The 144,179-nt window shown below is 41.0% G+C and overlaps 1 long non-coding RNA gene across 1 annotated transcript; it reads left to right on the top strand.

Annotated features, from left to right (window-relative positions):
• Window positions 1-8,479: 8,479 nt before the first annotated feature.
• LOC308594801 lies at window positions 8,480-90,829 on the top strand. Its single transcript, XR_014011626.1, has 3 exons — window positions 8,480-8,555; window positions 18,254-18,349; window positions 90,752-90,829. It is a non-coding gene; the product is annotated as an uncharacterized lncRNA (long non-coding RNA).
• Window positions 90,830-144,179: the final 53,350 nt, after the last annotated feature.

The following is a 144,179-nucleotide window of genomic DNA, read 5'->3' on the forward strand; positions in this document are numbered from 1 at the left end:
CATCTGTTAGATTTTTGCCTAAGACTTTGGTTTTTTGTTTATTCAGCTTGAATCCAGCTACCTGGCCAAACTGTTGTATTATTTCTAACACCTTTTTCGTACTAGCGTTTGGCTCTTGCAAAGTCAATACTAGGTCATCTGCAAACGCTCTTAACTTGTAATGTTTAGCTCCGACCTGGACACCCTTGACCTGCTGGTCTTCCCTTATCATATTCAGCAACACCTCCAGGACTGAAATAAAAAGTAATGGGGAGATTGGACACCCTTGTCGTGTTCCTTTCTCTATCTTAAGTTCCTCCGTCACTACATTATTTACAATCAATTTAGCTTTTTGTTCAGAATATATTGCAGCCATACCATTCTCAAAACCTTTACCTACCCCCATCCCCTGAAGATTCTTTAACATAAAGCTCCAGGAAATATTATCAAAGGCTTTCTCCGCGTCCACAAAGATCAATACTGCTTTGGTGTTTATATTCACCTCTAGCTTTTCCAAAATGTCTATCACATTTCTAACATTGTCTGCCAGGTGTCTTTTAGGGAGAAAGCCTGCCTGGTCCCTATGAATCTTCTCCATCAACACTCTTTTAAGTCTTTTTGCCAAAATGTCTGCAAAAATTTTGTAATCCACATTGAGTAAAGATATTGGGCGGTAGTTCTTCAATTGAGTCTTTTCAGTCTCTGTCTTTGGTATGAGTGAAATATATGCTTCTTTCCACGATTCAGGTGCCCTTTTTCCCTCAAGGATCTCATTACAGACTTCTTTCAGTGGTTGAATCAACCATTCCTTCAGTGATTTGTAATATCTTGAAGTCAGCCCATCTGGTCCTGGAGATTTGCCTAGTTGCATATTCTGAATGGCAGCCTCTATCTCTTGCTCTGATATTCTCTGGTTCAAATCAATCTTATTTTGATGAGAGATTTTTTGTAATCCAAATTTTCCAAGGAATTTGTCTATATCTTCTTCATTTTGCGGGCCTTGGGTATAAAGCTTTTTAAAATAGCCTAAGAAACAGTTTCTAATCTCATTAGGTTTAGATATGTTCTTTCCATCCACTTCTAGACTTGTGACTGTATTTAATTTCTGCCTTTTCTTCAATTGCCATGCCAGAAGTTTACCACATTTGTTTGCCGATTCGAATGTCTTTTGCTTCATCTGTTTTATCTTCCATTCAATCTCTAGGTTCATCAATTCCATATATTGTGACTGATATAGCTTAATCTCTCTTAAAATCTCCTGGGACTTTGGCTTTGCTCTTAGTTTTTTCTCTCCTTCCTTTATCTTTTCCAAAATCTTTTCTTTTTTCTCATTCTGTTTTTTCTTCTTTATTGAGTTTTGTTGAATCAAGAAGCCTCGCATCACGGCTTTACTTGCGTCCCAGATCACTCTTTTCTCAACGTCAGCCCTCAAATTTATTTCAAAATAGTCTTTTAAAGTTTTTTGGGCCTTCGTAAGAATTTCCTTGTCTCGAAAGAGGGTGTCATTCATTCTCCATCTAAATTGACCAGTTGATGTTAGTTTCATTTCCATCTTCACGGCGTTATGGTCGGAGCAAGTTTTTGGGCAGATTTCTACCTTCTTAATCTTTGGAGCCATACCACTAGTAATCCAAATTTGATCGATTCTGGTCCAGGTCAGCATTGCTTGGGAGAAAAAGGTTCCCTCTCTCTCCAGAGGGTTCCTTACTCTCCATATATCTATCAAGTCCATGTTTTCAGTCATTTCAAAGAAAGTCTTAGGCAGTCTCCCTTCCTTAGTGATTGTTAGTCTTTGTGACTTATCCATATTCGTAGAGACCACGCCATTCATGTCTCCCATCATTATCATATTATAGTCCAGATAGTCCGTAAGGGTTTCATGAAGTCTCTTAAAGAAGTCAGATTTGCCTTCGTTTGGTGCATAAATTCCAACAACTAACAGTTTTTCTCCTTGTACTTGTATCTCCACTGCCAAATATCTCCCTTGTTCATCTTTAAAAATCATTTTTGGGGCCCATTTTTCTTTCACATATATTACAACTCCTCTTTTCTTAACTTTATCTGATGAAACAAATTCTTGTCCTAGCCTTTTGTTTGTAAGTAGTCTCCTATGGGCTCTGGTTATGTGTGTTTCTTGTAGGCATATCAAATCCAATTGTTCTCTGTTCAAAATGTGAAATACTTGTCTTCTCTTCAAAGGCCCATTCAGTCCATTACAATTCCAGCTAAGGAATTGTAGAGCCATCTTATTGTTTTCTTATAGCTCCTCCAACAGCTCCAAGTTGTTGCTCTTCTTCTGATGGTAATGATTTCTGTCCAATCGAAAGGTTGAGAATGTCTAGTGCTCTCCTCTGTTCTGCCAGTACGTCCACAGTCCCCTTCTGGAGGTCCTCCTGGTGTCTTGCCAGAAATTTATCTTTATCTTGGATTGTCTTTATTTTCACCTTTTTTAATTTATAGTCAAATGACAGTCCTTGTGGGAATTCCCACCTAAAACGGATGTTGTTTTTCTTTAGCAAGAGGGCCAAATCCTTGTAGAAGTTTCTTAAATCCAGGATGTATTTTGGGATGTCTTTAAAGATCTGTACAGTTGAGTTACCAATTTGAAGGGCCTTTTGAAAGTGTAATCCTAGGATTTTGTCTCTTTCTTCCTTGGATCTGAGTGTGATCAAGCAGTCTCTCGGGGTCTTTCTGTCCTGTTTTTTGCCCAGTCTAAAAGCTGTTGTGATTTTAAATTCGTCTTCCTCCAAATCCCAACAGCCCACAAACTCCCGTGTCAGGTATTCCGCGAGATTGTCTCTCTCATTCTCTGGAACCAACCTTAGTTTTAAGTTTCTCTCTTTTCTCTGTAAGTCCCATAAGGCCAAAGTTGCGTCGTGCTCATAGACCTTCTTGGCAATCGGTTCTAGTCTCTCCTGCGTCTCTCCAGCAGCAGCTTTCGCATCCTCGGCAATTTGGCGTGTGGTTGCGTTTTCCTCTACCAGTTTGTTGATGGATTCTGTATTCTGATTTAATCTTGCTGATATCTCTGTTAATTTTTGCGTATTTTCTGAAGTTTGTTTTGTCAAAGACTCCAGAGTTTGATTTATCTTAAGCAAGGCATCTGTCACCGCTTCCATAGAGGCAGCTGCTGCTTTTTCCTGTTCTGTTATTCCTGCTGGTCCTGGAGCTGCAGCTGAAATTGAGCCTCTTTTCTTTGACGACTGCTGTTGCAGCTGTTGTTGTTGTTGTCTTATTTTAGCTCTTGTGACAATCTCTTCCTGTGTACCACTCATGTCAAGGTCACTTCCCACGGGAGCTGTTCTGCTGGGAAATTCCACTGTCCTGGGCCGTGTCAAACATTCATTACCCTCTAGAGGGAGCAAATCAAAATGGCCATAAAGTAAAAAGTTCAAATACAAGAACAAAGGAGAATGTCCAAAGGTGTAAAAAAGAAGGATTTTACAGTCAGAGTCAATATTGCTATAAACTTGTAGCTGCAAATTGCCACAGTTTCACAGTTTCACAGTTTCACAGTCTATGTTGTTTCCCCTTGTATTACACTGTGGCCAATCACTGTATAAACTTTGTATCACAGTATCATAGTATTACTTTGTGGGCAAAGTCGGTTCAATGAGCTATTGCTCTGAGAAGGCAGACCGTTTCGTGCTTTTAGAGCGAGACAGCAGAGGATTTTGCTTGAAATAGATCTTGCAGATTTACAGTCTCATTCGTCTCCCCTCTGCCCTGCTAGCTAGAGGGGAGATCCAAAATCCCCGTGCCCGGTTCAGTCACTTAGAAAGCAAGTTTCATCGGATGCAAGTTTAAAGTTCCGCTGCTTTAAATTTCATGCAGTCGGGGGGAGGCAGACTTCCTTGATTTAACCCCCCGCTTTCAGCTCAATTTCTAAAGTTTCCCAATTGTTTTTCAGTTCCTACTCACGGGAATTCAGTCCAAATTTCTTTTCAGGAAGGAATCGGCGCTCTCCGCTAATGGCGACGCGGCTTCACTTCGCAGGCTGGGTAGCGACTCTCAGCACCGCGCTCACTCCCGATGTCGATCCGTAGCCTTTAAAAAGGCTCTTTCACGGTACCGGGGGCGCAAATGGTGCCCACCGAGTCTCCTTGTTCTCAGGCTTCAGCGCCTGGGATTTTAGGGGTCCCCCGCTCGCCGTAGCGGGTAAGACCCGAACTTGCGAAGCAGTCCTTCTCCGGAGCTCGGAGGCAGGACCGCCATTAAGCGCTGGCACCGACCGGAAGTCTCGCCAGCAACCAATATTCAGAAGCATTGCTACCCCAACCATTCATAATGCCAGAATGTGGCAGCCAGACTGGTGACTGGGAGCGGCCGCCGGGACCACATAACTCCAGCCCAGTAAGACCTTCATTGGCTCCCAGTATGTTTCTGAGGACAATTCAAAGTGTTGGTGCTGAGCTTTAAAGCCCTAAATGGCCTCAGCCCAATATACCTGGAGGAGCATCTCTACCCCCATTATCCGGCCCGGATACTGAGGTTCAGCGTCAAGGGCCTTCTGGCGGTTCCCTCCCTGTAAGTAGTGAGGTTAAAGGGAACCAGGCAGAGGGCCTTCTCGGCAGTGGCGCCTGCCCTGTGGAACGCCCTCCCTTCAGATGTCAAGGAAATAAACAACTATCTGACTTTTAGAAGACATCTAAAGGCAGCCCTGTTTAGGGAAGTTTTAATGTTTGGTGTTCTGTTGGGAAACACCCAGAGTGGCTGGGGAAACCCAGCCAGATGGTTGGGGTATAAAAAGTATGTTGTTGTTGTTGTTGTTGTTGTTGTTGTTGTTGTTGTTGTTGTTGTTGTTGTTGTTGTTGTTGTTGTTGTTAACAACTTCCACTGTTGTTTGTGAATGGAGTGCTTTCAGCATGGTTGCATGACTATGGCTAGATTCTGAAGAGCTGACAATGGGTGAAAATGGGAATTGACACATTCTGAAAAGCTGGAGTCATGTCCAACGATCAGGAATACCTGCACACTGCTATACAATCATCCTAAGAATGAGATGGGTTTGTCTACCAAGAATGGTCAGGTTTAGGCAACAAGTTAGAAAAAATATATCAAGTGTCTAGGTAGCAGAAGGTGGCAGTGACATTCCTAGTGTTCCTGGTTCCTATTGAGATATTTGTTTGCTTGGGAAGTGCTAATGTTTCATTATGTTAATAATCTTGGCCATATTTGCTGTATGGCTTGGAGTTACAAGATATCCTCAACTCCGTGGGGGAAAACGTTGCCAATTTCAGTGGTTTCAGCATTTGGTAGCTAAACAAATGTTTTCTTTATGAGCTCCAGATTTATGAAGAGTTCTGGGTAGTAGTTATATATGCAGAGTCAACAGTCTCTGACAGTCACTTGGTCATGATTTCCCCTATTCAAAGAGTGTAGGGTTGTTGCTTTCAAAACACAAAGCAGCTGCAGAAAGCTGCAAATCACATTGCGGTGGGTGAGGGAGAATAGCGGGGGCTGCCTCATCTCTTTCTCCAAAAGTTGTTTTCCAGGTTTAAATTGCTTCCTCCTATGTGGCAAAAGCTATAGTAGCTGAAGCTTCGCAGGACAAAAGCAGGCTGAGAGGGCAATTTTGATAAGGAAAACTAACTTGGAGACCTCTGAACTGCAGGCCTAATTAGGTCCACCAGAATTTCCCCTTGCCCCTCTGTGGTGCTCTAAAGTGCCTGAGGCTTTGGCTTTCTCAAAGCCTGATTCCTGTGGGGAACTCACTCATGCAGTTGATCCCACTGGCTTTGGCTCTACCATTCTCAGTTGAATGGCAGTAGAACTGAAGCCTGCTTTATATTGCCAGTGCACAACTGGCAGCACACTTTAAGATTCCCAGCTGTGAGTTGCTAGCTGTGTCTCTACTTGCTTCACACATGACATCCTATGACATAGGTTGAAGTGGTTAGAGTGTGTTAGACTAGGACCTGGGGGACCAGGGTTCAAGTCCCCACGCAGCCCTGAAACTCACTGGGTGACTTTGGGCCTATCACTGCCTCTCAGCCTAACCTCTACCCCACAACATAAATGTAAGGCAAGTGAGTGTAGTTGGGCAGGACAAATCTGAACCCCTGGTGGGCCAAATTCGGTTTTGTGCCTGAGGATCCCCAGCCCTGTTCTAAATAACCCAGCAGTCACTAAAAAGAAACTGGAGGTTTTAGAAATGGCACAACTTTTGTAAGGTGCTTCTATATCCAAACCATCCAAAAGTCACAACTATTTTTCCCTTTCTTTTTGTTTGTTTGGTTTTCTCTCACCTTTGCATTATTAATTGAGTTGAAACATGCCCATGCTGGCTTATAAATTGTCTGGTAAGCTTAAAAAGAAATATTTTAAAAGACGACTGTTCACGAGGAGATTTTCCTGGAAGTGCTCCCATCTTATTCTAAGATTTAACATCAGCAAAAAATAATAATAAAAAAATACCCCCTATTATGGCACATATATTGTAAAACAGCACGTGCACATATCATGCACCATATTAATATAAAGCATGCACCAAAAGCTCATGTGGACATAAAGCAACAGTAATGACAAGATCTGTGTATTGTTGTATATTTTAAGTAACATGCTTGCTTTTTAATAAAATTCCAACACAATCAGGTCAAATAAATGAGAAACGGGTGAATTTCAAAGCAGTTTATAGACATATGGCAGTCTGGTATGAAGGAAAATAAGAGAACCGCACCATAACCTTTATATCACAGACAATGGGAAATGACCTTGAATGATCTGAAAATTCTGAACAGCACAGCACATTTATACACTTGACTCTTAATTCTCTGCCTGCACACCCCACCCCAAAGATCAGTACTTGGCTTATCTTGTGAAACGGGCAAGTTTAAAGTGAGGTTTAATAAAACTCATTGCTCTAATATCGACCTAATTTCTGTACTGAGAACCAGTAAGAGCTATCATTTACATTGTTGAGGGTGGCTGGACAAGCCCCCCCCCCAAGATTCTAAATGTCCTCAAGCAAGCTGAATGATAGATGGATTGTGGGGCAGGTGGCGCCTCTCCTTATGGGCAAAACAGCCAGAACCACCACAGACATTGGTTATAACTTTAACACAGGGTTGGTGAACCTTTTCGGCTCCTTGAGCCAAATTTGACAGGTGGTTGTGGCTGCCAACCTAATGACATCAGGTGCAATTTGGGGCTTGAAAGCACTTTGCAAGGCACCATTAAACTGAAGTTTCCCACCGTTTTTTTCACAATTTTATTCTGATGCAAACCCTGCTAAAATGAAGGTCGCTTCTCATTTACTTTAGCAGAGGGTTCTGATGCAAATCTCTTGTTTTAGGAAGAGGTTTGCATGGAACACCAGCAATGAATCCCCTGCTGAAATGAAAGCCCCCACCCACAAATCAGGAAGGGGTTTTCATGGCATCCTGCAGCTGGGCAGTGTGCCCCTGTGCTCTGCTGGGAACAGGAACACTCAGCCAGTGCAGGATTAAACCCTGCTGATCTGTCCATCAGATGATATCACAAGTGGGCTTGATTTTGGAAAAATGGTCTTGAGGGCCAAAATTAACCCATGAGCTGGATTGAGACCTTGAATTAGAGTTTGCTTTCCCCTCAACACTCCTATTCCTTTTTCCTTGTTAAAATCTTTCATTCAGTTGTGGGAATCATGCACATTATTAAAGCTGCTTGCTGGTTATTTCCTCTGTTAGGCAGCTAATTTCATCCCACTGCAGTCAGTAGGGGAGGGTGGAATAAGGTAAGGAATGGAAGAGAAACACCCAAAGCAGAATTTTGGATGTAGTGGTTGCTGTCCCAAACAATAAGATTGCTCTGCCCTTCTGTTGATAGCTAAGATGCATAGGGGACTCATGTTTGACAACATATAATGTGTTCATTCATAGAAAATAACCTGGTTTGCTGCCTAAGTCACTTTGTTTTAAGCATGCCTAATGACTTTTAGGGGGACACGGGTGGCACTATGAGTTAAACCGCAGAGCCTAGGACTTGCCGATCAGAAGGTTGGCAGTTTGAATCCCCACAATGGGGTGAGCTCCTGTTGCTCGGTCCCAGCTCCTGCCAACCTAGCAGTTCGAAAGCACGTCAAAGTGCAAGTAGATAAATAGGTACCGCTCCAGCGGGAAGGTAAACGGCGTTTCCATGTGCTGCTCTGGTTCGCCAGAAGCGGCTTAGTCATGCTGGCCACATGACCCGGAAGCTGTACGCCAGCTCCCTCGGCCAATAAAGCGAGATGAGCGCTGCAAACCCAGAGTCGGCCACGATTGGACCTAATGGTCAGGGGTCCCTTTACCTTTTTAATGACTTTTTACTTATATTCAATTATCTTACCTGTTGGTTGTGAGAATATGAAAACATCCCCTTAGTTATGTGTGAAAAGAGAGCAGTTAAGGAAATCAAGGGGAAACCTGTGAGTATAGTTTGAAGTTTATCTCAGAAAAGAGTTTTCTTTGTATCCTTTTCAGATGTTTTTTGGCTCCAAAGCACCAAGAATCCAAAAGAGAACTTCCTATCAGCCAGCTCTCCCTGTTATGTGGTTTTCTTCTACAGCTCCCTACCTTTCAGCCACACATCCTGCAATCTTCAGGGGGATTTCCACAGAGGTAATAATCACTGGATAGTTGGGAAAAGGATGCCTTTTGAATTCTATTATGGAAATTAATCTTCGTTCCATTCATTTGGCAGGACAGCCGATCCACCAAAAACAGCTTGTGAAAGACAAGTTGGTAACTTTCTTTGGCTGCCAGAAATCCATATTGAGTCTCAAGTGGGTCAAGAAGAAGATGGCTTATTCCAAATAAAATAGCAAAACAATTTTAGACTTAAACACAGTAAATCTGTAGAATCAGTAAGAGTGTGGGTTGAGGGAAGCTACTTTCCTTCAGGAAGTGGGTTAGCTGACGCATGGGGTGTGAAGGTAACACACACTATTAAGGAAATCTCATCTTAATGGAGAAAGACAATTCCAAGTTGGACAGAGATGTTAAATACTAGTGGTTTTGTGAGCTTTCCATGGACAATCCATTTATTTCAGATATCCCTGCCTGCTGTGCTTCAAAATATGCTGTGATTTTCATGAACTGGTTTTCACTTTACTTACACCCTTTTACTTTTTCATTAAATTTAATGTTATTTTGTTCCACTCAACCTCCCTTCTCTGTTGTCCACAAGTTCTGGGGAAGAAAGCTATTCTCTTTGTGCTGAATGCCTATAATCTTAATGCCAAATGGTGGGTGAGCAATTAATTTCTATAACAAGCATTGCCAGCAAGTATCAACATCTACAAGTATCAACATCTTCTAGATCAGTGGTAGCCAATGTCAGTGCCCTCTAGATGTTTGTACAACTACCATCAAACCCAGTCACCATGGGGTAATGGGAATTGCAGTCCAAACCATGCAGAAGACAATCACATTGTCATGAACTGGCAGGGTAATGGGGAGGAGGAAGGGGATCCTGGTGAGGGATGTAGCTGGGCTTGGAACACACCTGAGCAAGCTGAGGGTGGAGGAAAGATTGATATAGGAAGTACTCATGGGGTGATGAAGGATGGTGAGGGGATGTCAGTCAGTGCACAGGAACCAGAGCAGCAGGACCCATCACCTGAGCTAGAAGGGCCCCTGTCTCTACAAACATGATGGGCTCTGAGGCAGAGGAAGCAGTGGGAGGCGCACTACAGGAGGCTGAGGCAGACAAGGACCCACAGCCCAGCTCCCTAGCTGGCCAGGTGGGGCTCGCTAGCTCTGGGAGGAGGTGTGTGATTCCCCAGCTGGAGTAGGATTGGAGCAGGTGAGGGTCCCATGCTTCATCAAGCCCAGATGCTGCAATCAGCATGCAAGGTGCAAAAGGGAAGCAGAGCTGAGGTGCTGGGTCTGCTTAACTGCCTGTGTTGATGAACCTTGACTTGAATGCTCCTGGACCTCCACGGGACTGTGTTTCAGGTTTGACTCTGGACTGTATCCTGACTGCTGGACTTTGGAAATCAGCCCTGAGTGCTCACTGGAAGGACAGATCATGAAGCTGAGGCTCCAATACTTTGGCCACCTCATGAGAAGAGAAGACTCCCTGGAAAAGACCCTGATGTTGGGAAAGATGGAGGGCACAAGGAGAAGGAGACGACAGAGGACGAGATGCTTGGATAGTGTTCTTGAAGCTACCAGCATGAGTTTGACCAAACTGGGGGAGGCAGTGGAAGACAGGAGCGCCTGGTGTGCTCTGGTCCATGGGGTCATGAAGAGTCGGACACGACTAAACGACTAAACAACAACATGGATTGACCCTGAACCTCATTTCCCAAACTTCAGACTTTGGACTTCACTTGAGGGTGGATTGACCCTCAGACTTGGAACTTTGGGCTGACTTGCTGACAGGTAGGTCAGGGGTTCAGGACATGTATTGACTACTTCTGTTCTTGATGGATTGACATAATATTTTTTTAATGCCCAAATCCTGATAAAGTTATTTGTGCTTTATTACGATTGAAATCAATAGGACACATTACTGAGAAACCAATGACCATTATCCAACTAAATCATTCTCAGAGTAGACTTATTTGGCTTACCTTAAATCCATTGATTTCAATGAATCTCCTCTGGGTTATGACTAATGATGGATGTCACCTGTTGCAATTAATGTCCCATTAACTTTCTTCAAAATGGGCCAAAATAAATGCAAATTACCGGTATTATGATGGTTATTGTTTGTAGTTTTACATATACAGTTACAAAACTTCTCAGGATATACCAGCAAATATAATCTACTAAAATGTTTGAGTACAATACCAGTGGTTTAAATTGGTATTTTGAGTAAACTTGATGTTTTGAGATTGTATGATTTTAAAAATTGATTTTAATTTTCAGCTGTTTTTAGCCACAAAGTACAATTCAGCCAAAGTAAACCACGGTTTAGTCTTACTGTGCCCTTGAAATCAGCAGGACTTAATAATGCTAAACTTTGGCTGAACCATGCTGGTACTTTTTTTAAAAAAAGCTCTACTGTAGCTATTTCCTCCCTGTGCTTTTTTTTTTAAAAAAGAAATCACAAAATGCCCTTTCACATATTTATCCATAAATAACACTGGTCAAAATAAAAATCTTTTAACGTACAAGGGCCCACATCCAGACAAAATTAGTTATGCTTAAGCCCTACCAAAATCAGTGGGACAAATTAGTCACAAGTCAACTAATTTATTTCTGTTGATTTCATTGCCCTTCAATGTTTCCCTACAACTGTTCTCCTCTCCAAGTCCAGGCTCCAAACCACAGAACAAAGTTGGTTGGAACCTCCTTTAACTTTCAGAATTGGAAGTGGGGTTGGGGAAGTCTGATTCAAAAGAGAATTCAAAAGCCACACACTAGTCATGCTGAGTTCAATCCAGAGTTTTCTGACTGGTGGCCATTTCTGATATTTGACTAAGTGACCTCACCATGCAGAAATGTCCAAATTTACTTTAATTTGTACAACGTTGAATTAGGTACACACGTACACATGTGCATATTCATGTACTCTGACTAACAAACACACAGTATTGCAACAGTGATAACAAATGAGATGTCACAAGTGAGACCTTCAACTAACCTTTGCAGTGTGGATTGTTCCTGTTGAGAGTTCCAGCCAGCCAACTTTACTGTCTTCCATGATTCTCCCTTCCCTTCCCTTCCCTTCCCTTCCCTTCCCTTCCCTTCCCTTCCCTTCCCTATTCCATTTTTCTGTGTCCCATCCCCCCAAATGGTCAGGTAACATTCTATGGCCACTGAGCATACTCAGCCCTCAAGGAGTTGTTTTTGGATTCCTTTCTTTAGGGTTAATCCCCCCCCCGCCCCTGGGTCTTTTGTACTTCTGCAAACCTTGGAGATCCCTCAAGCCTGCTGAAACTTTCCTCTTGTGCATTGATGGCACCATTTGGGCCGCAAAAGGATTGATGCTCAGAGAATACATTGGGTATATTTGGAATTGACTTTAAATTTACTGGAGCCCGTTGAGAAGCAGTTGGATGGCTTCCTGTCTGTGCACATAGCAATTTATTAAAAGGGCTGGTCCTTATTCATCATCTCGTCGAAAGTAGTAAGAAGAAATTATTAGGTCATCTAGTCACTCTCTCTGCCAATACCAGATTACTCCCCATACTCCTCACAGTAAATTTTCTAGTGCTGGAGTCAGATTGCTTAGAGATCTCACAAGGCTTATGGTTTTGGCCACTTGATGGTACATCTAATACTAAGAATTTTTCAGAAGTACAAAAATGTTTAAAACAAAACCTATAATGGAAAAGGGCTAAAACTTAACAGAAACTCAGTAGCAATAGCTACTTTGAATTATAATTCTGTAAAATCTGCTAAATTATGTGGAGACAATTTGTGATAAAGCAAATAACCTAGAACTGGCCCTTTTAAAAACAACACAGCACTTTAAAGTCAATAACGGTGTGTAATGGTTCTAGGGGTTGCTCGTGCGTAAGCCGGTGCTTATCTCCCCGGCTGGGTGCAAACACCTGGCTGGGTTGCCTAAGTGAACCTTTTCTGTCTGGACAGCCACTCACCCGTGGCTGACTCAATCGCTGGCAGTGGGCGTTTCTTAAACTTTTTCCAGCAAAGAAGCTCTTTGACGCCTAGTCTCCTCCTACTCTCTCTGTGCAAAAGCCTTCTGCGCAAGGAGGGCGTGGGCAGCAGAGGACCCCTACTCTCCCCTCTGGTCCCCGGCAAGGAGTCCTGGGACCGCCTCGCCGCTTCCCCCAACTGCCCCCCTTCTCCACTGGTGCTACGCTGATTCTCTTCCCCAGAAGATGGGCTGCTTCTCCCGATCCCTGGACGCTCTCTGGAATCCCTCTGGCTTTTGCTCTCTCCCTCCGGCACTGATGGCAGTTCCCTGACACGGTGTTTCTCAAGCTCAGCTGACAATAAGTGGAATGGAGAGGACATTTTTTTAAAAAAAATCCATCCCCTCCTGTCCAGCAACCATCTAGAGAAGATTTAGATACAACTGAATATAATTTTTGACTTTTAACACATTGTTCATTACATGGTTTTTTGTTTTTTTTTTACATATTATGTATTCAATTGTTCTGCTTTTAACTTGGTTTTTTTTTGCCAGCTACCTTGTGAGGGCTTGCACAATTCACAATAATTAGAATTCAATAATTAGAACTTACCACCTCCACCTTTTCTTCCCTTTTCTATTTCTACATTCCTGATTCTCTATTTGCTCTGTTGGTATCCACCTTTTTGCTAAACCACATTTCCCATCTGTTATTACCCATCTCAGATCATTTTCTATTGTGGCTCCTGACATCTGTGACTTCCTTCTGCCCTATATCCCACATTGCTTTCTCTATAAACACCTTCAACAATGCCTCAGATGCCTCAATGGAGGGGGGAAATCTTTGGCTGAACTACAACGCCCATCAGCCTCAGCCTCACCATTAATGGTGGTTAATGGTTAGGTTGAAGGGAGTTGAAGTTTAACTGCAGAGCCAAATGTCCCCTATTCTTGCCTTAAAATGTATATTTTTGTCTTACACACCTTCCATTCTTCCATTTATCTTTTTCGTTTTCCACATGTGCTTGTCCCAGTAACTTCCTGACAGTGAACTATTTTCTGACTCTGACTGGCCCTGCCCACTCATGGTGGTTTTTGGAATCTCCTCCAGGGGAAGGGCTATAAAATAATTCCTGTTTCAGCTGAGATTTTCCTAGGCAGCAATGGACTTTGTAGCTCTGTTCTGGCCTTCATTTCTGACTCTTGGCACAACCCCTGGCTCCCCTCTGAAAGCTACCTATGGGGCAGCAGTTTCAGTTAAGAATAGGGTGATAATGTCCTACCTCACTCAGAAAAAAACTCTGTATCACTTGGTGTGAAGAATTAACCAGGTAAAAGAAGTTAAACCTACTATTTCATTATGTCCTTGGTAAATGAAAATAAGTGGTACTAATGAATCTGGTCACGAAGCATCACTAACTGCCCCCCTTAAGGCCTCCAATGCAAAAGAAATAAGCACCCTACCTAATTAAAGCCATAAATTATTTTATTGTGGATGCTTCTTACAAAAAGGCAATCGTGCTGCTGAATTACTACTCTGAGCAAATGTAAAACTGGGAACCACATGATGGTTTGGAAGGCATGGCCCTTGTTCCTGAGGAAAATGCCATTTATAGAGGGTTTTACTACCTCAGGTTAATGATATTTCACATGACGAAGGCTGTGCTAGGGTGACAATGCAGCCTTTATGTTCACAAAGTGGCCATTTCCTTTCATAACAAATGTGGCATCAGTTGTTAGATTTTCATTTGCCAAAGATACATAAACCAAAGTGGATTTTAATGGTGTGAGTGGGTGGAGGTTGTTTGGATTAAAAAAAGGAGACGGGCAATGAAGTTCAAAGCACTGCTGAGAAGTACAACTTAGCTTTCATGCAACTATAAAGGCAAATAATCCCTTTCACATTTTAGATTTCACTTCTGAGCATTCTTGACTCTTTGAATCACTGCTGTAGTGAAACCTAGCACATTTCTGAATTTCAAAGATGCACAATTCAGTTTGCACATATAGCAGTACCTCAGGTTACAAACACCTCGGGTGACAAACACTTCAGGTTACAGACTCCGCTAACCTGGAAGTAGTACCTCGGGTTAAGAACTTTACCTCAGGATGAGAACAGAAATTGTATGCGGCGGTGCAGAGGCAGTGAGAGGCGCCATTAGCTAAAATGGTACCTCAGGTTAAGAACAGTTTCAGGTTAAGAATGGACCTCCAGAACGAATTAAGTTCATAACCAGAGGTACCACTGTACAATGCCGAACAGGTTGATTCTGCACTGCAGTGGATTCTATGGTCTGCAACCATAAGAGGCTGGGTGCCACAGAAAATGTCTGAGTAATTTCAACAGAATCCAAGCACCATTAGTTTTCTGTGGACTGGTACTACCTACCAAGCTGGTAGGTAGTATTGAACTGTGCAAAGCCCTTTACTCTGTTTTGCTGATGGGTTTTGCAAATTGTCAAGAGTTCAGTTAACTTACCCTTTTGGATTTGGGAGGGTATATTGCCCTAGGCCAAATATAGTCCCAAGGATTGCTATTTGTCTTCTGTAGCAAGTGGCTGGATGATGCTCTTATCTGAGCTATTTTGTTCCCTGGTTAGCTTTGTGCATTGCACCTGAGCCCAGCTTGGGACTTGGTGGGTTATAGCAGCTAGGATGTGAACTGATGTATGTGACTTGAGATATACAATCTATGAAATGTAGTTTTTCTTTATCAAGGTTCAGGTGGTTGAACTGGCACACTTAATATTTGGATAAATATGGAAAACTGTTTTGTATTCGTCTGTGGAATGTGTGTGAGTCTGGGATGCGGGGTGGGGGGGTAGAGATTTAGTGAATTAGTTCAAGAACTAATTGGTAAAATAATACTTTTGCCTACACATTTGATTTCTTTTCCTAAAGGAAATAAGAATGAGATAAAGGTCAAAATGGAAGATATAATAAAGCAAGATAGATTTTGTCTGACTAGAATTGCATGTTAACAGCACAAAACGTGAATTTGTGGTCAGGCTATTTTGCAACAGATCATAATATTGTCTATTCCAGTGCATGGAAACAGTGCTTTAAAAAGTCATGCTAAATGGCAACAAGGGGTTTACATGGAACTTGAAAACAAAGGAAATTGGAAGTTTCATTGATGATATTGTTGGCTGAGGAATAAAGCTTTATGGCTATCCTAAGTTTGTTTAGGGGTTTTCTCTCTCAGTTTGGAAGTATAATATCAAGTGGCGCACTAGGCCTGGAAATGTAACAGAAAATAAATAGTAAAATTTCCTCTGTGTAGCAATATTGGGATTTTAATGTCTGGGATATTATTCTGTGCATTCTTTTTAATTGAGTTGATAAATGTTTTTCTACTTGGAAGTAGCTGGATACTGAAATGAGTTTCAGTGCCTCTGCAAACCTGCTCCTCAGGTCATATATCATTTTCTAAAGATGAACACACCAGTGTCTATCTGACAAGCTGGAAAAACAAACCAACCTTAACTCAGTGATGGCTTTTAAGGATTTGGGGGGAGAATATATTAATACCCACAACAAGGTCTTACATTATTTTTGTTGAGTGAATAAGTATTTGGGTATGTGATAAAGCTAATGTTTCAACTCCACACACCATTATGCTTCTCAAGTCTTCACTTTTTCATTAAGCTATGGGGCTAACCTATGGAAACTGACATGCATACAATAAATTTCATTTACTCTTGGTTTCAGGTCAAATTCACCTGAGAAGGGCTTTAGTGCAGTAGGGTACATGTATTGTCATTCTTGAAATGAAAGGCTTCTTTCTGGTGAAAATGGAGGTGCTGGTACACATAGATATTGGGGGGGGGAATCATGTGGGTGCCACCACAAAATGGCTGCCATGGGCAGAAACAAAGTGGTGCTGGTACTCTGTACACCAAGGACAAGCAGCTGCACTCACACACAAGCGCAAGATGCAATCAATTCTGCCTTTTGAAGGGCACAGTCATTGTCACAGGACGATCCAGTGACGTCTTTGCTTGTGGCCTTTATTGGTGGACCTGTTTGGGAGTTGAGGCCCCGTTCCCCGCTTTGTGATGAAATAAGACACATGGACAAAAGTATTTTAGGTCAATGGGCTAAAAAAGGCCACAACGTTATTGGTTACAGAATGTGAGTGGTATTGGTTTAGGCATTGGAACCGAACTGACTATACTTGACTCCTGCCCACTTTGCAGGGAGTCACACAAGGGTTAACAACCTATAGGGAGAGCTTGTTGATGTGAATCAACTGGAAACTTTCCCCTAATGTCACTAGAGGGTCGTGCCATGGCCCTAGGCATCGGACAGGAACCATGACCACTGGATTCCTTTAACGGAATACCCTTCCAGGAGATGGGTAGGTGATGGCCACAACCTCCCCTCCCACACACGACGCCATTTCCAATGCCTAACCGCCAAACCTTACAAAGTTGTGACGATTTGCTATGAGGTAGGTGAAGAAACCAAGCAGCTGGAGCCAATCTCCCAAGTGGAAAAAATTCCTTCCAGGCCCCTTGGACAACCAAGGTGACCAACCGAGGTCCATAGCAAGGTCAGGTGCTGAGGCAAAACCTAAAGGGCGGGCGGGCGAGTGATCCGAGGAAGCCTTGTATAAGAAGGAGGAGCCCGTGGGCCTGCGGCCATTTTAAACAGCTAAACCATGCCCGCCAGCAAGCCGGATTGGCTGGCTGGAGTGTGTGACGCAGGCCCAGGACTCCAGAGATGCAGGGGGGCCTGACCACGCCCCCCTGCGGACCTGGAAAGCGATTCCCGCTCACAACTCCTCACCTTTGGGAAGAGGAGAGGCTTTCTGTTCTTCTGATTAGGCATCAAAGGACTGGGAGTGGGAGAAAGTGCAGAACAACATAATTTTGTTGCCATCCAGTTCATGATGCTGCAAATCTGTTGGATCCAAGATTCAAGGCCAGAACTAGTGCTTCTGATGTTGACTGGATTACAAACCAAGCAGCATGCTTTCAGCTTGATGTTGGAAAGGTACTTTCAGATATTGCAGACTACAAAACATCTTCAGGTACTAGGCCAAGGAATGCAGCCTGGGATTCTGCCAAGCATATCCCCCCTTCAACATATTGGTTGGGCCTTTTCACAACCCAGTCCCCATCTTCTCTTGCTTCTTACCATTTTCATATTCCTCCATCTTCTGCAGAATGTGAAAAAAACTGGTTTGAGTTTGGAAATACTTACACCAAATCAAGACATAAACTGACACATGAAAGGGTAGAAGCTTGTTTCAATCTGGGCAACTTTTCAGTTTCTAGAAGCCCATGATAAATTTGATGACAAATATGAAGAAACAGAAATGGATAGTGATAGCTTAGAAAAAGAGACTGATTCAATTTCAGGTAGTGTTCGTTGAGTTTTGTTCCCCTTCTCCTCCTTTTTTGGCTCTCTTTATTTGCTTGATGATATTGAGGACTGTAGAAAACACAATACTTTTTTAGAATAAATAATTTGCTTAATATAATGCTGATCGTTTGTTTTCATCTGCTTGTAAACTGCAAAACCAAAATGATGCTAGGTTCGCCAGCATGTAACTTCATTCGTAACAAAAACTTAAAATAAATTTCAGTTTGCAATTATTGTCTGAATAAATTGTACATTAAATACGTCATATGTAAGAATTCTATGACTATAAACCAAGTTATACATGATGCATTTTATGTTCTCAAAGGAACAAAGTGACTTTCAATATGTAAAAAGTACTTAAAAAGCAACTTAAAAATCTGTGGTTTTTTCCCCCTAGAACACCCCCTCCAGAAAAATCCATCTTTTCCCCCAGTGGGTTGACTCAATATACATCAGCTTCCTGTTGAGAATTTGCCCCACAGAAGACAGGAAGGTAGGTTGTAATAAGATAAGAAGCATAGCACTTGTATCCTGTGGTATGTTGGTAGAAGCGCACTCTCCAAGCCTGGTGCTGCAAACCTAATATTTGCATATAAAAAATGAACTGGTTAAATTGTCATACTTCACCCAGATAATCCTGAAAATTGTAGTTTTATAAGAGAATGACACCCCCTCCCTTACTTTCCTCCCTAACTTCCCATTATTCCCATTCTCTTTGCACCATTTAAACATTTGGAGTAGAGGACATGCTTTGTTATCTAAGCTGATGAAAGACTTAAGATATGCTGAATGAATATGAATTTCTTCCTCAAAAAAGCTGAAACTGAGACAGTTTCATTGCCTGCTTATTCCATTTAATAATAAGAAGCCTTGGTGGTTTCCTCTGGAGTGTGTATATTGGCTCTCAGATCTGTCAGGCATATTTCACAGAGTATTGTGGGATAAAGTGGACTCTTTGGTCACTTCTGGATTAAAGAGAAGATGTCTTGGCTGTATTTATTTGGTACCACAAGCTTGTTGGAAGAATATCGTCAGGCTGCTTTGTGAATGGCTAATGCTACTTTACTTTCATGGCATTCCAAAGTAATGAAAAGTTTCTTGATGCTTGTTTTGCTGCAATAAATCAATAAATCAATATTGATATTTCAGTGAAACATACTAGTAAATTGATATAATATCAGAAAATCTGAATGCGATCTTGAAACTTGTCAAATACTGTAATGTAATATTAGAATATTGTTACATGGATGTTTCAACAGGCATTTCCAGTTATGTTTACAGTTCATGTGGTTGCTTGCCTTTTTAACACTTGGAGCAAAAGAAGCAAAATGTAATTTAAAACTAAACCTTAACAAAATCTGGATTGGGGTGTGTTGCATGAAGAAACATAGAATCACAGAGTTGGAAGGGACTCCAATGGTCATTCCTGTAATGCAGGAATCTCAACTAAACATCCATGGCAATTTTGCTTTTAACTGTGCTCTGGTTACATGCCTACAATTCCTTCTTACACGTAAAAATTCTTCATCAGTCCATCTTTGCTGTATCTTATTTCCTTCTCCTATATCTCCATATTGGTTCCAGTGGAAGTGTCTGTCCTGACTCATATGAAAGCAGCTTGGGGAGGTCACCAGAACTAAAGTGGAGGAAGGTTTTAACTGTGCATGCTTCCCATGAAACAGAGTCCTGATCCTGAACAGCCTATCATCCACTGTTGTTATATAGCAGTGGGCAGGGACTAGGCACATTAGGCAGCTCATGGGTTCCCCAAGAGATGGTAGGACCATATAAGCTTATGGGGAACATGAAATTAGGCCTTGCATGGGCAGAAACGTCCATGATCTATAAATAACTCTTTGTCCTCGGCTTGTTGGATGCATAGTTCCTGCTCTATATCTTGTCTGCTCTCTAGGTTAGTGTACAATCTATACTTTTGGACTACAACTCCCACTGTCCCTGAACATTCGCTTCACTGAAAATGAATGATGAGAGCTGTAATCTGGGAACCTAAGATTGAAAAACAGGGCTCAAGGATGTCTACGGTCCACCATAATAGCATGCTGGACTTTTTAGTCTGATCCCTCTGATTCAGCAGAAGTCCTAGAATAATTTTTAATCAGTTATGCAACCCACTGACTACTATCTCGTAGTAGACTGTTTGGCTCCTAAACAACAATATTACACATGGATTTAGCATCAAGCGTTTTTGCTCTTAAACATTTGAAAGTTGTGTGGCATTTCTGCTCAGATTAAGTCAGGATAAATGTGTGCCTCATTGTAATGAATCAGTGCTCAAACGTCTGTGTGAAAGGTTCACATGATTTTTTGTGTGCACAGCCAAGATTGTTCCCAGACCCACTCATTTTGATTATGACTCTATACCCACCTTTCAGCATGAATGATTTATAATATAAGAACTCCAGCCATGTTGCCTTTAAACCAGAGAGGCCCTGCATGATTGATTTCCATTTGCTCTTAAGGCCCTACAACCAAGCATGCTAAAGTGAACTATGCCACTAGGAAGCTGAAATTTTATGCATGCAACATCAGAATGGTTATGGGAATAAAAAGGTAGGAGATAAACATTTTTTATTAACTAGCTGGAGGGCCTCAGACTTCTAAGTCTTGGTTGAAAGAAAAAGGAAATTCTCCCCTGATTGCTTATTCAACTTCCAAGCATCAACAAAAAGTGCCTTGTAATTTTTTATTACACTTCATTACAGACATGGCAGGACATTAAAATGTCCTAACCACTACAGTTTCTGGACAATCAGTATAGTTCAACATGTTGAAAACTTTAAAGCATGAACAATTAGCTTTAAATTATTTGAAAAATTCAAAATAAAAGCATGCCATTCGTAATTGAATTAGGGGCACAATGCAGATGAAGCTCAGCTCTTGCAAATCCCATGGATTTAATTCTGAGGGTTAAGTGTGTGTATTTAAAACATCCTTTAGTGAAGTCAATGGCCATGCAACCTGACCCTATCCAGGGTTAGACACGCAAAAGCCCATTGAAATTAATGGGCTTAAGCATCCCTAACTCTGAACAGAATCTACCCTTTAAAATGCTTAACTTGGGTTGGGTCATGCCCTAGGCATTTAAGTACATTGATCATTTGCCTTGGTAGAATATATACTGGATAGTTCAACAAGCCAAGTTGAGTACTTTGTAGAGACTTGAACATATTTCCCCCCCAAACATGTCAGCTTTTTAGGGGCCAAACTAGATATGGTATTAGACTGGCTGTGTAATGTTTTATTGTCATTGATAGTCAGCTATTTTAAGGTTATAGACAGATTGCATCTGGATTCCAAATCTGTCCTCTTAGAAATCCAGTATTCCCTATGGACATTGTTCATGTCCCAGTGATTTGTATGGGGTTTTGGCTCTTTGTTGTTTTTGGTAGAGAAAGACAGGAGAATGGCAGGAGTGCCCCATTGGGTCTGGTTAGAGAGAGGAGAATGGAAGAGGAAAAAGAGGACGAATGTGTCAGGTGGTGAGGTGGTTGCTCATGAGTAACCAGGCAGGACTCCGACCTTTAACAGGTTTTTATTTGTCCAACCAATTACAGTGCAGAACCAGAAAGTTCATGTCCATCTTAGTCACTTGCAGATTCCGGGAGTGGCCCCTTCTGGTTTCTCCCCCAACGTAAGAACTTAGACACCCCAAATCTCCGCGTTCCCTCCTTACGTTTCATCCCTCTGTGTAAGCTGGGTGACGGAAACGCCATGCCTGCCTCCTGGCCAGCTGGGCTAGGTGAGGCGCTTGGGCTCTCAGTAGCATCTTTGAGCCCTCCCCTTGCTTGGCTGCCCCCTTCCCACTCTGCTCCACTGGAGGTGTGGCTTTCTCCACCGCTGGACGAGGCACTGCTCCTCAGGAGCGCCGGAGGCTCTCTGTATCCCCCTGGCTTTCTCCCCTGTTCCAATGGCAGTCCCCTGACAGAATGGTTTCATGGTGTGGAAGTAACATCTCACTACACGTTTCAAGTTAATAAGCATGTGGATCAGGCTGATATGGTAGACATTTTTACTTGTATTTTGGTGAGGCTATTTTTGTTGGGACCGTGGCAGAAAGAAGAAAACTTAACCTCCCCTTCCACACCTATATGCCCCTGCAGACTCCTTTAGACTCCACTTTGCAGCCAGCAATACAACAAAATAGGTACATCAATTTCCTTCAAGCTTTCAGTGTCATGTGCTGTGTTGTCCCAAGTGTCTCAGCTTTGATGTCTGGATGCACCTAGTGCCCCCCCCCCATTTTTATCCCCAAAGAGCCACTAGCAGATTAGACCATACTGGTCTGATTCAGTGTAAAGCAGATTCCTGTCTTCCTAAATCATCTGTATCTTTCCTCAAAAGACAGCCCATTCCTCCTGGCACCTTGCTCTTGATAAGCTCCTCTCATGGCAGAAGGAATAAGTGGCTCTGCCTTGGATTTAAAATTGTAGGAATTGGCCCTCTAATGCCATCAACTCCTTATGTGTAACCTCTGGTGTGAAATAAAGAATAAATTGCTTGTAAAATGTGCCCTTGAGTCACAAGCTTGCCGACTCATTGCCTAGCCTAGAGTGATTGTCTTCTTATTTTGACTACACAGCATCTCCATCTGACAAGGATTATGTAGAAAAAAACAGAAATTTCAAGGTTACCTGCCAATGTCTCCTGCTAAAATGACTCTTTAATAAAAAGACTTTGGCTGGATTTATTTTTTTTAAAAAACCAAGCCTGATTAGGTAGCAATTTTGGTGGAAAACAGCTGGCAAGTAAATGGAGAATCCTTGAGATCAATATCAACTTGGAAATGGAGGATGCCATCAATTTTACTGAATGGTGGGAGTCTTGGAACCTCCAAGAAAAGAAAGATGGATTATGGTGAAAATAAACCAACTTGGGGGGAAATCATAAAAGTGTCAAGAGCAGGGCTTGATCAAAAACATACTGAGAGAGTACTGGCAAAGGAAAGGCATAACAAGAGATGCAGTGTCTAACAACTATTCCACACAGGGAACATTTAGGGTTTCCACAGACAGTGAGGAATTGCAACAAATTACTGACATCACATAGAAACAGAGGGAAAGCAACCTAAGGTTGAGTGAGTTAGTTCATGCTGACCAGTGCAGAAAGTCCTCAGCTCCATGCCTGCTCGAGGCTAGAGTTTGTTACCACTGGTGAGAAAATCATCAGCAGTTGCTTTCTGTCATGCAACTCCCATATTCACCCCAGTGATGCTTCTCTTTGCCAGAAAAGGCCTCCAGTGCAGCATCTATTTGCCTCCTTAATCACACATACACATGGACATATGTGTATGCATGCTAGGATGGTGTTCAACTTTGTGGAGGATAAGTCAATCAGTGGTTACTAGTCATGATAGTTATGCAGTTGCTGGAGAGTGGGATACTGCCTTGTTTATGGGTTTCCTGAGGCATCTGTTTGGCTGCTCTGTGAAGTGGATGCTGTGCTTAGTTGGACATTTGGTACAATTCTAAGACTCTTCTAAGGTTCTTACCATAATCAACAGATTGGCAGGAGATGCATAGACACAATCCAGCTGCATTCCTGCTCCCTCAACCCATAGACTTTACATGAGTTCTGGTGCAAATAGCATTTCCTTACCCTGACAGTGCAGGGGAATGTATTGAAGCTAGTGGCTGGAGGAAAGGTAGTTTGCTTAATTTTTTTGCATTTAATACAACACAGTTAATGAAGAAAGCATGCTTCCATGCATGGATTGTTGTCTGTGAATTGAAAAGAAAATGTGAAAGTGCCACTGAGCAAATTCATATCTAAATTTCAACTTGGCAGAAGCTAAGCAGGGGAAAGATATGAAACAGAAAAAGGAGATGAATGGGTAAACATAGGATGACAAAGGGAAAACCATCCTATGATGACTGATACATTGAATTAAAAAAAATATCCAATGTTTAAAAGACAATACTGGAATACAGCTTTACTGCTGTGGTGAAACACACATGATCCCTTTAGTTTATTTCCCCCCTTAGTTATTGAATTTATATTGTGTGTGGCTTCAACAAACCCTCAATGCTCTAACACCAAAGAGAATTGGAATTTGAAACTGGATCTAAATGTTTCATCTGTCCTGTCTGCAGTGAGATTTGCGCCAAAATACCAGACCCAGGCATGCTGAAGAACAATGATGTTCAAAATTCAGAATCTGTATTTTCCCAGGGTCATGGGTATGAGCTGATATCGTGAGCATGATCTGATATCTTGTGCATGATCTGATATCTTGTGTTGGCTCTGTCAAGGTGAATAATTGGGGATGCATGCATTTTATATGTCACTCAAACCTTTCTCTCTCCCTTTAAATCAGATGCAGCCTTCTAATGTTTCAGACTTATTTTTGAGCAATGAATCAATTTTCCTCAATATGCTGCACTGAGATTCTTCTCTAACTTCACATTTGTTTAATGTTGTTAATTAAAGATGAATTATCCATGGTTATATTAACTTGAACTAATGTGCTTTTTTGTAATTATTAGATTTTGTGTAGGAGTATTAGAGCTTTAACAGATATCTAAAACATAGACACAATGGCCATTATTAAGTACTCTGTGTTCTTTTGACATTGTGATAATACTCTCATTAACTTGGGTGAAATGAAGCCTGCATTTTTAAGAAGCTCAAAGGATACATTTTCCATGGCTAACTTTTAGAACAAAAAAACTTTATGTGTTATATCTTAATCTATATATGGTAGTTCTTTTTCCCAATATGCGGTGATAGCCACTCGCTTTGATTACTTTAAAAGACAAATTATTGGAGGTTAAGGTTATCAAGGGCTACTAGTCCAAAAATTTATAAGAAACCTTCAGGTTCCATGTCCAATTCCATACATATGACAAAAATGGTAGGCTTGTTTTGGCAAGATCATGGAGCAATCTTTGACCAGCCATCTATTAGATAACTCTCAGTGTGCTGTGCACCTACGAATAACACTCAGCACTAAAGTTACATTAACTAGAACTGCCCTTTTGCAATTCAACACTGACAAAGAAATAAAGCAGGTAAAATTATTTCATTGGAACTGGAGGTATGCAAGGTTTTACCATAAACCACAACAGAAGGAAAAATGAAGTTTATGGATTCTGTGTTTTTATAAAAAACCATGAAGATTTCTTTGCAATATAAAGCTTTAGCCAATTCTGCACTCATCCAAGTTGCATACTGAAAATGTAGTGTACAGCCACTGCGTATCTGTCATGTAACACATACATGCCTAAGAACGGGAGAAGCTATGTGAACTCAATTATATATCAAGGTTTTCACAATAGTGGGATGGCGAGCTGAGGAATCTGGTAGTGGGGCCCAACTACTTTCTTCTTTGTACCACTGCTGGTCTACTCTCTCTGCTGTGCTTCAGTGCCACAAATTCTCTGCTTCCACCATCTGAGGCAGTAATGCTTCTGAATATCAGTGGCTGGGTCCTGCTTGCTGGTTTCCTACTGGCATCTGGTTGTCTTTCAAACTAAAGATGGTAAAAAGATAACCTCCATGCCCTAGTATAACTTGCTTGTGATATTCTCCTCAGTTTCAAAATATGTTTGCCAGGATTGCTGTTCAATAAACATAAGCCCAAAGTGCATTTGTGGTGAACAGACATAGTTGGTCAGCTCTCTGACCCAAGAAAGAGGCTCTGATCCATGTCATCCAGCAACTGCTTCATTTTAGTTCTGTTTACAGAACCAAACATCTCATGCATTCTGTTGCATTCTGAGTGTCTGAAACAGGATGTTACATTATCATTTACAGGAACAATATGGGATGAGGAGAAATTCCAGGCTGGCTTTTTCAGTGGATGTTTGAAATGGCTTCCAGATATGTCACTTGAAACACAAAATGACAAATTCTCTTATTATTTATACATGCTGTTGTGAAGAAAATTTTGTCCATAATTCACTCTTTGGAGTAGTTGGGAGTGAAACATGGAATATATCAGCTTGAACCAATCATTTATGGTTTTGGGTGGGAGGCCCTCATTGTTTCAAGAAGAGATGGATCTTCTGGTTAGAACTACTGGCAGAAGGATTTAAAGATACTGGATCTCTGGAGAAAGTACGCCCAAAGATGAATTCCAGCTACCATAGAATAAAATGTCACCCTCTTGCTTTCACTGATCTTAATCCTGTCTGGATTCTATTGTTCTTGAAAAGGGCTGCTGATGAGGAAAGTCTCTGTTGCAGACATGCCAACAAGTCTTCCAAAAGTCCTCAGAGCAAAAGGGAGAAAAAATGGTCCAGATTATAGCATTATGAATGTCTTGGAGCATCTTTGTAGGACTACTTTAAACACCCACCCACCATGCTCATGTATGTCTGCTTGGCATCATCCAGAGAAGCATTTGGCATGTCACATTTTGACAACAGAGAATTTAAGCATTGTTTAGCAGGTCAACATAATGCAGACCAAGTTTGGCTAGTTTGAGCAGGTTGTATTTCAAACAACCATAAATAATACTGACCCACATGTTTGGGATCTCTCTCTCTCTCTCTCTGGCCACATTCTCTTCCTAAACTGACTTTTCCCAGTTTTGTCTGAAGTGATACTATTGGATAGCAGAACAGGAAGGCGCAGGGTGTAAGATGGTGTCTGGAGAACTGGCCACATTGCACTTAGGAGAGAGCGACACAAACTTGCACAGGGAAAGTCAGTGGTGTACTAGCGCATCATATTAGTGTCTGTGTCAATGGTACATTGTATTGATCAGTTATAATACTATTTTATTGATTGTTAAAAGAAACTAATGGAAACAGATCAAAGGACTGGAGGAGCCAGTACAGGGAATGATGACATACAGTATCTTCTTAGAAAGATGGGAACCTGGGGCCCTCCAGATGTTGTTGGACTAAACCTCCCATCTTCCCTAGACAGCATGGCCAATAATCAAGGATAATGGGAGTTACATTTCAAAAGGTTCCCCTTGTTAATTCTGGCGGCACCTCTTTGCAATCTCGACTGCTAAAACGACTCAATGTGTGAGTTGTACAAAGGAGTGAGTTGTACAAAAGTTCTTGACTTGTAGTCTGAACCAAGGGCCTATTATTATAATGGTTTTTGAGTCTCTGATCTTGGCTTGGGGCTCTACCTTATGTTCTCTGACCCTATGTTGGCAATCTTTTGGCAACCACTTAATGGCAGTCACCAACAAGGCAGCAACTTATAATACAGACTCCTAGGGAGTGAGGCAGAGCAGGTAGACTGTATGAAATCCCTTGGCAGAAAGTCAACCTCCCGAAGCCAAATCATCAGTTTGGTTTAATGTGAATTTCACATGCGATAGATAAAACAAACCATCAGTTTATAGTTAGTTTGTTTGCATTCATGTATGTATCTTGCTTTAAAGAGAGTATAGTATTAAAACTATATATTAGGCAAAAGCATGGGGGAAAATTTCTTTCCAATATATAGAGCACACATGATTATTAGCCCGGTGAATTTTATGTCATCCAACCTCTAGTCAAAACCCCATTTTTAATGTCATCAACCTTGCATGAACAACTGGCCTTTTAAAATCCAAGATGTTTTCTGCTTTCATACATCATTACTGATAACAGGCAGATAATGGAAACCATGTCCTAATTCCCAATACATTGTTTTTCATTTGAACTATAAATAGGAAATAGTAAACAGAACAATACCAAATCAAATTTATAAACTTAAAGAATCCTGCAGTGCAGAATTACAAGGCAAATATAAAATGTTTTGTCTTCCCAGTCTGCTGAACCAAAGCGAAATAATGAATGCTACAACATTCAAACTGTGTTATTCCCAAAGCACATTTTGTGATTGCAAAGTAAAAGAAGTGGCAGAATTATGTTGTTATTATTTCATCCTTTGATTTTCCACATTCCTTTTTTGTGCTTTTCTGGTTCTATAATTACATGTTTGCAATATTCATTAGCACTAACTTTAACATTATTAAAGTCTAGAGAGAGCCACATTCACCTTTCTGCAGCAGCAAAAGCAGCGCAACATAGTTGGATATCACTAGTGTCAGCACTTACATGTAATAGCCAACTGGTACTGCTCATCTTTTAAGGAAATTAGGATAAATAGGAATTGAAGCATCCCAGAAAAGAATCACCTGTGGTCCTCCATCAGGGAAGGGCTGCAGCTCAATGATAGAGCATCTGCTTTGCTTACAGAAGGTCCTAGGTTGAATCCCTGGCATCTCCAGGTAGGAATGAGAGGCACTTCTGTCTGAAATACCTGAGAGTCATTGCCATACAGTGTAAATGATACTGATCAAGGGGGACCCAATGGTCTGACTCAGTTATAAGGAAGCTTCCTAAGTGTATGAATAAGTTTCCACATTTGATGTACTTTAGCTTTTTCTTTTCATGTTTTATTGTTTTTAGTTTTTCAAAAAGCATTTTCAGTTCAGCTAGCATAAAAATATCCGAGTATCAGGAACAACAGATATCAATATTATTTTTTAAATGTAGCTCTTGGCAGGTAGATATGCAAGTTATCCTATTGCAGGAATAGCTTGCTCGTCAAACCAATGGGGAAATGTGCAATATTGATTTTGAACGAGGCAGAGAAACATGAAAGGAAGGAAGCACACACACCCTGCACACTTAGGATCATGGCTGAGACAAACCTCACTTGCTTCTTCACTAGTTCCTGCTGGGGTAGCAAAAATGGCACCCAGGTGGTGTTGGACTCTGGTTCAGGTTGGTGGGACTTGGTGTCCCTAGCCTACATTTATGTCCAAGCTACATTGAAAAAGTGCAGCTTCTCAGGATTGCCACGACTGAATAATTTCCCTTCTTTTCTATTCCTGCCTCTTCCACACTTTGGGCTCCCTCCCCCCTTAATGTACAGGTGCAGCCACAATGTTGTGACTGTATGTAAGGATTGCCAGAGAGCAGCATGGGACTGAGCCCCAACTTCCTTGCTTCAGTGTGATGGCTTGTTGTTGGGTGGGTCACTCAAATGCTTTAAGCTATGCCCAAGTAGCAAGTTGTTCAGACTGAGAAACCAGGCTTGCTTTGGTTGCTTTATAGGGCCACATATTATGCCATAAAAAAGCAAAGGCAGCTATGTTGTCCTATGAGAAAAAAACAACCACGGCCAAAATCCATATACAGTGGTACCAAGGCGTGGCTTCCAATTGGCTTTCTGCACTCAAGCGGAAGCCGCGTTGGACATTCGGCTTCCGAAAGACGTTTGCAAACCGGAACACTTACTTCTGGGTTTGCGGCATTCAGGAGCTGATTTGTTCAGGAATCAAGCCATTCAGGGACCAAAGTACCACTGTATGGTCAATACTTTTATGAGGTCAACCAAAATATCACAAAGCAGTCTGCAAGCTTTTAAGTTCTCCAGAACTCTGTATCTAGCAGAGTGATGGGGGAATTCTTTCTGAGTGGTGGGTGTTGATGTTGAAGCCATGGAGTCTGCATCTGGTGACAGTCTTAACTTGGAATCAGGGAAGAGGTAGCAGACATTTAAATGAGATTCTTTTGGATGCTGTGCTGGTAGGAATGGACACATTTATCCATTTAGGCTCTCTGTTTCTCATTTTTTCAATCTAACATTTAATTGTTCCCATTTTCACATCTGCTATCATTTTTTTATTTAAAAAATGCATGAAAATTCATAATATGATTTGGATGCATTTAACCCAATATGCACATATTTGCAAGCAATTTCCCCTAATATGCATTTTGGACACACTTGTGCCTAATATATGCTTTTGGCATGCACTTTGGGGTTGGATAAGCACAAAATGTGAAGAAGTGCAGATTTTTAAAATAGAAGATTTTATTAAATCTGTAGAAAAGTAACATTGATCAATTCCAACAAAGCCTGCAGAATGTTACATGCTTTTTTGAATCACACATAAGAAGGGGGAGAAGAATGAGTGTTGAGCCTACTGAGCAGAGGTGGGGATCCTGATTTCTAAACTTTGTTTGACATTGCAGTACAGATTACTGGTGTGGATGAAATTTAGCATGGCATGGTACTGCATATAGGTACTGCAGTGTGAGAGGAACATTAGAGAATGAGACAGAAGCACTAGTAACAGACTAAGCCCCCACTTTTGAATGCAGCCTAAGTCCCCCATGTAGGTTTCCAAGAAGCAATATCACAGTAAAGGACACATTCCAGACAGGGCAAAGCAACTGAAGACAGACTGGAACAGGGTTAGTGAGGAGTGTCCTGGGGAGAGGAGATGTGGGGTAAAGGGCAGCTCAGGGGGCTGGATAGGGGTTCTGGAGGGTTGCATGTGGTTTCCATGCTTAAGGCTCCCTATCTCTTTCCATCAGTTCCCTGCAACTACTTTGAAACAGGGCAGGAGTAACTCTGTGAAGCGTGCAGGCCTCAAGAAAGCCTTGCTGAGCTTTGTTCTTATTGTCAACCCTCGGAAGTCATCCTGGTAGGGGATATCACAGGTAGAACAACTGCAAAATCACTCCATCAGCCAGGAGCAGGAGGCAATATGGAATGCTGAACCCATTCAATCCTTTTGATAAATCATCAGGAAACCTCACCATTGACTTCTGTTGCCAGCAGAAAGATTTCAAATATCCAATCATTGCACCTCTCAAACAATAAAAAGTACCATATGCATCAGATCTAAGTTTCAAAACTGCTGATACTTTGCATTCATTCCAGAGAGCTTTAATTCAAGCCTGGAGCATTAATGCAGTGCAACATTTTATTCTTGTGAGGTAATGTCTTTTCAGAAGATGGCTTTTTTTTAAGCATACAGATCCTCAGATCTTCAAGTTAATGCATCCTACCGCAATCTCTATGTACTAAAGAGATGAAATCTCTGCCAAGTACAATATGGTCTCTGTCCTCTACTCCCAGTACCCTTCTGCTATTCATTTCCCTGTCCAGGCTTTGGATATGAATGGCCAGAGGAGAAAATATGATAAAAATAAGCAGAATAGATCTTGTTCTAGGGTACACCTACACCTAACCTTCCCCCACCCCAAAATGGGAAAGAAGCAGATTTGTGTAATGGCCACTTGGGGAATTTGGATTGCATTTGCTACTCTCTTGGACACCATTTCTTTACAATTTTCTTCCAGGCAAGCCCCACTGAAGTGAATGGGAGGTGCACAAGAAAGCATTTTAGGTGCTTTTGCATAACCCCCCATTCATTCCAAACGGAAGTTCCAGATGGAGCATGTAATACTTTATAGTGTTACTGGATATTAATTCATTTCCCTCTCCCTAAGCTGCTGCATGTCACTGACAGATGCGAAATTTATTAGCAAGCACAAGACAGTATGGATATCCAACAGACGCTAACATTCACCTCAAAAGTGTTTAAAGAGCTACAAAGCGAACAGCAGATTGTAGCAGAGCTAGTTCAACTTAGCATCAATTAAAAGGTTGCAGATGGCCCCGATGCAGTTTGAAAATTGCTAATATGTGTGTTTCCAAGAGCAAAGTTGATTTAGGCAAGCAAAACGTCACGGATAGGGTTGCATCACATTCTTATGGGGGTTGTTTTTCTCAGTGAGATGAGATGAGAAGCCAGTGTGGTGTAGTGGTTAAGAGCGGTAGATTCGTAATCTGGTGAACCGGGTTCGCGTCTCCGCTCCTCCACATGCAGCTGCTGGGTGACCTTGGGCTAGTCACACTTCTCTCTCTCAGCCCCACTCACCTCACAGAGTGTTTGTTGTGGGGGAGGAAAAGAAAGGAGAATGTTAGCCGCTTTGAGACTCCTTCGGGTAGTGATAAAGCGGGATATCAAATCCAAACTATGTTGGCAGATCCAAAAGTTTCTTAAAAACTGTGTCCCTGGGAGCAGGGAATCGCCTTTTGTTGCAGAATTGGGAATGACTGAGAGGGGTCAAGCTGAGAATTCTATTATGTGTTCCGATGACCTGAAAACTCCTGTTCCAATGCAGGAAGCTGCTAGTGCACACTGTCATAAGTTGCAGTAGCAACCAGATGGGCTATGCAGATGGCTCCATTGCTCTCCTGAATTCTCTCCTGTCTGCACTTTGGTGAACTCCCTGCTGCCCTGGCTCTCCCACTCAGTAACTGGTGGAGACTCGTGGTGTTGAGAAGCCAGGAGACCAATGCAGTCCCACCAGCTGCTACTGATGACTCATCTTGTTTATCAGCATAGCTTCAGTTGGCAGATTGGCCAGGGGAAATCGGACATGTACAGGACTATTTGTGTGCACAAGTCCTCATTCAGCTAATGTTATGCGTGAGAAGAACCTGCTCTGTTAATGTATCTGGCCTTAGCCGGAGTGAATCATGGAAGTACACTGCATGATGAAAGAGAATGCTATATAACAAGGCCCTATAAAACCAAAGGCATTCAAATTTAGCTTTGAAAAGCTGAAAATATCTCAAACAATTCTATATTTTACTCCCATGCATTTTGTAGCTTTCTATAGTGCTGTAAGGAACTAGTCCTGCTATAACATAGTGCAAGGGAAGAGCTACGATAACTAGACGTTTTTATGGTTTAATGTACCATGTGGCTGGGAAAATGTTTCATAAACTAGCGGATGTCTGATGCATTTGACATAGATTTGTTTTTGAAGTTAGGTTAATATTAAAAAAGCAGCTTTTATCTTTTTTGATTACTCTTTTCTGCATGTAATCAGAGCTAATTTTTGTTCTGGGCCTGATAGTAAAGTAGAGATTTCCAGTCTTTTCTCTGGCAACTGTACAAACATCTATAAATCTGTCTGCCATGGAAATAAAAGAAAAGAAGAGGAGAAATATTTTTTACAGACTTTTCATTTTTATTGTGGTGGGTAATCGCCCCCCCCCCCGAATTACAAAGTTCTTGGGATTCTTATTACTAAAATAAATATTTTTTCCTTGTTGGGTGCTATTAAGTAGCACAATTTGATATTAAAAGTTGCATTATTCCCCCTTTTTAACCTCTGTTCACAATATTGCAATCCTGTATTATACTATCACAAAATATTATTAGGGCACAGCTAATAATAATGCACTAAGTCTAAAATCTGCACTCATGATTATCTTTAGGAGGGTCCCCTCATTGATTTCAGTGGGAGGTGGAGTCCAACCAGTGAATGTTCCCACTGATGTCATTCTGATAACTCCACATGTTTAAAATTATGCACAGCTCAAGCACTTTCTAGTATGGACACATTAGGCTTATTGTTTCCTTTATTAATGGAGTCCGAGAAAAATGTGTGCTTCATTTTATATGTAACTTTGGAGTAGCTAGATCACTTACAGAAAAACCATGTTGCTATTAGTGAAAGAGAATGATTGTAGGGCTGATCTCCCTTCCACTTTGAAATCTAACCCAATGTTGCTTTCATTCTGGTCAGTTTCACATTCACTAAAGTTTCTTAAGTAATGCTATTGGCAATTAACCTGTACAAGAACTGAACTTGCTCAATTAAAAGATAGCACTCAGCAAGCTTGTGACTGTCTTTTGCAAACCAGTTACACATTTTTTGCACAGCTTAGGCCCTTTCAAATGTAATTTTTTTTTAAACTACCTCCTGAAAACACCTGCTAGAGCCCAGCACAGAAAACACTGAAGCAAAAACCCAAAACGAATACAAACAAAATCAATTTAATGGAGATAAGTGTTTGCCAGTATATTGTGACCTTTGAACTTTTGCAGCTGGGAAATCTACGTTTTGTGCACTGCTATTGATTTTTATCTTTGTATGCATTTCAGAATGGCTTTTAGCTCTCCCCCCCCCTCTGTAATGGGAGGTGGGATATTAATTTTTAAAACACAAAGAAATGGAAGGTTGCATTAATGCAGTTGCTCTGGAGTGGAGAACTGTCTTCAAGACCCTGGGTAGGTTGGTCACTCTTCATCTTATTAGCTCCTGGTATTGCACTGTTTTCCCAGTAGTGATGTATGGAAGTGAGAGCTGGACCATAAAGAAGACTGATCCCTGAAGAATTGATGCTTTTGAATTATGGTGCTGGAGGAGACTCTTGAGAGTCCCATGGACTGCAAGGAGATCAAACCAATCAATTCTTAAGGAAATCAGTCCTGAATGCTCACTGGAGGGACAGATCCTGAAGCTGAGGCTCCAGTATGAGCCACCTCATGAGAAGAGAAGACTCCCTGGAAAAGACCCTGATGTTGGGAAAGATTGAGGGCACAAGGAGAAGGGGATGACAGAGGACAAGATGGTTGGACAGTGTTCTCAAAGCTACCAACCTGAGTTTGATCAAACTGCAGGAGGCAGTAGAAGACAGGGATGCCTGGCGTGCTCTGGTCCATGGGGTCATGAAGAGTCAGACACGACTAAATGACTAAACAACTAAACAACAACAATTTGCACTGTTGATACCAAGTTGCAACCAAAATGAAAATTTGAGATTAATGTTTAGCGGTACAATCAGGTATGTGTGTGTGCATGTGCAAGAAATTGTTAAGAAATTTTGGTGGAAAAAATAAGTTCAATAATACTGTTGGAATTTCTTAAGAGGTTCTGAACATCTAATGCATAATCTCAATCTCTCTCTCTCTCTCTCTCTCTCTCTCTCTCTCTGTGTGTGTGTGTGTGCGCGCATGCGTGCATAAGAATTGCATTAAAATTCAGATGAGTTGGACAATAATCTGAACTTGATTTCCACTTCAGTGCTATATTTAAGGTGAATATTTTCTTTCTACATTTTAAATACAGCTGCCACTCTATAAATGCTGCATAAATAGTTTATGGAGAAAACATGACATCATATGTCTTGCTTTCAGTCTATAGAAAGTCAATTGCAATAAGAAGAAGAAATAATTGTGTTAATCACAGAAATATGTTTTGAATGCTTCCAATAAACAAACTCTGGGAACCCCTCATGATAACATTCATTTACCTACTTAAAATTCCTTTGCCTTTATGAAAGTCTCTGGCAGATATTTTAGTTTGTAAAAGGCAGCCCAGACACTAATAAGTCCCATTTTAATGAAGGGGTTCCCAGGTCTACTTAAATGGGGTAATATAATGTAAATTTAGTTTGGAAGAATTCCAAATGTCCTTCTGTAACACAACCTTGCCTGACAATGTCACAGCCACTGCCTCCAGCATATAATTCATTTTGCCCGTTTTCTTCAATAGCCTCAGAGGGTCTTATATATGCACACACATTTTTCGGAAGGATGGTATATTTAATATCTGCCCATGAACTAGTAGGCCTGGAAATACCTTGCCTCAAATGCCTCTACATCCTTGAGAATTGTGATTGCCTTATTCTCTCTGCATAAAATTTACACATTCCTCATGATGTGGAAATGAAATGACAGTGGTGTGATACTTGGCTTCCCTGGGCTGTGAAACTGATCAGACGAAGGACAATGCTAATCCATGACCCAAAAATAACCATGTGCAATTTATAAGGAACTGGGGGTAATTTATACAATGATATTTTCTGCAGCAATTCAGTGTGGATTTGCAGAAGCGACACTTTGCCTCCCGCATCTTTTGTATTACAAACTCCATTGAACTGCTTGCAGAAATATAATACAATTGCTGAAGTCTTGGCAATGTTCTCTGCTTTGCTATTTGTTGTAAGCAGGAGCAACAGCAAATGGTCATCTAGGTCCCATTGCTATATAAATTTCTAGAATTTGCCAGGAAGCTTACCTGTGTCTCTGGTGCTGATCACCTTGCTGGACTGAAAGATGTAAGCATGATGTAGCAAAATGAGAGGGAGGTGTTCTGAAGTAGTAGAATGGAATGCACCGCTTTGGACTGAAGGTGGTGGTAGATAAACAGAGTCCTCTGGTAAAAAATGAGCCACTAGTATTCATATTCTGATCACAGGGTTAGCACATCATAGAGGAGAGAGAGAGAAATGCTAGTACTCCATATTAGTGAGTACCATTGCAAAAATAAAAATACTGGATAAATAAAAATACCTTTTGAATTGTCCCACATGCCATAGATTTTTTGGCTTCATCAGGATTTGACATGATTTGGCAGCCCCAAAAGCAAGAGGGGGAGGGGGAGGAGGGAAAAGATTATGCAGCAGCATGGAAACAGTGCTGATGGTGACAAGTACAGATCAAAATAGAAATTGCTGCCTTCTTACATCCATAAGCTTAACTGAAGCCAAGATGCTCCCCGCCCCCATGCTTGTAGAATAATCTGGCTATATAGCAATATGAATATCACATACCATGTGATATAACACACTAATAAATATTGATTGCATTCTGCATGCAAAAACACTTTCTCCCTACAGGGATACATTCTTGCTTGCCATTTCCAATTGCCATCCTCCATTCCATAAAGAAGGTTGGTCCATAAAGAAGGCTGATCGCCGAAGAATTGATGTTTTTGAATTATGGTGCTGGAGGAGACTCTTGAGAGTCCTGTGGACTGCAAGAAGATCAAACCAATCCATTCTTAAGGAAATGAGCCCTGAGTGCTCACTGGAAGGACAGATCCTGAAGCTGAGGCTCCAGTACTTTGGCCACCTCATGAGAAGAGAAGACTCCCTGGAAAAGACCCTGATGTTGGGAAAGATGGAGGGCACAAGGAGAAGGGGACGACAGAGGACAAGATGGTTGGACAGTGTTCTCGAAGCTAGCAGCATGAGTTTGACCAAACTGCGGGAGGCAGGGGAAGACAGGAGTGCCTGGCGTGCTCTGGTCCATGGGGTCACGAAGAGTCGGACACGACTAAACGACTAAACAACAACATTCCAAAGATAGTGTGGCATACCTTGTTTTCAATTTTACATTCTTTACTTTTTAATATATATTTATTCTATCTTTTTGCCCACCACTGCATTTCCTATTTCTCCCAGTATACAGCTGCCTCAGAAGTGTGAAGCAAGAATTGCCTTAATCTAACACTCCATCCCACGTGTGGCTTAGTTTGCTTTGCGCTGATCACAGTTACCAAACAGATGTCAGGTTCCAAGGTTCAAGGGAAGGAGCTTAAAGCATTTCCATTTTTAGACTTGAAACAATTGGGGAGTGTTTGGCTCGGCGTGCTCTAAAGTTCAACTTTCTATCATGGAAGTACATTAAAACATATTTATCTCCCCTTCCCTCCCTAGACCATATGTATGAAATGTATTCATGGAAGCCTGCAGCATGTGTGGAGGCCTTGTAAGTTCTAAGGTGTAGAAGTAAATCACAGCTTTCTCACTGTAGGCTGTTTTGTCAAACATCTGATCTTCAAACCAAGTGCTAATGCTAGAACTGGCTAATAACCAAAACACTCATAGTCAAATTAAGTGTTCCCATCTGAGGTGATAAAGGGAGAATGCATAATTGTTAAACGTGGCTTATGTAAAACAATTCCTTGACATCTGGTCACAACAGCTGGCTTTGTAAATTGATACAACAAAGTAAATGCTATAAAATACTTCCAGGTAGTTTGGGAGACTCCCCCCCCCCCCTTATGAAACTCATTTTCAGGTTCACTTTTGAACCCTTTATCCAATTAATATCATGCCATCGTTGAGAAATTGAAGAATTTATTTCCTTTCTCAATTACCAGAAAGCAGTAGATAGCAATAAATGACTTACACCTGTGTGCTTGACAGCAGAAAATGAATCCCAGCAAGGCGCATTGTGGTGTTATTATCACCTGTTCCATGCTCACTATAAAACTATATTTACAGTTTGAGTTCTGTATGTGTTTATGATCCAGGAAACTGAAGATGATTTCCGCCCCCCAAGGGTAATTGCTACTCCATGCCTGTCTGATCAATAAAAGGCAAACAACCCACAAGGAGATTGTTCTGCGTTGCAAATGATCTTAGAAATTTCTGCTTAAGTTGCTGCTGCTGCTGAGATTGCTTATATCACTAAACAAAAATATTTCTGTGGAAACATGGAGACACATCAAATTGGGTTCATCTGAGAGCAGGTTACTTTTGCTCACACAGTGGGATTTCGCCTCCCCCTTGCACTCCCCAGATACTCCTCAAATCTGATCCACAAGGTTGGTGGTAGTGATGCGTGAATCCATACATCTTGGTTTCTCTCCGTTTTTCATTTTCCCAATCTTAAATTCAGTTGTCCACATTTCCTCATCATTTCGCAATTATTATTTTGTTTAATAAACCATCACCTACTGAAAATTTATCAGCAGTTTCCTGGGACAATTTTGCCTAATATGCAATTTTTTGCAAAACAATTTTCCTCTAATATGTATTTTATATATTTTATAAGATATTTTCACTAGAAGGTCTGAAGGGGGATTCTCAGTGTGTTCAGGTGCATTCATACACATACCTTCAGCACACACACAAATACATACATACGCACATAGATTTGATAGTCCTGTTATCAGCTTTCCCCCATTTGTATGGGGTCCAAGTTCCCATTAAATCTCAATGGCAGTACAAATAAGGAAGGCACCTCTCTCAATAGGGCCACCCAACCCTATCAAGAACTGAGAAATACTGTGTCCAACTGTAAATAGACAAATACCCACTGGCAATGCTTGCTTCTTTTCACTATTCAATGTTTGTTTTGTTTTTGACATAAATACTATTTATTTCATGGACACATTTCAATGTTTTGCAACACAAAGGTCTGTTTGGGGGAGTTTTGACTGAATAAATGAAATGCTTGTTACCTCAGGTAACAAGTGGTTTGGTAAATTATATCAGAGCGTCAGTGTGTTTTTAAAAACAATTTTACTACAATGTTTGGTGTACTTTTGATAAATAATTGCTCATGAAAAATGAGCTTTTAGTAGTGCTGAACTAGCTTTGGGAGCTTCTTTAATTCAGTGATAGCCAATGTGGAGCCTTCCAGATATTTTGGACTCCCATCAGCCTTGGTCACCATAGCCAATGCTTAAGAATAATGGGAGTTGTAGGCCACAACATCTGCAGGGCACCATGTTGGCTATTCCTGTTTCAATCCCTTGCTGTGATTTTTAATTACCAACACAGAGAACAGAAATATTATGATAATTCTGTAAAACAATATTTTATTCTGTTTTTAATGACTTTAGTTGCTGATATCTGAGCCTTACATTCTGTCATATTAGTCAATGCCTGCTTTGAGAGAGAAAAGGAAACCTGTCAAGCCAGCAGTATTTTCACTCAACTTTGCACTTCTACTCGGAATGATTTATGCCCTTTCAATCTTTCCCGTGATTATGCTCTTCTCTCTAAATGTTTACTTTTACACTTTTGGCTTTTCCAGCACACCTGAATTTGGGGCTTGCAAAGGTGGGATGGCTTCGGTGTTTTTCATGAGTAAAAAGTGCTATTGTGCTGCCAGCAGTTCTGGATATAGGAGATATTCTGTTTCTCAGCTGCGTGAAATGTATATATTTTATTTTACAGTATACACAGAGAAATTCTTCATAGCTCTGCAGATGGGACAATTAAAATGCAGTTGAGACTTATCGGGTCAATGGCAGAGGTTACGCGTCACTGTCAAAAATTTACTGGGACTGACAAAGGCGCTTCCTGAAATTACGGTTTCTATAGAGAAAGTAAGGACTTTCCCCTCCGTCCACAGGTTTAAGTTGTTTTTCTTCCTGTCTAGCATGGCAAATGGCTTTTAAAGAATTTAAGGACTGCAGATACGGAATATGGAACTCACCAAGTAAGGTGAATGAGTACACGTGACCCAGGGTGGGCAGACTTCAGGCTTGTGGGTTCTACTTTTTATTTTTTTACTGGAATCCTGAGACCTACCAACCAGAATCTGGTGCTAAAGACAGGCACTGAGCCTATGAACTTATAGTGAGTGCCAGAACCGAATGGAGTTCACAATCCTTGCAGACACATAAAATCCAATACTGACTACCACTTTTTGCCCATTTCAGTATGTGAGAGACTCATTTTGCTACTCTGTTGTTACATCGAAATGCCAGAAATCCAACTGAATCTACAGTAAATTGACCAGTAGATCAAGATCTACCTTCTTGCCTATGGACTGCTTAGCTAACAGTAGGTGGACATTATTTCAGAGACCACAGTTACCTTCCAACATTCCACTGAGGAAACCAGGGACTAGTTGTAACATTCCTACTCTCATATTTATTTTTCTGTGAATGGATGAATCACCTTTTGTATGTGTTTCAAGATCTGTAAACATATAATAAAAAACAGCTAAAATAGTTTTAAAAACAATACAGAAAATAACTGGAGCTCTATTTTAAAACAATACAAAATGAATAAATGTGGCAGGGACCTTTTCATCCAGCTGGAAAAGCTTGTCAATCAAGGATATCAGAGACGCAACCCATTCACCTCACCATCATTGCATATTGGTGAATCCCCTTTACTGCCTGTTTATGCTGTGCCCATTAACTAGAGCAAGCAGGGTAATTTAAGATATACTTGGAAAAAATAATGCCAAGCTAAAATGCCTTATAGGGCAAAATGGAAATACCTTGCTTCTTCATTTGTGAGCAGCATAATGGGAGGGGGCAAGGTTGTGAGGAACAGAAATTTTGAGAGTGGGATTAAACTTGCTGCCAACTGCGACAGAGTACCACTTCACAGTCACCAGTCAGCTGCCATCATTTTTCTTCCCAGACCCATCCATCTTCCACTGATTTGCCAGGTACCAAAAACCTGGGTCTCTAACTTGTAAGCAGGGATTGCTGGAGGGCATGAATTAAATGCTTCCTTCTTGAAATGTAGCTGGGAATTAACTGTTTTAAATGTGGCTTGTTACATCCCAGTTTACATCCTGAAAACACAATACATTATAACTGAAATAAGGATACTTAAAATAACAAGTGAAACAACTGATGTTTCAAAAGCATATACATTACAGGGAGAGATACAATTACAGTAATCCCCGGCAATCCATCCCTTACTGACAGTAAAACTGTAGCATTCCTATCCACCAATTAGAATCCAAAGTGTGGAGCCAATACAAAAATCAAACATATAAATTGTTTTTTTTGGTCATAGATGTCTTTTTTTCCAGTGCTTGTGTTCCAATGGACCATATGCTTTGATTTTCTTTTAAGTTAATCCAAGAACATATTTAAAAGAAGAAAAAGGTTGTAAAATAGGAAACCATGATTTTAACCATGATTCTCAGCTCAGAATGATATAAAATAATAACTGTGATGGGTATCATCTATTATAATAGAATTCATTCTGGAGTGTATGTCTGTGTGTATAATACAAAGATCTCCTTTGTCTTCCTTGTGTAGCTATTTGATTTAGTGCGAGTAATTATTTCAAAGTAGTTATCTGAATGATGCATTGGTTGAAATTCTTTCACTGCTGAGAGTTTTCAGCACATGAGCCATGTTCCCATGTGGGCAACTTTCTGAAGACCACGTACCAGTGATTGGCAGGGCAAGAGGCAAAATTGGGAGGAACAATGGGTGCGACTCTTAGCTTTGTACAGTAGGCTGTATCCCTGCCTGGCAAGATGGAGGTCCGACCCCCACCCCCATCCATAACACAAATATATGCCACTCTCTGCCCTCCATGCAGGCAAGCAAGAGACATGATCACAATTCAAAGATAAAGCAAATGAGGAATTTGTCTAATACTTGTTAATAGCAGCATGGAAGATCATTATTACAAACTGGAAGCAGTTTGAGAGTATACCTATTCTGTCAAATGGCATGGGATAGCCAGGTTTGCTTTCTAGTTGCAATGGAAAAATTAATACAAAAGTTAAAATTAAGTCCGGGACAAGTAAAGAAAAAGAATATTTATTTTTTATTTTTGATATAAATGAGGTAAATAATGCTCAGATTGTTCCAACGAGATATGGTGGTATTTGGAATGTTTAATGGTTCTTGAGGTTCAGAACTGCAATGTAATTGTAATATGCTTTTCCTTTAATTTATACCATTCTTGAATACCTGCAAACCAGCTCAGAAAGAAAACACTTTTAATGTCTGATGAGGGCCACATATATATGATGGGTTTCCCCCCCCCCTATTTAATCTTTTTCTTTTTAGATTGTATTAAAAAAAATTAGAATGGAAAAAATGCATTCCAGCCTTGCAAAATCATTCAAACAGATGAAGAGCATGCATTAATATTGATAAAAAATTCACCGGTGCCATCAATTGCATGCAACTGTAGTTTAGGTTGTGAGAGCAATTGCTTTCCTATCCGAAATCCATTTGCAGGAGGGAAGTATCATCTGCCATGGGAAGGATCCTGAGGTTTGCAGAATTCCAAAAAGCTCAGATTTATAAGATCCCTAGGGGGGGGGGACCTCAAAAATAGCTGAATGAGGATTGAAGGTGCTCATTGGCCATACTGGCTGCAGGAGACTGTCAAATTATTGGGAGAGGAGGAGAGATGGAAAACCAGAGGGAAAGATGAAGGAATGGAGTGGGTGGAATCCTGAACAGCAGCACTCCATACTGCAACATCTTGTTACAGATTTAACCTGGAAAGAAGGCAAACAGCAAGTGAAGTCTTGGAACCAAGAGCTGACATGAAGTTCCATGTCTTAAGTCAAAGTTGTATGCACTGATAATTTGGGGAAAGCTGTAGGCTGTTATTAGAATACAGCTCTCATCACCCCTGACTTTTAGCCATGCTGGTTGAAACAGAGGGACGTTGGAGTCCAGGCAGATCCAGGGACAATATAAACATACTAAGTAAGAAGACATGTGTTCTTCATAACGTCTTAAGCACTTAAATCCTGTTATTAGAACTGTGGGGAATAACTGAAATAACTTTTCAGATGACTAAGATGTTGAATAAAGCAAATCTTGAGATGACCTTTATTTGCAACTAGTTTGAAAAAGTCAGACCTTCTTTGGCGTAGTCCTATTGGATTTGACTTTCTTTTTGTAGGCTGCAGTCTCAGGATAGGTTTACTTTATTAAAGTACTAAGGAAACATCTTTTCTCCCCTTCCCCCACTGTCCAGTTCTTTACTGAACCCTTTCTGAAGAATAAAAACAAAGGTTCATCATTATTCCGAAGGGCTTATTTAGCATAGGCCTCATTTTACATCCCAATGTATTTTCTTTCTTTAGAAACACTCTTCTCTCCCCTTTTAGTACAGCAAATCGTTTGTCTGAAACCCTACACCATGAATCCTGACAATGCCCTGTGTGCAAAAGACATTAACCTTGTGACTTTTCAAGATGCCTGTGCCACTCAGAGCTTGCGTCCCACACTTAGTGTCTTTTGTCTCTCATTTGCCCCATGTCAGATTGAGAGATATGGGAAAGGGGTTAGGTCTGAAGGAGCATGCAAAATTGCTTCACTTCCTTGCCGTAGCTGATGGTCTTGGCGAAATCACTTTATGGAACGTTCTGAAAGAGCCGGCATTGTGGGGTTGATGGCTGCTCTTGTGCTATCAGCCCTTTGAGGAGACAAGTATGCATTTTGACTTTCTCTCCTGGAACATAAATAACCTTGTGTTAGTAAGTAAGTCCTAGAGGAGGACCGAAACCAAATGAACTATTTCTTGCAGCTGTTGGGAACTCTTAATGGATATGTAAAGAAGAAGAAGCTTGCATCTTGCCCACATAATCGAGGTGCCAAATATGGGTGGTGCTTCTGAAGTTTATAACACAAAGTGGCCAGCTTGTTTTTGTCACACAATGAGATTCATGTTACTATTTAATTTACTTCCCTCCCTTTTAAAAGCTTCTAGTTTAGAAGTAGCATATCAGGGAGATGTTAAGTGGGAAAAGGCAGAATCAAATCAAAGCTACCAAGTTGCACCTGTAGTTCCTCTTCAGTGTTCCTCTTTTGTTCCACTCACTTCATGTTACCACTGCAGTTGCATTTAGCTCTTTCGTTTACAGTGAAAATACTGAAAGCAGACTTTTGAACTTTACATTCCAGGAGTGTCAACCTAACTTCCTGAGGGTATTTCTGATTCCCTCCAAATATTTTTCCAGGAGATACTTTGTATTCTTAATTCTTAAAACTATTCAATGACTTAACATACTTTTATTGTACTATACATGGAAACCTATGAAGATTCTCCTTCCCATTCTCTGTATGTGTACGTGAGAGAGATGGCAGCATAACAATCTCAGTTAATAAACCTGGTACACGCTGTGTGCTTGCTCCCCCCACTTACTTTCCTTCTCCCCGTCTTATATCTGGCTTCAGTGAAGCTAAGTCAGTTTCACAGGATGTCAAATTTGAAGAGCATTGAACGCTTCTACCTGGTGTTTGTTGCATTCTTTGTAAATCCAAGCACAGCTTTCCAAAGAAAGATATCTATGCAGAGTCTGTTTTTCACTCTGTTTTTCACAACTTTTGACTATTTTTAGGCCAGTGTAGTTCATTCCTACAGTCTTCTACTTATTTATTGGGGTAGGTGGAACCACTTTATCTCAAATAAAACTCTTCAAGTTTTTCTGTCCCCAGTTTTAAATTTCCCTTTCCCCATATCACTTTCTTTTTCTTTTCATTTTTCCATACAGGAAACTAGCAATTTCTCTTCACTAAATCAAGGCAAGCTTCATGTTCCTCTGTTACAAGGAGGCTACTTTCATTCAAGCAAAGTCATTCATAAGTTTGTACATGTGGCAGGTCAACTGGGAGAGGTAAAATGTTAAGTTCAGGAAAAAGAATGAAAAGTTGGGGAAAGTTTTCACTTCCCTTTTCACAGAGCAAAGTGATTGGAGCTCATTAAGGGGGAGGAGAGTGTTATTTTTAAAATTGTACGCAGTGCCTGCTTTTCATAGAGATCACTTGCTATTGAGAGGAAGCAGTGTCCATAGTAGCTATGTAAGAAGAGACAGGGAGTATGGCCACAGCAAATAGCTTTCCTTTTTCACATAATTTTGGAACCAGATTGCTTTGGTTTTTAAAAGTAAAAAGAGTGGCTAAGTTCTGTTTTTAGGAACATAAATTGGCTGCAGCTCAAGATTTCTTATGAGCCTATTCTGTTCCCGAAGGTGCAGAGCAGGTGACTGTTTAAATCAATAAATACAAATATAAAATTGGTAGATTTGCCATTTGTTTTATATAACTCTGCCTTTCACATAGGCCCTCATAACAAAAGACATAGATATTTAACCACTTGTATCATAAAGAATGAATGTGAAAAAACAGAATGAAAAAGGATAAACTTCCCTGATTGCTATATGGAACCCAGGAAGTTGCCGTATTTTAACATGATTCCATTTACACTATATCAGTATGTATCTTCCCTCCTGGATAACTTAGATACAGAATCCAGGTGTCCAACCATAGATTCTTTAAAAAATCACTAGGACAAGAAGATTGGGTTAGCAGAGATTTGCAGGCATAAGTTTTGAAAACGACGGCAGTTGCTTTGCTATTGATGTTTGCTATTGGGGCACAAAAGCAAGATTCGCAGATTATTTAGTATATTTCTTTCCAGATTTAGGATTTATGAGCACATTAATCATGGCAGACCACATTGGAACAAGTCTTGCCATTCCTGGAACATCAAAGGGAGAACAAGAACCACATCTTGATTCTAAAAAGTGCATCATCCATCAAGTAGATAATAAGCAAAACACCACTGCAGTTTGCAATAGCAGAAAACATGTTTTGGAGTACTGGAGCTTAGACAAGTCTGAGAGAAGTGTTTGGTGAAATGGAATTTGCAGGAGCAATCAGGGTTATAAGCAGTCCCTTAATGAAAAGCTTAACACAATTGACTTGCATGAGGGAAATAAAAAAGTCATGACACTTCAGTTGACAACTTTTCTGAACAGTAGACACTCCTAATCTTCTCTGCAACCAAATGTACCTTTGCCATTGCTATCCAAATCAGTGACACACCAACAGCAGGTCATTTCTGGTCATCAGCAGCATAACAATGTAAGAGCACAATTGTGAATGTGTCAAATTGGATGGGCAACTATGCTCTAAGTTCTCATCTCATCAAGAGATGGGACATGTTAGTACCAGAACCTTATAATAGCCTGATTTCCATTCAGTTAAATAGCTCTGTTGACCAATTTGACCAATGATTTCTTCATCAGGACTCTTTCTATCAGTGTGCTCTAGGCTCATAGCTCAAGAAACTAGGCATTGTAAGTCTTAATTCCATCAGCTAAATTCTTGGTCAAGTGTATGTGTCAGATATGAGTTATGCTTGAGATACATTTTTATCGGGTGATATATGTCTAAGACATTCTCAGAAAAGACCCCTTTAACTCTATATGGCTAACGTGAGTCTATTGATTTCAATATATCTGTTCGAAGTATGAATTAGTCTGAAACCATCCACTGACTTGTACTAAACCCATGCCCTCTAGAGCCAAGTCTTTGGATGGCATCAGAGTAATTCCACAAACAGCAGAAGCCATTTAGCACTAACAGGGCACTATTCTATCAACCTCAGTCTTGATTCTTCCAAGCCCACTTGACTTCTTACAGTCCAGGGGGAGATCATGGCTTATTGCTTTCTCCTCCTCAATCTGTTTTACCCTTGTAGAACTCAGCAGAGAGTGCCCTCTTTCTTTCTTGGTAATGCATTTCCTCTTTTCTGGTGATGTGACTCTCTCAGATAACGGCCTCAGATAACTCCCAGAGCTGGGAGATATGCCAAATCAAACTCCTGATTTTCAGAAATGCCATTGCAAGTCCATAGTTAATGCAGAAACTATGATTCCTTCATAAATCAAAACTGCTGTTCACCTCTTTGTGGCTGATCATTACTAAGTTTTCATTAAGGTTATATGGCTTTAATACATATAAAAAGAGTGACTAAACTGTTTCAACTGTTAACAAGAAATAGATAGATAGATGATAGATAGAAAGAAAGATATTTGCCCCCTTATCCAGAGCTCCAGCTTAGATGTGACCCAATTTGGAAAGGATGACTTGAAACCATGCTCTGATTTTCATTGTTTCAGAGTAGTTTCTTCATGATGCTTCGACTGCTTTGGATTATTCTCTGCTGCTCTGACAAAGCAAAACAGAAACCAGCCTGCTTAACTAGCCTTGGTTTATGATTGCTCTGCATGGTAGTGAAAAGCCTCAGAAGCATGAAGGCAAATCTCAGCCAAGAGAGGTCCAAATGTCTGCATTGTTTCATTTCTACTTAGAGGATGAAGATTGTAGATCTGCTTGGCATGTCCAAAAAGTATGACACATTACAGCCCTCATTGTTAAATCTTTGTCTCTTTTCCCCCTGGACTGATTTTGAATTTTTATCAGTCCTCAACAATACAATACAGCTCACCATGAATTAAATTTTTATTTCTCCAATAATCTGCAATTGACAAGGGTAATGCTCTGTAGTATGGAGACAGGGTCTTCTCTGTAGTGGCATCCTGGCTGTATAACTCGCTCTCCCTAGAAGCAGAGAGAGTTACAATTAAGCTTCTGAAGCCTGCTTACAACACACCAATGGTTTCAGACCTTTGGACACATTTAAGGTACTTTGACTTTAATTTGTGCCTGAGGTCTTAGGTAGCAATCAAAACCTCTGTCAGGCAGCAATGGAACTAAATGGGTCAGGGTAGCCGCTGCCACATCCACAGCACCCTCTCCTCATGTGGAGGCGGGTTAAAAACTCATTTTGCTTCACCAGCTCCCTGGCTGGCACACTGAAAAGGCCCAGATAGGGTCCATTTTCATCATGTGATGACAACAATGGAGGTTTAGGGTGAAGTCGATCATGTGCTAAGAAAGCCTCCTACCCACCCTAAGCATCCCATTTGCAGGGGCTTCCAGTGACTATTAATGGCATGGTTACTATCAGCTGTCTCCCTGCTTTCAGGGCGAATGCTCTTCACCAGTGTTCCCCCATTTTCATTGCTGGCAGAGGCTAGTGGAAGTGGGCAGGGCTGCGTTGAGGAACAGCTCCACATCATCTGACCCCCTTTTCAGCATGGTGGATCAGTGATATGAATAGCTGTGTAATAACTCTTCCTGATTTGCTGCTGTTTACCTATAATTGTGTTGCACTGGATTTTATCTTATTAGTTTTGTATGATTTGATTTATTTGTATTATGCTTTTAGTTACTGTGTTGGAAACTGCCCCCTGATTACTAGGCAGTGAAGGACAGTTGATACATTTGGTTAATAAAATAGACCAGTAAAACACCTAATATTGACCTCCCCTCTTCCAGGCACCTTAATGAGCAATCTTGAATTTAGCTTGATGCCAAACAGCGGGGCAACAAATGATGCTTTACAACTGACAGATGCCATAGGAATGCTTTCAGGAAGTAGCTCCAAGGTTCCTGCAGTTTTTCATAGAACACTTCACAAAAATAACCCTGAGAAAGCATTACATGGAATCACATAAAACTGACGTCGGGGGGGTGGGCAATTGTGGTGCACTGGTACAAATGCACATAGCTAAAAGTGCACACAAAAGCAATTATGATGGAATGATACCTACACCAGGTCATTTTTTCCAGTGTTTTATCAATGGACGACTGTGCATTATTAAAATTTACAGTTAAATTCTTGTTTAAGTTAGAAACAAGACTTGGTAATCGGGAACTCCAAAATCTGGGGAGAAAATCTTTTGAGGGGCATTTATGAAGCATCCACAATAATTATCTCTTGATAACTGATCTAGTAAAGCAGCAATGGTTATTTCTCAGTCCTCCCATGATCTCTAACCATTGGCCATGCTGGCTGGGACTGATGAAAGCTGGAGTTCAATAACAACTGAAGGGCTACAGGTTCTTCACCCCTGTTATAAAGAAGCCCAGAATAGTTGTTCTTTCTAAATACATAAGAAGCCATTTTAAAAATAAATAAATTGTGATGGGAATTAAGTTGGAAGCCAATTCATAGTTAAGCAGAGTCTTAATTTACTCTTAGTAAAGTGTTCTTACTTCTTTTCAATAGATGAAATATGCAAAAATTTGATATTCTTGTTTTTTCTTTGGTACGACATTGAATGCTGCTTGAGACTCTTTGCTGTACAATTGTTTTTCCGAGATAAATTTTAAGATGAAAACAAAGAAAAAAATACACTACCTAATTACTGTCAAAGCTTCGATGAGCTCTATTTTTTTTTTGTATTCAATCTCATTCCAAAGTCTGTTTATATTTAATAGTCAATTGATTACAGCCATTGAACTACCACATCATAAATTGTATGCAATTTGCAGTGCAATCCTATCCATTTTTTACTTGGAAGTAATTACTGCTGTATTCAAGTGGGCCACACTCCCTTATAAGTGTTAGGACTGCAATCTTAGTATATAACAGGCTAGGTAACAGTATTCCCCTAAAACAAAGAGAGGAAGCTAACAAATCTCTCTGAAATTATTGGATATTTGTGTTGTAGCAGAACTGGGTGGACTACACAAAGAATCAATATTCCTTTGAATGAACATTTTGCCCTGAAGGTAAAAAATAACTGATTACGCATTCTGCTGAAAACACATTTTTAGAATCACTGATCTAATAAGGAATGTGAGGGTAGCCTGTGCTGTATCATTTACTTAGTTTATGAATCACCTTCCACATGGGTCTCAATGTGATGTACATAAAGAGAACTGAAATAGCTTTTAAAAACAATGCAAAAAATGACAAGTAAAGCTAGGTTTAAAAACAGTGCAGAATAAACATCTGCGGCAGAGATATTTTCACTCAGCTGGAAAAGCTTGTCAAAGCAAACATGACATTGATCGTTTCTAGATCCTAAATCGTGTCCTCTTTTTCCAGGACATGCCCTTTTTCTCATGGGTAGAGTCATCATAGCGATCCATAGTTAAAAGTAGAAGTTGGAAACTGTGTCCTCTTTTTTGCTCTTTTTTTGTCAACCCTACATGAGTGCAGCAGACTTTCTGCTTCAAACATCCTCCAATGCAAGCAGTGTAGGGGGCCAGGCTGGAATGTCTGGGACCAGTGATCCTGACCTTAGTTTCACCTTATGCAGTTCTGCAACAGAAGAACATTTGAACAAGTTGGAACTAGAATGAAGGCATAGGAGAATATTTTTAAGGCCACAACTTTTATTTATTTACTATTACATTTATACCCCCTCTTTTTTCCAAGGAGCTCAAGCTCTCTCCTGCTCCATTTTATCCTCACAACTTACCTGTAAGGTAAGTTGTGTTGAAAGATAGTGACTAGCTCAAAGCCACCCAGCAGGCTTCTTCAAGGTTGTAGTTCAACATTGACCACTACACCATACTTTATTCAATATAATGGCCAAACAACAAGTAGCTGACACACTCACCTCAGCTGTGGTCTTCCTATAACTTGAGACGCCACCTGTTTTCCCTGTTGAGAAATATTAACCTGGCTACTTCAGACAGTTCACTGATCCATCACTTGAACATGGAAAGCCCTAAATGAGAGGCGGACTTGACTGCTGTACCCCACTCCTGATGGTGGCTTTCAGTGGGCTGAAACCAACATTGGCACAACAACAATTCCCTTTCTAGCTGGACGGCATAGAGAGATAGCACAGAAATAGGACTTCACCCCCCCCCCGATGCCTTAGGGGGCTAACAGGGCAATGTCTCTTACCTTCATCCCTGCCTGTAATTCCTGCAAATTATGACCAAGGAAAGGAAACAGTAACCAATTAGACAAATAAAACGAAGGTCCCACCATTGTGTATCTAGACAGTACAGTGTAGGTGAAAAAGTGTGACACCCCCCATAGCTAATCAGGATAAACACTATCCATTCCCCCTTCCCATTCCAAAGGGTGACTTAAGTGATCCCAAACTGCTAGAGTGGGGCAAGTGGGTGGGTTATCACACTTTGTTTGAAGAAGTTGAGAAGTGGGGCCACCACCTTATGAAGACAATAGATATCTCTCTCTCTCTCTCTCTCTCTCTCTCTCTCTCTCTCTCTCTCTCTCACACACACACACACACACACACACACACCCCACTGGTCAGACATCACCCTTGCACCAAGATGCCTTGATGCTCTTCTCATGTGTCCCCATTCCAGAATGAAAGAGACCAAGACAAACCCACCCTGTCCTGGGACAGAGGAAATGCTATACTATAGAAAATGAAAGGATACAGTGGTACCTCGGGTTACATATGCTTCAGGTTACAGACGCTTCAGGTTACAGACTCCGCTAACCCAGAAATAGTACCTCGGCTTAAGAACTTTGCTTCAAGATGAGAACAGAAATTGTTCTCCGGTGGCACAGTGGCAGCGGGAGGCCCCATTAGCTAAAGTGGTGCTTCAGGTTAAGAACAGTTTCAGGTTAAGAACGGACCTCTGGAACGAATTAAGTACTTAACCCGAGGTACCACTATACTCTTTTATGGCAAAAAAAGGAGTGTTGAGAATGAATTGCTCTCACCATATATGAACCATGGAGGTGGTAGCATTAAAAAATATATTCTTTCCACATGCTGTACATGAAAATGAGTTTCTATAATAATGAAGGTGTTTTTTTTTAAAAAAAAAGTCAATGAGATTAAAATAATAAAAAGAGGCAGACGTGTTTGGGAATCTTCCGCCACAACAGACATTTGTACGAGGCTGCCTGAGCAAGTATTACACGGTGCATGCCACACATTCTTATGACTCTGTTTCATCTGCCATGTGCTGCAAAGGAGCTGCGCTCTTGAAACACAGAACCTTTCAAAAGGCTTGGTTCAGTGATTCTTTGAGGCCTGTACTCCATTAAGTTCTGGGCCCAGCTGAATCAAACAGTCTGTACAGCCCCTGGCCCTGGTTTTGAAAGAGTTGGCCACCACTAATGAAATGGCATAAAAGACCGCTGAGCTAACCTTTTATTTTACTACCTTGGACTGAGTTCTATTTAGCGATGCCACAAACTTTCTATCAGGTTCCCTCCATACGGTCCTTTCATGGGCCCCAATAAAGGAATGAATACCAGAACAGAGCCTTTGCCCATTCAGTTTTCAGCTCTATTAGCTTTCAATACCAGAAATGTATTTAAAACTGGGTAAGGTTTGTTAAATCTAATATAGCACTGTCACTCATCCTGAGTTGAAAGAATAAAACTATATATGCGATGGGATTTGCAATTCAAATGACACCATTTTGCTTCTCGGAAAAAAGGCTACTGTGGAAGGAAAGGAGGGGGCATGTATAAAGGATCACATTAACCTACAGCAATAATATTATAGCAGCGCGGTTCATGATACCATAGTAAGAGTCTTGGGATTTCACTTATAATCCCTTCTGACTCGTCAGCTGTAGCATTACTCCACAAGTTAAAACTGGGAAGACTTTAGAAAGGTCACAGACAAAAGCTTCTGCTGTTGTAGAGTGAATTTCTACCACTCTGCATATGGTAGATGGTTGTGATGGTGCTTTAGGGAAAACAAAAACACATCCTTTCCCCCCTTGCACTGTCACAATTTTATTTAAAATGTGGGTTTGTTGCAAATACGTGTTTTTCATTATTGTGTCCTCAACATTATTTCCAGTGCAATCTTTTGCATGTTTACTTGAAAACAAGTCTCACTTTGTTCAATGCAGTTTATTCCCAAGCAGGGGTGAGGGAGAAATCCCATTAAATTAGCATTTAAAGGCAAACCTGTCTAAAATGCACTTCCTGAAACAATATGTGAACTCAAACACACAAATCCTTTAAATTTGCACATCACTGAATTTTTCAGTGCAGTTCGCCAGCTAGGTTATGCACTGAAATGCATATACTAGGGTAAAGGATGCAAAAACATGCATATATTAATGAAAAGAAATACTTAAATGCATTGCATTATGGGAAAACACTTGCAAAATGTATATATTGGGCAAAATTGCATTAAAATGTATACATTATAAATCATCAGTACAAATAAATAAACTGAAATTAAGATTGGAAAAATGAGAAAAGTGAGAGAAATTGAAGTTGACAGATTTGACTATCCCTACTCCCATGTAATAGAATGGCACCTGGAGAGCAGAGATTAAACTTTCAATAGCTCAGTGCTACGCGGGTGGCGCTGAGGGTTAAACCACAGAGCTTAGGGCTTGCCGATCAGAAGGTCGGTGGTTCAAATCCCCGCGACTGGGTGAGCTCCCGTTGCTTGGTCCCTGCTCCTGCCAACCTAGCAGTTCGAAAGCACGTCAAAGTGCAAGTAGATAAATAGGTACCGCTCCAGCGGGAAGGTAAATGGCATTTCCGTGCGCTGCTCTGGTTCACCAGAAGCAGCTTAGTCATGCTGGCCAAATGACCCGGAAGCTGTACGCTGGCTCCCTCGGCCAATAAAGCAAGATGAGCGCCGCAACCCCAGAGTCGGTAATGACTGGACCTAATGGTCAGGGGTCCCTTTACCTCTACCTTTTACATATGTTTACCCAGAAGTACTCCTACGGTGTACAGTTGGGCTTACTCACAGGTAAGGCTGCATCAGCACTGTACACTTAAAGTCATAGACCTAGGTGCAACCCGAAACATGCACAGAACATGGTAGACTCAAATTTAATTGTCTGCTAACTCTTCTCAGACCCTGTCTTAAGTGAACTAGGCCTCATTTGTGGTATACATTTGAAACAGTATCATACCACTGCAACCAGTCATGGCTTTCCCCAAAGAATTATGGGAACTGTAGTTTGTTAAAGGTGCTGAGAGCTGTTAGGAGACTCCATCAAAGAGCTGCAATTTTCAGAAGAGCTTAACTATCACCTCCTCTTCCTTGGAAACAATTCTCACCTGCCCTCAGGCCCAGAAACTCACCCCGGGGTACGAGAAGGAGGCAGCTAATTGTGACATAATTGCAATTTAAATCCACTCCTTCCCACACATCTTCTGCTTTAATAAACTTTGTAACTTTCAGACTTAGTGTCTGAAACTGCAGTCCTATACACAGTTACCTAGGAGCAAGTCCTGCTGAATTCAATTTAAGGATTGTACTGCAGGCTTGCTTGCTTTTGGATTCCTTCATCCTACTTTCTTTATGGGTTGTGTCATTCAGACCACAAGCCTGTGGGCAGGGACCATCTTGTTTTTATTACCTTATGTAAGCCACTCTTTTTGGCTGAAGAGCAGAGTAAAAATGCTTTGAATAAATGAACAGCATCAGGATATAAGGGAATTATTCTAGGATGGAACTCTTTTGACTTGCATTAGCTTGCTGGTTACAGTGGGTATAGTCAATCACCCCCTTGTCCAATAGTGAGATGAATTTTCTGAATGGTATATAGAAAAGGCATTAATTACACCCACACCCACACCCACATACCCCATCTCACCATTAATATAGCTGCCTATGCATCCCAAAGAGGTCCTAGGCAATAATAATAATAATAATAATAATAATAATAATAATAATAATACAGTGGTGCCTCGCAAGACGAAATTAATCCGTTCCTTGAGTCTCTTCGTCTAGCGGTTTTTTCGTCTTGCGAAGCAACCCTATTAGCGGTTTAGCAGCTATTAAAGGCTTAGCGGATTAGCGGCTAAAAGGCTATTAGCGGCTTAGCGGCTTAGAAAAAGGGGGGGAAGCGGAAAAAAATTGGAACACTCGCAAGACGTTTTCGTCTTGCAAAGGAAGCCCATAGGGAAAATCGTCTTGCGAAGCAGCTCAAAAACGGAAAACCCTTTCGTCTAGCAGGTTTTCCGTCTTGCGAGGCATTCGTCTTGCGGGGCACCACTGTAATAATAATAAGGTCTAGAAAGCTTTCAAAGTTTGAGAGAGGGGAATTATGAATTCAAAATTCAGCCTCCTCAATGAGAAGTTCTGAAATGTTGCCAATACATATTTGTCTTCTTAGAACTGTACAAAACCCCCAGAACTTTAGTTTATTTCATTTTCAACATGGGCCACACAGTGTGTCAAGAATTCTGACTTTGCAAAATAAAAAATAATAATGTATGAGACTTTGAGATATAAATAAGAAAGAATAATTTTGATTAGTGGTGACATGGGGCTTGGAGAAGGGGAGAGAAGAGAAGACAGGGCCTGAATTTCAAATAAAGTAATCCCACTGGAAAGGGTAGGATCTAATTTGGTGTCCATATAAGTTTTTTTCCTAGTTTAAAAGGTACAGAGGGAGAAGGACAGAATTATTGTTTCGCCTCTGAATCTGTTAATTTAACAACACTGCTAAACACAGCAGAATCCGAGACCAGGGAGAAGAGTCGGTGGAAGAAGATTGGAAGAAATTTAAAGACTATCTACAGAAATATTGTAAAATTAATGAATGTTAGAATGATGTTGGATAGAAATTAAGTGGTTTTCAGCTGTAATATTATAAGGGAATATGAAAAATGGATTATTAATAGGTAAAAATTTAACGTTACAATAGCTTAAGATTAAAGACTAGGATAAACAAAGAGGGTAAGGATTTGCTGAACCAACAAACTGAACTGGAATACAAAAAAGGGAGGCGTGAGGAGGTCCGGGAAATAAGCTAATGAAAAATAAGTAATGGAAAGAATGAGTTGTTTTTAACCATTTTTATTTTGTATTTTCTTACTTTTTATTTTTATTTTGTAATACTTTGAAAATCTTAATAAATATCTTATAAAAAACAACAACACTGCTAAACACGTTTTGAAATATCTGATTCTATAATAATCAAATGTTACACCTGAATAATGCTTAGCGAGATCTGAAGGCAACACGCTTTAAAAACGCTTTGTTTTTTAAGTTTGCAGTAGCTTGATATGCAAGACTTGAAATAATCCTGAAGACTTCTCAAACTTTCTATTGAAAAGGATTCTCCATCCCCCTTAAGATGAAAGAAAGAAAGAAAATGAGTATTTATCTAACGTATAACCTGCTTTAGGGGCTGCAAAGAAAACATGGTATAGTATCAGGGTCCTATAGTGCTCACTTCCCAGGAAAACATGCATTGGATCACAGGCTGGGTTTCCTTTTCGTATTAAGATTTTAAGATATGAATGTACCACGAGCAGCTAATATATGCGATACAGATATATGCTCACACAGAATAATAAAACTAGATATTTTGTATTCAAAGCTCTTGCAAAATCTGTATAGATTTGGCTTAAAATGGCCATGCAGGAACATGTTATAATTGTGGTTTGGGATTAGGGAGAAATGCAAGATGGAACATTTCCTTCTGCACTTCTTCCAGGGAAGGGGCATTATTTGATGGGGCCTTTTATTTTGCAGGTGAAAGGTTGAGGGTTTACCAAAGGAAGTTTTCCACTTTTCCCTATCCCTGAGTTCTCAGATGAACCTCTTCTACTTTTGCAAATGAGATTCAGAGGAAGACGGTTGACAGGCATACCTGCAAGAGCGTGGGGCTTTACTGTAGGACACATAGAGGAAACAGCAAAAACTACTTCAGTGTGCTGTAGAAACAAATGAAAAAAATGTTGTTTTAGATTCCAGTACAATGCATTTAGGTCAGGCATAGGCAAACTCGGCCCTCTAGATGTTTTGGGACTACAACTCCCATCATCCCTAGCTAACAGGACCAGTGGTCAGGGATGACGGGAATTGTAGTCTCAAAACATCTGGAGGACCGAGTTTGCCTATGCCTGATTTAGGTGAATGCTAAATAAATTATATTGCAACTGTGTGTGTTTAATCACCTTGTATGGAACACAGAATTCCTTATAGCCTTGGGCTATCTTTTATTTCCTTTCCTTTCTTAATATTCATTCATTTTCCAGTGTTTTTACAATGGCAAACTAACCCCAATTTCCTTCTGAAGAAGAAATACTCACTTGGTTGATTTAATTCCACCATTCCAATATTATGAAAAACACATTAACAGTGCAGGACAGCTCAATTTAAAGCTCAATTTTCTTGTCAGTGACACAAATGTAGACTTCTTGTTTCTCCATTAATTTCTGTATTAATCTTGAATAAACACAAGCCTTTTGTATCTTGATAATGCAAGCACCATGGACTGAAAACTCTAATCAATTTCTTCAAAATCCAGGTCTCTGGCCAATAATATACCTTCAAGCATTTGTCAGATGAAAATATATGCACTCATTTTACAGTATGTGAGTTTCTCATACTAAAACAGAGAACAAGTGAAATGAGCAAATGACTACTACAGATTCTGGTTGCTGGCAATCACTTGGACAGATTTTTGAATGCCTCCATCTCAATGGGTTGGATCCAGAATAGGTTAGTCACGTTCAGATAGTCATTACTAATTTTTCTCATTGGTTTCAGTGGGAATAAAGCATGACTAGCATGCTCTGGATACAGCCCAATATGTACATGTCATACTCTACAAATCTAGAAGTATGTAGATTTCTTAAAGTACTCTTTGAGTGCCAAGTAAAATTGCAGTAAAACCAAGGAAATGCAAGTATGCTTGACTTTCTACTGGTTCTTCTACATGTAATAATCAGAAATCAGTATCAGTACAATACATTTCATTCACATTAATATTCTAGGGTGGTTCCTTAGTAAGACATCCCTAAGGGCCAATTCAGACATTCATGTCCATCTTCCCCAATTATGGTTGAAATGGCAGCCCCATTTAGAAGTCTTCCCATCCCTTTGTGGAACATGTAACTTGTAACATGTGGAACATGTAGCAGGACATGAAACTTGTCCTGTGTCCTATGGTCACCATGCTCAATGTTTTCCCCATCCCCTTTGCTTAACAATCAATGCTATAAGAGAGGCGATAAAATTAGCAGGACGTTAGCACCAATTCCGCAGTTGTAATAACTTATTGATCTGACCTAAAATATTTAAGCCAATACTTCCATGAGTGACATGGCTCTCACCAATCAGACACCACACAGAGAACTTTTAAGTCATCTTTACAACAGGGGCCACCAGAACAGCAAAATCTAACCCAATAATTTAATATTTAGCAAAGTTATGCATAGTGGCAGATAGTATTGATTCAGTGATAAGGCAAAGATTAATGCTGAAATCAATTTTAATGAACTTATGGCTATGTTGTGCTGGCAGAACATAGCCATCATGACTAGCAGCCATTGATAGCCCTGTCCTTCATCAATATGTCTAATCTCTTCTAAAGCCAGCTAGGATGGTAGCCATTGCTGTCTCCTGTGGGAGCAAGCTCTGTGCTGCATAAAGAAGTATTTTCTTTTATCTGACCTGAATCTTCCAAGAAAACCAGACCAGCCATGTAATACAGTCTTCCACTGATCTGTCACCCTCCAGGAACTTTGGACTGGGGTGTCCAGCAGGTGAAAAGTTGATGGCATTTTACCATTGTACTGTTGAGCGTGTATTAACTTATGTATTAACAATGTTGTCCAGGGTTGTAAAGACTGCGGAGAGAATAATTGGCTGCACTCTCCCTACCTTGGATCAAATCTATGCTTCCAGGTGCCATAAGAAAGCTGCAGAGATAGTGCAGGATAGTGCACACCCCAGAAATGATCTCATTCAGCTTCTGCCTTCTGGAAGCAGGTATAGGTCTATAAAGACTAGGACTAGCCGCCTGAGAAACAGTTTCTATCCAAATGCAATTTTGGTTTTAAACGCAGTGTAAGGCAGTCTCTATGGGAGTATGTTGTATTTAATTATGGGGTATCAGAGTTTTTAGGGGGCTAGCCAGGCTGGTATAGCAGGCTTGTTGGTTTCTGAATGTTTGATGTAGATTTTCAATTTCGTTGTTCTGTATGGGATAATGAAAGATTATTGTATTGTATTGTATCGTATTATATTGTATCGTATCTCCTGCCCACCCTTCCTCCACACACCCAAGCAGTTCAATTGATGTCTGAACCATTTGATCCTCTTGTGATTCCTGCATTGCAGGGGCTTGGGCTAGATGACCCTTGTGGTCCCTTCCAGGTCTACAATTCTATCTTATATAGCGTCCACCAATTAATCCAATTATGCCATTTACATTTTGAATGTGGAATTTCAAAATCAAAGTCAGATTTTGACTTCGAAATTTACCATGAAATTTAAGTGCACTGCAGTTTTTGGCATTTCATCTCCTGAGCTCTGAGTTATGTCAAAAATATTACATAGTATCTTGTGTATGCTGTCAGATTCCTAATTCCATTTATTGCCAACAGTACTGTCAATCACTGAATATATTCATTTTTTTATATATTCTTGCATATTGAAATAAAATATATTTGGCTGTCAAATACTCAGGTACTATCTCACAAACATTATTCATTTAAAACATTTATTACTTTCCTTCTAGCTGAAGTTCACGAGTACACTTTAAGGGCAATAAAAATCAGACTGTTGGAATTCTTCACTGGGTGGTAGAGTAATAGTTTATAGGCATTCTCTTGTTGTTGATGCCCATCTTATTTTACTCTGTTGCTTTTTATCCACCTTATTTTATTCTCTTTTACTCTTTTGTACACATTTGAACAATGTGTTTTATGGGCTTTGCTTTCTGTTTTGTTTCCTTGCGTGCTGATCACCGACCACAACAATAATTTGGGAACTAGCAAACTTTCCTTAGGATTGGAACTGGTAATTTGTGGACACGCCTTCAGGTCACATGTAGCTGTTTGAAGCAAAGGAAGCCTGCAATATAAATTCTCATTTGAGAACTGATTGTACCAATCCTTGTTCTGTGATTCATATTCATTGCAGGTGGGGTTTCCTTGCCTAAGTTGCTGATGATGTCTCTTGCGGTTCCTGGCTCATGGAGGCAAGTGCAAAAGTCACTGATAGGTGGAGGTGACAAAAGATGTTTACAAGGCCGCTCAGCTCTCAGCTGCTCCAGTTGCTACTCTCTGGCTGTATTTCTGAGCTTTAATAGGCCTTGGGAGTATTAGACCTTCCCCAAGAAACAGCTGCTGAAGCAGCTAGATGTCAGAGCCCTTTACAGGCTGAAGCTTCCTCCTCTAGGTTGCCAAAGAGGTCTCTCAGTTTTGGGTATTCAGGGATTATCAGAATACAGTAAATTCCCAGATAAGAATGCTGAGGAGAATCTTTATTGCTGCTGTTACTTAGATTTCTTACCCACCCTTTACCAAGGCGTTCCAAGGGTGGGTTGCAGAAATGTAAAAATACGTTAAAACCAGTTAAAGCAATTTGTGGTCAGAGTGGATCCAAGGGCAGGGGAAAGAGGTCAGTGGCGTAGCGTGGGTTGTCAGCACCCGGGGCAAGGCAAGCAATTTGCGCCCCCTAACCCGTGGATTTGCGCCCCCTAACCCTAACCCCCAGATGTTGCGCCCAGTACAGCCGCCCCCCCTGCACCCCCCACGCTACGCCACTGCTAAGGGGACAAGGAACACGCGTGGGGTGGGTGGAGAAGGATGTGGCTAATAATGCAGGAGGGGGGTCTAAGGGGAAAAGGAGCTCGCATGGGGTGGGTGGAGAAGGAGCTTTTCGGAGAGCTGAGCGGGGAGGGGGGAGGGAAAGAGCACTGTTGCTTTAAAGGAGCCAACCGGACAGCAGCCACTTACAGCAGTGTAAGCAGCTCCTTTCCACTCCCGCTTTGCTCCTTCTCTCCCTCTTTGCTGCTTTACACAGCTAATGGCCCAAGTCCTGCTCAATGGATCAGCTGAGACGCTGGGAGAATCGTAATTTCCCCCTCTCCCTCATCCCGTGCCCTCCTGTCCCCAGCAGCCTTTTAAAAAACTTTTTTACTGGTTTTCACTGCGCTCGTGGCTCAGAGCCCTCCTGTGCCCTGCCGTCCCTCTGCAGCCTCATTGCTCCGTTTAGAGAGCGCATGGACCTTTGCTAGCTGAGGCTGCAGCAGCTGTTGCTGGCTACCCGGCACTTTTTCCGGCTCGCTATGGCTCCCGTCTGTCCCTCCTCGCGTGTAAGCGGCTGCTGCCCGCTTTGCTGGCATGGCTCTCCTTCCCTCCCTCCTCCTCAGCTCCACCCCCTCCTCCTGGCTGTAAAGCAAGCATGAGTGCTCGCTCCACCTCCTCCTCCTCCCGGCTTTGCTGCTGCTGCTGCTGCTGCTGCTGCGCGGCTCTTTTCCTCCACCGACGGCGCGCTGCGCCTTGGAGAGGTTCCCGCTTCCTCGAGGGGGGCCGGCCAAACGCGCCCCCCAAAATGTTGCGCCCGGTGCGGCCGGCACCCCTGGCACCCCACACGCTACGCCACTGAAAGAGGTACACCTTATTTAGAAGTAAATTCATTTTGGCTGTATTGTCCTTTTTTAATCTGGCCAACTCCTCTGTGAAAACAAAAATGCTGCCTTGCTAAGGCCTACAAGAGAAGAATCACTTCTCCTTTAAAAAGAATCTGGATCCAGAGGCAGCTCAGAAAAGGCCTACCTGCAGCTGTGAAAGCAATCTTCAACTTGCCTTGACGGACAGTTAAGTTCAGCGCTACATTGTGATGTAGCTCTACAGCAGTGTCTGTAAAAGGTGTTAGCGTGGCTTCTTTCTTAGGAATGAAATAACTAATCAAATGCTTTTTGTCTTACTGTACAACTGTGGGAGACTGAGTCTTGGCACAAAAAAAATCCTTGGCTCCAGTCAAGGCTCCAGTGTTATTTCACGTTGACTTCTACAGACCACACAATTTCTTCTTAGAACAAAAGTCAAAGCACACAATGAATGGCTTTTTGAAGATGTGGTGGGAATCAGGAGATTCCACCCCCCCTACTTCCATCTCTTTCTTTAAGCATCATTAATACTTTCACATAACACTTATTATTATATTAATATTGCACAAATGGTTCTCTTTCCCCTCTTTTTTGGGGTGCCAAAGTATGGTTTCCATGCTTGAAAGACTAAATACTAGTCCCGTTTAATCACTCTCTCTCTTCCTGGGGTCTTTCCATAAGCACTACCGCCTAGCTGGTTATTTCAGCTGAACAACCAATATGATGTAGGGCTATTTAATTTGAAGGTTCATGGAACACCTTTGCCATTCATGCCGTTTTGTTATTACCTGAAAGGAAAATTTTGACATGTGAAATTGTCCACCCACCATTGAAGGATTCAGACATGCCTCATAATTATAATGGGGGAAAAACCGTAGATGCTAAATGACAGAGCTGACCTTCCAAAGCAAATAAGAGAGACTTGGCTGCCTACCTTCCTCACCCAAATCATTAGTAGAAAGAAAGACATATTATTTGTAAAGATTTCCTTATGGAAAATGCAGTGTGATTTCACTAGAATGATAGCATTCTCTGCTTGGCTTGAACTGTCCTACTGAACTGTGCTAAAGAGTGAATTGTCTGTTGTTTTTTAGGATGTAGAATGGGTTAGCAACACTAAATAAATGCTGTTATGCTTTCTTAAATTTTGTAGTAGGAAGACATTACAGTTGTTTTATATGAATTATATTTTGCACAACATGTTTTACAGATCTCTCTTAATATATCTAGATGAAAAAAGACCCCACTGAATCAGATCAAGAGTTCACCTAGTCCAACATCACCTTCCATCAGTGGTTTCTGCGCAAAGCAAAAGCAGGGCATGAACGCAGCAGCCCTCCCCTGGTGTCTCCTAGAGCTTATTTTTGAGCCAGTTTCCTATCAAGCAGCTAGCCAGCATGGTCAATGGTTGGTTAGGAATGATGGGAATTGTGGTCCAACTACATTTGGAGGGTCACATGTTCACCAACATAGCAAAAGGCCCTTCTCATTGTCCCATTATTGGGAGAAGTACATTGTGTGGTGATGTGAGATAAGACCTTCCTTGTGGTGGCACCACAGTTCTGAAGTGGCCTCCCTCCTGATGTACAGTATGACACGCAGCAATTATTTTGGCATTTCAGCACTCAAGTAGAAACCTACCTGTGTGTAGATTTTTTTTACAGGCTTTTCACTTTCGTTGGACATAGTCTGTCACTACAACAAGGCCGCTGTGGGTGGCTCTGTGAATGAACATGTTGATTTTTTACCTGTTCTTAGTTCTATTGTAATTAGTTCTATTTTAATGCTATTGAAATTTGTCCATGTTTTGATTGTGTTGCATCACACTCTGGGATTGCATGATGGAAAATATTCTCAATAAGCAAGAAATGTTGTTGTTGTTTAGTCGTTTAGTCGTGTCTGACTCTTCGTGACGCCATGGACCAGAGCACGCCAGGCACTTCTGTCTTCCACTGCCTCCCGCAGTTTGGTCAGACTCATGTTTGTAGCTTCAAGAACACTGTCTCGACCTCTGTCGTCCCCTTCTCCTTGTGCCCTCAATCTTTCCCAACATCAGGGTCTTTTCCAGGGAGTCTTCTCTTCTCATGAGGTGGCCAAAGTATCCCTTCATGGATCACTGCCTTGCCGTGGCAAAGGGGCTTGAATAACTCAGAGAAGCTATGAGCTATGCCATGTAGGGCCACCCAAGATGGACAGGTCATAGTGGAGAGTTTTGACCAAACGTGATCTACCTGGAGCAGGAACCGGCAAGCCACTCCAGTATCCCTGCCAAGAAAACTCCATGGACAAGGACCAAGACAAAAAGCAAGAAATAGATAAGACTAAAAATACTCTTAATAATAAATTAATATTAGATACTTATGCTCTACTGTGTTCCTGTTATGTGGAAAATCAATTAACTGGATATTGTGGGCTGAGGAAGCAGCCAACTGGGGAATGCAGCTTCCATTTGTGGCCCTCTGCCCTGCCGTGAAGTAAGTTTCCCCTCTTAGGTTTTCAAACTTTATTACCACACAACAGTCACAACCTGCTCAATATGTTTGTCTCTCTCAGTCCTCCACACATGGCTGCTGCCTTGGAACAATTACAGAGTGAGTTGTAAAACATCAGGTGGTGAGCTGAGAATAGTTTGTCATAATGGCTGGGTTTTGTTTTAGGAAAGAGTTGTAAACTCTGATGAAGAAGAGCAATACTTCCAAGTTTGTAAAGTACACAAGCATTTTATTGATTCACAGCTCTCTGCACTTTTTGAAGTACGTATCTGGCAAAAGGACTCTAACCACCTACCCTGTGGAGAAAGGCTCCCTTTGAAGGGCTCCCACATCACATGCTGCAAATTTGCATCCCCGAGTTGCTTCACTTGAGGTTTCACAAATAAGCCCGACTTTCCTGAGAAAGCAACGACGACAATAAAAAAAGCCTCTATTAAAATATCAGCTACTTGGCGTGGTTTACCAAAGACAAACAGCTGTTTGTGCAAACATCTCTACAAAAATGTGACAATAACAATAAATTTCCAAGCTGACAGGCTACTGAGTTTCTCATGCTGGATCATTAGAAAGTCTGCTTCCAGGACATACCCCCAGTAAATATGTTTATTTGAAACAGATAGCAGCTTTATGTGCAAAAAAAAAATAAAATTAATGTTAGACCCTTAGTCCATCGGCTGCTCTGAAACTATGCAGCCACATTATCCAGTCTGGTAGACTTTGGTCATCAAGCATGTCTCTTTAGGTGTCCTCCCCACTGGTATATGGACATAACCATTAATTAGACTTTGCTCTGTCCTCTTTATCATAGACAGCTCTAAAAATAGGGTGCTGGGTTGGTTGTGTGAGGCCATACATAGAGCTACATAGTCCAGGTGGTGATTCGGCCCTCCCCCCACATCGCAAAGAAAGTGTCGCCAAAGACTAATTGATAGCCATTTTCTTGATGGGTGCTTTGTATTCATCTTTCAAAAATGACTTACTAACTTCTACACCGCCTTCTTCATTTTTCCCTATCACAGGAGCCATGTTCAAGTATGTATTCAGATAGAATGGTTGCGTGTGTGAGAGAGATCAATGACATGCCTTCTGATCCCAGCCCTTCCTCCACACTTTTAGCAAACCAATGCACAGACCCTATATACATACATACATCTAAATACACACCAGCCCTGCGTTATTCATGTGTAGAGTGTTACTGTGATTACTTTGGAGCAGGGCAATTTTTTAATATTACTCTTTATTGGTTTAAAATCAACACATACACACAAAGAACATTTAGAAAAAAGATCAAAGAAGAAAACAGCAAAACAAAGACATAGCAAAATTATACATAAGAAAAAATATACATCTTTTACAAACAAATAAAAATATGTAACATTGCTTTACCAATGCACAGAAATATTTCAACTTCCGACTTCCTTGATATGGGTCCTTGTTTCCTCGATTCCTTGCCTCTGATAGTCCAATAAATTTGATCTGTACTAAGTCTTGTTTATATTCTTTTTACCTTATTTCAATTTGAGAGTTATTTGAAGCATTCTAATGTTTTTATATGAGGACACTGTTCTTTTAGATATTGTTTATACATTTCCCACTCCTCTTTAAACGTTTGTGTCAATCAATCTCTATTCCCCCCCCATTATATATGCTAATTCCATATACTCTAACAGTTTTACTTGCCACTCCTCTTTTGATGGCATTTTATCTCCCTTCCACCCCTTGGCAACCAGCATCCTGGCTGCCATTGTAGCATTCAAAAAGATTCTTCTTTTCTTTCTTGGGATGTCTGGTGCCATTATACCTAAGAGCAGGCATCCCCAACCTTCGGCCCTCCAGATGTTTTGGACTACAATTCCCATCATCCCTGACCACTAGTCCTGTTAGCTAGGGATCATGGGAGTTATAGGCCAAAACATCTGGAGGGCTGCAGGTTGGGGATGTCTGCCTAAGAGGAAGGCTTCTGGTCTTTTGCTAAACGTTATCTTGAACAATTTTTAAAATTCATTATATATGAAGTCCCAAAAGGTTTTTATCTTCTTGCAACCCCACCACATGTGGTATAATGTTCCCTCTAACTCTCTGCACCTCCAGCATAAATTTGAGTTGGTTCTATACATTTATGATAGTTTACTGGGGGTGATTTCTCCCCACCTCAGTATTGAAAATTCATCCTCAAATAACTGTGTTGCTCCACATGATTGGATGTAAAGTCCCAGATGTAAAGCCACCCAATCACATAAAGCCCTTCAATGCATGTAAGAGCTCTTTTGCTGGGCTTTCTCTTCAGAGAAAGGCAGGCAATGAATAGTTGCTTAAGGAAGGAGCAACCCAGCTCCAAATAAATGTGGCAACTCATTACACCTGAGTAACACATGACAGAGGCTATAGACTCCCATACATGCATGACTAAGGCTATAGACTCCCTTATACCCTGGGGTGAGCACATGTGAACTAAATTCTTCTCGCCGAATGGTAATATCTACCTAAAGAAGCACTTGGAACAGAAATTACTGGCTGGGTGGTGAAAACCCACATTGGTTAGGTTGTTGCTAGACGCATGCCACAGAAGTTTCTTTTTAAAGGGGTATAAGAGCAGAGAACAAACTAGAAACGTATTCTAAACAATCATCTATTTTGCATCTTTTTCACATCAAAGTCAAGCAACTTATTATCAGCTGGTAGTAGGTGACATGTCTCCATCACAAATCTGTTTCTGAGGTTTTGTTGCATTCCTTAGGTTGGGAGATGGCTAGGCCAAACAAAAGAACAACAGATAAAGGTATGGAAAAAGTGAGTTTTAAATTGAACTGAACCATAGATTGTGAGGTCATACTTCATCTGACTGTTAGCTGGGGTGTGGGACTTTCCTGCTTCCCACCAGGTCGAAAAGTTATTTTTGGCCTGCATTGGAGTTAGAAGTAAAATAGCTTCCAAGGACATTTGGCTAACTGAATATTGCTTAGCCAGGTGTCTGAAATGTATAAATCGGCGGGACAGGTTCCTCCCTAGAACTGATGCTCTGATTCCCACCCAACCCCCCTTCAATGAGTTGGATGCTGAACAAGGAGTCTGCTGCTTAATAAAGACTCCATTGAAAATATATTAATAAATTGACCTTTGCATCTACTTGTTACTGGTATTCAGGGACATATTAACTACACCTAAAATATTGCTTAGGAAAGACCTACGAAATTTATTTGTCTTCAATGACCTCTTGAGAGAATGGGCTCTTTAAAGCACTGAGTGGGTTGTTTTTCCCAATTTATCTTTTATGAGGCTCTCTGTTAGGAACTGTGTAGCTCAGATACTTTACTTTGGCCCTTAGTACAAACTTATAAATTACTTTCTGTGACACACTGAAAGGTGTAATACCTCCCAGAAGGTCAGAGAATAAAGCTATGAAGACAAAGGTGATTGCTGAGGTATTGTGATTACAAGCTTCACCTGTTCTTTATATTATCAGCTTCTTTCATTGACCCAAATAGTCCCTCGAAACTTCATATAATATTTCTATTATCATAACTAACAAAAATCCATTTTGCAAAATTCCATGTCCCAATCCTCATAATGGCATCTGAACAGAAGCAAAAGCATTCACTCCAGTCTTTCCTAGAATACTGTTTGAATGGAGTTTGTTTTGAGGGTTGGAATCATTTGTTCAGCACACCCATTTCCTCTTCCCTTCCTAATATCCCAAACTACGCTGCTGTGGACTGAGGTACCTGTTTATTTTGTACTTTAATATCAAGTCTTTCCTTCATCTCAGAACTCTAAGAAGTTTCCTAGAAATTTTACATCCAGCCACTGATCAGACTCACACCTGCTCAGTTTTAGTGTGGTGACTGCGTTATGTGCTCTCAGACCATTCCATGGGACCATAAAATATTTCTCTCTCATTTTTTAAAAGGTAAAAAATAGGGAGCTGAGAGTCACTTAACCTCTCTCCTGATCTTCAGCTGCAACAGGGCTTAAACTATCAGCTTCGATCTGGTTAGGTATGGGAATTGTTAATGCTGAGTAAGGTGTGAACATACCAAAACTTTATCAAAATTTAAGCAGTTGATTTTTTAAGAAAGAAAGTGGGACAGAGGTATTCACTGCACTGTTTACATCCCTTGGTTTAGATATTATTGGGCATCCTACTGTGCAGTGAGCCCATAGTCACTTGGAGTCAAGGGATGAGTCATTGGGTGTGTATCAACCAACCCGTCTGCTGGCAAATTATTTCCAGGGTCAATCCTGTGTTAAGGATTGTCCTATGACATACATCAAATTGGGGTGATCCCTCCAGGAACACCATGGGGTGTGTGTGCTTCCTGGCCTATCAACCCCTGTCTGAGCATCCAGACAGAAGCACCCCTCCTAACCCTTTACCACAATTCCTTGGAGTGGGGAAGAGGTTGGGCTCCAGCCTTTCCCCTCTACCTAGACTAAGGAGCCACCAGAAGTCCTCCCTTGATTCTTCCATGGCTACACTAGGCCACAATCACCAATCACCACCAAACAATGGTAAGTGGTTCATCCCACGACACAAGAAAGATGCAGAATGGGGATCTGAGTTGGTTGGATGCCTCACAAAGCAAAACCATTAGAGTGAGAAACAGACATGTCTTTGCAGAAGAGGTTTATCTTGGGAAAGAGAGATCCAACATTGGAAGTGTCCATTGATCTCTGCAGAAAGGTTCACAGCTAGTTCCTCTATGAGGACAGTGGCAGATTTATGGTTTGCAAGGCTCTTGAACTGACCTTCAGGACGATGATTATTTTTATTAACTGGCCAATCACATCAAATTAAATCATATCACATAAATTCCGAATTACAAAGCCGAATTTTAAATTTTGTTGGGGGGACCCATATTTCAAGATCCGAAGGGGGATTCTGATCATCTTCTTGCTGCTGCGTTAATGTCCCAATCAGTCCAAATCAGTCCAAACAAAGTTCATAGTTCTATCCCATCTTGTCTTGCTGTTTCCACATCACATCTTGTTCATATATTTTTTCTTTATGATCTCTTCTGGTAGTCTCCTTAAGCTGATAAACACCAATAGTAATAATAGTCCTGTGTGAATTTTCCGTTCTTCCAATCCTCAAATCGAGATGGTTTCCATATATCGTCTCCTTCATAGATAACATCACTCTTTCCATCATAGTCTCATAAAGCTGTCGCTCTTAAGTCCCACTGAGGAGTTTAACCCACATATATAAACAACTCTATTTCTCTCTTTCTCCTCTCAGACTCAAGACCTCCGACAGAACTTCCCAATATGGCGACGGCATTTTTAACTGCATCATTCCCAAGCTCTTATACATTCCTCGCTCTTCTTAAAACATGCTTTGGTTCGAAAGTTTATCTCCACACAGCCTTAAATCCACAGCTTAAGTCCTTAAAATGACATTTCTGACTCATGAGGGGAGAGGATTCTTGTTTAATCACATAGGGAAAGAAGGGAGAGTTCCCCCCTCCCCCATCAGTCATTTGCCGTACCTTATCTTGGCGTATCTTCTCATGTTTTATTCTTATCTTGTTTTGTCAGAGATGTCTTCTGTTAGCAGTCTTTACTCCCCCTTATTTCTTGAAATATGTGCATTCCTTTCATCCAAATTGTTTCCTTTGAAGTTCTGCATCTAGTGGCGCGAATCAGGGACGGCGTTCAGGAGTGCCGAAATCCCACAGGAGGGCTTTGTGCCTAGTGCCCCCACCCCCACAAATTCGGGGGTGGTATAGGGCACAGCAGGCAAGGGCCGTCCCCCCCACAATCCTGGGGGGGTTAAGGAAGCTAATTACCCCCATCATAGCCTCCAAATTACCTCATTTGGCGAGAGCCAGTGTGGTGTAGCGGTTAAGAGCGGTAGACTCCTAATCTGGGGAACCGGGTTCGCGTCTCCGCTCCTCCACATGCAGCTGCTGGGTGACCTTGGGCCAGTCACACTTCCTTGAAGTCTCTCAGCCCCACTCACCTCACAGAGTGTTTGTTGTGGGGGAGGAAGGGAAAGGAGAATGTTAGCCGCTTTGAGACTCCTTAAAGGGAGTGAAAGGCGGGATATCAAATCCGAACTCTTCTTCTTCTTCTCATGTGGGTCGGAGAGATGTTATTGTCAGCCATCTTCCAATGCGCCCCCTAGTGCCCCCCCAGGACGATGATTATTAGTCTACCCAAAAATATGCAATGTGTCTGAAAATATGATGGAGCTAAATAGATAGCCATCCGCTTTATAGTGTGTGGTGTGGTTTTTTTTTACATTTGCTTCACACAAAATAAACAATCAACTTGTTGATATTTACATCTTAAAATGCAGAATGTTCAAGCACAAAAAATGCTAAACTAGTTAAATATTCTCGAGATATAATAGTACACATATACTTTGACTCTTGTAAGGGTGTTGAAATATCTTTCACCAGTTACATTTAATATGGGTAAGGTTTAAAACCTTTAAAGAGTGGTCTCTACATTTGGAAATGAGACACTCAAACCACTAATAATGGCCTTGTAAAAGGCAGTAGGAGATTTTGATGACTCAAAGTCCTCATTGTTGACACAATGCAGGAAGTGTTGTAATTTGTCTTCAAAAACAACAGAATCAATGTCCTCTGAGTACATATCCAGCAATGTTTGGAAGTTGTCATCTTTCTTCTCCTCATCAATAGTCTTTACAAAAAGCGCCTGGAATAAATCCAAAATTGATTTTGTAGGGTTTCTTTTTTTCCAGTTGTACAACTAATTCACCAGAAATCATATGACAGAAGTCAAATGTGAAATTGCTGGTCTTTAAACAAAATATAAAACATATCGCTCAGATCACCCCCTGTACCTGATGAATGGAAGTAATACTGGAAAGCCAATGTAACACCAATTTTTAAAAAGGGATCCGGGTCAATCCTGAAAATTGCAATCCTGTTAGCTTAACCGCTGTCCTGGATAAATTGGTGGAAAGTATTGTTAAGATAAAATAACCAAATATAAAGAAGAGCAAGCCTGGCTGAAGCAGAGCCAGCATGACTTCTGCAAGGGCAAGTCCTATTTAATGATCTATTATTAAAAGTGATTTGAGAGTGTAGGCAAGCATATTTCTAAAGGTGAATCATAGTGTACTTGCTCTTTTAAATGCTTTCAACACGGTAACTCACCAACAATTCATGAGTAACCTTAGAAGTCAGGGAATAAGAGGACAGATCCTCTTGCAGATTAAGAATTTGTTAAGTAACAGGGAGCAGAGAGTAGGAATAAATGGACAGGTCTCTTCATGGAGAGATATAGGAAGTCCCACAAGGACTGTTGGAACATGTGTTTTATTATTTATTCATAAACAATCTAGATTTAGGGGTGAGCAGTGAGGTGAAGGTTTCTGATCATGATATATTGTTCAGGGTCATTGTGGCAGCTGAGAAAAAGGCAAATTCTATTAGCCATGGTTGGAGGCAGTAATGCTTCTGAATAGTAGTTGCTGGAAACCAGGAATGGGTGGAATGCTGTTGAGCTTGGGTCCTGCATGAGAGTTTCCTGTCAGCATCTGGTTGGGCACCATGAGAACAGGATGTTGGGCTAGATGGGCCATTGGCCTGATCCAGTAGGCTCTTCCTACATTTTTTATGTTCCAGCATGCCTTTGACAAAAGATATAAAGAAAAACTGACTCCCTTCTTTTCTCTTTCCTTCCCTTCCATCTCCTCTTAGCATAATTAGTTCCATCAGCCTTTAATGAGAGTTAGCTGCTGCAGGAAATGTGTCAAGAACATTTTAGCAAACAATTTGTCATCCCAATTATCCATTAATAAATATGGTATAAATAAGAAAAAGACAATCCCATTTGTTTTATGAACAAGAAACTCAAAGTTTGTCCAGTGGTGCTCATGCACACAAATTTCTGAAATAAGTACTAAAGGATCAAACAAGGCTGGCCCTGAGCTTTGCAATTCTGGAGGGGTGGTCTTCAAAAAACAGCACTGAACATGCTCAGAACAGATATAATTGCTCATGGATGTACCAAATAGGTAGACCTGCTATTGTGCTGGATTGCCACCTCAACAACAAAAGGGATGAGGAAATTGCATGAACTGGGCCAAGAGTCTATTAATATACAGATTTGCTATCACATTATTTTTCTGCCTGGTGACAGATGGATAGGATCTCTTGGCTAATGCAATGCTTTGGGATGGACCAGAAGGTTGACAGAAATGTTACCCTGTCTTGAATTTGCTTCCATGTTTACATTCATTCAAATTTTAATGCTCAGAACACCGGAAATTAATATGACACAGAGTAAAGAGTAAAACCAACTTACAGCGCTTCCCTATGTATATCTATTAAAAGTTATTTCCGATAAGACTTTTATCCCCAGTGAATATATATGATTGCTGTCTATATATTTTTTAAAAGATGAGAAGGTGGGAAGTGTTCATTGGGTATTACATGGAATATTACTGATGAGAACCCTGTATAATGTGCTATTCCTTTGACTGTGAAGGGCAGGTAGCACATTTTATAATAACAATATAATATTTATCCTCAGTCTTATTTTTTCTCTTTTGCAATGGATATTATCAGACTTTGAAGACATATAGGACCACTAGATGGCACTAACATACAGGGAAGCCTGTTCTGCTGTCTGTACCTGTCTGTACTTTGTTTCTCTAAAAGTTTTCAAAACCTCAACAATGTAAGTGGATTGGTGCTTAAGCCAAAATGATAGATTTTAAATTGGAACCATTGTAGTACTCCCCTCTTGTCTTTATTTGTTTTGACTAGTGTATGAACATATTCCTGCATGGAAAAATTCATCATCCACTGTTGACTGGTTACCAGTTTAAAGTGTTGTTTTTTTGGGGGGGGGGTGAGTGGAAGGAAATATGTATACAGCACTTCCAAGGAAACTTTGCTGTTGCTTGAATATTTCCTAAATAAACCCAAGTGTATTGTTCTGCTCAGGGCCTGATCCTCTAAAACTAAAGCCAGATATACTGAGGTGACAGTGTTGCCATGAGACAACCCTCAGGTACATTGTAGCGAGCCAATCTACAAGGTGTCCACTTAATAGAATTTTTTATGTGAGAATTAATGGTGTCTCATGGTAGCATGAACTTGGGCAATCCCTAATATGGGAGTAGTAAGTTGTAATCATAACACACACTTGCCAGGGAGTAAGTCCCACTGAACTCAATAGTATTTACTTATTCAATGGTGTTTACTATAAGAGTGCATGGTAACTTTTATATTAAAAGGAAGCCTGTTGGATCAGGTCCATCCAAGTTAGTTGGGCATGAAAGGCAGTGAATGTGTCTGGTTGGTTGTATGTGGTGAGCTCCCGTTGCTCTGTCCCAGCTTCTGCCAGCCTAGCAGTTCGAAAGCATACCAGTGCAAATAGATAAATAGGTACTGCTGTGGTGGGAAGGTAAATGGTGTTTCTGTGTGCTCTGACTTCAGTCTCGGTGTTCTGTTGCACTAGAAGCGGTTTAGTCATGCTGGCCACATGACCCAGAAAGCTGTCTGTGGACAAATGCTGGCTCCCTCAGCCTGAAAGCGAGATGAGTGCCACAACCCCATAGTCGCCTTTGACTGGACCGTTCAGGAGTCCATTACCTTTACCTTTACCTATGTGGTAAGAAGGGGCTGTCTCAGTTAGCATGCCTGCTCTCTGGAACCGTCCTGGGGTGACGTAACTTATGCCTGGGATGCTAAATTTATAACCTAGAAAAACAGAATTCTAGGCCTGAGATAGTGCTCTGGGTCAGACAACTGAGGTAGGAGAGATGAGATATTGCCAAACAGACCAATATATTATTTAATTATAGATAAAAAGTTATAAGTATAATACATATTAAAAGTCAAGTCCCAAACTACTATATTTCTGCAGCATAGTTTTGTAATGAGTATTTTCATACAGTTTTATATAATGCTATATATATCAGCTTATGCACCAGTTCCTTCAGGGAACCTGGGGTGTATATATGTGTACAATATGTGAGAATTCTTTGTATTCTTAGTGCAACAGTAAAACAACAACAATACACAACCCTCTTATCGTCTAGATTGAGGAGTGAAATGGGAACTTTAATCCATGGGAGGTGATTTTCAGAAAATGCCATTCTTAAATGAGATTAATGCAATTGCAAATCATTCTATGATCACCATCATTGTCATCTCAGAATGGGAGGTGGTGAAGCCAGCTAACTCTGTGAATGTGTCTCTAATGAATCTCTTTGTGCCTATGACTCACTCATTATGTGTTCTGGCACTGGATACTGGGTGTGTATTTTCAGCTTGATTTGACTGTGGTCAGTGGTTTTGTGTGTGGCTTGTAGCACAGTCTCTGCATCCTATCTGATTTCAGGGCACCAGCTGCCACTCATGGAGCAAATTGGCTCTGTTGATTTCGGTATCCTTTTTATAGCAGACTTTTGGCCAGAAATGCACAGGTTTAGAGTTCCTTTTTTAAACAGAGCACACACACACAGGGTTTTTATTTCCTAATCATCCTCTGTATTCATTTGGTTGCTTCTGTTAAACCTCCATTCTATGTTTGTCATTTAGGATACTAAGAGAAACAACACAAAGGAAGAAAATGGAGACAAAGGGTTCACATTGGTTGTGTACATGCATGGCTTTTTCACTGCCTAGAGCCCAGGATCACATAGCAAACTTGAGCTAGTCTGGTGGGTTTTCTCTCTCTCTCTCTCTCTCTCTCTCTCTCTCTCTCTCTCTCTCTCTCTCTCTGTCTGTCTCTCTCTATCTCTCTTCCATGCAATATTGCAAATCACATTCGAGACTTTGACCAGTTTCAAAAGAAGTTTGGCATGTGGCATCGGGAACTGCTGCTCAACAAAAACACAAACTCCGTGGAGTTGCAGAAGTTGTTTCATACCTCTTTGGATCCTTTCCACAGTTTGCAGCACAACAGGGCCAATTCACATGATGAGTTGAACTGCTCTTCATAGTGGTGATAATCTGAGTTGAATTGAGCATGTTGAATTTAGGGCATTTCTGAATAATTTCTTATTGCTGAGGTTGTTGTTGTTGCTGCAGTGTTCATAGGAGTTTAATTTGTAACTCACAGTCAATATGTGTTCTCTGGCTGCTTAGCACTTTTGTCATACCACTACTGCAAATTCTGAGTTGTCAAACTGCTATATTTCAACAGAAATCCAAGGCGATGCATTAATTGTAATGGTGATGACACACTGTGATTGTTTACAAATCATTAGTACATTGTGGACATAGATTCTGTTTATAACATAGTATTGCACTTGATCAACTCTGTGCTTGGCTGCATACTTCTGAAACACAACATACTATTTTTGTGAAAATGTAAAGTTTTTTAAACAAACATTGTGGACTTCTTTCCTATTCCTTTGAACTTCCTAATTAAATTTCTGAATCATACAAACTTATGTTCTTCAGAGCTCTGTCATGCAAGTATATCCTGAACACTGTTATGAGTGTTCTAGGACATTGGTCTTTAAATGGTAGCTTGGAAGCCACCACTAATTTGCAGCCTAAACCAAAGTGAGTCACAACAGCATCCCACATTCCCAATATTGTGCTTGCATGAGGATGCTACAAACATGATAGTTTGGTATTGGAAGTGAGATGCCATTTTCATGTGAAGTGTAGAACATGGAAAGCATTTAAAGACAGTTTATAATCCATGGGTTGCCAACTTTTCAGGGGCAATTTTGGAATTTTAAGAATGTGATAGGGCAACCATCACAAAAATACTGTCACGGGAAGGTGGCATAACACAAAATGGTGTGAAGATGCCCCTACCATCAACTGGAAAACAAATATACACATCAGCTACTGACACATTTTCTCAGAATGAGAGAAAGTCTTTGCATCTCTTCTTTGGTTAGAACAGGTGGGTGTCCACTCCACACATCTCATGAAATGTGTCATGTTCAAGGGTGTGTGTGTTGATGTGGGAGAGGCTGAGCCAGCACAAATAGGAAGCACAGTTTTTCATGTATTGTGGATTTTTGAGAGAACATTTACCAATAACTTTCATGAGTGCCTTAGGAGGTACAGGAGGGCACACTGGTGCCCATGGCACCATGTTGGTGAGCCAAGGATAATCACACAGGTTAAAGTTAGTTGTGGAAGAGCAAAACACGATCAGCCAATCTCACCTTGAAGTGCATTGCTCAGAGAGTCTTGCTTTACAATAGGCAGAACAGTAAATGCAGATTGATTGAACCCATTTGCTAAAAGGGTCACATGGCAGCCTTTAATGCCAGGATTTTTCTGTCAGGCATGTTTTGTGTATCATGGCATTATCCAACACATATGCTGAAATAAATGGGCTTGACTTGGTGCTGGGTTGTGATCATTACATTTATATTGCTGGATATTTCAACTAAATAGGCTTGTGCCATTGTCTGTCTTCCTATCAGGTTGAACTTTTTTCATTTACTCAAGGGAGCCATGTTTCAAGCACTAGATTGCTATTGCTGTCTTTATAGCATTTGTCCTCTATTTTAACCAAATCTATTTTATTGTGCCACAAAGTGCAATGAATGAAAGAATGATGTTTGCTGAGCCTCAGTAAGGAATTTCAGTAGGCTGAGAGAACAGCAAAAAGCCCATGAAGATATTGGAAGGAACAATATTTTTATAAAAAAGGAGACAAGCAGTCATTGACAGTTAAGGTACTTGTCTACAGTGGCACTTGCAAGGTGTCTTTCATCTGAATTCTGGCAATTAGAGGAGGCTGGAGCCCATCAACACAGGTAGGCTAGAAGTAAAGGAGGGCAACAGCAGGTGGAGTCTGAGTTACATGAAAGTGGAGTCAGAGGCAGTGAGAGCAGGAGCAAACTCAATCTAGTTTTGTCCTGGTTGTCCTCACTGCTGTGTTTTACAAGGGCAAAAATGAGAGGGGGGGGGGAGAGGAGGAGCTGACAGCCAGGTATCTAGCTGTAAGTAAGAAAGTCAGCAAGTGGGGAATGGTTGAAAACAGACAAAGGTCAGTGGGGCAGTGTCCCATTTGACTTAATGGACCAAACTTCACTGAGGGCAATATTTAAACTCACTTGGACAAAGCAATCTTCTTTCTCATGAGCACATGCCAACAAAAGCTGGTTTCTGCTGACTTAAGATGAGACAACTCACTATTCAATGTGATTGCAAGCTAAACACTTGCAGCCTTTAGCTGAAGTTATATCTGCAGCACTAAAGGTTGCAAACAGAACTGAATGGGGTTTGAATTGGTACACAGCTTTTCTTCAGAAATCTGCTCCGGGCAATGGGAAAACCAGAAAGAATTTAAATTTGAATCCCACCTGTGGGCTTTGCATATGTCTATTAGAGAAAGAAAAATAATATAGATGACCTTGATTGGGTTGGGCAGAGCTGAATGAATAAAGTCTTCTTGATAGGCATTGTCAAAGTTTATACTCCTCTGTCACCAAATAAGCACCTGCTTTTTGCTGCTGCTGAATCTTCTAGCAGTAAAAACAAAGCTACTTAGGAGGCAGTATGACCATTCCTTTATAATTCAGTTTTTATGGTCCTCCATACCTGTCATGTCCAAGCAGGCTAGATGCCAACAGCTGACAGTTCAGGCAGAATTCCAGTTTCCATCCCTGAAAAGGGAGTCTGGCTAGAAGTCGTAGCCTGCACAAAGCTGGTTCCAGGACTCCCGAGTGAAGGCAGCTCCACACTGAGTGCTCCTGTTTAGAGTTGCCACATGTCCTCTTTTTTCCAGGACAAGTCTTCTTTTTCGTGGGTCCGTAAAATGAGAGTCGTCATAGAGATTTATAGTTAAAAGTTAAAAAATGTGTCCTCTTTTTTGTTCTTCAAAAGATGGCAACCCTGTCCCAGAAGTAAGTGAGAAGAACAAGGCAATTGCTGGCAACTACCCTCTCCACTGTGCCCAACAAATTCCATTTTAATCAGCAAAGGGCAGGGCAGCTAGAATGCCAGAATTTCTTCACCTGAGCCCTTTGCCTTCAGCTATTCCTGGGCATACTTCAAAACCCTATTCCAGCATCACATTTAAAGGCTGTTGGGTATAGGGGAGGAGGGTGATGCTCTGCAAGTGTAAAAGAAAACTGCATATGAAGCATCACCTGTATCCTGCAAGCTCACCCCCTCCACTCAACAACTGCTGACGGATAGGATGATCCTGCGGCTGAGGAGGCATCTGGCAGCAAGGAAGGTTTTCCCACCTTACCTGCCTCTCCCTCCTGCTTCCTGTCTTGCCCCTTGAAAGCCACAAATCACTCTGGACTATTCAAACTGACACATACTGAAATGTGGCTATCTCAGCCCAGTTCATCTGGCGACCAAGTTTTCCCCAAAACGCCTGATTTAGCTCAGGACTTGGCTGGATCTGGTGTACAGCCCTAATAAATACATTAATAATGATGTGCAGTTTTTTTTTTGGGGGGGGGGCTACTCAAGGGTATGCAGTATCAGCACACACACACCGGTTAAAAGTGTGGCACTTATTGTAACAACTTCATGGTGAGTTCAGGCAACTTTTTTTCTTAAAAAAACCAAGACAAGACAACTAAACACTGATTATGTAGCATAAGCCTTTCTGAACTATTGGATCTCACTAAACTGTTCCCTACTACCAACATAAAGGTAAAGGTAAAGGACCCCTGAAAATTAAGTCCAGTTGCAGATGACTCTGGGGTTGTGGCGCTCATCTCGCTTTATGGGCCAAGGGAGCCGGTGTTCGTCTGCAGGCAGTTTTTCTGGGTCATGTGGCCAGCATGGTGTTATGGCACAATGGAACACTGAAACCAGAGCAGTGCACGGAAATGCCGTTTACCTTCCTGTCGGAGTGGTACCTATTTATCTACTTGCACTTTGACATGCTTTCAAACTGCTAGGTTGGCAGGAGCTGGGACCAAGCAACAGGAGCTCACCTCATTGCGGGGATTCGAACCACCAACCTTCTGATTGGCAAGCCCAAGAGGCTCCGTGATTTAAACCACAGCGCCACTCCCATCGCAACCAACATAGACTGCTGATAATCTTATTCTAAACAATCTAGATTTACAAGTCATAGACCTTGCCACTCTCCCCATGAATTATTTCTATAGACATCCATTCGAATTTAGTATCCCAACTCAACATGATCAAAGTTCACAGTTGTTCTTCTTGGCTTCTTGGCTTCTTGTTAAAGAAGGATAGAACTTTTTTTATGAATGCAACAACAGCAGCAAGAATACTCATCGTGAAGTATTGGAAGACACAAGATCTACCCACCAGGGAAGAATGGCAGATGAAGTTGATGGACTTCATGGAATTGGTGGAAATGACTGGCAGAATCCGAGACCAGGGAGAGGAGTCGGTGGAAGAAGACTGGAAAAAGTTTAAAGACTATTTACAGAAATACTGTAAAATTAATGAATGTTAGAAAAATGTTGGAATGAAGTTATATGGCTTTAGTAGAATTGTTATAAGGAATTAAGTATAAATAGATTAATAGAGCATTAAAGGGAAAAATAAGGTTAGAATGTGTTAAGACAATTGTGTTAAGATGGAAAGGAATTGCTGAAACAATTAATAGAAGTGGAATACAAAAAGGGAGGTGTGAGGAGGTTGTGGAAATTAGTGAAAGAAAGATAAGATATTGAAATTGGACTGTATTTTAAATGGTTTTTGTTTTGTTTTGTTAGTTGTATGTTAGTGTTTTGCAGTGGTTTTTTTGTATTGTATTGATTGTTGTATGTTTTTTTCTTTTTTTGGTTTTTTATAGTGTTGTGTTCAATTTGTTGGAAAACTAATAAATATTATTATTAAAAAAAACAACAAAGTTCACAGTTGTGGGGGAAATAATTCTGCGATAAGGTTCACCTCTTCAGGCCTTCCTCAGCTGTGGGAATGGAGGGAGGCCAGAGCTATTAGCTGAATCATGACTCAACTCTTCCACTCGCCCTGATTTTACTTATATGAAAGAATAAGACCATAGTTCTACCTGACAATTACTCTCTTCCTGCTGGCACCACTTCAAATCTAGTACTTTTCAACTGAGTCAATTCACAGATTCAGCTGCAAATTAAACTAGGACAAATGATCTTTAGGAAAGTATAGCCTTCTGGTTAAACTGGTCCTTCATTTTAATTTCCTGAAAAGTCAAGTCAATATGTGTGTCATTTATCCTCTGTAACACCCTGTTCTGCATATTGTACATTGTAGAATATTGATACATTGTACTTCTTTGGACATCGGTTTTAAATAATACCTGTTATATTCAGGTGTTTTTACATCATAAGATCAATAAATCAATGATTGAAACCACAAATACAAGTGATATAAAGTGTATAATAACAATAAAAGTGTGTGAGAGGATTGTTTAACTGACTATCCATCAAATAAATGGCTATTACTGGATTCTTACACAGTGCTCCATAGTCTATTAGAAGGCATAAACCCATGATAAAACTGCCATCTACAACACACAGTTCTGGTCCAGCAGGAGCTGACAAATACTTACAACTGATAATCCTCAGAAATGACCCTTTATAAATAATGTACTTAAAACCATTTATAGTACACATCAGTCATTTCTACAACATGTTTATAATATAAACAAAATTTATGAACTCTTCTTAAAAAAAAATGTTCTGACACACTTTTCATTGGCCAGAAGCCTTGAAATGGATATGAAGTTCCTCTCAAATGCCAATTATTCAGGATAGCTTAAGGAGTTGTCTCCACATGCATTAGAGAACATTTTATCTCACCATTTATTTTTCCTTCTCTTGGAACTCCCTGCATTTGTAGTTTCAGATATCCTACAAGTTTCTCTTAGGCTATGTACTTTGTTTATTTATAAACACATTTCAGTTCTGTAAGGGAGAATGGAACAAAATAGTCTAATGCCTAAAAATTCACAGTTCCTCCTAATAATCTTCCACAATGTTCTCCAGCTGTCTATAAACTGTTTTATTCCACTATTTGTAGGAAATGTCTTGCCCTCCATTTTCCATTTTGTTGCTTGCTTCATTTTTGTTTCTGAGAGCCTTCTGTTGTGCTTTTCTGTTGTTCAATATTTACTTATTTAATTTATGATTTTTAAACTGCTTTTTATAAGGCGGTGTACAAAATGACCACCATGGGTAGCACCATATAATACAAAGTCTTCAAATCCATTCAAAAACAACTTTAAAAGGCCATAGAACTCAATAGGACTGAATAAATAATATTGCTAGGTCAAATTAAACTTGTATGTGGAAACCTGCTAGAGGTAGTATTTTCATAGCACCTCATATCATGTCAAAGGCAATATCTTTCAATGGAGATAATTCATAAATTCAGCTGTCAATCATCAACTGACGAGAACGGTTGTAAATGAATTTGTGAAACAGCACTTTGAGTCCAGAAATAGAGAAATATGAGTGTTTTACAATTTTCCAGCTACCACAGGCTATTCAGCTCATTGTCCTTCTTTGACAAATAAAGCAAATCTCTCCAAGTATAGACAGGATTTACCAATCAAACAATAAAAGACTTCCATATTTCCCCCTGGAGTTCTTTGGCATACCCATAATGGCAGCAGTGGGTTTTTTATTGATATATTTTAGGTGTTGAAGGCTGCAGTCCTATATTTCCTGGGAGGGTGTCTTAGGAGCTACAGAAGTTAAAATCCGATCCATTGACAGATCCATTTCTCCTTTCTGTCAATGAAGAAAGCACCTTTTAAAGGGGTTTAATTTACTGAGACTATGTTTTTCTACAATGTGTAAGAGTTTACTGCGTATGTGGGTGCTATGTAAAGTTATATGAAGTTTCCAATAGTAAGTTTTCATTGGTGGCTGGTCAGTTGATTTTTACTTAGTTGCATAAGACTAGTCTGGAAAAATTTGGGTTCTTTCTATACCGAGTTATGGGACTGTACAATTTCACTTCTGGTTGACTTGCTGGGTAGAAATTCTTGGTCATTCATTGGATGGGAAAAGTGGTCTAATGAAGGGAGAGAATTCTATGCCACTCAAATCTGATTGGTTGAATGGTAGGCTGGCTGGAACATAAATAGTCCAGTTCTAGCATGGTGACTGTTTGAGTGCTGACCAGAAGCAGCAGCAGCTACAGAAGCTTGAAGACTGGTTGAAGATTGAAGACTGAAGTGTGAATGCTAGAGCTGAGACAGGTGGAAGATAGGCAAGAAGCTATGGAAGCTCAGATATGAAGGTGGAGTTGGCGGATAGGCAGAGGTGGCAGCTCCTAGTAATAATAATAACCCTACAAAAGCAAAAAAACAACAAAACCCTTAAAGAAATGGCAACCAATTTAAGGATAACAACATTTACCCTAATACGACTTGATAGTTAACAATAAATAGAGGATATCTTATTAATTTTAAAGTCTGGATGATATTGTACCATATCTAAAGTAGCACAGTTACTGGGTGATAGCTTGATTCACTGGCAAATAGCATAGCGTAGGAATATGGTATCAGTGGTTAGAATGTTTCTGAAATTTATGTACGATTATGGGAGTAAAATAGGAACCTCTCTGCATACTTGAATCAGCAGTGTTCACCACATACCAAGTGAAGTAGCACAGTGCTACGGCAACTTCCATGTCTCTGAGCATACCACCGTTGGAGATCCCACACTGGTAGGGCCAAAAGGGGACACGTCAGGCTTTTATGTGTTGCTGGTGGACTGGAGTGGGAGCAGCCAACTCATGGTCCACGAGTAAGGCTTTGCTCAGTAATGGGCCTCTGACTGACCTGTTTGAATTCAGGATTTTTGTGGGCAGTCCTGCCCTGAGGTGTAGCCAGCCAAAGAGTTTCTCAATGGTTGACAAAGACCGTGTGACCCTACTGCTAGCTATTTGAAGTATTCTAATTATGGTTATAAAAAAATTCAAGGAAGAGTGATATCTACCAATAGGAGAAAATGTGGCCCTTCAGATGTGTCTGGACTACAACTCCCATCACACCTGACCATTGGCAATATTGGCTGGCAGTTTATGGGACTTGGCATTAAACAACATATGGAGGGCTGCAAGTTCCAAATCCCTTCATGATACCTCAACATTCTTCACTTGCCTGCTCTTTTCTGGGGACTAAAACAAAAAACCCCAACAAACCCAGGAGATGACCTTTACCTGTTGACCTTCCTGTAAGCTTCCAGAGGCAACTAGCTGGTCACTGCTGGGAAGAGCCTGCTGGACTAAATAAATATTGGTCAAACACAAGAAGTCAATTCTTATATTCTTAGATATGTAATTTTGGAGAAATCTGCCTGACTGCTAACCCTGTGTTTACGTAGACTTGTTTACAAGAACATTATTTTGGCTTTATATAACCGTTGTTTGGCATGAACTTATCTGCCTTGCAATGGAAAATGCAGTGATGCCGGTTATGATGACTGATACATTCCTGTAACCAGCAGAGTTCCCTTTGCTGAGTTAGCCTGAAATGGGATGCCTTGCCTCAAATACAGGGAAGTTAATGAAAAAAGAATTCATCCCAACTTACCAGCTGTATCCCCCTCCCCACTCCTTTTATGCTCATAAAAGAAGAATGAAAATAGCAAAGCAACCCACAGGTTTTAAGAGACTGTGGATCCTGAAGTCTTCTTCTCTTAGTTGAAAAGCAGCTGCTAGTAGTAACATAGTGGTGCTGATGTTTGGAAAATAAAGATTTGTTTGACAGTAAGTTTCTTGATGTGGGTGTGCCAGTCTGCAACACACACACACACACACACACACACACACACACACAGAGAGAGAGAGAGAGAGAGAGAGAGAGAGAGAGAGTGCAAGGAACAAAGACACAGGGTCACTCCAGATTGCTATTCTTTGCAATATTATAAGCAAAATGAAGATGTAAGAGTGCTGCTTTCATCCAGTCCTCAGACTCCTAGCCTGCAACATAGGACCCACTTTCACATTTGACTTAGGTCCACTCCAAACTGGTGGGTTTGGGGTTTGTTTGTTTTTGCAAGTGTATTCTGCAATATATTATTGATGCAATAATACAGTGGTACCTCAGGTTACATACGCTTCAGGTTAAATACGCTTCAGGTTACAGATTCCGCTAACCCAGAAATAGTGCTTCAGGTTAAGAACTTTGCTTCAGGATGAGAACAGAAATCATGCTCCGGCGGCACGGCGGCAACAGGAGGCCCCATTAGCTAATGTGGTGCTTCAGGTTAAGAACAGTTTCAGGTTAAGTATGGACCTCCAGAAAGAATTAAGTACTTAACCTGAGGTACCACTGTATTGTCTTAGCAGTTATGCTGAACTGCTCACCCACCCTTCCATTTTGTTCTGCAGTGCTACCTCAGCATTTCTTCATTATTGCCAGCTGGAGGAGCACTCCTGTGTTATAATGCTACAAAAGTTGGACAAAATAAAAAAGGGGAACATTTGTAGTATAAAAAATTACAGGATTACAGCAGGAAGTTCTAGGATATGCACCAATTGGAACAAAGCAATATGTCTTCCTTCACCCAAAGTCTTTTTCAGGCACAAACAGTATTGAAAGTGGATCACGTGATATCAGCAACATTGGCTTCTGCCAGAAGAATATCTGCAGGCGGTAACTTCTTGCCTCTCCCTCTCCATCAGCAGCAATCATTTCCGAGGACAGGATTGAGTGGAGAAGCAATTGTGCTGCCTTCTGGTCCCTCCTCATCTGCCATCAACATTGAAACATTAGGCTTGCAGCCTAACCTTTTAGGAAAGAACTGTATTCTGTTTTACATTGGAAAATCTCAACATGTTAATAAAAAAAGGAACATGCCCATATCAAAATAAGTACATTTCAAAACTGTTGAGCAACCCCCCCAACTATTTATTTAATGGCAGACTTGTTTCTGAGGACAAAACGCATCATCTGGGCATTATTGAACTGATCTCTTTTTAAAAGAGTTTTTTCCAAAGTTTCTCTTATAACACTTCCAATGATGTGGAATGTTGGAAGAACAGATAAAAGGAAGTACTTCACACAACACATAGTTAAGCTATGGAACTTGATCTCTTAGCAGAATAATTGAGACAACATAAAAAAAAAACAACCATTCAAAAAGGTACAATGTCTTTCTTATCACACTTTATTAAATCTCAAGAACATACATTAATTACAACAAATAATTAGTATTTTACCACACAGAAAAGTGATTATATTCATGAACATATATATTTTATTTACTCTTCAATTGGTGGAATCCATTTATTGTTAAGATGTTCTCCTCTTGTCTACCATCTGTCACACTAATCAATTCCGTAAGTTTATATTGCCGCCTTGAAAAAAATTGCTGACTACTCTTTCACTTACGATGGGGACCCAGTTTTCCATTTCTGTGAAAAATCCAGATGAGCAGCTACTGTGAGATTCTATATTAACTCCTTATGGTATATTTGTTGATCTAAATATCCTAATGAAATTATCAGGGGGTCTAATGAGAAAGTATAAAGTGTCATTAAAGATACTGTCTTCATCACATCTCCACAAAAGATTTTAATTATTGAATGAGTCCACCAAATGTCTTTCATATCAGCCCTTGAATGCCCACATCTCCAAACGCTTTCCATCACAAGTAGTGTAAATTTTACTCAGTCATTATGGAAACATACTATTGACCGAGCAGTTTATAGTGATTTTGTCTAGTTTATATCTCTATTTTGTCTAGTTTAGTTTAGAATCATGTTATTTCCTGAGTTAACCCACCATTCTTTTCCAGATATTTGTCTGTGAACAAGTGTTGGTGGTGTTTACTGTTAGAGGAGAAATTATTGGCCCACATAGTCGCTTCTGAATAAATGTGGATAACAAATAATCCTTTCTGTAGTTCTGCCTGTCCTGAGACCAATGAAATAAGATATGTTGGAATTTGGGAATAGGTAACTGAAAGAAAAGGTTGATGAGGGATGGAAGTCGATACTCAGAAGACAGAATTCTTAGCTGGTAAAAATTAGCACAACTTTTAAAAGAAGTTTCTCTTTTTTTTGCACTAGTGAGCATCTGGGCAAATAATGAAATCCAAGATATAAAACCTAAGGTAGATCCAGTTCTGTAATGCCCTGATAGAAACCCCTTAAACTACTGCAGAGTGAATACTGTCAGAAAAATAAAACCAGACCAAATAATACACCCCATTTTAACTTTGCATCAGAAAGAAGACATAATTAAATGCAAAAAAATGTGCACAATTGAAAAAATGAGAATAATACAATTCAAGATGTTGAAATGACAGACAAGTGAATCACCAATTAGAGAATATTACAAAGAAAGAAAGGATAGAAAATGAAATGAAATGACCACAACATTCCACAGACAGCACATCATGTAAATTGGTGGTTGTGAGAGCGTGAGCAGCATCGAGGCAAATCAGAAGAAGGAAAATGTAATCAACAGAAGGAATGAGTTCTATATATTGACCCCATCACGTATAATGTCTTATTAGCAGCCAAACCATGAATGACATTCATACCCAGAATCACTGCAAATGATGAATTAATTTCAGTTTTGGAATCCTCCTAAGTGACACCATCCTGAGCAAAGGAACAGCTGATTGCAATAAAGAGATCACAAAAAGTGGAAGTGCCAAAATAGCTTAATTTACTGCAAGTCACTATTGTATTAAGAATCTGGTAAGGCTACATTCTACAGACTTAACCCTAAACAGGCCAAATGAATCAGATTATATAAATTATGAAAAAGTTCTTTGGTTAAGAGATGGAAAAGAACAGAATTGTGTTGAATATTGGGCGGGGGGGGGGAGGAGAAGGAGTCCCAGGCTTTACATTTGTTCTTGGAAGAGGGTCTGCAGAGCAACGCTCCAAACATAAGATGAGCCTGCAGGATCAGGCCAATGGCCCATCTAGTCCAGTATCCTGTTCTCACAGTGGCCTCCAATTTGAACATGAATGGAACAGCACTCTGCCCACTTGCAATTGCCATGGCACCTCTGAAAGAGGCGGTAGAACATAGCAATAATGGCTAATTCTCTTTTAAACCCATACAAGTTGGTAGCTATCACTGCTTCCTGTGTGAGATGGTTCTATCATTTACTATGAGCACTATTTACAGTGGTTCTAGTCGTACCTAATGGACTGAGTTCAGAGAGTGGCATTGGGAGAATACTTTTGGGTGTAGCAGTTATGTTATGGGATGCTTCTGAGTAGACATGTTATGTTATGGGCTGCTGAAGGCACTATTTTATACCCCATGCTATTTAACATCTATTTGAAGCCTCTGGGAGTGGTCACTAGGGGTTTGGGGTCAAGGTGCCAACAGTATGCAGATGGCACTCAGCTTTTATTTCTCCATAACATCTAAATCAGGAAAGGATGTGCAGGCCCTGGAACAGTGCCTGGATGCAGTGGTGCGACGGGTGAGGGAAACTAAGTTGTGCATCAGTGGAGGCACTGAGAGTGTTTCCTGTGTCCGAGAAATTGGTCAGTTGCCTGCCTTGGGTGGGATTGTGCTCCCTGTGAGGCAACGGGTATGCAGTCTGGGGCTGTTTCTGCATTTCACTTTGTCACTGGAGTCCCAGATAGGCTCAATAGCTAGAAGTGCCTTTTACCAGATGGAGGGGTGGACTTTGGTAATATGGCACCTTGAGCAAGTACAAAATTCAGTGCCCCCCAAATATTTCATGTTTTCGTACTTTCAATAGGTACCCATATAAATATAGGAATGATCATGATGATTGGCAACCCCGTGGCTTGGCATCTTGTACAGGGCAACCAACCCCACCGGCCTAAATCCGGCACTGCCAGGTGTTACAACAACTACACAGTGGTAGAGCTTGGCCTTCCATTTTGTATCTTAGTTTAGTGGTGTGTATGTTTGTTATATACTAAGCTTGGATCCTAGAACAATAGGCAGGTAAGATCCTAGGATGCAACAACTGATTGGCTTGCAGGAGGAGACCAATCAGGCTCCAAGAGGAAGTTAATCAGCCTATTAGGCTGATAGTATCGTAGAATGCAACAAATGATTGGCCTGCAGGAAAAGACCAATCATGCTCCAGGAGGGAAGCAGAATCAGCCAATCAGACGGGACTCATTGTGTAAATAATGTATATAAAAGCCTGAGGTTTTGGGGAAAATTCAATTACTGTTTTACAAGCTGCAATAAAGAGCATGATATCACTCCAAGTATATTTCAGTGTTCTACCATCCAGTGGAATATTATTGTGATATTTAGTACTGGGTGTATTTGGTGTTAGGGGAGGTGTAGTACCTCTGGTGTGGGACACATCATGTTCCTTCTGGGATAGTTTGTCCACCTTTGGTCCCCACCCTGCACTCAGCTCTCTCCTGTGGCTCCTAGAAGCTGTCAGCATGCAACAGTGGCCACACCCAGGAACAACAACTGGCCTGCTAAACCAGGTCAGGGTTGATGATGGGTCTCAAACCCTCAGAGAGCTAGGGATTTTCTCTGCATGCAAAGACAGGCTCCAGTGAATTGAGTGGGTGAGACCAATAGTGGGTCCAAGCATAGGAGCCAGCTCCTAGGGCCCAAGGGGTCTGTGCCCCCCAATAAAATATTTGAGGGGGCAAAACCCCCCAAAGTTGATGGGCATTTGCTATTCAAGTGGTGTGTGTGCACTGCATCATGTGATCGGTTATGCCTAGTCCCCCCTCCCCAATATTTTATTAAAGTTGGCACCCCTGGGTCCAACAGTCAAGAAGGTAGCTTCTGTATGTGCTTTAGAGGGAAATGAGGGACAGACGGATCTAGTCTACCTGGGAAGGCAGCCCATATAAGAGAAGGAAAACTCTGATGCTAAACCTCTGCTGCCTTGTGGGATATATTTGGGAGAAGAAAAGGCTACACAAATATAGAGTGGAATTCCTAAGATGCTTGTTTGGCAAGCTGTGCATCTCCTTCTGACAACTCCTGTTGCCAAGCTTGTGCCAAACATATTGTTCTGCTTTCCTTTGGACCGCATTAGTGAGGCCAAGAATGGGGTCTTCTCGTCTGGGCAGTCTAGGACCTCCATACAAACTGCCCAGGCTTGTGCCCTTGGTGAGTCACTTCGGTGCTACTAATGCAGCAGTTTAACTTCATCCCCACAGGTGCACTCCATTGTCTCTCGAGATAGACTAGGAGTCAGCAACCTTTTTCAGCCGTGGACTGGTCTACCGTCCCTCAGACCATGTGGTGGGCTGGACTATATTTTTTTTGGGGGGGGGATGAACGAATTCCTATGCCCCACAAATAATCCAGAGATGTATTTTAAATAAAAGCACACATTCTACTCTTGTAAAAACATGCTGATTCCCGGACCGTCTGCAGGCCAGACTGAGAAGGTGATTGGGCCGCATCCGGTCCCTGGGCCTTAGGTTGCCTACCCCTGAGATAGACCTACAACAATTCTGTATATAAAAGAATAAACATGTTTTGTGTTATTTTTAAAATATCAAACACCTAGCAACTTTCTGTTGTTGACTTTTCTCCAGCATGTCTTCCACTGTTAGCAGAGGAGGATCTGTGAGTGTTCTGGGAATCAGAGTATTGTGGCTTCAAGAATTATCTGCTTAATCTGCAGTCTTGGTGAAAACGTGTTAAGAGAATTTTCCAGGGAACATAGTCACAGTGTTCTGCCAGCACAGTTTGGTCTTATGCCACATGTGTGCTTCTTACATGAGAAGGCTTTGCCAAATTTCTTCATTATTATCAAAGTAGAATTTTTATGATTCTGGCATTATCTTACCCTCCTTGAGAATTATAATTCCCTTTTTTTAAAAAAATAAAAAATGATTGCCCTTAAATCAGAGAGCGTGTTGTCTCCTACATACTTCCATCTTCCAGCAGCATACAAATCAGTCTGGCTAACCTGGCTAACACTCAGACATACCCCACTCACCCACAAAAACAAATCTCACTACAGCCAACCAAAGACAACCAACCACACCCTAGGCCACCCCCAACCTCTCTCACCACCAAGGAAATACAACAAGTGAATAGTAAGAGAACCCACACAAGTGACGCTGCCACAAAATCCCCCATATACACTTAGTAGAATAATAGAAGCATTGCCACCCAACCCCACCCCACTCACCATTCCCCCCTCTTTACTCCCTAACCTAACACTGTACATAACACTAATGTCTCACAACAAATGAAACTGATCCATAGAAAACGCAACTTGAAAAAAGAGACAATGCGCATATTTTTGTAAACACACATATATAGAGAGAGAGAGGGAGAGAGGGAGAGATACTTTCTTTATCAACTAGCATCTGACCCATTTTGTAAAATACTATTTTTACAGGTGTCATTGTCTGCTGTCAAAATTCCATAGCTCATAGTGAAGGCAAAGTAGTTGAGAATGTAACCCGTTTCACTCCCTGTGTGCTCTTGTTTCACACCAGACGAATGTATTTAATTTTCAGTGATCTTTTTGATGGTTTTACGGGCTTTCTTTAGATTAATTCTAACAGATTGGGAGGAGAGTCTTGTGCTAGATTGCCGTGCTTGCTTGGTGGTGTCACCACTCTCTCTGTGTTAGCATCAATTGTTAATATCACTGTAGTCAATTTGTTGAGTTTGATTTAAGGGTTCCATTTAAGGTTTTACTGTTCCACCCTATATCTGTTTTATTTTAGCCACAGCTAGAACTCAGGCCCCTCACTGACCCACACCACCAGCACTTGTCCTGGTGGCTGCTGTTTTGCCTGCAGGTGGGGTTGCCACACACTGCCATCTCTTTGAGAAGTGTTGGACCTTTTCCCTATTTTGAACTGGGACCCAATGAGAAGTCATCCATCCACAAACACCAAAAGAAAGTTAAGCTTTGGAGCAGGAATGCAGGGAGGTGAGGGAACCAGCTAGTAACAGATTTTGTTCTGTGAACCGCCCTGAGACCTCCGGGTGTAGGGCGGTATATTAATAATAATAATAATGGGCAAGTCAAGTGTAATTCTTGGATTTAAAGTGGTACAGACTGTGATCATAATAGAACTAATTCAAAATTGAAAGAGCATACATCTGAGCAAATGTGTATTGAGTCCAAGTGTACAGTGTATTCATGGCTTTTCATTTCTGGATTAGATACTATGCATTAAAGGAGAATGCCTGAGGATGAATAGTGTATAAAATATCCAAGGGATGAGGATGAAAATTGGGAAAGAAGGAAAGAAGGAGGCCTAGGAAAGAAGGAAATATAAAGAATCATTTCCTGTTCTCTTTTACATACCTGGACACCAGATTTTCAGAGTTCTTCTTCCTCAGAGATGAGCAGAGGAAGCCATAAACCAAAATTATTTGCACTTTAGCAGACTTTACGATCAATTTTTCTGAAGCCATTTCTGTGCTAGGTCATGTCTGTGCCTAAAATGGCTGCCTATACACTTGCATTTGGAACATATGTATTCATTTTAGAAATGCAATACATAGATGCATGTGCCAATATTGCTATTTGCATACAAATAAAATTTCATTCCTATATATGCACTTTGCACAGCCAGTTTCAATGTAACTTTTAAAATGAAATTGTTTCCAGAATGATTTGTGTACTTCTGTAACGTAGAGCCTGTAGAAGATAATCTTAAAAAGTAATATGCTGTTCTTGACCTTTATTCAGACCTAATCTAGATGACTGGGAACATAGGAAGTTGCTGTCTACCAGGCCCATATAGTCCAATACTGTCTACTTTGAAGAGGCAAGAGTTTTCCAGGTTTTTACACAGAGGTGTTTCCTCCATAGCCTAAATGTGTACTTTACTCCTGATCTATGCCCTCTCCCCAAAGGCAGATGCATGACCCTGGTGTGATTTCAACACAAAGACTTCCATCTGGAGTCACATGTGCTACCAATGCATCCCAAGGGCTGTACCAAATCATCTATTAAGGTAAACTGAAACGCTTTCTCTGTTGTCTCTTAAGAGTCTTCAATCAAATTGGTACTGTGGATCTTCTCATAGCTGACAATCACGTGACATAGCAACTAGATTGTCCCATTCCATGGCCAAATCAATTTCCATTACTTTGAAAACGATGATAACTGCTCAAACATAAAAAGGGGGGAAATGGTTCTGGCTGCAAAATGTAAAAACCAAACCAAACAAAAAACAGTTTTGCTGTGCAGCCAGCTGTGAATTTGCTGCATGTTAAGGCCAGTTTGGGGGCTTGTGCTGCCTCTTCATTTCCCTTAAGATGGTAGATGCTTTCAAATAATGGAGAGCTTTCCACCATTTTTGTAAAGACTTCGCATTGGGTTGCTTAGATGCAGGACAATACATCTACTTGTCAGTCCTACCAGTGTTATCCATAGTATTTCACTCATACTGTACGCGTCATGTGCATCTACTTTTGTCATTATTTTCTAGATCTTGGAAATAACAGGAATTGGCTGCTACTGAAATATTTAAAATGGTACATATGCTACATATACTAGTGTTATAAGCTCTGAGGTGCATGTCTTTTTCATGGAGCTCTAACAGTGTTGGTTTCTGATTGTGTGTGTCCAAAGTCTCTTACACACTTTTCATCCATGTAGAATATGATCTGCAAAGCTGTGCATGATGAGACTATTCCTTAGACTCCTCAGCAGGGTTGTAGCTACTCAGTAAAATATTAGTTAAAAACTCAGTAACACATTACAAAAGAGTACTACACCAATTCTTACATAACATTTAGCCTGTTTAGCATTCTCTGTATCCATTAGCTGTGATTAGCAATTGGAATGGACAGATGAGGCTTTCCTGTAGTAGAATGGGAGTCACGACATCATTATCTGTAGACCTTGGGAGGTTAGAGGTGTATTTAGATGCAAGCCCCTCTGGACTGTGTGATCTGTGGGGCTGAATATGGAATGCCTTTGGGACTAACTAGTCTCACCCACCAGGAACTGTATGTTCCAGGGCTGGGACTCATCTTAAGAGTGGGGCTCAGGTAAGCGTTTATGATCTAGTCACTCCCTTGTCCTGAGCAAGGTGGCTTGCTCAAGTTGAATTGGGTTACTTCCATAGCATTTACCTTCCACTGACATCATAACTGAATAATATGTGGTCCTACTTCATGCCCACTTACTTTTGTCTTGCCTCCTATTTACCTACTCCAGACACAATTTCTGTTTGTAGACATTAGTGCTGTCACAGCTGAGAATGAAAGCAAGGCTCTTAAAAAACATCACTTGGGTTCTTCTGATTTTTGTACTGTTCAGTGAGACATTTCCCTATAAAAAACACAAGATGGTGGTTGACTTCCTGGCATTCCTGGATATATATATATATTAATTCTGTTTTAGTCTGGCTTCTAGAAATAAAATACCTTTGGTGATAAACTGAAACTGAGTAGAACAAACAGAAGTACTGTTGGATTATGGTGGTTTATCAAAAAATGGAAGTTCTGTCATTTATGGGAATGTTTTCACTTAAAAATAAGATTCCACATTGTTGATTGGCTCAAGTGACACCCATACCTCATAGTACTTTTCATCAACTTCAGTTGATGCACCTTCCTGGAGAAATGATCTGGCCACAATTTTCTATACATGAAGAAACACCTGACACGCACTGTATATGAATCTGCCTTTGAAATGTGTTCAGAAGGCACAGAATAAGAGAGGAAGTTACCTAGTTTGTTGTACAAGAGCAGCAAATCCACTTTAATTGTTCAACTTACATTTGCCAGTATATGACTGAATCCCATCCACAAAATAGTGACAGTTTGGAAACAACTTAAGTGTGCATATGATTTTAGACTTTGAGGTTTTTTGAGTAAGCTAAAATGTGTGATATCATTGCGCTAAGCCTTCTGAAAGATGTCAGAATGAAGTATAAAGAGACATGGATTCCTGAAGATCAAGGTCATGAAAAGCTGGGGATAATTTTTGCTTTAGCTTTCATAGACCTTGTGTTAAAACATGGAGTAGTCAGAAATACTCTGGAGAAACATTTCCGCTGTGGTTACAGTACATCTGTGACAGGGTTCAGTTATTGGGTGAACTGTATGCTTGGGATCTGTAAAAATGCCTCTAAGTTTTTAGGAGAAAAATAAAATGAATGCAATCTGTGTCATTTAACTATCTGCAGTGAACAATAAAATGGGTACAAAGGGGGCAATTCATTCCCATATGGAAATCCTATATGGTTTTCTGTGTTTTTAGACACTTGCTTAAAAATATTGTATACATTTAAAATATCTCTCCATGCATAATATTATAAAATAATATTATTTTATTATTATTATTATATATATATATATATATATATATATATATATATATATATATAGTATATATGTAATAATATATATATATATATATATTTGCTTTCGTAGATTTTCACGGGTACAGGAATGCAGGTTTTGGTGTCTTCGGGTGTCTTCCCGTGTAAGAGTTGGGGTGTCTAGGCGACGTTTCGACGAGGTCTCACTCGTCATCTTCAGGCTGGTGCTTTCGGCTTCTTGTTACTAGAACAGAGCAGGATCTCACTGCATATATATATATATATATATATATATGCAGGTTTTGGTGTCTTCGGGTGTCTTCCCGTGTAAGAGTTGGGGTGTCTAGGCGACGTTTCGACGAGGTCTCACTCGTCATCTTCAGGCTGGTGCTTTCGGCTTCTTGTTACTGGAACAAGAATATATATATATATTTGCTTTCGTAGATTTTCACGGGTACAGGAATGCAGGTTTTGGTGTCTTCGGGTGTCTTCCCGTGTAAGAGTTGGGGTGTCTAGGCGACGTTTCGACGAGGTCTCACTCGTCATCTTCAGGCTGGTGCTTTCGGCTTCTTGTTACTAGAACAGAGCAGGATCTCAGTGTTTGAGTTCCTATAAATACTGTTGAGGGGGTGTGGTGTATAGCCTCCAACGTTCTGGGCAGAGAGGGAGTTCCCAGGTTAGTGTGCCTTTTCTTCTTTTGTTCCTTAATTACTAGGGATATCTTGAGTGATTTCTTGAGTGATATTCTGAGTACCACTTAGGAGGGTCATTAGGTGTGGATTAGTGGATTAGGCACAAAACCACAGCTCGCCCCTATACACGAAGCCAAGCCAGAGCACAACTAAGTGCAGTACAGCTATCTTCTCAGAAAAACTTTTCACAAGCTCAAGAGGTCAAGACACGAAAGCTTTAGCAACTAATCCACACCTAATGACCCTCCTAAGTGGTACTCAGAATATCACTCAAGAAATCACTCAAGATATCCCTCAAGTAATTAAGGAACAAAAGAAGAAAAGGCACACTAACCTGGGAACTCCCTCTCTGCCCAGAACGTTGGAGGCTATACACCACACCCCCTCAACAGTATTTATAGGAACTCAAACACTGAGATCCTGCTCTGTTCTAGTAACAAGAAGCCGAAAGCACCAGCCTGAAGATGACGAGTGAGACCTCGTCGAAACGTCGCCTAGACACCCCAACTCTTACATGGGAAGACACCCGAAGACACCAAAACCTATATATATATATATAGAAACAGGACACGAAATTAATTTTGCAGATTCCAAATTGCTCTTTAACATGGAACATCACCACAAGAGAATAATCATGGAAGCCATCGAGATAGAGAAACACCCTCACAACATGAACAAGCGTGACGACACGTCCCGCCTGCCAGACATCTGGAAATTAGCCCTCCCCACAAAAACCGACACCAGAACCAGAGGCACACAGAACGCCATCTCCAATCAACCACACCAGACCCAAACCCAGACCCTCTCCACAGATAAATTACAGACACCATCCAGTAGCCAAACCATAGTGGCACCTCCGGATGCTGCACCCCCCTGCAATCCCAACACAGACCTGGCTGGCACAGGGCACAAAACCACAGCTCGCCCCTATACACGAAGCCAAGCCAGAACACAACTAAGTGCAGTACAGCCATCTTCTCAGAAAAACTCTTTACAAGCTCAAGAGGTCAAGACACGAAAGCTTTAGCAACTAATCCACACCTAATGACCCTCCTAAGTGGTACTCAGAATATCACTCAAGAAATCACTCAAGATATCCCTCAAGTAATTAATGAACAAAAGAAGAAAAGGCACAATAACCTGGGAACTTCCTCTCTGCCCAGAACGTTGGAGGCTATACACCACACCCCCTCAACAGTATTTATAGGAACTCAAACACTGAGATCCTGCTCTGTTCTAGTAACAAGAAGCCGAAAGCACCAGCCTGAAGATGACGAGTGAGACCTCGTCGAAACGTCGCCTAGACACCCCAACTCTTACACGGGAAGATACCCGAAGACACCAAAACCTGCATTCCTGTACCCGTGAAAATCTACGAAAGCAAATATCTCACCTCTACGGGGAGGAAACCTTCCAGCTGACAAGAACCTACGAGAAACTAGAAATCCGAAGAGCCACCATCTTATGTGATCTCTTGTTCCTACGCAACTGCCGAGACAACAACTTAATTCCCACATGCTTCCAACTTAAATTCCACTCTAAAACCCCAGCTACCGAAAGGATCCTGAAACGAACTGAACTATCCCTAATCAGAAACGAACTACATAAGAAAAGATACCTACTAAACCAAACCAACAAAGATCTGCTCACTCTTCACCTCAAACTCTGTAACAAAATCCACCCTGCACTCTGGGACAAATGCAAACAACTAGCCGTTTGGAGAGCTGAAACAGAGTCCTCACATAAGACAGACACACACACCAACAAACTCCACAAACTAGAGAAACGCCAGAAGCCCAGCCACCCTCCACAACAACCCATGAAACAAACAGTACATAACATATCAGACAGGATCCTCACCTCAACTGAAACCAAAGTACTCTCCAAAGGCTTCAACTTTGCAGTCGCCCCGAGACGCATCCCCACGGAAAACATCATATGCGGAGTCGAAGCTAGCCTAACCAAAATCAACCCAGATGAAGCCAATAAAATCAGACTCGAAGTCACCAACATCCTCTGCTCCAGCAAACCACCCAGAAGCAATTTACACAAAGAAGAACAAAAAGCACTCACCAACCTGAGGAAAGACAACAACATAATCATTCTCCCAGCAGACAAAGGTAATGCCACTGTTGTGATGAACACATCGGACTACCAAGCAAAACTATCAAATCTACTCCAAGACCCTACCTACCAACCTATAAAAACAGATCCCACCACCTATCTGGAAAAAACCACCAAATCCAAAATAAAAGCCTCTCCTATCAGTGAAGAAATCCAGCTAAGAATCATCCCCAGAGAAAAATCATCCAGATGCCCCAAACTCTACGGTCTCCCCAAGATACACAAAGAAGGAACACCACTCAGACCAATAGTCAGCTCCATAGGCTCACCTCTACAAAATCTCGCTAAATTCCTCGCTAAGCAACTTCAGCCCTATGCAGAATCTATCGCTTCACACGTTACAAACTCCTTCCAGTTCATAGAAACAATAAAGAAGCAAAACCTACATCCCGATGACCTACTTGTGAGCTTCGATGTTGTATCTCTCTTCACACAAGTGCCCATTAATGAAGCCTTGACAGCCATTCAAAACAAATACAATCCCCCCGAATACATCCTGGACCTGACCAACCACTGCCTAACCAACACGTACTTCATCCACAATGGACAAAGATACAAACAGATAGAAGGAGCACCTATGGGATCACCCCTCTCACCGGTCATCGCAAATCTGTACATGGAACACTTTGAAACCAATGCTTTAGACAAGTCAGAACACAAACCCAAACTTTGGCTCAGATATGTTGACGACACCTTTGTAATTTGGCCACACGGGAAGGAAAAACTAGATAGCTTCCTCACACATCTCAACAGCCTACACCCCAAAATACAATTCACTATGGAAATAGAAGCCAACAACCAACTTCCCTTCCTTGACGTCCTAATCTACAAAAAACCTGATGGCTCCCTAGGACACACTATCTACCGGAAAAAAACACACACCAACCGCTACTTACATGCACAATCACACCACCACCCTGCACAAATAAACTCCGTAGCCAAGACTCTCATCTCCAGAACCAAACGCCTGGCTGACAAAGACCACTTGACAACTGAGTTACAGAATCTCTCAAATGTGTTAATCGCCAACGGATACCAGCAAAACAGGGTTACGAAGCTAATCCAAAAAGAAACACCCCCCAAAAACCAAGACACAGAAGAAAACAATGGCATGGCCCTCCTTCCTTATATCAAGGGCACTACAGATAAAATTAGCAAAATCCTCCATAAACACAATATCAAAACAGCCTTTTGCACCAACCAAAAAATAGCCAATATCCTCAGAAACCCAAAAGATAAAATCCAGTTAGAAAACCAAGGGGTCTATGAAATACCCTGCAAAGTCTGCCCGGCCACGTACATTGGACAAACAAACAGACGAATAAATGCACGTATCGCAGAACACAAGAATGCCGTCAAAAAAGAAGAAAAAACTTCCTCTCTTTACCAACACATGAAAGAAACAGGACACGAAATTAATTTTGCAGATTCCAAATTGCTCTTTAACATGGAACATCACCACAAGAGAATAATCATGGAAGCCATCGAGATAGAGAAACACCCTCACAACATGAACAAGCGTGACGACACGTCCCGCCTGCCAGACATCTGGAAATTAGCCCTCCCCACAAAAACCGACACCAGAACCAGAGGCACACAGAACGCCATCTCCAATCAACCACACCAGACCCAAACCCAGACCCTCTCCACAGATAAATTACAGACACCATCCAGTAGCCAAACCATAGTGGCACCTCCGGATGCTGCACCCCCCTGCAATCCCAACACAGACCTGGCTGGCACAGGGCACAAAACCACAGCTCGCCCCTATACACGAAGCCAAGCCAGAACACAACTAAGTGCAGTACAGCCATCTTCTCAGAAAAACTCTTTACAAGCTCAAGAGGTCAAGACACGAAAGCTTTAGCAACTAATCCACACCTAATGACCCTCCTAAGTGGTACTCAGAATATCACTCAAGAAATCACTCAAGATATCCCTCAAGTAATTAATGAACAAAAGAAGAAAAGGCACAATAACCTGGGAACTTCCTCTCTGCCCAGAACGTTGGAGGCTATACACCACACCCCCTCAACAGTATTTATAGGAACTCAAACACTGAGATCCTGCTCTGTTCTAGTAACAAGAAGCCGAAAGCACCAGCCTGAAGATGACGAGTGAGACCTCGTCGAAACGTCGCCTAGACACCCCAACTCTTACACGGGAAGATACCCGAAGACACCAAAACCTGCATTCCTGTACCCGTGAAAATCTACGAAAGCAAATATATATATATATATATATTTATATATATATATTTAATATATATATGTTGCTTATATATATATGTATATATCCTGCGTTCAGGATATATACATTGTTATTATTGTTGTTCTTATATCATCATCCAACACTAGAAATACTCAGAGTAGGCCTATTGAAATTAATGGACTTACTTAAGCCTATTGATTTAAATGGGTCTATTCTGAATATGATGGATGTTATATTTCACTAATTATTTTTAAACCACCCTTCAGCCCAGAGGTGGGTGAGTATACAGATGTAATCAATAAAATACAGCATATCAAAAACATTATTAAAACTATAAAAGCAATTAATATCAGCAACACACAGGCCACATTCATACATTCAGAGCACTATGATACCACTTTTAACAGTCATGCCCCCTAAAAAATAAATACTGGAAGCTGAGAGTTGTTAGGACACCTCTATTCCCCTCACTGAACTAAAGTGATTTAACAATAATCCTTCTGAGAATTATAGGTCTGGGAGGTCCTAACAAATCTCAACAATAAACTGCAGCTCAGAATGTGTTATGTCCAAATGTTTTGTAAAAAAAACCTTGTGGTAGATAACTAAGAAGAAAAAAAAACATTCATAGCAAGAGGAGATTCTGATAGAAAGCATGAGCTTTCTGTTGGTAATAGCTGTTTGACAGTGGAATGGACTCCTTCAGAAAGTGGTGGACTCGCCTTCACTGGATTTTTTAAAACAGATATTGGATGGCCATTTGGCAGGTGTTCCCCATCAGAGATCCTACCCCTCCCCTAACACCCCATACTTCTATGCCATTATCAAAGTAGATCCCTCAGTCACAGAAGATCTGTCGCTTCACATTCTAGGAGTCTTACACCAAGAGTTCTGGAGTCATCCTAATTTGTTTGCATGACAATAACTGGCTCATATAATATTTTGAAGTCTAATCCCACTCAGTCATAGCAAAATGTAACAGGGATGGGGAAAGAGAGAGAGAAATCATATGTTCTTAGTTTTGTTGAAATTTGAGCAACATTTTATAAACATGTGAATGGAAGAGCTGACCTTAAATGGACGAGGACTTGTTAGGCAACCAGTATCTATCTATGATACCCCTTAAATAGATAGATAGATAGATAGATAGATTCTTTATTGTCATTACACTAGTGCAACATTGCACAAGTGCAACGAAATTGGATGCCATCCCTTAAAAACAGTAAAAGCAAAACAACAACAACAACCAAACAAACCACCTTCCAACCACACCCACACCCACCCCCAAAAACTCCCAGATCTCACTATCGAGTTACAGCATTCAAAAAGGCCACAGCTCTTGGATAGAAACTATTTTTCAGTCTATTTGTCCTTGACTTGATGTTTCTATACCTCCTGCCAGAAGGCAGTAGTGCAAACAGACTGTATCCCGGGTGAGATGGATCCTGCAGGATGTTGTTTGCTTTCCTAAGGCAACGGGAACCGTACAGTTCTTCCAAAGGTGGGAGAGGGTGGCCAATAATCCTTTGGGCTGTGGTTATGACCTTCTGGAGCACCTTCCTCTCTCTAGCTGTACAACTGGAGAACCAAGCACAAATACAGTATGTGAGTATGCTCTCTATGGAGCCTCGGTAGAAGGACACCAGCAGTCTCTCACTCAGATTGTTCTTTTTTAAAAGTCTGAGGAAATAAATTTTCTGCTGGGCCTTCTTCACCAGAGCAGTGGTATTTGCGCTCCAAGTCATGCCCTGATCCATAGTCACTCCCAAAAACCTGAATTCCGCCACCCTCTCCACCCGTTCCCCGTTGATATACAAGGGCTGAATGTCCGCCTTTTTTCCCCTGTAATCCACCACCAATTCCTTGGTCTTAGCCGTATTAAGAGCCAGATTGTTCTCTCCACACCAAACACAGAGCCGCTCCACCTCGTCCCGATAGGCGGACTCATCCCCTCCTGAAATGAGCCCCACCACCGTAGTATCATCAGCAAACTTGATGATTTTGTTGCTGGAGTAGATGGCTGTACAGTCATACGTATAGAGAGCATAGAGCAGGGGACTCAACACACAACCCTGTGGTGAGCCGGTGTTAAGGCTAAGGGCTGTGGACACATGTGACCCTACTCTAACCCTCTGAGAACGTTCTGACAAAAAATCCAAAACCCAGAGACAGGTGGAGTTGGGGAGTCCAATCGTCTCTAGCTTGGACACCAGTCTATGGGGGAGGATAGTGTTAAAAGCAGAGCTAAAATCCACAAACAGCAGCCTCACATAATTCCCCGGCTGCTCCAGATGGGACAGAGCAGCATGGAGAGTGGTGGTGATAGCGTCTTCTGTGGATCTATTTGCCCTGTATGCAAACTGGTAGTTGTCAAAAGTTGATGGAAGACAAGAAATAATATGACGGCGCACCAGTTTCTCAAAACACTTCATGATGATTGGAGTCAGTGCAACTGGTCTGTAGTCATTCAAACTACTGATTGTGGATTTTTTAGGCAGAGGGACAATAGTTGACGACTAATGCTTGCAAAGTAAATGCCGATTAGGCAGCTGTCATGTCCACAAATTGACTTATGCCTTCCCTTCATGTAACCAAATCACTAGTTTCATAGTACTTCCTGGGAAGAGCCTGAGATCTCCAAAACACACAAGCCCCTATCCAGCTTCCTGACTGTAGGTAACGCTGCAGTCATTTTGGATTAGCGATAAACGGTAATGAAATTGGAAACAGGCTCTCTCCGGCTTTACATAAGAATCTGCAAAAGCATGAATACTTGAACCCAGAAAGTGTGATTCCAATTCAAACATCATAAAATAATACACAGTGCATGCTTAACTGCATGCAAGGCCATGTGAACATAATAAATGACATTGCCAGATGCCCAAGACAAATATGGTTTCAGCACTCAAATGCGCAGAAATTTTGACTGTGCCTACCTACACTTCTGGTGAGGCTTATTGTTAGAAGCAGTAATCTATTCTTATTACTATTATTAATTATTATTAGTCACATGTTGCTTGCCATTAGGTTGTGGTACTATCCACTTGTTCCTGAGAATGTCAAGCCCCAGCTATGATAGCTATGACTCACTTTGCCCCATTCCCAACACACATCTACACTGTGCTTATGCAATGTGCCTATGTGCATACAGTACATTACAAGCTCACACTGAAAGGCACATAGTGTGGAGGAGAAAGTCTGTGTCGTGAACTGGCAGGATGACAGGGAGGAGGAAGAGGAAGAAGAAGATCCTGGTGAGGGGGTGTATCTGGGTCTTGGAAATACTGTGGCAAGCAGGGAATGGGGAAGGGAGTATTCAAAGGGTGATGGAGGATGGCAAAGGGATGGGGGTCAGTGCACAGGAACCAGAACTGCAGGACCCACCACAAGAGCCAGAGGGGCCCCTGTCTACAGCGGACAGTGGGCTCTGAGGCATAGGGAATAGCAGGAGGGGCACTACAGGAGGTTGAAGGGGGCAAGGGCTCACAGTCCAGCTCTTTAGCTGGCCAGGTGGGGCTCACTAGCTCTGGGAGGAGCTGTGTGATTCCTCAGCTGGAGTAGGCTTGGAACAGGTGAGAGTCCCATGCCTCATTGAGCCCAGATGCTGCAATCGCCAGGCAAAGTACGAAAGGGAAGCAGAGCTGAAGTGCTAGGTCTGCTTAACTGCCTGTGTTGATGGACCTTGACTAGGACCTCTATAGGACTGTGCTTCGGGTCTGACTCTGGACTATATCCCAACTGTTAGACTTTAAACTGGGCTACTTGAATTGACTCTGGACTGTGTTTCCTGACCTTTGGGTTTTGAACTTTGCTTGTGTGTATTGACACCTGGATTTTGAAGTTTGGAATTGACATACTGACTTGCTGTCAGGCAGGACTGGAGTTCAGGACAGTCTGCCATTGCAATGCTATCTCTTGTTCTTGGTGCATTTGATGAAAAGCTGTACTTCAGAAAGAATCTAGCTTCTGTGATTCATTTGCCAAGTTAGCCTATTTTCTATACTATCAGATAGTTCTGAACAAGGGTGGCTCACTTGTGCCCTCGGGGCTGCCTTTAGCCAGTATGGCCAATGGTCAGAGATGATGGGAGTTGTAGTATCCAAACAGTAGTGGCCAGTGTGGTGGGGCAGAGCTGTGGAGCTACCCTCGCATCTCTGGCGCTGATGCAGCCTACCTGGGCAGGGCTGGGGCGGAGCAGGGTAGTGGCAGAGGCAGATATGGGGAAGTGCAACCAGTTTGGTCACACTGTGTGTGGAGTTTCAGGGGCACCATAACTATTATGTAGTGTAGAAGACAAGAGCTAGGGGTGTGCACCAAATTCTGGCATTACACTGGGCGCTGTTGAAATTTGAGACCGCAAGATCTGCCACTGGTAGTGGGGCTGGGGTTTGACCACAGGCAGCAGCACTGGATTGGTTTGGCCAGTACGTCCATGTTGTCAACATCTGGAGGGTCAGAGATGAAGCCACCACTGGTGTAGCAGGTAGGGAAAAAACTGTAGCACAGTGGTCAAGCAGCCATATGCAGCTGCCAATGGCTATATTAAACAGGAAATGATTTTTCCCCAACCCTGTTTTTCACCCAGGGGTTTTTTCTGCAGGGTGATCTAGCTATGCTTATGTAGTATACTGATCTGTTGTTTTAGGATGCATTCTGTATTTGTTTCAGTTTTGTTGTTCACCACCATGGTATTTTTCAAATTTTGGGGGTTGGAATTTTTTTATTTTTTATTGCAAATGATAGGTAGCTACAGGTGAAACTCGAAAAATTAGAATATTGTGGAAAAGTTCATTTATTTCAGTAATTCAACTTAAAAGGTGAAACTAATAAATGAGATAGACTCATGACATGCAAAGCGAGGTATATCAAGCCTTCATTTGTTATAATTGTGATGTTTATGGCGTACAGCTGATGAAAACCCCAAATTAACAATCTCAGAAAATTAGAATATTAAATGAAATCAGCAAAACAAGGACTGCAAATAGAGCAATATTGTACCTCTGAGAAGTAGAAGCATGCATATGTACCCAGTACTTGGTTTGGGCCCCTTTTGCATAAATTACTGCCTCAATGCGGCGTGACATGGATGCTATCAGCCTGTGGCACGGCTGAGGTATTATGGAAGACCAGGAAGCTTCAATAGCAGCCTTCAGCTCTTCTGCATTGCTCGGTCTCATGTCTCTCATCTTTCTCTTGGCAATGCCCCATAGATTCTCCATGGGGTTCAGGTTAGGCGGGTTTGCTGGCCAATCAAGCACAGTAATCCCATGGGCATTGAACCAGGTTTTGGTACTTTTGGCAGTGTGGGCAGGTGACAAAGTCCTGCTGGAAAATGAAATCAGTATCCCCATAAAGCTCGTCTGCAGAAGGTAGCATGAAGTGCTCCAAAATCTTTAGGTAGATGGCTGCATTGACCCTGGACTTAATGAAGCACAGTGGACCAACACCAGCTGATGACATGGCTCCCCAAATCAACACAGACTGTGGAAACTTCACATTGGACTTCAAGCATCTGGCGTTGTGTGCCTCCCCATTCTTCCTTCAGACTCTGGGTCCTTGGTTTCCAAATGAGATGCATACCTCGCTTTGCATGTCATGAGTCTATCTCATATATTAGTTTCACCTTTTAAGTTGAATTACTGAAACAAATGAACTTTTCCACAATATTCTAATTTTTCGAATTTCACCTGTATCTAATACTCAGAGATGCATGGTGCTTTTGTGTGCAAAACATATGTTCTTTATCATGGAGCTACAACATGTTGTGTAATGTTAGCGAATCATACTAGGTGCTGTAAAAAAGTTTGTAAAAAAGTTTATCTGTCAAAGATTCATAAAGAGGGGGCATGCATTGATTGGGCAGGAGGAGAGCAGCTATGGACAAAGATGTGCTTCCTAAAAGTTATCCCCTTGAATACAGTTTAACAATATCCCCTTACCTTTCCTCATCATATTGTGTCTGCTTATAATACTTGATCCTAAACCTAGCTGCATCAAGGTGAATTTGAAGTCACTGTGTATAGACATTAACATTCCTTTAAAGTAGACGTGCAACTCTTCAGCAGGCATAATTGCTCAGATTCAGGATCAGGCCTGAAGTATAAACCAACATAAACTTTTAAGTAAGTTCTATGCCACGACGATAGAAAGTTAACCAATATTAGGAACAATACTGTGTCCTGATTTTTGAGAAAAAGCAACCAATATGGACTTGGAACCATTACTTTTTCCAGGTAGCAATGCACAGTCGCTTCTTCTGTTAAAGTCACTGAAGCATTGCAGGTTTTTATGAGAGGGCAATAATGTTCCAGTGAATAGCCAGTGTGTCTCACCTTTTCCAAATGTGCTTAATGACTTGGATACAGAATGTGGGCCCAGATCGGTGGTTTACACCTGTTTGTATAGAGCAGTTATAGCTCTTTGTGCAGTAAATTTGCCTGAAGCAAAAGGCAGGTGGTTGGATTTGATCTGCTCAGCTGCAGGTTTGAGGATACCATCTGGGCTCTGCTTCAGGCAGCAGTAAGTATTGGACTGGCACTGGGCTCTCAGCAGTGGGTGTTATGGTCCCTCTCTAAAAGTTGGAGAAGTGTTTCCCCACCTTTGTCGCTTCCAGTTCAAAAATAAAGGAACAAGAAGTTTCCAAAAAAAGAGAGAGGCAACATTCTGCTGGGGAGCCTGCTATTCATTGCTCTCAATCACATTTTTTATTTTGTCTTCTATTGTGCATATGATTGTATGGAAATCTGTCCATGCAATTTGCTCTGTGGAATTTTAACTCACCCTTTCCTGGATAACCTTTACTCCAAAACCTCCAGTTCCACAAATGAAGAAAGAAAGAAAATATATTCTAAGCCTCTTTGGCAAAGGGCTAGTTATGGGTCACTTAAAATGACCTGTGATTACTATGCCAGTGAATAAAATGTCAGAAGTAATTCTGGAAAGGCTAAAGCAAAAAGTAATTGAAAGGCCTGATCAGTATGGATTACATGACATTGCATCTGTTTCTAATATAATATGAACACTTGCATTTATATTATATTGCAAACAAGATGCACACTCTGAAGTGTACTGACCTATTGCTGATATTACATAGCACACCAGCCTTTGGAGGAATAGTATCATGCATTTTGATCAAGAGTGAAAACTACTAAGATTTTAAAATGCATGACAATGCATCCAGACGGGCCTGGATGAATTCTCTAATGCCCATCTCGTCCAGCATCCTGTTCTTACAGAGGCCGACCAGATTCCTGTGACAAGCCAACAAGGAGGGTCTGAGTGCAAGAGCACTCTGATCCACAGGAAATGTGTGAGGGGTTTGGTGCAGGGAGGCCAAAGAATGATGTCAAAAAGTGCCAGAACAATTCAGTCTATTGCTTTATTAGGAGAGAAGGCAAATGGAATTGGGCTAGAAATAGGAGAAGTGGGAGGATAGTAAGACCATGTAGAGTAGTATGCTTGATGAATCCCTCCTGCTGCCCCCAGATGCATCTAGGCTTGACAAGGCAAGTGATCCAGGTGTTGCCCCTTCTTAGCCTGTGGAAACTGAGTAGGACTCAGGGGCACAGCCTGCTGTGACAGAGTGAGTCGTTCAGAAGAGAAGGCATGCTCAATGATGTCACCCAGAGAGGCGGGACATCAAAAGAAGACAGAAGACTCATGCCACTAAGAGGAGTGTCCATTCTTAAATAACAAAAAAGTATCAGTAAAAGTAAATGTAGTTCATAAGACATCCTATCTTTTATATGGCTCATAATCGATTTCCACTAGGATAAAAACTTAGGACATTCTATATAAATATGGAACCAATTGGCACTATTAGTGCCATATTTCCAGCACTTAACATTGACTGTTGCATATTTGGCTGAGGCAAGATGGAGTATGATATCACCTATTATAATCTTATAAAAGCTATTCCAGAAGTTCATGGAAGGAAGATAAAATTACTAAATTAGTATGAATTCAGTTGTGCAACTTCCCCCATTCTTTGCAGTTGCTGTAAATAGTGCACATTTTCTGTTTGTTTTCCTTCTTGAATCTACAGTATTTGGGAATTGCATAACGGATCCAGTGATTTTTTTTCCATTGACAAGGGTGATTGTTTAAAACTTAAAGAGACAGTCACTACCTTAAACTACAGTTGATTGCCAAAATAGCTGTTGATTTCTTTTCCTGGGCTCATCGCATAGAAGATTCAAAATGAATGCAAGTACAGTATATCTTTTTTCAAAATGGCTTCCATCCATAAAACATGAATGTTTGTATAGTTTACCAACCAAAGCTGTCCAGTAAATGATATAATTTTAAACAGGGATATGCAAACCTCTTTTGAGAAACCCAGCTGCTCTTAGCAACACTTTTTACAGCTTTTCTCAAAATTCCTCAAATGTCATGCTTGAGCAATAACCTCCCAAGTCACCTTGAATGTTTTATTAGATGGAATTTGGGAACATGGATATAAGGAACTCCTTAGAAAAAAATTAGTTAACCGCATTAAAACTTTATTTTATTTAGGGTGCAATCCAACCCCGCTTTACCTCATTGCCAGCCTCTACTTGCAAGATGACACTACTATCACTCCACTGGTGAAGAGCTCCACATTTCACCCGCTCAGTGTTGCAAGCAGAAGTTCCACTGGAAAGCTCTCTGCTGGTGGCAATCATGGAAAGCCCCCAAGCCAGCCATTCCGGGGGTGGGAAGGCAGATTTGAGACAATCCCATTGCTGTCACATGATGATATTGGACCCAATTTGGGTCTGATCGCTGCCATGGCTCCAAACTGGTACAGAAGTTTGCCTGCCCTACCTGCAACATGGTCCACAGAAGGACTGCATATGCACTTTGTTAATCCCACTGAGCAGCAGCCAGGATTAGGATTGCACCCTTAGATTGAGACCCAAATACCTGAAGGGCTATCTCTTGCTCTATCATCTTGCCTGTACTCAAAACTTTTATTGGAGACTCCTCTTAGCATGACAGTATTGACCACCTGTTGTGTGGTAATGAGAGAAAGGACCTTCTGTGTTGTGGCACCTCATCTCTGGAATGCTCTCCTCTTGTAAGTATGTTTGGGACAGGCAGTTTTGTTATTTCACTGCCAAATTCCCTCAAAGCTCCTCAGTTATTTTGCTCGGATAAAAACCTCCAATTTTACTTTTGAATTTCACTTTAAGAAAAATGTTGTTGGCAGATCTCAGTTTGTACCTTCAGAGCCAAGGAATCCATGTGTTCATTAAGAGTGGACTATTGTTACAACTGTTGTTTACAATGGTTCATAATATATTCAAAACACCGACACAGAGCAATGTTTTTATAATGGAAAAACACAAGAGAAGTTGTCCCAGGTCTGCAAATTGTTACTGGAAAATGACTTAATCCGTTGTCTAAAGGCTCTTTTTCTATACATAACCCAATGGGCTATGACCTCTTAATTCTTTCATTCCTTTCTAAAGAGATGTTTCTAGTTAAGAACGAATGGCAGATATTCCTATGGGGGAAAGTCATTGCCAGCTCATAAGCTTTATTCTTTTACTGCAGGTCATGAAAATACTGCTGCTTCTTTTGTTCGGCCACTTGGAGGGGGTGGGGAATAAAAGACCAAAGTAACAAGACAAGACTAATTCTTCTAAAGTTTGAGAAATTGCAAGTCAGTGCCTTCAGAACAGATGCCATCAAAGTGGCTGTTTAATTATTTAACTAAAACCAGTTAAAGTTATATTCAAATGAATAGTAATGGGAGAAAAAGTGAGCTTTGTGACCAGTTACATAACAGCAGAATAATTAAGAATGCAAAATTGTTCTTTGAGAAAGGTAATGCAATCTCTACAGGGCTTTAATTGTATTGAACAATCGAGTACTGGCAGAATAAACGAGCTAGATGTTGTTGAACTCCTGGTGTTGTTGGACTCAAACTCCTATCAGCCAGCATGGTAAATGTTCAGAGATGATGCAACCAACAACATATGGAGGGAAACACTTTGGATATCCCTTCCCTAACAGAATACATAAAAGGGCAACACAACCAAGTGTGTTGTCCTTGTGAGGCATAAGTTAAGCATCTAGGTCTTTTTGGTTAAAAAAGAAACAAAACAAAACTATATGGCCAAGAGATCATGGCATAGTTTTATAAATCCCTAAATGTTATGATTGGCTAAGTGCAGCTTCCATGGTTCATGGGCAATATCAGCAACCACGACAACAATGGGGAAAGGCTATTGTCTCCATACCCTATTTATGGGCTTCCCAAAAGCATCTGTCTGGACACTATTGGGAAACGGGATGATGGACAGAAGGTAGGCAATATGGTGCTTCCTAGAACTTGTTGGGTATAAATTTTCATCAGCCCGAGTCAGCATGACCAGTGGATGAACTACCTGACAACCCATGCTATGTTACAAATTCAATGAAGGTCTATATTCCATGGCCTAAACTATTGTTCGATGTTATAGAGTCAACAGAAAGTGTAGGAAGTTGGAGAATAATGTTTGTCTACTTAGGACAAAAGGAAGTAATGACTGCCTCATGTGAAATCAGGTAACATCCTGTTTTCTATGTTACAACAAACTTGGTACAATTCACGGCATACTTTTAGCTTTATATGAATAAAGGGGAATTAAAATCATGTGATCACCAGATGTACTCCTCAGAGTAATTAGCCCAAAAGGTCATAATTAGCAAACCCAGAAGGTAACATGATATGGCTTTAAAAGAAATATTTATTGAAGAACTGAACACCAGCTGGCCCAGCACTGCTGTTTCTAATGAACGTTTTTTTAAAAAGAGAGTACCCTTCATATGAAGATTTGATTGGTAGCTGGTATTGTTCTACAGGCATAGATTTATTTTTAACCACAGATAATTGAGAAACAGCAAAACAACTTGAAAGGAGCCATAGGCTCCTGTAAAGCTGAACTCTGTTTCATTATCTAAAGTATCTTTGGCATTAGCATTGAAGGAATGGTAAATTGTGTTCTGTGAAACAATATGCTATGTTCTTAGTTATGGAGAAATCAGCTGGAGCTGAAAGATTGGGAAATTATGAGTTGGAAGAGATTGGAAGTGTAGGTGTGGGAGGAAGGCAAATGATTTAGATGTGATTCCACAGGGTATGACCTTATTTCTTCCCAGTGTGATTGCATGGGTCAGGGGAGAATACGGACTGAAAAGATTGGGTGATCCAGTGGTGATTATCACCTGAACTTCTGTGAAACAGGGAAGTAATTTTCATTTGTTCACCCTGCTCCATGTAGTCTGCACCCCCAAATCTGCTTTAGAGAGGACCCTCCAGAGCAGATCTAGGGGTGAAGGTTCTTGGGCTGGGAAATTACTGAAATCTGTAGGAAATCTTTGCTGTGTGTGTGTGTGTGTGTGTGTGTGTGTGTGTGTGTGGTTGTCATGGAAGAGATTTAAGAGGGCTAGTTCTGGAGTTGCTTCTATTACCTGTTTTGTTATTTTGGAAATTTCTTGCAGCACTGATACTCAGAAGGATTGTCGTATGGGGCATTCCCATCACTTGTGGAGCTATGTGCCTATGGATGTGCAGCGCCCCCTAGCATTTAGATGAGGCTCCTGGGTATGTCAGTGACAGCTTCCATGGAGTTAGGTACCATCAATATATAAGTTTTAGGGCGAGTTCTCTTCTTTTGGCTGAGATGGATTTAAATGGTGGTCTAGACCACAGTCTAGACCAGGGGTTGACAACCTGGTCCCTACTGCCCACAAGTGGCCATTTCAGGATTCTAGGTGAGTGGTAGGGGACTCTATGGCACAAGCTGAATCCTCCTTCCATCGAGCACTGGTGGGTGGTAAGGAAATGTTACCATCAAGAAAGATGCATTAGTAGGCGTCAGGTATAAAAAGGTTGACTACCCCTGGTCTAGACCATTGGGTAGGGTTTAATTTGTATCCTATGTCATGCTCCCATTTGTTTTTAATCATGGTAAGGGGGTTTGCAGTATCTTGGAGCAGTATTTTATATACTGTAGAGACTACCCCTTTACTATGTCTTCCTAAATGTTCTGAATCTTGCAGCAGGTTTGCAAACAGTTATCATGGATCTGCAAAACAGCACACAAATAAATGGCAAATAGTGATAATGCAGAATTCTATTAGAAATGGAAACGGGAGTAGAAATTTACCAATGATCATTGAATTGTCCCATGTTTTTTCTTTCTTTTTGGGGTAATGTGCTTCTGCCAAATGAAAGTAGAAACTGGGGATATACAAAAATACATAAATGTTGTGATTACTGTTTAGGCAAAACACCCACACCTCCAGCTAGGGTGGAGATGTCTGTAGAAATCAAAATATGGACCAAACAAATCAAAATGCATGCTCAGTGAAGACAATCTAACCTCTGTGTAAGCTTTGTGCAAGGAAATCATTCAACCTGATTTGCTTGCATAAAGCTTACACAAAGGTTAGATTGTCTTCATTGAGAGTCCATTCTGATTTGTTTGCAGTGAGGTTATATGACACTGATCATTCATCTTTATTTGCTTGTAGGCAGTTTATACCTCTTTTCACTAATCTTTTTTCCCATCCCATGCTTTTGAATGCATTTCCCCATCACTTTCAGCAGCACAACAGAGCATTTAAATAGACTTTAATTGCGTAACCCTAAATTTCCCAGCATGCTCTTCAATCCCTTCCTCCCTATATTGATAGGCTGCAGATGCCCTAGTAATTCCCTAAGAAAACTTGCAAATAGTAAGTCTTCTGTCCTGTCAGTTCAAACCCAACACACACACACACACACACCTTGACACTGCAGCTTCCGGGTGACATTAAAATTGACCTTCTGTATGCCTTCTTTGACGCAGTGGAATCCAGTTTGCCTTGAGGTCTACCACCACAAAAAGTGAGGATTTGGGTGTGGGGGAGGAATCTGGTCCATATTTTCATTTCTACAGACATCTATACCCCCAATGCAGGCCAGGCTAAGGGATAAAGACATTTATGTACTTTTGTTTATCCCGGCATGGTGGCCTCTTTTCCCCCAGACCATGTCTGTGTAATGGAAGGGGCTGGTGATTATATTCTTCTAATCTGGTGTTTTATTTATGTGTCTGAACAATTGGGAACTGTCATACCCTGCATGAGGGAGAAAATGATATTGCTATAAAAAAATGCTAGCATGAAGAGAAATGTTTAACTGGCGAGATTGACAGACCACAGAATTCTCCAGAGTCCCTACTTGATGATATCATTACATTCCAAGGCTTCAGACTCAGCAGTAAAACGTACTGTGTAACTCAAGGCTGGGGGTTGATAAAAACCCAATACAGACATACCTTTTTATTTTCTTTTAAAAGAAACTGCATAACTGCAAAGCTTCAGATTTATCTACTAATTTGAGTTTTCATTAAGCCCCCCCCCCCCGGTGGCAATGTGCTCCTGCCAAATGAAAATAGAAACTAAGGTTGAAAGTGGTGGTGCTGGTAATGGTTGTAGAATAATTTTACAGTAGCTAGACTGTGCCTTAAATGGGGAACCGATGAGAACCAGTTTGAATAGAGAAACATATTATAGCTGGCGAATCTCTGTTTGGATAGGGAAGATCATGGGCAGTAGCTATATGAATCCATCAAACCATCTATTCAGAAGTAGCTTATAAAGAAGAGACCACCCACTTTTTCAGACCTGCGGGACCATTTGCAAACCTGGGAAAGCGCTGTAGGCAAAACACACACACCATAACCTATTCTCTGGGCTACAACAGAATCGTTCTTTCCAGCCTAATTTCAGCATGGGAAGGAGTATATGTGGGATTCCAGGGACGGAGTCATTAGAAAACCAAGATTTCATTTACATTCACTCACAGCTGTTCATTTATTTCTGTTTGAACTGAATTTTTTTTAAAAAATATATTTGTTCTTCTATAACTGCTAGCTAGACAGTACTACTATCTGAATTTTTCAACAAGTGAAATACGAATTTACTATAGGACCCAGTAGGTATTCGAGACATTACAACACGTGTACCAATAATCACTTTTGCAGATAAAAATAGAGAAGAGTGACAGCCCCTAAGTATCCTCACCACAAAGCATTTCTTTAAGTATTTCCCATCTAAGGATTCACTATGCAGCCTGATAGTGTTACTAATAATTGAATTATTTTCTGATTAAAGCCATTCAGATTTGGTGTCAATGTTCAGTCTTGATTTATGGTATGTTAGGGTCAAGGGAACATCTGTTTATTGTTCAGGCCTTTTAACAAGCCTCCCCGAGTTCAAAGGGGCTTACTCTCATGCAAGTGAATATTGGATCATAGTATTCACACAGTATCTCTATCATACTTAGAAATGGAAATCAGCAAGTACATCCCACTACTAGTCTTCCAGGTCTTTTTCTTCTTCTTCTATGTAAACTATAACCAATAAAACAAAGTTAAAATGATACTGAGATATTTAGCAAAAATTGCATGTCAGCATTTCATAATCTCAACTTCCCTGGGCATAGGAAATTCCAGAACAGATGATGATGATGATTTTTATTATTAATCATATGTCTTACGCACCCTTAATTATAAGATACCAGGGTTTCCCCCCAGCAATATTTTATTTATTTATTTAGGGAAGTTTTTAATGTTTGAAGTTTTATTCTGTTTTTAATGTTCTGTTGAAAGCCGTGCAGAGTGGCTGGGGAAACCCAGGCAGATGGGCAGGGTAGAAATAAATAATAATAATAATAATAATAATAATAATAATAATAATAATAATAATAATAAAATTTACAAGCAGAAGAATAGAGTGGGTCTGGAAAACATATTTGAAAGGCTATAGTGAAGAGTTACGTCTTTGGCATATGGCAAAAAGCTACATGTTGAAGGTAGGGTTGCCATACGTCTGGATTTCTCTGAGATTCTAAAGGTGAAATCACTATTGGGGCAGATTTTTTAAATTTTGAAGAATATCCAGGGTTTTTTTCTTTCGTGCTTGCTGAGGGAGCGGGTGAGCAGTTTGTCTGTCAGCCAGGCAGATGGGCAGCTGGCTGGCTGGCCAGCTGAGTGGGTCCCACTTCTCCCCCTTGCTGAGTTAAGTCAGGCCTCCCTCCTCCTCCTCCTCCTCCCCTTAGTGGCCTCCGGGTCCAGGCCTGGCTGTAGCCCCATCAGGCCCCACCTCTGGCATGGAGCCACTCGCCGGAAGAGGAGCAGGAGGCTCTGAGGGAGGCAGGTAAGGCCAAAGCCTGAGAGAGCGGACCAGTAGTCCGGGTGCAAAATGGTGGCACCCAAACCCCCTCTCCAAGATCACCACTGGCCTGCTCACCACTCACCCATGGCTACCGATCCCCACCCCCAGCCACTGCTGATTGCCCTGCCGCCAAAGGTGGAGTGGTGCACATGCTGTGCACCTGGGGGTGGCGCTGGCCACCCACAGCGAGCGTCCCAGGGGGTGCCGCCCACGGCGAGCATCCCAGGAGGGCTGACCACAGCGAGTGTCCCAGGCTGCCTCCACCGCACCCCCTTCCTTCACCATTGCCTGCTGCTGCCACCGATTGCCCCCTCGCACCCCACCTGTCCTCTTTTTTGATCTTTCGAATAAGGCAACCCTAACTGAAGGTGCGTCTTGCCGTTTAAAAAATTATGATTCTTCTTGCCCTGGTTTCTCTTCCTGCAATTGTAGGAGTCTCATGATCCCTCAGAACTTTGGCGTATTCTAGTTGTAGCTATCACAAAGTACAACAATTTTCAGTGACTGTTATTTATTGTTTTTATATGTCAGTAAAGTATTAGAAGGTCAAGAGGTATTTCTGTTCCAGTAACTCCTTTGAAAGCCTTGTTAATATTAGACACACAAAAAAAATCTTAGCATGGGGCCAATCCAACCATAAATGGAGTCAGGTTCCTGTTTCTCTTTTGCATTTCCAGCACTGACGATTATAGCTGTCTGTAGTTCTATGTAATCTTTAAGGAGTTATGTACCATCATAATTTTATAACAGCCCTTTCTTAAATTAATTTAATATGAGAAATTAATACTGTATTTCCAGATGTTTTCCCAGACACCAGGGTTTATAATTATAAACTTTATAGGATGACCTAAGTCTTGTGCCTAAGTGATCCTGATGGGTTTTCTTTTTCATTTGTTCTATTTTATAATATCCCATCAATAGTTCATATATATTTGATACCAAATGGATTTATCTATTTTAATGTATTTTTCCCCTATTTCCTTTTTTTTCATTTTTGGAAAGAAGTTAGTTCTTTGAACTGAAATTGACTTTTGGGGGCTTGGCTGTCTGGCAAGAGAGCAAGTGAATGGCTGAAAGGAAGAGAGCAAATGGGCATGGCCTAATGTATTACTTCCTCAGATTTAACAGCTAATTGCAGGATAGAGGGCTAAGCCTAGCCTTTGTAGTGACTGTGGACTGTCTCTTTAGGAGACATGCTTGGTCTGTGATAGAATCTCTCCTCCCTGGGTGTGCTTCCCTCCATAGTTCTGTGGGAACTAGTTGGAACCTTAGTCTTCACTACCATATGTAACAAGACTTTGCGCCCATGCTGAGTTGTTGATCTGTTGTTTGCAAATAAATGCAGCTGTTGAAGTATTTCTGAGTCCCGCTGCTTCTTCGTATTAGGGGAGACCCATTGCAAAGTCTCCTCACACAGTGAGCAGCCTTGGGCTAAATCCTGAAATACGTAACAACTCCAGTAAGTTTTGCTAAGCAAGTTCTAATAAGGCAATACAGTATAGGGATGAAAGAGGAATGGATCTTTACCATGAGCAAGTGTAAGAATATAGGGCCTGCCCCTGGTAAATTGTAATGGCTGGAGTCTATGAAATGGGTGCCTTTTAATAAAAACTAGGTATGATTACTTTATTATGCAATATATTTTCTAATAGCTAATGGCTATATAGAAGTGAGCTCATACCAAAAGAGCAGATTTTAAATTAACCCCCTATTGGTCTCAGTACTGTAATTTTTCCTAAGCAGGGACAATATTTTTACTTCTAGGTAGTCTGAACCGTTGCACCAAAAACTACTCTCAGTGACTAAATTATCTTTGATTATGAAATCAACTTTCATTGTTAATAAAACCTGATTATCTTGGATGCAAGATTTTGGAAAGAGTTATAAGGAAGCATTAATATTAGGCCTGCAAATGGCAGTCAATGACATTTCATGTTTTTTGGAATCTTTTAAAACACTTAACTTAATAGAGAAAACATAACACTTCAGGCATATTACCGGTATATAACCTTAGCCACTGGCTTTAAACAAGTATAGCCAAAACTTCAGCCTTGAGGCCCCCTGCTTTTCCACCCCTATCTACTGCTTTGTGTTTCCCTTTCATCAGATTCCACTCCCCCCCCCCAGTGTTTTGGAATCACTAGAGATATTACTGGATGGTTTCTGAGAAAGTGAACCTTTAGCAGTCTGCTATATATAATGCCTGAACCATTCACCAAGCCCACTTCCTTCATGGCTAAGCTGAGATGCTGAACTACAAATCCACACTGGCACCTGGGTAATACCACTGAACGTCAGTAGTCACATAAAAGTGATTGCTAGGATTCACTTGTGTATGTCAGAAATGTATCTGAGATCTACAATATTCACATAAGAATGTTAATACGTGTGACATTTTTCCATAAACATTAGGAGCCACCCTTCAGCAACATTTGGTACAAACAAAATCAAGGAAAATTCTTGTGAAATAATATACTATAAATGCATATTTTAATATATTTTTAACCATAATTTGAAGATAAACTTTTTTTAAAGTCTCCATGTCCATTGAATCCATTAATGCAGTCTGTGCAATAAACTAAACAAAGCTGATTATGAACTGTTTAACTTTGACAGTAGTTGATGAAGGATATTTAATGGAAATAGTTTTTTTCCTTTCAAGATATCAGGGTTTTATGTGTCATGATGTAGCCCGAAAACCCAAGACAAAGAACCAGCTACAAGGATATGAATGTATGGTGTTTAATTTTACATTTCTTTCCAGCATCTATTGATTAGACAAAAAGTAACTGAATTTTTCAATACATACTTGGGAGCAGAAGGCCTGGCCCGACCAACTACACATTTGACCAGATGTGACCCTACTGCATAGACAGTAAACCAGACCACCAATAAAATTAGGATGTCACAGGAAGGTATGAGAATACTGCTATTCTCATTATAATGAAGAATGACTGGGCTTAAACACTAGACGTCAAATCCAGATCTTTATTCCTTAAATTTGGAGGTCTTCACAGGAACTTTATAAACTCGGAGGATTTATGTAGCATTTCCACAGTTAAGAAATAACAGCAGCTGTTAATCCTGGTTTTTTTCTGTGCAGACGTAACACTTACTGTGAAAGGAATAAAATAGTCCTTTGCAAGTTAGCTTTAATTGGAGCCAAGGACTTGATTAAAGCTATTTTGAGTCAGACATATTTGAGTCTTGGGGGGAATAGAAGGAAGTGATGTACCTATAGTTGCAGATGCATATAACCCTTCCAGGCAAATACTTCCCAGCCGCATAAAACAGCAATGAAAACCAGTGTCCTGCTCTCATCCTTCTTCTCCTTCTCCACCCACTTCTTTAGGCCAGGCCATTACATCAAGAAATGCAGAGCAATTAGGCATGGAGTTCCCTTAAATTGCCCCATTTTTATTACTGTTTCTGGGTTGCCATGAGGATGGAAATGGAAACAACACGCTGAAATATTTCAGTGGTTGAAGATGGAAGGTGGCATTTATCACCATGAAATCCACAACAGATCAACGGGTAGAGAAACCTCTGCAGGGCTGGCAAAGTGCTCATCCCCAGGAATCCATGTTAGGACCAAAAGAAAGAAATGGGACTCTGTCTTACACCGAGTCAGACTGTTGCTCAGTATGGTTAATACTGACTGGCAGGGGCTCTCCAGGATGTCAGACAGAGTTTGCTCCCAGCCTTACCTGGAGATGCCAAGGTTTGAACCTGGAAACTACTGCAAAGCAGCTGTTCTACCACCGACTTACAGCCCTATTAGAGTCACAGAGAAAAGCAGTGTTGAAAGTCAAGACTATAATATATGGATATAATCAGAAATCAACATGCAAAACAAGATTGATATCAGGATTTATAAATTGACTAGTCAGATGTCAGGCTCATGGCCTGAGATCATCTTCAGAGGCCAACCATCAGTTGTCACTAGTGTTGGGAAAAGAGATTTTGTTTTCTTTAGAATTTTTTCTTTGTTTTATTGCATTATTTTTAGTAAATAATTGGGAGGGAGGGAGAACCTGTGGCCCTCCAGGTATTGTTGTACTAGACCTCCTATCAGCCCTGGCCTCTATGGCTGATGATCAGGGATGATGGGAGCTACAGCAACATCAAAAGCTACCATGTTGGCTACCAGTGGTTTATTATATTGTTATTGCTATGGAGCCATAACAATATAATGGGGAGATTGCTGGCTGATGCATGAGATGGATGGTTGATGTTTTCTGATTGAGAGCAAATAGGAAACAACTCGGTATTTGCCTTGAACATTTTTACTGAGAGAAGTTTCTTGGATGAAGTGTTGGGGGGGGGGGGAGAAACTACAGTACTTGAATAGACAGAAAGGCAGGGGGCATAAAAGATTGCTAGGAGTTTAGAGGGATGCAGTGTGCCTCCCTCTAAAGTTTTGAGGTGAGAATGTAGATCAGCCAGCCTGGTAAGAGTGAGTAAACAGCATGCCTCCAGGGGCTTCCTCAAAGCAGTTTACTGTGGGTTTAGTGCTCTTTATGCATGCAGCTTTATCACAGCTATCATATGACATCCTTGTGAAAAATCCATCCCATATTCCACACACAATCCTGATTTACTGCTCCACCGTACTCTTTGACTGGATTGTCAATGGAAAGAGCAAAACTGGATTTAACAGTAAAATAATATGGCTTGGCATGAAGATGACATCACATGCATTGGGAAAACTTCCTTACACAAGCAGCATCAGGTCCTAAACTACCTGCTGTGTTGAATCAGCCTTCATCTGTGCTCGACTTGCACACTTGTAAATCAAGCGTTAGAAATTCTAATCTGCACAGAATGGCAAAGCGGTGCTTCCATAGATAAATTGATTTATCTATGCATTTTTCCAAATAATGAATATGCAAGCAGCATGTTTTCATGTGCTTTGTTTTTTCACAAGCTGGGAGCGCCGTTATTATTTATTTAATATTATATACATTCACTCCCCTTTTCTCCCAGAAGGTCTACATGGCTCTCTCCACTTCCCATTTTATCTTCACAACAGTCCTGTGAGGTAGGTTAGGCTGGGAGGTGGTGATTTTACAGGACTTCGTGGTTTAGGGGGGATTTTAACGCTGCCCTCTATGGTCCTAGTCTAACTCTAATCACCACCGACACACTGGCTCTCTCTTCCATTCATATGCATATGAAACACAAAGTTACACAATAGAGAGCTGTTCCTATTGCAAAATGAATGGTCCTTTTCCAGCAGTGAACCACTTTAACACAAACACACCCACCCTAAATTTGCCTTGTGTTTTTGCTGGATCTGATGGTCTTCAACTTCTGTCTCTTTACCCTTACTAACTAATCATTCCTTGAAACAACCCATTATTTTTTCAGCTAGATATGCTTCATGACACAGAAAATGCAAAGTCATAGAAATGTGGCCTGCTACAGCTGGAAATGATATTCATTACATCAATTAGATCTCTCCTAAAATTTTATACAAGCAGAACTGAACCATAAACAAAGGGGCATTCGATGGATGATCCTAAATTTACTTTTGTTACTTGATGAAAGAGAGAAAATAGGAAATGAACAGGTCTTATTTTCATTTCATTAACCCTAGCAGGCAATATGTATATTAGGAAGATTGCAACTTCTAATCAGATTAATCTGTAGACGAATCAGTGAAAGCTTTAGTTGAGTAATTAGTTGGTGGCAATTTAATTGGTGAGGGCAAACTTTAATTGGTGATCGTTATGCTAGGGAGTTAAGGCCCACTTGTTTATTTTTAGTGGCTATTTTGGTTATAATATGCTCCTGCAAAAGGAAATGAACGAGACAGACTTTCCTTTTGACAAGGCCGAAGGGGGCTTAAAAAGTGATGATGAAGGTATAGGAAGGAATTGATGAAAGGGCAACTTTGCAGCCCTGCCTCAATAAGACATCTATAGAACAGGAGGAAGGGAACCTGGGTCCAACAGATGTGGAGCTTTGCTGTAGAGAGAATATGTATTGATTTCATTATCATTTATTCCAAATACATTTATTCTGTCTTTTTGTTTTAAAAACATCTAAGGCAGGAGTTCAAAATGGCAAAACAGTAGAAAAGTACAAGGTCAATACTGAAACAGCAGGGCAGGTACATAATAAAACCAGCTGTTAAAAACAGGGGGTAGCAGTATCATGTTTTGGAAAGCTGGATAAAGAAACTGGGTTTTGCCTGGCATCAAAATGTATTTCAATTGGGCACCAAGTAAGTCTGCTTAGGGAGAATGTTCCATAAAGGGGTACCATTACTAAAACAACCATGGATAGCTCATGGATAGCTCAGTTGGTACAGCATGAGACCCTTAATTTCAGGGTCGTGGGTTTGAGCCCCACATTGGGCAAATGATTCCTGCATTGCAGGGGGTTGAACTAGATGACCCATGTGGTCCCTTCCAATGGTACAGTTCTATGATTCACTCACACATAACTTTCATAGTTTCTCTTGGTTGTGCAACCTATGGAAAGACCTCAGATTTTGAACTGGGTATGGGGAAACAGGCAGTTTGCCAAATCCTAAAATGCATTGTTCTGTTGTTTTCACTAATATATGCACATTTTACCCTGTGAATTTCAAAGAGTGGTTGTGTTTTGGTACGCAGTTTGGTTCAGAATGTAGCTGTCTATAGGTAAATTCAACTTTAGCTGTGAATTTATCTCTTATCCCTACTCTCTATAGATAATTTTGTAGCTGTCTATAGGTTAGAGGCAGAACATGGAACCACATTGTTGTTGCTCCTTCTGTTGTTCATTCTACCCCCATGAACATCTGCAAATGGCTTAAAATAAAAAAAGAATAAGGAAGAAAGTAAATATAATGATAGTGTTTAAGGAGGGGGGGGGGTGCAATTATTTATTTATTTTGGCTAGGTTATAATTAAGCTATTCCCTTTCTATCATTTGCAGTTGTGTTAGTCCTAAGAGAGACAAATTTGAAAGCAAACATGTGTCGAGATGTTGAGTGTTTCCATTGAGTAGCCCTTCCCAAATGGTTAGCCAGTTTCTAAGCGAATTCTTCAGAACCGCAAGACAAACAAAGCTAGACTTCTTCAATGTGGGGGGAAAAGTGATTGTCTGCAGCTCCCTGTCTTGAATGGCATTCAACAGTGTTAAAATGCAGTACAAATGTTGTTTTCCCCAAAGAAAAAGATTGCTGGATTAACAGAATCAAAGGAAGAGAAGATTTAAAGCCATGGGTCAGTTCCTGAAGCCCTTTAACCATTTATTGAAGGGGTTGTTGGATGATGGCCCAGAAAGAAAATGGCTGGAAATATGTTAGAACCTTACAACTTTTGTGATAGAAGACTAACATGCACACAGAGGAGCATGGATAATAAAACTTCTGTTGTGCATATTCTTCAACAAAGTTTGCTACAAATTATCAATAAATGTTATTGTTTATAGTCCATGGCCATGACAATACAGTATGAGCACAAATCACACAGCTACAAAACAAAATACATTTCATGCGCCAGACCAGGACAAATCTACACTGTCCAAAATTTAGGAACTTTCCTTCTAGTCAGCATCCCTTTGGTTTGGTGCTTGCACCATCCAGAAAGGTTGCACTTATGTATCTTGCTGCTAGTGAAAATAGTGCCACTCTATAGTTGATGCACTTATCAACATCTGCCAACAACCGTTTAATTTTCAAATCATCTTGTTGATCTAAGGTGATCTGAAAATTGGAGATAAATTTAGCTCTGGGTAAATCATACAATGGGCAATATAAAATACAGTGTACAAGGTCCTCAATGGACCCTGATCCACGTATACAATGGAAGATAAACAAACAGTCCTGCCCTAGCTAAACAAAGCAAGGAAGAGAAAGGGGAGATAAGTAGAATTAGTTGGCTCTGCCTGTCATCACTCTGGCTCCACCTATTGTTGGTCTTGCCTTGTGTCTTACTGTTAGTAAGGGGCACTAGCCACCACTTGATGGTTATCACAGGAGCATGCTGGTCAGTGATCACACAGTTCAAAGTTGGAGTAAACTATTCATTAGCTAAAACATGATCTCCTCAGACTTGGTTGATTGTCAGGCCTAATGAGCACAGCAGCTCATTCCCAGTGGTTTTCCTCCATACAGATCAGTTGCCAAGACTGAAAGTCCCTGCTTCCTCACAGCTGTCTAAGTTCCCTCCTCTCCAGGGCTTTCCCCAAGCAATTGGAGACTGTGCCTACGTGAAGCCAACCTATCCTCCACTCTTTTCATGACGTTGCTGGTTCTGGGAGGAAAGCGGGGAGGGGAACATGCAGCAGGAGGGGGAGACACCTATGACTCTTCACCAGCCAAACTCATATCTGCCTCTTGACGTTGATCACCCCACACTCCTGCTTCAGCTTCTGCCTCTAATTCTGGACTTCTTTCTACCAACAATCTCCCAGCTCACTAAGCCCTGTTATCTCTTCGGCTTCCAATACCTCCTCTTCCCAGTCTTCCCCCTCTTTTCCCTCTCACCACTCATCATTATCCCATGCCCACTTCCTGGGCTCTGAGCCACCTCCCCTTGGTTGTTCCCCAGCTCCCACCATTCCTCTGAGTCCAGAATGTGGCATCAGTAGGCACTGATTATCAATGAGAAGGAGTGAAAATATCCACATTCCATTTTTTTAGGTTCTACTTTGTCCTTGATTGGTGTACTTATTCAGTCATGTCTGATTATAGACTCTTAGATTATGGCTGAAAAACAAAACCTCTGAATATATTCAGTGCTTCATTTCAGTATTAGAAATAAAGTAATCTGAAACAACTCCTAATGATCAAGGCTTTGTGAATCAACTAATCCACCACGGTCCCCTTAGCAATAATTCCTGAGCTAATACTGCAATGTAAAATAGACTGGAGTCATTTCACTAAAAGTCTCATTTATGTGTTTTTTCTCAGCAACACCCCATGCTATGTAAAAATCCACATAATCCTACCCTTAAATATCACGTATAAAATATATTAGTTTTATTATGTTTTCATATTAGTACTTCAAGTCATTTAAAACTGTAATGAATGTGCTTAATTATATACAGGAATGCTTTGCCGCAGGGGAAATGAGCTCTCTGCAAACTTGTGTCTTTGCTTTGACAGATGTGACTGTTCTAAATTACACTGGAAGAACACAAGAGGAGTTTTAAAGACGTGCATCCTCTCTCATTTTCCCTTTTTCATTTGGTGCACAGCCGAGGCTCAGATGCACATGTTAAATGACATTCCTTGCACTGAGCAAATAATGGAAGAAATGTCCATAAATAGTATACGTATCATTAAGAAGTAATATAGCCCATGTTTCTATGGCATCCATATATGGAGCCATCATTTATAGAAAGACCCTGGTCCTTTTCTACTTTTGTCTGGGGGAAATATTATAAAAACCAAATGATTCGTTCACAGAGAATATAATTTATTGCCCAAAATAATTTATTGCCCAATATTCTTACTGGTGCAAGAGCTCAAATTCGTACATGGACCTTACTTGCCTCCAGGAAGTTTTTTATTCATTTACACAAGTGGGACCTGCAATAAAATGTTGCAGAGATGGTGAGAGCATCTATTCAGGGTTTCAGCCATGTCTTCTTCTCATTCATCTGACTTTCCATGCTCCCTCCCCTCCTAGCCTTCTGCTTCCAGCCCCACAAGTCTCAGCCAGCTTTCCACATCCTCTGAACATGTTCAGTATTCATTGAGCTCATCCACTCATTTAGCACACTTTAGGATACTTCCAAGTTGATACTTCCCTCTTGGGCTTTGATGGTGCTGTTTTGGCTTAATAAGGATCCATGCTTGGATAATGAGCTTGCTATTAGTATATATGCAACGGATAGCTGAAAGGACTGAGTCTATGTACATTGAGAGGAATGTGGGAGAATTATGCATTTATTTACACAAATCATATGTTCACAGACATCTATCTGCTAAGTGCTATAATGCATATACAGTATGTGCAAATGAAGCGTTGCCTCTTAATATGCACTCCATACCAGTCATCACCATTAATAACCATGCCTCTGATTTCTCATGAAGAATCACTTTGATCAGTGTTAAATAAACTGCACCTTCAACTTTGGGAAACATTAGCATGGGAAGCAGCCACATTGTGGACTCAACAAGGGCCGAGAAGTCCCAACTAAAGAAGAATGGCAAACAAAGTTAATGGAATATGTGGAGATGGCTAAATTAACTGGAAAACTCAGAAATCAAGATGACAGCAAATATAAAAAAGAATGGGAAATGTTTAATACACACACACACACACACACACACACACACACACACACAGGCAATGTAAGGAAGTCAATACATTAGCAGGATTGTTTTTTTAAAAAAACAACAACACTTGTTATGGATAAAGTTTTGTTGTTGTTGACATGCCTAAATGCAAATAATACAAAAGAACCAGGGGAGGGAGGCGAGGGAAGTCAGGGGGTTAGAGAAATCCCAAAATATGGCATTAATATCAAGAGTATAATAGATATTTTAATTGGTTTTTTAAGTTTATTTTTGTTTTAATTTCTTTACAATCTTGAAGAATAAAAAAGGTTATACAGTCATACCTCAGGTTACAGGCGCTTCTTGCACATTTTTGGGTTGCGTACCGCGCCGAACCCGGAAGTACCGGAACAAGTTACTTCTGGGTTTTGGCGCTCGCGCAGGCACAGAACCACTAAATTGCGTTTTGCGCATGCGCAGAAGTGCCAAATCATAACCCACGTGTGCGCAGATGCGGCACTGTGGGTTGCGTACGCTGCGGGTTGCGAACATGCCTCCCGCATGGATCACTTTTGCAACCCGAGCGTCCACTGTAAAACAAAACAAAACAAAAAATAAAGCAGTATCATACCACTTTAAGCAGTCATGCTTACCTTCAAAGAATCCTGGGAAGTAGTTTCTTAAGGATGCTGAGAGTTGTTAGGAACCTCCTTTCCCCTCACAGAGCTCCAGTTTCCATAATTCCTTTGAGAGATTGATTGATTGTTAAACCAATCTCTCTTTCCAGGGAACTCTGGGAATTATAGCTCTGTGAGGGGGGAAGGGGATTCCAACAGCTCTCTGAACCCTTAGCTAGTTTGTTTAAAGTGGCATGATAATTTAAGATGAGGCCACAGATGTCCAGAAAGAATAAAAACAAAGACAACCTGATAACCCCACTCCCCAACATATTTTAAAAGGGCATTCTAACCCTTAAGTTCCAAACAAAATGATCCCCGCTATGGCACTTCCAACAACGACAAAAACAAAACACTTGATGTTGAAGCCTTTTAAAATAATAATAATAATAATATTTATTAATTTTTCAACAGTTTAAACACAACACTACAGAAAACAAAAAAACAATACAACAATACAATACAATATAAAAAACACTACAAAACACTAACACAAACAACTAACAAAACAAAACAAAAACCATTTAAAACACAATCCAATTTCAATATCTTATCTTTCATTCACTTATTTCCATGACCTCCTCATGCCTCCCTTTTTGTATTCCACTTCTATTAATTGATTCAGCAATTCCTTTCCATCTTCCTCTGTTTTCTATCCTATAATTATCTCAACACATTCTAACCTTATTTTTCCCTTTAATACTCTATTAATCTATCTATACTTAATTCCTTATAAAATTTCTGCTAAAGCCATATAACTTCATTCCAACATTTTTCTAACATTCATTAATTTTACATTATTTCTGTAAATAGTCTTTAAACTTTTTCCAGTCTTCTTCCACCGATTCTTCTCCCTGGTCTCGGATTCTCCCAGTCATTTCCGCCAGTTCCATATAGTCCATCAACTTCATCTGCCATTCTTCCTGGGTGGGTAAATCTTGTGTCTTCCAATACTTCGCGATGAGTATTCTTGCTGCTGTTGTTGCATACATAAAAAAAGTTCTATCCTTCTTTGGCACCAATTGGCCGACCATGCCCAGGAGAAAGGCCTCTGGTTTCTTCAGAAAAGACACTTGGTGTTGAAGTCTTGCATTGATAATTTGGTTTTTGTGAAAGCCAGCCCTCTAGCAAATTGTTTCCTCGATCCATCCTCAGAGTTTCATAGCAATCATGTTTAAAACATGGCAGCTAAGCCAAGTACTTGTAATGGAAATAATAGCTCATTCTTTCTTTCTTCACTCTTGCTTCCCCTTCCTCTGTTGTTTCCCCATGCTGAATTTCAGATTGTAAGATCCTTGGGGTAGGGACCTGGTCTCTTGTACTCTGTAAGGTATCCTGCACATAAATGACACACTCTTCTTTTTCTTCCTCTTCATTGTCAAAGTAGTAAAATGCAAGGAAAACAGGAATTTAGCAATGGCTTCTTGCTTCTTATATAATAGTATTGCTGATAAATGTCAGCTCCTTTGGGTTGTCTGTATAAAAGTGCTCTTGCAATCAAGGACAATAACCACACCATTTGTTTGTGTTTATATGACATGAGAAAGCTCTGGGCATAAGCACTGAGATTCTTCCTGATTGCTACCAAGTAATCTTTTGCAGGCTTGTTAATCAAAACTGTGGTTGATTTTCGTCAATGTGATTGTCATGTTTTCGAAACTTAGCTAATTAAAACTTTATGATCATGCCATTAGAAAGAAGACAGTTCTTCTGTTTTTTGTTTTTCTTCTTTTGCATTTGAAATACAGTAAACTATGGAGACACAGCAACACTGAACAACTTTTCTACTTGTGTTTTCTTACCAGAATTTATGGGTGGATTGTTGTTGCTTGTTCTGTTGTTGTTTTTCCAAGTTGCTTATCCTTTTTGTGTCTTATAGCTCATGCTTTATTTTATACACCATAATGTATCTACCTTCAAGAACTACTTAGAAATATGGAACAATAGCACAGATGATGGATCACATAAACTATTATTTTGAAATTGGGATTATTGGTTTTGTTTTGTTCTTGTTTTTATTGTGCGCTTTGTGGATTTATTTTGTATTTTTATGTTGTGAACTGTCCTGAGAACTTTGGCAGTCTACAAATTTAATAAATAAATACTCATCCAAACTTTTGTCTTGGTACCCATAGGGACTTAGTTATAGCTAAGTGTGCATAAGATTCAGGTAGGTCTGACGCAGTTGAAAATAATAATAATAATAATAATAACAACAACAACAACAACAACAACAACAACAACAACAACAACAACAACACACACACACACACACATATATATATATAAATATAATAAATTGTCCAGTAGCACCTTAAAGGTAAAGTTAAAGGGACCCCTGACAGTTTGGTCCAGTCGTGGATGACTCTGGGGTTGCGGCGCTCATGTCACTTTATTGGCTGAGGGAGCCAGCATACAGCTTCCAGGCCATGTGGCCAGCATGACTAAGCTGCTTCTGGTGAACCAGAGCAGCACACAGAAATGACATTTACCTTCCTGCCGGAGCGGTACCTATTTATCTACTTGCACTTTGACGTGCTTTCGAACTGCTAGGTTAGCAGGAGCAGGGACCAAGCAACGGGAACTCACCCCGTCGCAGGGATTCGAACCGCCGACCTTCTGATCGGCAAGCCCAAGAGGCTCAGTGGTTTAGAGTCCCAGTGTTCCCCAACCTTGGGCCTCCAGCTGTTTTTGGACTACAATTCCCATCATCCTTGACCACTGGTCTTGCTAGCGAGGGATGATGGGAGTTGTAGTCCAAAAACAGCTGGAGGCCCAAGGTTGGGGAACATTGGTTTAGACCACAGCGCCACCCACGTCCCTTCCAGTAGCACCTTAGAGACCAACTAAGTTTGTTCTGGTATAAGCTTTCGTGTGCATGCACACTTCTTCAGATACACTGAAGCAGAAGTCACCAGACCCTTATATATAGTGGGAGGGTGGGCTGGGGTTTTTCCTCAGAAGGGTAGTAGGAGATGGGTGATTGACTCAATGGGTATGGTAAACCTGTTGACGACTGTTAACGACTGCAATTAGTCCTTCAGGAAATCAAGGGATAGTATACAGATGACCAAAAATTGCTTTAGCATATGTAATGAGATGAGACAAGAATCCAATATCTCTATTCAGACCAGGTCTCTCCATAGTTTTCAGTTTAGTAATAAGTTGTAATTTGTGCATAAATTTGTAGCTTAAGACTGCAGTCCAATATAGAGGGTAGTAAGTCTGATTAAACACAGTGGAACTTACTTCTGAGTAGGCATACATAGGACTCAGCTGCAGAGAATGAACAGCAAAACACACCTGCGTGTGTCAATGATCCGAAAGCAGATGGTGGCAACATTCTTTGTTTCTAGTATTTCTTTTAACATTTTAATATCGTGCCCTTTCTCCAGTGTGGCATGCAATGCAGCAAACAGCACAATAGTAAAGCACAACCATATGTCAGGAAAGCATCATTTAAACCACAGAAACAAATAAGATGCAGTAAGCAGTAGCTATGGGGTCCCTTGTATTAAACCAATAAGCGAGTTTAACATGATAATGTCACTCTCTGCTTCATGAGATTATAATAATTCACCCACTTTCACACAAAATGTTTGTTTCTCAAGTAAAAGCATCTATGGCCTCTTTTCGCTCTTTCAAATACTCTTTGCTTTCTAATGCATCCATTGTATAGCAGACATTAGTGGTTAAGAATGTAGAAGAACAGATGTCAAAGCAATTTCCAACCAAATGCTAAAACTGCTCCAGAACTTACCCTGCCCCCTGTACTGTAGGGATGTGCACTGTTGCGTTATGTTAACTGCACCTGTTCCACACCTGGAGCCCCACTGACATCAGTGGGAGCTTTGCACATGCAATGAATCTAGAAGAAAGAGGAACTGGACCATGAATGGAAAGAAGAGGGGAAATTGCCTTAAAGCTATAGCAGACAAAAGAAACTCTTGGTGTTTCCAACTTTGTGGACACAATAATGTGTGCCCCGCAGAACAATGCTAATTAAGAGGTCTGTTGTTTTATTGCTTTCATGCTGTGTTAATTTGTAGAGACAACATGATATAAAGAGTATTTGTCTTTGGTCACTATTGCATCACTAATGCAGACACAGATTGCAATTAAGCGCTGTTTGATTTACATTAGTGGTGCACAGATTGATTTAAGAGTACACTGTAATATTTAAAGCTATTTAAACAGGCAGCAAAGCCTTTCCTTATTAAAATGCATATGCTGTTCAAAATGAGTGAAAGTCTTTTTAAAGGGTTAGAATTTCAGACGCTATTTTATCATATTTCAGAGACTTATAGGGCTTCCCACATCTGCATACCACCTAAAATGTACTTGTCATAAGATTTATGCCTTAACACACATCTCACCCTAAGTGGGCATAGAGATGTGACAAAACTTTGATCCAATTGAAGAAAATCAATTCATTTACAGAAGAACCTACATAATTTGCACTTTCTGAAACAATACGTGAACTGAAAAGACTATGCTTTGAAATTGACACGTCTCTGAATTTTGCAGTGCACCCACAAAGTCCTGTATTAGTGAAAACAGCATTGAAAAATGTGTTGTATTAGGGAAAACTACTTTCCCAAAAAGTGAATATTAGGCAAAATTGCATACAAATGTTGTTGTTTAGTCGTGTTCGACTCTCCGTGACCCCATGAACCAGAGCATGCCTTGGAAACTCTCACTTTCTTCTCAAACCTTCTTTTTTATGCCCATGGAGTTTTCTTGGCAAAATACTGGAGTGGTTTGCCAGTTCCTTCTCCAGGTGGATCACATTTAGTCTAAACTCTCAGCTATGACCTGTCCGTCTTGGGTGGCCTTGCATGGCATAGCTCAAAGCTTCTTGGAGTTATTCAAGCCCCTTCGCCATGACAAGGCAGTGATCCACGAAGAGGACAAGCATTGTATATTAGGACAAATTCATGCTTTTGATGGTTAAAAAAAAAGAACATTCATAAACAGATGTAGAGGACTGAAAAAATGAGAAGCACAGAGGATCCATAAGTGATATATTCACCCTTCCATAGTGGGGGAGTGGCATGTCAGACCATATGCATATGTTGCTACTTGAGTGAGAAGAAATGTTCCCCAAATGTCAGTGCTGCCATTTTACCACATCAAAATGCGGAGTCTGCCCCTCAAACTAGTGAAGAGCCAATGTGTCTGCAAAAAGCAGAAGCATTCTGTGCTGTGACTCACCTCCTTAATGCCACGGCTGCATGCTTTCCATGGGAATGGAGGAAGGCAGTCAGTGAAATAAGACCTGTGACAACTGCAATTCAAAGTCAAATAGATGGCAGCTCTGGATTTATTGAAACTGCTGCTGTATCCTTTTATAATGAGACTTTGGTCTAACAACCATGATATTTTTGAAGTGCCAAGTATGAAAATTTATCTTCTTTTTTTTGTTGACTCTTGGAAAAAAATGTGCTGTCTCTGAATCTGAGACATGGTTTTGCCTGTTTTTCTAATAAACCACCTCTTCTGGAATAACAACTGGCAGACTTATTTAAGCTGTGGGCTTGCATTGTTGAAGCCAGTTAGGAGACAAGGGAAAAAACAAGTCCAAAACAGTAAAAAAGGTGACCAAGCACAGTTATGAATTACTCTGGGCCAGATCCTTTAAAACTGGGCTACGGAAAGGCAAAGCGAAATCTTTAACCCAAAATAACATCCTCACCTAGGCTGCGTTCACACGGGAGTTTATTTTATTTTTATGATGTTTTCCTAACTATTAATTTCCAAAAAGTGGCTCTTATGTCATTTGAAAGCTGAAACATAAGGCTTTCAAATGATGTAAAAGCCAATTTGCAGAATATAGTGTAGATTAGTGCTGAATCTCCTGTTATTTGCTTCCAGAAAAAAAGGCAATAATATGGAAACAGGTGTTCCAGAAGTAGCTTTTACATTGTGGGAAAGCTTAAATATAAGGTGGAAATTAACAGGGAAACATCATGAAAATGGAATAAACTGTCATGTGGATGCAGCTAATGTAAAAGCTACTTCCAGGACTGTAGTGAAACTATAGTGCAATATAGTTCAAGTTTAGCACTCATTATTTGCAAATGGATTAGTGCCATCCAAGAGGAATAAGTACATGAGCGGCTCAAAATTATTATATACACACTAATCAAAATGTCAGTAATCCAAATTTCCCATACAACTGGGCCATGGGTTTTCTGTGCAGCATGGTAGATTTATTACCAATGTCCTCTGCATCACTCGAAAAATAATCTAGTCTAATTCAGAATTTGATTGAACCTTAATTTTTCTTCAGCCCATGGTTTAATTTAGAACCATGGGATTGTAAAATGGGAAAATCATGGTCCCATTCCAAGCTGCTATGCATCTCTGTTTATTTCCCATGAATGGATGAATGCCAGGAGCAGAAAACTTTTCCTCTGTCTTAGATTTGGGGGGAATCAAATCTTTTGGAATTGCCATGCTTTGAATGTTGATTGCTGCCAAAACCCGCAGTCATAGGAAATGTTGCTTTGTAATGAAACCTAAATTGGGCAAACTTCCAATGAAGACAGTGGGGTTGATGCATGTCGATGGACTGTTGCACTCTCAGAAGGGCTGTTTTACACCTCATGCTAGAGTATTATACAAGAAAAATAAACCCGCAGATGTTCTTCTGCTTGCACATGTTCTTGCAGAAGCATGAAACTGGCTATAAAATTGAGCTACTTTAGCAATGCACAAATCATTTTACTTGTGCTTCCACAGTACTGGTTACAGGGCTGATCCAATATGTTTTGTTGCCAAGGATAAAGGACAAGATGCCCTCCTGTTCCATTCCATATACAGAAGCTGATTTGACTGCCAGCTAAATCGCTTGGGGAGGCAGGGGAGGGCAAGACAGGTTGCTTAGCATACATGAGTCAACCCAAGGGCCTGTTGCTGCTGTTCTCCAGCAAGTGTCACCCAAGGCAATCTCCACACTTTGCCTAATGGTAGGGCTGGCCCTGTGTGGCTATCATGGTTCTTTGGATCTAGCCCAATCCATCTTGTACCGGCCTTTCCCCTCCCTTTATGGGAAGCCTTAAAATTCTACGCTAGAGATTGTATTCAAACCCTTCTGTATTCCCTTAACTTTTGGCTTCAAACTGGTAAATAATATGATCATTTGAGGGGAAAGTATTGCTCTTGAGTTTATAAGGTTTCATTTTGGATTACTATAAATTTAGATTTATAGCAGCAGGAACATTTTCTGAAGCTCCGAACAGGTTATTCATCACATATATGCAGTCATTTGATCACACAGAGCAGCACAGTGTTGGTGGTTTCATAAAACTGCAATCATTTCTGCTCTCTTGCTAATCCCCAGTGATATCTAGAGATACTTTTATTTCATGGCTGCTTTTTTCTACGTACCAAACTGAATGTAAAGAAGCATACAATTAAATACTACTGACTCAAACGGCATCTCATTATTTTAATAGCTCCACAACTGCATTCCCCTTGTGTGGCCTGCAGAACATAGGTACAACACTGCAACAGCAGCTGTGAAAACAGCCAGCCTTCCCTGTGTTTAGATATCTATCTGTGGCTAGGGAGTAAGTGTGTGGAGAAGGGAGGAGGAAGGCGGAGTATGGGGGGGGGTCAAAACTCCAAGAATGTAACAAGGGCTGCAAATTCTACAGTAGGTACATTTCTCATAACCTCTCCAAAGGAAAACGATTTGCAGACCTGAATTGTTCATTGAGGTACGCAAAGTTCAGTTTGATGGACACTGAAATCTGAGCAGCCTCCCATCATAGAGTGGGAAGCTAGCAAGACCTGAAGGTAAAAAAACAAAACAAAACAGACTTCTCTTTTAAGGGGGAGAGCTGCTCTATGTGCACTTCCAGGTTTTTGTCTGGAACACTGTGTTGGGAGTAAAACTGTCATAAAACTGATAGACATCAAGGAACTCCAAGGTAGTACTTCCATTGATTTCAAGACATGGCTCGTCCAATGTAGTTGAATAGAGGAAACATAAAGTTGTGCTTTATGCACTTTAGAGATTTACAATGGAAACCTTTACCTAAAATGCTAGAAATGCCACAATTAAGGTTACCTTTACATTTCACCTTTCATATTCGTTTCATAGGTCACTTACAGATGGCTTTTTTGTTGAGCCATCTTGTTGAATCTCCTTGTACAAAGTTTGCAGGGAGGTTAGATGATGTTGGCTATTTACTGAGCATTGATTCTGATTTTGTTTGAAGGGAGGTTGTACAATGTTACATCCAGCAATCGTTCTCCAACACTTTCCGGTGCATTTCCCAATCACTTCCTTATCACAAAAAGTCCAGGGTTTTTTTTGGGGGGGGGGAGGGGAAGCAGAATTGGTGTGTAGGAGCACCAAATCATCTTGGATTGCACAACCTGAATTTTCTGATATTTGATTGAATCCTACCCCAAAATCGTGGCAGTCTGGAACCACCCTTAACAGACATGCTGATGATGCAGCTAACACTTTGCCCCTACATTGGGGAAGCCATTACCATGGTTTCAGGTCCCTTGTGAGACCTGCTATAGTTACATTCTAGTTTGGCCATGGGATCAACAACAACAACAGCAACCATCAAAGACCAGCTCCCATTTTTAAAGAATGGGGTGTCATTTTATCACTTTGATCAAATGATCAAAGGAAGGGCATTTGAGAAGGGCCTTAGCTCAGTAGTAGAGCATTTGCCTTGCAAGCAGAAGGTTCCAGGTTCAATTCCTGGCCTTTCCAGGTAGGGTTGGGAATGACTCCTGTCATAAATCATGGAGAGCTGCTTCCAGTCAGTGTAGACAATACTGTGCTAAATGTGGTCTGCCTTGGTAAAAGACAGCTTCTTATCTTCCTAATCTGTTTCTGATTTCATACTTGAAGAAGGAGCATCAGTTTCTTGAAGTAGCAGTGCCACTGTGAGTCTTGATCCTGAGCCTGTTAAAAGAAGTTCAGGAAATCTCATGAACTTAATCATGAGAGAAGAAGGGTACCTCTTAGTCTAAGACATATAATCTCTCTGAACATGGAACATGGGAATAGTCTGAACATTAAAAAGGGCAGGGAGGAGCATGCAGGAGGAGCACTTTCCCTTAATGACATTTCACATGACAAGCATACTTGTTTGTCTTTTGGTGTTACCATGGCCCTTGTTAGGAACTCTTTGAAGATGCTCCAACTCAGGCCCAAGGGGAGAAATGTGCTAAGAGGAAGGCATGTTTAGCAAACCCTCAGCGTGATCAACTCCTTCCCGGAAACCTATGTCCCCACTGTGGAAGGACATGTGGATCTAGAACTGGGCTCCACAGCCACCTAGGGACACACCGTTAAGACTGTGTTCATGGAAGACATCTTACCTGGATACAAGTGATCGCCAAAGAAGAAAAAGTTCCCATGGCTGTTGTTGGGAACTCTATGCATGAGTAAAATGATTCTTTCAAATGAAAGCCATTTGTCTATTGGCTGGGAGTGCACCTGGTGAATGCAGATTCTTGCTTGGTTTGGATTAGTCTCTAATCCAGAAGAATCTTTCCAGTCTACTTTAGGAACGTAGAAAGCTACTTTATACAGAGTCAGACTGTTAGTCTGTCTAACTCACGGTTAGTCTGTCTAACTTAGTATTGTCTACACCAACTGGCTGTTCGGGGTTTCAGGTAGTGGTCTCTCCCAGCCCTACCTGGAGATGCAAAGGACTCAAACTGGCACCATCTGTGTGCACAGCTGATGATATGCTACAGTGCCCTTTCTTGCTTTGAAAAGCTATGCTTGGACAAACTACTGCTGTGAGGCAAATGTGAGGCTCTTGCTCCAAGGGTTCTCTATGTTGGGGTGAAATTTTGCCCCTTAGCGACAGTTTTTTTTAAGGATGTAGCTTTGGAAACAGCCTCTATACAGATGGAGACAATCACGTTAGTGGAAGCCAGAGTCTGAGTGAAAGCCACATGTGCGTCATGTCTCTTTCTAATCCATTATATATTTTCTAGCCATTATATATTTATAAAAGAACCAGACTCTATAGTGGGTGTGAGAAAGATCACAGTGGCCTCTGTTTCAGGCTTCTTGGCCCAAATAACGAAAACGAAAAAAGGTTCTCTCTCTTGACACTTCCTCCTCCAGGAGCGATTTGGCTTTCTTAGTCAATCAATGACTAGTAAAACCCAAAGCCAAGTCTATGCAATATCTTGGCAATCAGAGGACAGATGTCTCAGCAGAAAGAACCATCATTATTTCTGCCAATTGTTCAACTTATTTTTGGTTTGTGAGGATAACATAATTAACCCTTCCAAAAAGAGAGCCACAAATCACAGAATATTGGCATATGTGTGGCATCACACATTTTTCCAGAGCAAGATGATTGTAGGAGATGGGGTGGGGGAATAGTATGAAACTTTTTAGTGACTCTTCACAACCTTTGTAACTCAAATCTCAAGTTCCTAATTGTTAGAAGTTACAACTCATTGGGTTGTTGAGCTTCTGATCAAAGGAGGGGAAATATTGCAAGACTTGTTTTTGTACAAAATAATAATCATTAGAAGGACATGTTCAATCCTCATTTGCTTTTCTTTGATTTTTATAGTAGTAGTAGTAGTAGTAGTAATAATGATGATGATGATGATGATGATGTAAAGAATAAAAGCAACCACAGTTTTTGTTTTTTAATCAAAGGTTGTATCCAACTAACCTTTATTCAGATTAGACCTGTTAACATTACTGACCTTAGGTTATTGTCATTAATAGAGTAAGGGTTCGTTAAATACAACCCAAGTATTTTCTGCCCTCTGATTACATGAGAATATAAAAAATAGAAAAATGAATTGGAGGAGCTATTATAGTTGTAGAAGTTAACAAAAATGGATGAAGCATAATATATTCCAGAAGTGAATCAAGACCATCATATTGGGGGTGACAATTTGGTCTTCATAAATATGCAGGAATGTTTGTTCGCTGCAGTTCTGTGCACACTTGCAAGGGTCTAAGTTCCATGGCTCACAAAGAGACTAACTTTGTGTAAGCATGCGTCATATTGCGCTGCATGTTTATTCATTAATTGCAGGTAGTTTTAATTGCTTATTTTGTTGCAGCTCTGGACCTGAAGGGAAAGAGTGGGTTCAATAATTCATAAATAAGCACAGGTCACTAGCATGTTTCGTTATCCTTCAGCTGCTAGGTAGATGTCTGGAGAAAGTTAAACAAATGCTTGGTCTTCTCCATTAAGAATCAAGGGCTTAACTTTGGCTGGACACTTCCCCCAATTAAAATGGGTTGCATTCAGACTTGTAACACTGCCCCATGTCTTGGGGTGGGATGGCACGGATGTGTCTCCTCACGCTGGTCTTGCCAACAGAGAGGAGTCCTACTGGTGGGGAAGGCTTCATCATGGCAGAGACACCAGCTTCTTTGAAGGTGGCAGAAAACTGCCACCAGTTGTTCCCTATTAGGCTGTACCCAACACTAAGCCTCACAATAGAGCATTTCTTGGCAGGATGGGGTGTGGTTTCAAGCACCTGGATCTAAAACCCCACAGATTCCCTGAGGTACCTGATCCTCAGGCCATTTAGCTCTACCAATCTGCATCTAGTGTAGCAAAATCTAAACAACACAAGACACCTTCCATCAAGGCTGTGAGGTGGTAGATCTTTTGTTGCATTGCTTCATTTAGGATTACTCTGCCTGTTGTTTTTAGTAAATCTAATGAAATTATGACTAATTGGAGGCCATTTATTTCAGTAGGTCCTACTCTATGCATGATCCTGAACAATATTTATGTTTGTTAAATTCATGTACACAAGAGCAGAGTTGGATGGATTTGTCTATTTCCATTCAGTGTCACCTTTGCATGTGCTCATTCAGAAGACTGTTGCATCCCATAACCTGCATTAAAAAAACAACAACCCAAAGATTAAAATGTGCATTTTTAACAAAGTACTTTTTTTGCACATTTTAACCTTACATTTTAACCTTTGTACACATTGTACTCTAAAATACTTTTTAAAAGAATTTATTACAGTATAAGAGTATGATATATTTAACATAATACATATCCTGGACTAATACATGAATCAGAACACAGTTACATTTGGACCCAAATATTAATCCAGGAACTGTGAAGCAGACCAGTTTGCTTAAAGCTGTTGACCAAACAAAATGCTCTAGCATCCTTAGGGAAGACCCAAAAGCTGATTTCCGAGATGATGTAACGATCACTATACTATAAAAAGCAAACAGTCAGCTGAGCCATGTTTCTCTGTGCTTGGTAGAAACAAACAAAACGATGATTGTTGAAGACCACAGCATGGACTCTTCTAGACTGAAAATAATCTTTGTCATAACTGTGATATGCACACATGTTTTTGTACAGAAATCACTCTTTACAGATAAATCCTACAGACTCAGAAGGCAATCCCCTTGTGTTACTACAGGGTGAATGTTGGCATTGCTGCCTTAGAACATTATTGCTCTCATTTTGAAAAGCAAAACAAGAAAAGGTAGGCACATGTTCTCCAAACAACTAATAGGAAGCAAACATCAAACTGAAACAACATGTCAATATGTTTTTTGTCACACACACGACCTATTTTGTTGGTGTGTACTCAGGCCAAGCCAGATTTAGACTTTGTATAACAAGCTGCCAAGCATGTGCTTTCATTTAGATGCATGCGCCTGGGCACATACATCTCATTAACAGGAGTTTTGCCAAATAAATACTGGAGACTGAGGCTGAACTGAAGATTAGGTTGCTGCAGGCTAAGTGACAAACAAAGAGATGAGACTCAAACTTCTGCGGGTTAAATGGGTCACAGCTTATAAAACTATTTAATAGGATCTGCAACAACCTAACCTAGATCTGCACACTGTGCATGCATTCCCACTATAAGAGTTATTTCTGAGTGATGTTCATCTTGGTTTCCTGCTGCTCTCCAGAGAAGGAAGAGATGTATGGTGGTGGCAGGTGACTCCCTGCAGAGGAATAGACTCAATGGGAAGGGAGAAGGAGTAGCATTATATGTAAAAGAAAGGTAAACATAGTAAAGAGATTGAAGGCAGATTGAGAGTATATGGGTAAAAATTGTAGGAAAGGGAAACAACAGTGATTGTGGGTATCTGCTGTAGACCATCAAACCAGACTAAAGACTTAGATGATGCCTTCAAAAATGAGAGATATAGTAATCATGGGAGACTTCAACTACCATGATAGCTTTTGAACTCAAACACTGCCAATAATGTAAGGTGTAACAAGTTCCTCAATTGCCTCACTGACAATTTCATTTCTCAGATGAAAATAGGGATGTCCTATTCCATAATGATAATTTTACTATTTATACCCCACACATCTTACTGGGTTGGCCCAGCCACTCTGGGCAGCTTCCAACATATATAAAAACACAATAAAACATTAAGCATTAAAAAACTTTCCTATACAGGATTGCTTTCAGATAGCTTGGATGTTGGGTAACTCCACACCCTCCAACATTTCTCCAATGAAAATAGGGACATCCTAAGGAAAAGTGGGACATTCTGGGATCAAATTAGAAACCGGGACAACTTCTCTAAATGAGGGACGTCCCTGGCAAATAGGGGCACTTGAAGGGTCTGGATCCCATGATCAGAAATACTCAAAGAGAAAGGAGTTCAAGATAGATGGGCAGCGGCGTAGCGTGGGTTATCAGCACCCGGGGCAAGGCAAGTAATTTGCGCCCCCTAACCCGGGGCAAGGCAATTAATTTGTGCCCCCTAACCCGGGGCAAGGCAAGTACAGTAATTTACTCTCCCAAGCAGCAGCAGCGAGGCTTCTCTTTCCCCCGCGCTCTCCTGGAGCTGCCTCTTTTCTTTCCTTTTTTCCCCTTTCTCCAAGGCTTTTTGCTTTCTCTCCTTAATTGATTCCTCCTCCACACCGCAGCGTTTCCTGGCTGCTTCCCCCCCCTTCCCCTCTCTCTCCTCCTCGCTCTGCTTGCCCTGCCCTGCCTGAGGGCGCCCTGAGGAGACTCCGCTCTCCTTTTTGACCAGGCGAGGTGGAAAAGTCTCTTCCCGCCCCCTCGCCAGACTCCCTGCTCGGCTCGGCTCACTAGCCAGGCGGCCAGTGGAGAGAGAGCCACAATTACCATAAAGCTCCTCTCCCTCCGCTTCGCCAAGCTGTCAAAGCCCGGCAGCAGCAGGCGCAGCCAGACCCCCGCCAGCCAGCCAGCCCGCCCGCCCGCCCGCCCGGCTTCCTCTCCTTTTTTTGCCCATGGCAGAAGGCTTTGCTCTCCCCCTTCTGCGACCTCCTCGCCAAGCCGAGCGAGCGCGGGCTCCCTAACCCGTGGATTTTAGTAGGGGCAGAGAGCTGCTAGTGCGAGCGCGCCCCCCGCCCATGTTGCGCCCGGTGCGGCCGGCACCCCTGGCACCCCCCACGCTACGCCACTGTAGATGGGAGTTTCTTAAAGGTGAAATATTGAAGGCAAAAATGCTGACAATTCCAACATGCCCATTTTTGCAAAGCAATTCTCTCTAACCAAATGCAGAATTGCATGCCATTTTCCACTGGTTTCAGCTTGTATATACAAGCTAAAGATCTAAAATGCTAAGCATGATTTAGTAATATCAGTAGTTTGAATTTCAGGGGAAAGTATGACGGATATCATATATCCAAGTTCAGTCATCTGCTGGGCTGTGTCAGCAATGCCACCACTTTGCCAGAGAAAAATATCAAGTATGCTACTTAATGTGCTCACTTGTAGATATGCCCTCCTGGCTCCAATTCCATTGCTTTTCAGATGTATTATGGGGCCTGTGTTTACAGATCAATATTGCATGAAGGTTCAGGCCTCATTTCCAAGGTAAGCTCTACCAGGGAACCTCTTGTGTCCATTGTCTTGCTGAGCAAACAAAGACAGATTGGATTTTCACAGCTATGGGGAAATAAAGTCTTTGTAATGGTTTGGCTCTGTGTTGTGCGTGATCTGTGTAATACATTTTCTTTATTTGACATTCTGAGATAGTTCTTGACAGTGTTATCCTATAAACTGAAATAATCAAATTTGTTCTGTACCAGACATGAAGGAATTCTATCTTCAAGTGGACATATGTTAGAATGGTTATAAAAAGATACTGAAAGCATCTTGAAAAATCTACATTCATGGTTGGAGGAAGTCTATTACTGGTTGCATTTTCTTTCTTTCAGCGACACAGTTGCTTATGATTTTAATAGCATATCAATGTGTGTTTTTAAATGCATTTTCTATGAAACTTAAATGATTGTGTATGTGTGTTTGTTTGCTTATGTCTGTATAGTTAAGAATGTATCACAGCACTTGGAGAACTGTGAAATTCACATGCTGCATTCTGATCCATTCATCAGTCTGCAGATTGTGGATGAGATACATTCATAATAGAATTCACAAAGAATTCTCCTGAGAGAAGCCTGTCCTTCTATAGATGAGCATGTTTATTAACATTCGCTGGGGAAGCTCTCTTGCCTCCTTATAATTGAGGTTCAATTAGCAGAGAGATGAGGGAGAGCCTTTTTGGTTGGGGCACCCTGCCCTGGAACTCCTTTTCTTGTGAGATGTATCTTGTGGCTGATTCGTCATCCAGACCCTTGGTGGAGCATGACTGGGTGTTTCTGTGGTTGTAATTCATCCAGGGGCGGAGGAAGGGGGTGCGGTGGGGATGGACCACCCCGGGTGTCTTCACTGAGGGGGGTGACATTTGGCGGGCCGCCTGCCTGCGACTCCCAAGCCTATGAGTTGTCGGGGAAAGGGGGAAGCTGCGCCGCTTTGCCAGCAGCATCCCCCCCCTTCCCTCTTTGTTTTGACAGCTGGAGGAGGCTTGGGAGTCACGGGTGGGAGGCTTTCTTAGTCAATCAATGACTAGTAAAATCCAAAGCCAAATCTATGCACTATCTTGGCAATCAGAGGACAGATGTTTCAACAGAGAGAACCATCATTATTTCTGCCAATTGTTCAACTTAATTTTGGTTTGTGAGGATAACATAATTAACCCTTCCCAAAAGAGAGCCACAAATCACAGAATATTGGCATATGTGTGGCATCACACATTTTTCCAGAGCAAGATGATTGTAGGAGATGGGGTGGGGGAATAGAATGTCCGCCATCAGCAGCTCGCTCCTCCACCGTGGGAAGCTCGTTCCTCTTCCGGCTGCAGGGCCATGCCGCTCTGTGTACCCAAGCAGCTATCCTGTACCTGGGAGGACACCTGCACCCCTCAGGAGCATGCCCACCCTGGTCAGCGTGGGCATATTCATTTGCTTTGTTTTATGGCTTAATATGTTGATCACATGGTTTTTTTGTTTGTTTGTATATTTTGTTGCTACTTGTTCTAGAATTGCCATTGCCATGGGGAGTGGGACAGAAATGTTTTCAATAAATGAATAAAACAGCTTTAAAGTAAGATATCCTTAGCCACTCCTTTCCATCAGCAAATAATTAATTTCTTTGGCATTCAGTTAAATTCAATTTACCTTAAATTTATGATCTACATAAATGCTGTTGCATTTTCTTTGTCATATACCTTCTAGTGCATTGAATGGGGTATATTAGTGTGAAAGATAAGTTGATGAGGTCTGACCTTTTCCTCCAGCAGACCTCTCCAAAGTTTAATAGTTTGATGCTGTTTGCAGTTCTAATCAATTGCCAACAAATCTGAATAAGTGTCTATGTCGCTTCAACTGAAAGGAAAGTTGATGGAAGGTGAGGGTTGATCTTAAAAAGCAGCCGAGGCTTTGAAGTGTCAATTTGGATTGTCCTCACTATGCCATGTACCAGGGAAGGGAATGCTGAATTCATTGGGGGGGGGGAGGCACAATGACATGGACACCTTTTGTGCCCCCAGAAAAATCCAAGAAGCTGTTTTTAAGGGTGTTCTCAAATCAAGCCCCCGTCACTTCAGCATCCAGTATAACTTAACATTGGACTAGATTGGATTTAAGAAATGGTGATAATGTGAATATACACATTGGCATTTTCTCCCAAGTCCACTTTGTCAGTCCTCCTGTAGATTGTTATCTCAATCTGTGTGACTGCAAAATATCAAAAGAGCCATGCATGAGTCATTAGCAAAAGTCTGTAAGTTTAAACCACATTCTCTAGTTATTTCCTCAGCTTAGGCTAACCACTGAATACTCTTCTGAAGAAAAAGAGTCAGGTTGAGAAGGAATAAGAACTGTACGTTTGTGAAAATATTGCCATAAAAACAGAATGTGGGCTACAGTGTCCATATATATCAACAGGGTGCGATCCATGAGGGTTTTCAAGGAGTTATGACATAGACGAGGAATCATTTTTCAAACCCAGGGTCACATTTCCATCACTTAAACCTTTGGAAGGGGTTTAAGTGATGGGAATGACACATGACACTGATGGTTGGTGCCAGAGGCAAAAGTAAGTAGGTGAAGGAGCAGATGTAATTTTTCCTCTTGTACAGTTCACTAGTTTCTGCCCACTTCTCTCTATGCTCCATTTAGCCAACCGGAGACATCAATGGACTTGAAAGATACACTCTAGGCAGGCAAAAAGGCTCAAGGAGGTTATGAAGCAAGGTACATGAGCAGTGATGTCTGTGTGAGAGTCACGGGGGCCGGGATAGAGTAGCCTGGAGGGCCACATCTGGCTCTAGTCCTGAGGTTCCATACTCTTGAACTATAGGGAAACACAGAACAGAGATGCTGGGATACTTTCACACAAGTTGTTCCTCCTCTGAGTAGAAATTACAGATGCATTTCTGCACATAAAATGTGAACTTCACTGAAGCCAGATATTTACCAATCTACAGTGCATACAGCAGGGTTCAATACTGCTCACCTTTGTTCACCAGGGCTAGGCTCTGTTTCCGTGTAATCAGCATTGCTCTGTTAAATTAGTGGAGCTATGCCACTAATGTGTGCCAGGTGTGGACATACATCCCAAAAAAACTACAATCCATGGACACCACATCCTTTCCTCCTGGCATGCCTAAATGGATCTTTTGCTCCTACGCTTGACCACTTCATGTCCACAATTGCCTGAGTGTTCCTCAGCACTGTTGTTTTGAAAAAGGCAACCTTTAATAGGGTTTGTTGTCATGCTGGTTTGCCTTGATACGCATAGTGCAGTGTGCTCTTCGCAGAACAGAACTCTTTTCACTGGAGCGTGATGTGAGCCCTGGAAACAACCCCTGTCACTTCCACGTTTATGTAATAAAACAAAGGGAAAACATGTTCTTCTCTCCTTTCTGTTGAGATCTGCAGCTTTTGTTTTCACTCAGCTTTCAGCTTGTAGAATTTGTTTTCAGTTTGTGTTTCCCAAGCATATAAATGAAGTGCCAGGTTTTTTCTTTTTCTTTTGGTGTTTTTTTTTAAGGATGTGGATGATTCTTTGTTATAGAAGGATGACAGGGGGCCAGAGAAATTTTGGATCGGATCATAGGTCTAAAAGGCCAATATTCCAGGTTCCCTTTAAATTACAAGTTATAAATCCTGTTTCAGATTGGGGAACAGGCGCACATACACATGTACCCTTTTATGAATTACAGAAGACTCAGTTTTTTGTAGCTGTAGAAAGAAATACAGTGCTAAAGAATTGGTGTGCTATAAGCCTGTGAAGGAAGGTGGGCGCAGGTGGGTAGAAATCACATGAATCAGTTTGCTGCACTGCCCTTACAGTCAGGGCAGACAAAAAGATACTTCGTCACACAGTAGCACATAGTTAAATTTAGGAATGGCTTTCCCCAAATAATCCTGGCAACAGGAGTTGATTAAGAGTGCTGAGATTTGTTGGGAGACACCTATTCCCCTGACAGAATAATTCCCAGAATCCCCTGTTAAGATGGATTGATGGTTTAACTATGCCAGGAATAGGAACACTGTGAGAAGAATACAGGTTTCCTAATACTGTAGCTCTCAGTATCCTTAACAAACTACACTTCCCAGGATTCTTTGGGGGAACCCATGCTGTTTAAAGTGGCATGATACTGTTTTAAATGTTAGTGCAGATGGCGCTTCAGTCAAATATTTGCAACGCAGGTGGTGCTAACTAGGCTACGCCTACAGTTACTACTAGGAAAGGGCTCAGGTTTACCTTGTTACTTGCTGAAGCAATATCAGCAATATCCCATTGTACAACCTAATGCAGTTCATCCATTGGTCCAGGAAATGGCAAATCATCCCTCATATCAAGGGTATTTTTCAGTGTGAGGGCTGCATTCCCTTATAGGCAACCTTCTTGATGCCACATGCCAGCACTGGTCAGGGACAGAGTCAAAAAGTGGATGGGGCAGAGGCCAAAGGCCATGGAACAACTAATACAGCTCTTACCTTTGCACAGTAGGCTAGATTCGAGCCACTTAAAAGTCACACATCTTTTGATCCAGTCAAGCAAGAAGTATTATCATACTTCAAGAGCACATATCAGGAAAAACAGAAGCAGATGACACAATGAAAGGCTGGCTTAGGTAGGAGGACCATGACCTGGGAAGCGGATATGGACTGAGGGCAGTTAAAGAGCCTCAGAGAGCTGCCTTCAGCCTCCAGGCCTGAGGTTTCCCTTGTGTGCCCTAGATCTTTTAAGTGAAAAGCAAAAGAAGCATGCAAACTGCAGAGACCATGCTGCCTTTTCCAGATCTCAAGCTATCATATAACTATAGCAAATATACATGTGTGTAACTGGATATTGAAGCTGACACATAGAACGGGTGTTATGGATGTGGCGATGAAAGCGGGACCACGCACAAGTCACGATACCATCAAATTGGTAGTATAATGTATATTAAACACAGCCACTGCTCCCAAACCCTTGAAGATCACCATGAAGCAGAAGCACATATTCTAACTAATGGTGGTGTAACATCTGTTACCAGTCTCATTATTAAACTGACCAAAAATATTGCCTGGATGTGATGGTCTGCTGAAGATATAAACACAC

Source organism: Podarcis bocagei (assembly GCF_964188305.1).
Source record: "Podarcis bocagei genome assembly, chromosome: 9".
In the NCBI taxonomy this organism is placed as follows: Eukaryota; Metazoa; Chordata; class Lepidosauria; order Squamata; family Lacertidae; genus Podarcis; species Podarcis bocagei.